The sequence below is a fragment of the Diplotaxodon limnothrissa genome, linkage group LG6 (genome assembly GCF_057381915.1).
Source record: "Diplotaxodon limnothrissa isolate DT_005_m linkage group LG6, D_limnothrissa_male_GT1.1, whole genome shotgun sequence".
Taxonomy (NCBI): Eukaryota; Metazoa; Chordata; class Actinopteri; order Cichliformes; family Cichlidae; genus Diplotaxodon; species Diplotaxodon limnothrissa.
The window spans coordinates 14,989,203-15,117,206 of record NC_140601.1 but is presented as its reverse complement, the minus strand read 5'-3'; the positions used below and the strand labels follow the sequence as shown (position 1 = coordinate 15,117,206).

General features: G+C 43.1%; 7 protein-coding genes across 10 annotated transcripts in view; 4 read left to right on the top strand and 3 right to left on the bottom strand.

Moving 5' to 3' along the window:
• Positions 1-291: 291 nt before the first annotated feature.
• On the top strand, positions 292-3,164 carry LOC146630316 (lipopolysaccharide-induced tumor necrosis factor-alpha factor homolog). 2 transcript variants are annotated; one of them, XM_085355749.1, is made up of 6 exons: positions 292-427; positions 757-852; positions 1,388-1,469; positions 1,966-1,997; positions 2,749-2,956; positions 3,059-3,164. In XM_085355749.1, exons 1-6 carry the CDS (start codon positions 292-294, stop codon positions 3,162-3,164), a joined length of 660 nt encoding a protein of 219 aa, XP_085211875.1. The 2 variants fall into 2 exon arrangements, with proteins under 2 accessions (XP_085211875.1, XP_085211876.1); XM_085355750.1 differs by lacking the exon at positions 1,966-1,997 and having other exon boundaries at positions 751-852; positions 1,394-1,465.
• A 6,316-nt stretch (positions 3,165-9,480) lies between these two features.
• On the top strand, positions 9,481-16,400 carry LOC146630315 (protein disulfide-isomerase). The gene is made up of 11 exons (XM_085355747.1): positions 9,481-9,649; positions 9,778-9,978; positions 10,689-10,813; positions 10,904-11,041; positions 11,376-11,483; positions 13,491-13,616; positions 14,046-14,243; positions 14,338-14,458; positions 15,789-15,970; positions 16,114-16,203; positions 16,317-16,400. The coding sequence occupies exons 1-11, from the start codon at positions 9,481-9,483 to the stop codon at positions 16,398-16,400; spliced, it is 1,542 nt and encodes a 513-aa protein (XP_085211873.1).
• A 2,568-nt stretch (positions 16,401-18,968) lies between these two features.
• Positions 18,969-20,385, bottom strand: LOC146630314 (uncharacterized). The gene is made up of 2 exons (XM_085356564.1): positions 20,373-20,385; positions 18,969-19,798 (listed from the first exon to the last, which is right to left on the bottom strand). Exons 1-2 carry the CDS (start codon positions 20,383-20,385, stop codon positions 18,969-18,971), a joined length of 843 nt encoding a protein of 280 aa, XP_085212690.1.
• Positions 20,386-26,040: 5,655 nt separating this feature from the next.
• On the top strand, positions 26,041-31,756 carry LOC146630313 (synaptogyrin-3-like). The gene is made up of 4 exons (XM_085355746.1): positions 26,041-26,145; positions 27,331-27,565; positions 29,067-29,212; positions 31,529-31,756. The coding sequence occupies exons 1-4, from the start codon at positions 26,041-26,043 to the stop codon at positions 31,754-31,756; spliced, it is 714 nt and encodes a 237-aa protein (XP_085211872.1).
• A 3,435-nt stretch (positions 31,757-35,191) lies between these two features.
• Positions 35,192-98,739, bottom strand: LOC146630311 (voltage-dependent T-type calcium channel subunit alpha-1H-like). 2 transcript variants are annotated; one of them, XM_085355744.1, is made up of 34 exons: positions 98,489-98,739; positions 83,933-84,026; positions 83,632-83,765; positions 83,124-83,221; positions 81,769-81,928; positions 77,391-77,703; positions 77,201-77,293; positions 76,534-77,101; positions 72,173-72,525; positions 59,645-59,796; positions 58,961-59,146; positions 58,542-58,659; positions 57,897-58,052; positions 57,074-57,161; positions 55,253-55,440; positions 52,906-53,217; positions 52,194-52,294; positions 51,814-51,937; positions 50,356-50,424; positions 49,993-50,177; positions 49,779-49,905; positions 46,792-46,917; positions 46,615-46,704; positions 45,972-46,164; positions 41,584-41,735; positions 41,377-41,486; positions 41,159-41,292; positions 41,003-41,073; positions 39,085-39,163; positions 38,703-38,824; positions 38,051-38,335; positions 37,814-37,964; positions 36,386-36,945; positions 35,192-35,833 (listed from the first exon to the last, which is right to left on the bottom strand). In XM_085355744.1, the coding sequence occupies exons 1-34, from the start codon at positions 98,737-98,739 to the stop codon at positions 35,192-35,194; spliced, it is 6,585 nt and encodes a 2,194-aa protein (XP_085211870.1). The 2 variants fall into 2 exon arrangements, with proteins under 2 accessions (XP_085211870.1, XP_085211871.1); XM_085355745.1 differs by having other exon boundaries at positions 52,906-53,205.
• On the top strand, positions 91,686-93,182 carry LOC146630312 (uncharacterized). Its single transcript, XM_085355743.1, has 3 exons — positions 91,686-91,835; positions 92,260-92,374; positions 92,582-93,182. Exons 1-3 carry the CDS (start codon positions 91,729-91,731, stop codon positions 93,107-93,109), a joined length of 750 nt encoding a protein of 249 aa, XP_085211869.1. The 5' UTR covers positions 91,686-91,728; the 3' UTR covers positions 93,110-93,182.
• A 28,968-nt stretch (positions 98,740-127,707) lies between the features above and the next one.
• LOC146630310 (uncharacterized) overlaps positions 127,708-128,004 on the bottom strand; it is an 11,983-nt gene continuing 11,686 nt past the window's right edge. For both annotated transcript variants that reach the window (XM_085356842.1, XM_085356843.1), the window contains exon 20: positions 127,708-128,004. This exon is cut by the window's right edge and continues 890 nt beyond it. In XM_085356842.1, the coding sequence (XP_085212968.1) occupies positions 127,916-128,004 (89 nt within the window). In that variant the 3' untranslated portion in view covers positions 127,708-127,915.

The window sequence follows — 128,004 nt, the reverse complement described above, 5'->3', positions numbered from 1 at the left end:
TTAAAGTGATGACAAATAAAAATATATTTAATTTGTCACTGAAGGAAAAGCACAGATGTTATCAACAGCAGGAGCTACGTGACTCGATAATTGTGAAGAAGAGTCTTACATTAATGCCCTTTTGGGGTTTTATCTGGAAAGCAAGACTGTACCAAATCAAAGATATCTGGGTATAGACTTACATCGTTTTTATGTAATTAACTATCTGTGATGAAAACACACATTTCAAACTTGCTCTTATCTACATTTCTGTTTTTATCTTCATGACAGAATCCTGTTTGATCTGTTTGGATGGACCCCCCTTCATATGAGGAGGCCAGTCGCCAACCTCCTGCTCTGCCCATTGCAGCTTTTAACGCCCCCCCACCTGCCTATGACGCCTCTCTCTCATCCCCACCGACACCTCCACCTGCCTACAGAGAAGCAGGTGAGATAAAAATCTTTCTGCTTCCTTTAACCCCATTTCTTGAGTCAGCTCGTGAGATATTGCTGACAGGATGTACACACTAACATGTGTCCTTTTCTATTTATTTTTTGGCATACTGTTTACATGACATACCAGTTTTACCAGGCTGATTTGTAGAAATGTCGTCATTAAGTGTATTCATGCTTTTACTCTGCCAGACAACCACTTCAGTGCACTCTGAAGTAAATTTAAAAAATATATATTTAAAGTAAAGTGTGGAAGGAAACCCTAGTGTGACTGCAAAATAACATGTAAACATTTCTTTTTCTTTTTTTAAATCACAGTTACAGTTCAGCCAGATCCTTTTCCTGTCCTGTCTGTGCCAACTGCCGTGTCCTCGCCTCCCCACCAAAGCACTGGAGTCATAGTCCATCCCATTACTCAAAGTATAAAGATTGCACTTTTAATATTGACTTTTGTTATGTAGACCTGTTCAACTGCTCATTAACGGAAATATCAAATCAGCCAATCACATGGCAGCAAACCAAGGCGTTTAGGCATGTAGGCATGCTGAGCAAGTTCAGTTCAGTCTCTATGTGCTGCACGCTGGTTTCACAATGTAAGAGCCTCAGTCCATATGCTGTCTGTAGTCTACTCACCAAATGTTTGTATTTTAACCCCACAGTGCCTGTCGTATCATATTTAATTCATGAGTTTTTGTGAGTTTTTGAGACTTCTACATCATCACAGTGATCCCCGTGGAAAGCCTGTCTAAACAGCACTAGAGAGAGAGAAACAAATGTAACAAATATAATTTCAAAGTAAACTCATGCATGCAAATGAATATGTTTTTTCTCAGAAGGTTCACAATATTTTCAAAAATCTTGAACTTTCTGGCAATTATTTCATGGTTCAGACTTTAAAGGGTCAAAGTGTAAGTATTTAAAAAGCTACATTAGGTTAAATTTTGGTTTTTCTGTGTTACAGTTAATCCGCATGCTTCTCGTGCTCGCGCTGCAGCTTCTGCTCCAGCTGCTGCGTCCTCGCGTTCCCGACAAGGCAAGTATCAAGACTACATCTTTACTATAAGCATGATCTCTTTACTGCTATTTACACTTACTGGCCACTTTGTTAGGTACACCTTTTCATCTGACTGTCAATGCAAGTATCTCATCAGAAAATCACAGGGAGGTAACTAAATGCATTTAGGTATGCAGATATGGTCAAGATAACGTGCTGAAATTGAAAAGGAGCATCAGAATGGGGGAGGAAGGTGGCATTCGTGGCTTTGAATGTGACACGGTTGTTCTCGTCAGACAGGCTGGTCTGAGTATTTGAGAAAAAGCTGATCTCCTGGGATTTTTCCACACAACCATCTCTAGGGTTTACATAAAATGGGCCAAAAATATCCAGTGAACAGCAGTTCTCTGGATCAAAATACCTTGTTGATGCCAGAGGTCAGAGGAGAATAGCCAAACTGTTTCTAGCTCATAGAAAGGCATCAGGAAACAAGATATGCAGAAGAGCATTTCTGAACACACAACATGTCGATCCTCGAGGCAGAAGACCGCACTGAGTGTCTCTCCTGTCAGCTACGAACAGGAAACTGAGGCTACAGTTTAAACTGGCTCAACAAAATTGAACAAGAGAGTCAGTCATTTGGTCTAAGTAAGTAAATACATTTTATTTCTATAGGATATTTAAAACCAAAATGTGTTACACAAAATAAAACAGAATAAACAGGTTCCTATAAAAAAAAACAGCAGCTAACAGCAGCCAATCCTCCAATCACAGCTCAACAATTCAACTGTTTCACAAGTCTAACAGAAAAGGCAGCTCAGATTTAAAAACAGTCTTCACTGATGCTTGCACGAGGTCATCTGGGAGGTCATTTAAGAGTTTTGATGCAGCAACAGCAAGGACACAAGCTGCTTTTGAAATAAGCTTTGACTGCAGGGATTATCAGGAGTAACAGAGAAGCAGACCCTAACGATATGCACGCAGCATAAACACCACATATACAAAGCTCAAATCATCTCAGACGGGTTTTCCTGACCATATGGCCTCCATAGTCATCATATTTCAATTCAACATCTTCATGATGTGGTGGAACAGAAGATTTGCATCATGGATGTGCAACAGCTGTGTGATGTCATCATGTCAATATGGAGGAAAATCTCAGGAATGTTTCTGACACCTGTAAAGGCAGTTTTGAAAGGGAAGAGGACGTCCAACCTAGTACTAGCTAGGTGTACCTAACAAAGTGTCCAGTGGGTGTATAAGCCTCTGCCTTACTTGTTCTTCTCTCCTTCTAATAACTTCATCTGTCTCCTGAATGGCAGCTGGTGCCGCACCGCGTGTCAACAGCAGACAAACTCAGCCGATAGCAGTAGTGAGCCAGCCGCAGCCTGTTCCCATAGCGGTGGAATATCTGAGAGGCGCCCCTGGTTTGGTACGCTGCCCACACTGCAGTCATCTTGTAACCAGTAAAGTCACACATGTACCTGGGACAGCTGCTTGGTGCTGGTGTGTCATTCTTGCAATGGCGGGGTAAGAGCCCCAAACACTCACACAGGAGGAGTATTGCATGTGCACCGGCGCTAAACGAGCTTGAGCACAGCTTCATTGGTGTTTTCTGTGCTTGTGTTTCAGGCTCATCTGCGGTTTCTGTCTCATTCCATTAATGGTACGGGGAATGCAAGACACACATCACTCCTGCCCACAGTGTGGAAACCCTCTGCACGTGCACAAAAGATGACCCTGTGAGGATTAATTAACCTTACACATCGAAGTGTGGACAAATGAACTAATGAACTTGTGATGCTAGTGTGACATCTATGGCAAACGAATACTTTACACAGATGATGGCTGAGGAGAGGCCCGGAGTCATGTGGAGACTTTTGTACAAACTCTCCCAGACTGTTACAGAGGACCTCCAGGTCACCACACACACTACCACAGCTGGTAGCTGTACTGAGACATTTTTCCTTTTTTTCACACTTTAGGCTCACAAGCAGAAAAGCATTTCTAGGACGTAAATATGAAAAAGAAATTACACAAAAACACTTTTCGCACTTTCTAATTTTGTACAAATGTATTACAGTGTGAGTTCATTATGATTAAATGACACACAGCAATAACACTTTACACTCCCCTAAAGACAGTGCAGGACAGTCCTTTTTCATTGCAGACAATGGGATGAGACAGTTTAATGCAGCCATGTTTAACCACATTTGTCCAAATTCTAACATGAAAAGAGTTTTACAGCTCTGCACTAAATTCTTTTATCATTTATAATTAAGCTTTCATTGCTTTTTAATCAAACTGACTGATTTCTATATCTGAAAACAAAAAAAAAAAAACTTTGATGTTTTTTAGCTTTACTGCAGGTACAACTGAAGTTTTTAAAGTACCTTTAACTGCCTAACTACACTATTTTACTCTTAGTGATAGTTAGAAAAAAGGTTATGTGGTTTAAATTATTATATTTATTACATCTGTTATTATTTCATGTGAGAATGGTGACCTAACTCTGCTGCACTGCTTTCTAAGCAGCTGTAATCAGTCAGTGGGACTGACTCATTCTGTCGTGTGGCCAAATGCCAGCCACTCCTGATTGAAACCTGTTCCTGAACTGATTTACAGGACTTCTATTTACTTAGCAACATATAAAAGGTTTGTTTACACCAGCAATGTTTACTCTCTGACAAGCAGACCTATAAATGTTTAGCTTTACAAATATGTTATGTGATCAAAAAAATTCATAAATAAATAGAAATCCTTAAAATACCTTAATGGTTGTGATGCGTTGGAAATCTATCACATAGAAATGGTCCAAAGAAAGTACACCCTCTTCAAATTCCAAGTATTTACATATCAGGAGATAATAAAAATTTTGAAAAAAGGTTGGTCTTTAGCAGGTCTTGAAGTTGAAGACTTGATAGATGATAAATCAATGAGATATTACCCTCTGTCATCATTTAATTAGCAAAAAATAAGCCAAAATGCAGAAGCAGTGTGTGAAAAACTAAGTACAACATTAGTGTTTCTATAGAAAGTTGGATTGCACTTGATTAACTGATGACCGCGGGTGAGCACCTCTATAAATGCAGAGGTTTTTGGTGTTTGCTACTCTGAAGCATTCAGGTGTGTGTTAGCACACAACAAAGATGACAGACAGTGATCTTAGAGAAATAGTTTTTATTTTCCATCAATCTGGAAAGGGTCGCAAGGTCATTTACCAACAATTTAAAGTCCTTCATTTTACAGTGAGGTAGAAAACATTCAAGACAGCTGCCAGTCATCCCAGGAATGAACATCCCAGCAAATTCACCCCAACATACAGAAGATCCAATAATCAGAGAAACTGCAAGAGCTGCATCTCATACTCTACAGGCCTTGGTTAAATGTTACACTCCATGGGAGTACAATTAGAAAAAGACTGATCAAGTATGACTTGTAAACCTTTAGAGTAGAGTGGAATAAAATTCCTCCACAATGGAGAGAGGGAAAGGGAAAGTGATACAGAAAGTGATTACTTTTAATACAGGGAGTGCAGAATTATTAGGCAAGTTGTATTTTTGAGGAATAATGTTATTATTGAACAACAACCATGTTCTCAATGAACCCAAAAAACTCATTAATATCAAAGCTGAATGTTTTTGGAAGTAGTTTTTAGTTTGTTTTTAGTTTTAGCTATTTTAGGGGGATATCTGTGTGCAGGTGACTATTACTGTGCATAATTATTAGGCAACTTAACAAAAAACAAATATATACCCATTTCAATTATTTATTTTTACCAGTGAAACCAATATAACATCTCCACATTCACAAATATACATTTCTGACATTCAAAAACAAAACAAAAACAAATCAGCGACCAATATAGCCACCTTTCTTTGCAAGGACACTCAAAAGCCTGCCATCCATGGATTCTGTCAGTGTTTTGATCTGTTCACCATCAACATTGCGTGCAGCAGCAACCACAGCCTCCCAGACACTGTTCAGAGAGGTGTACTGTTTTCCCTCCTTGTAAATCTCACATTTGATGATGGACCACAGGTTCTCAATGGGGTTCAGATCAGGTGAACAAGGAGGCCATGTCATTAGTTTTTCTTCTTTTATACCCTTTCTTGCCAGCCACGCTGTGGAGTACTTGGACGCGTGTGATGGAGCATTGTCCTGCATGAAAATCATGTTTTTCTTGAAGGATGCAGACTTCTTCCTGTACCACTGCTTGAAGAAGGTGTCTTCCAGAAACTGGCAGTAGGACTGGGAGTTGAGTTTGACTCCATCCTCAATCCGAAAAGGCCCCACAAGCTCATCTTTGATGATACCAGCCCAAACCAGTACTCCACCTCCACCTTGCTGGCGTCTGAGTCGGACTGGAGCTCTCTGCCCTTTACCAATCCAGCCACAGGCCCATCCATCTGGCCCATCAAGACTCACTCTCATTTCATCAGTCCATAAAACCTTAGAAAAACCAGTCTTGAGATATTTCTTGGCCCAGTCTTGACGTTTCAGCTTGTGTGTCTTTTTCAGTGGTGGTCGTCTTTCAGCCTTTCTTACCTTGGCCATGTCTCTGAGTATTGCACACCTTGTGCTTTTGGGCACTCCAGTGATGTTGCAGCTCTGAAATATGGCCAAACTGGTGGCAAGTGGCATCTTGGCAGCTGCACGCTTGACTTTTCTCAGTTCATGGGCAGTTATTTTGTGCCTTGGTTTTTCCACGCGCTTATTGCGACCCTGTTGACTATTTTGAATGAAACGCTTGATTGTTCGATGATCACGCTTCAGAAGCTTTGCAATTTTGAGACTGCTGCATCCCTCTGCAAGATATCTCACTATTTTTGACTTTTCTGAGCCTGTCAAGTCCTTCTTTTGACCCATTTTGCCAAAGGAAAGGAAGTTGCCTAATAATTATGCACACCTGATATAGGGTGTTGATGTCATTAGACCACACCCCTTCTCATTACAGAGATGCACATCACCTAATATGCTTAATTGGTAGTAGGCTTTCGAGCCTATACAGCTTGGAGTAAGACAATATGCATAAAGAGGATGATGTGGACTAAATACTCATTTGCCTAATAATTCTGCACTCCCTGTAATTTGCGGCTGCTAAAGGTGGTTCTACAAGCTACTGAATCATGGGATGTACTTGTTGTTGTTAAATCCTGATATGCAAAACCTTCGAGCTGACAGAAGGTGTACTATTTGCTTCCTTATAGTAACTGTATGTGTAACTTCTGTCAGTGTAGTAGTTTGTTTGATTTCAGTAGTGATTTTATTTTTAATCCCATTACCTTTGACTCTGCACCAATGTTAGATTTTAAAATGAGGTCTATTAAAGAATAAAGGAAGTGTGTATTAGCAGTTACCCTTTTCAATTTTGATTCAGCACACTTGTAGGTATCTTACCTGGACTGTAAATGTGGAGTAGACAAACACAACTTGTATATCTTACCTGGCTTTGGCACGTTTGAAAAGATTTTGCAGCTAGATAGCTACCAGTCACTTCACTGGAGACCAGCAAGCCTGACCAAGAAACAATCGAGCACAGAGGGAGCTTTGATATGAATCTCTCAGAATATGAACAACAGGAAAACCTGTGTGGTACTTAACATTTACTAACCAGCCGAAATTAGCTACTCTTGCAGATGAAAACAATTTCAAACTTCAAGCTAGCTGCAGGTAATGAGGGTACTCATCTATTTTTAAGCAGTTTTCTGGTATTTTGCTGTTTATATCACCAGATAAAACGTTCTTACTTACCTCATTATGATTAAACAGTTTTTATAGAACATAATTTGCCAGCTTAAGTGATCCTGGTGCTGTTTCTATTCTTTAATGCTAAGCTAAGCTAACCATGCAATTGTTGTACGCAGAGGTGGGACCAAGTCATTGTTTTGCAAGTCTCAAGTAAGTCTCAAGTCTTTATCCTCAAGTCTCAAGTCAAGTCTCAAGTAATGTCAGGCAAGTCAGAGTCGAGTCTCAAGTCACTGGTGTAAAAGTCCGAGTCAAGTCACAAGTCTGAAACTTTGAATTTCAAGTCCTTTCGAGTCTTTAAAAAAGAAAAAAAGAATGTTGCAGTTATGCTAAATGTAAATATTAGACCATGTAATTTTTAAATCTGTGTTTTTCTCAACACATGACAAAATAGTGAACTTAGAAAATATACACAAATTGTGAAATTGCACCTCTTTAAAATGCAGCTCAATTAAACCTAGCTCCAAGAATAATTTTCACCGACAGTTCTGAGATAAGCTGCATGTTATTCTTGGATGCGGTTGTAGGACCAGCTTTAAAATCGCATGACAAAAATATCATACACATTAAAAAAAACTGCATCACCAACGTAGCCTGGAAAACATTTGCTAGTTAAATGAAGTCAGCTATCTCATCGTAGCATATTTATATGCATATTTATAATCATACGGTTCTTGGAGTGAGTGCATACACTCATGAAGTTTAGTAACTTCCGGTCACTGCAACAAGCCCAGGTACAGTTTACCGACGGATGGGTGCAGGACCTTGAAATGCACCGTGTAGAAAGTAAAGACCATCGTACCTATCATAAGTTTACCAGTCTCACAAATCGTCGTCATAAATACACATTCGTTAACCGTTTATTAATAGGACCTTTGAGCTCAATGGTAATTAATTAGCAGTGGAAATAATTTCTGGTACCCATCACAGAAATGTAGCAGTGACAATAATACTGTATGCTGTAATCGTACTGGACAATTAGTGATACAAAAAACCTGTTTTATCCTGTGAATAAAAGCATATGTTTTTGTCAATGTACCATAATAACAGAAGCGAAACGCAGTATTGTGTCAGGACAATTCACTATTTATGCACAATAAACACAATAAATAAAGGAGCATAGCGCGACAATTTCTGTTCAGCGCCAGACTTGCTTGTAACCTATATCACCAATTATGTTAAGAAAAATGACGCATTAACTACAGCAGCAGACTGACCTTTGTGTAAATGCTTGGAGCAGACTAACCTGTGAGCTGGAGTGTTCTGGGACGTTATATTTGATCTTTGAGTGGCTGCAATCCAGTCCATCCGTCGCCTCTTTGTTACTTCGGAAACATGGCTCGAACAATTTCTCTTCAACGACGTAATCCGATAACAACCGATCTCTTTACCCGTCGGCTTCCCGTGGCTGTCATGCGACAACATTTTTGTGTTTCTTTTTATCGCTGTATAACTGATTTCAATTGAAAGCCTGCGTGCGCTAGTACCTCTTGCCACGAGTTCCCAGAATCCTTTGCGGTTCTACCCGTGAATTACGTCACATTTTCAATCTCTATATAATATGCATGTTAAATTTTATATTTGGGGTAAAATATCAAGTCTTTTCAAGTAAACCGGTTCAAGTCCAATTCAAGTCCCAAGTCATTGGTGTAAAAGTCCAAGTCAAGTCACAAGTCTTAGAACATTTTTTCAAGTCAAGTCTAAAGTCATAAAATTAATGACTCGAGTCCAAGTCATGTGACTCGAGTCCACACCTCTGGTTGTACGGACATTTTTCTTGTTATCTAACCCTCTGTTAAGTCCAGTATAAAAACAGTGTGATAAAATGATATGACAGTATGGGATCAAGAATGAAAAGGCTGTTAAATAAAGTGATAAATGGGCTTTCTTTCCCTGCCTTTAATGCTGTAGTGAATGTTTAGTATCTTTGCCAAGTTGAGGTCATGTTTCGTTGCGGACCAAAAACAAAACATGCATTTATGTATTTTCGAGGGCAAATGGGTGCACTTTGCATATGAACACAAACACCAAATGTGTGAGTAACTTCCTCTTTTATGTCTGCTGTGTGACCTTGTACAGGCAACAAAGTTAGGGTTTAGCGTTTAGATACTAGAGCCTGATATGAACAGCAGCCAATAGCAGACATACAGCAGTGCTCAGATAGGAAAGTTAATCAGCTATAGGCTGCTGGGTCCAGGCGGCAGATAACGCAAGGATTCACAGTTATACCTCCTCGGCACTGATACACACATCAGACCTCCCTTTCACCACTCCCGCCAAGTTTGTCAGTGTGAGACTGAACCGCCATGAAGAGGCTTTTGCTGCTGTGCGTGACGGCCTTCTGTCTCGGCGTATGCGTCGCCGCCGACACGAAGGAAGACAAACAGTTCCCAGAGAAAGACGGAGTGTTACAGCTGAAGAAGGGGAATTTCAAAAGGGCGCTGAGAAAGCATGACCAACTCCTGGTGCACTTCTGTAAGTTAAACATCAAGCCTAGTACAGCATGACCTTTGACCTTCATACTTTCATATGGTAAGCGCACAAACAGGCGACTGCAAGGTGTGTAAGAAATCAAATCCTCATTTCCTCTGCGTGTCTGTCAGTTGCACCTCTGTCGGGAGAAAGCCAGCGCGTGTCTACAGCTTTCCAAGGAGCTGCAGCAGAGCTCAAGGGGTCAAAGGTCAAGCTGGCAGTGGTTGATGTGTCAAAAGAGAAGGACCTGGCTAAAGAACTGAACGCAACGGGCCACCCGGTAATCAGACTGTACCTCTCCGGAGATAAACACAACCCAGTAGCCTGCCCTGGTAGGTGCAGAAGAGTTTCATTCATCTCATTTATTCTTTTAACAAGAACAATGTATATCATATGACATGACCCAGAGGAGTAGCTCCAGATATGGCATACTGCTGAAAAATAAATGATCCACACTTATTTTATCATGTGACAAAGCGAATGAAAAATCAGGGTTCTGATTATTAGGAAACAATAGAGAAACAAAGAGATGCTTTGGTTTGAATCTTCCTCTACCTCTGTTCGAGGGCTTTGTCCTCTAGTGCTCTGACTTCATTATGATGTTCGCTGGCACCACCGATGGCTAGATGCTGGGTAATAAAAACAGCAGTGAAAGCCCTGGCTGGAGTCATTATGTTTTCATATGAACCATATATCTCTAAAGTTATCCAGCACAAATTTTAATCGCATTTTTTGTATGAAAGTTTGCTCTTATTCTGGAAACGTGAAAAGATCAGGATGAAAGAGGCACATGCTGCAGTTAAGTTGTTAAAGCTGACACCCTGTCATTAAATTTTGCCTTGAACTTTTCAGATATGTGTCTCTTTGAGTTAACTAGCCTGCCATTTGTTGTGAAACACCAGTGGTTAGAGTTTACTGGCTGTTGTTTCATATTTCCTGCAGAGCACCAGGAGTTATTAGGATCCCCTCAGCTGTTGAATCTTAATTGTTTTGGGTAAAATATTAACAGTAAAGTGATTTGTGATCTTGGATTGTCCTGAAGTTCCTCAGAGCTCGGCTTCCATCTTGACCTGGCTGAAACGGAGGGCAGGGTCAGCTGCTGACCTCGTCACTGATCTCAGCCAATCAGAGGCCTCAGAAGAGGTGACAGTGGTTGGATTCTTTAAGGTAAAACAAAAGCCTCGCCTGAGTTCCCTTCTCTATTATGTTGTGCATCTACCGCACTCCGACAGTTTCTATGCGTTTGCGTGTGAGCAGGAGCTGAACCACGAGTACGTCCAGGTGTTCTACGCCACGGCGGTCGAGCTTCCTGACGTCAGGTTTGTGGTGACGCAGGACGATGACGTCATCGCCAAATACGGCCACACACATGATGTTGTTCTGATGCTCAAAAAGGTTCTTCACGCACAACACATACAAACACACCGGTTCACAAAAACAATACTAGTTGTGACATTGCTCTATGTGAAGAGAGGTTTTAGTTCTTTAGTTAGTTTTTAGTTCTGTTTAGTTAAGAGAAATTAGCTGAGGGTGAATGCCATAAAACATGAGTGAGATTTTAAACATAAACCTCACTGTGAGCCTTCAAAAAGACGGCATAACTGAAAGAAATCTTGATGTTGCATCCAGAGTTTTACAAAAGAAGCATAAATATATGAAGCAGACTTGTTGGTTATAGTCTTACCTGTGATACCATGTATGTTTGTGTGTCTGTGTGTGCCCACTGCAGTCTAAGCTCATCAAGGCTTACAAAATGACGCCCGAGACATCTAAAGGGGTCCTGATTGTCTTTATCACGATCTACCAGATGGACCCAGTCACTGAGTACACCGGGCAGGTACAGTGTTGTGTCCATGGTGTATTTTCACACATATACAACAGCTACGGTAGGAACGGTTTGGTCTGAATCCACTGGGATGGTGTTCAGGGAAAATCTCTGCTGACTGAAATCTAATTGCTGTTTTCATGTAGGCTACACCCACCGAGCACCTTGCACCTTGCAGTGTAATGCAGCTCTTCTGCCATAAACTTTTATAAGTCTATTGTTGATGTAACACCTGCTTAGTATAGTAGGGTTAAACTTATAGACTAGATTCGAGAGGAGTAAAATAAATTTGAGAGAATTGAGTGTTGAACAGCCGGCAGATTTATTACAATGTTACAGTGGTGCAATAATCCAATGTAAACAGCATAGAAAATTAACAGAAGATCAACAGAGAAGAGCGCTCTTTTGAAAATAACAACAAAATAAAATAAAATAAGTAGTCTCTTTAGACCTGACTCCTGATGAGCAGGATATTGGGAGTTCAATAGTTTCCCAGAGAAACAATCCGTATGAAGTAAGCAGTTTTTGCTCTTGCTTATCTGAAATCCTGCGATTCGAAGTAATTCAGACTGTAGCTCTACTCCTGCATCCAGAACAGCTGGCCACACTGCTTTTGGATTCGCCAAGAGTTTTCACAGGGTCTGGCTCGCCATCCATATCCAGAACCACTTCAGATCCAGGATCACAAAAAACCAGTCTGCACATACAGTACAGAGCAATAAACAGAATAGTTCTTAACAGTTTTTCTAAATAAAATGAGATCTCATAAAGTTTTCAAAATCAAGTACACTGTTGTTTTAACATTGTTCTGTCTCTATGAATTCCATTTGTATTGCTTTACAGCATTACAATCAATTGTATTTATATACCCCTTTTTAAGGCATATGTAATCACATCATGAAATGTTTGTAACGTAACTAGTTTTAAATAACTTATTTACCTGTATTAACCTATAACTGAAATTACAAAGTGCAGAAAAGGCACTGGACAACATTTATGGCTAAAAGAGAAGTGCATCCTGCATTAGTTTTGCACATTTGTGAAGATGCCCAATCAAATAGACAATAAAATAAAATACGACATTCCATTTCACACACGATTCAAGTACTCCGACTGGTTTTAGCTTTTTTTAGACAATACGGAATTCGCACTGTTGCAGTGTTTACCACATGTACAATTAGCATAAGTTTTCCTGCTAACTTATCATCTCTAGTAACTCACCGGAATTCCCAAGAAACAAATACACGCTCTGCCTGGTTTTGGTCGAGAGTAAAACACATAAAGGCCTCTGAAAAGTACATAACTTTAAGTTAGAGACTGTTGAAAATACTTTATAACACTTATTTTATACCAAAAGACTCACTGTGTAGCTTGTTAATTGCTCTCGGTGTCTTGCTCCGTTTTGCCTAGCTTAATGCAGCAATGTGCTTTTGTTGCATTCACTGAACTACAGAAAATCAAAGTGTGTTCAAGGGGTGTCGGAAATAATATTACCAGGTAAAAACAAGAAAATACTAGTAACCATGTCTATAGGGGTTACATTGACATTGCCCGAAAGGTGATTATTCTACTTTATCTTTATCACTGAGGTCGTAGTGGGTGGTGGTGGTGGTACTGGATCGCATTATGTTGAAAATCAATTTTAATATTTATCCACCTCTTTGGCATACATGACGCCATATTAAAAGGTGTTTTTAAACTCTGAATGAGTTTGCACAGCACTTTAACTGAAGTTTAAGTGCTTTTTATCACATGCGTTCACACTCTGATGGATGCACTGGAGCTTTGGCACACAGAGCTGGAGTTTGTTGTCCTCTTTATCCACCTTCACCTCCTGCCTTTGCAGTTAGCGGCTCAATTACAACTTAATATCCTCATTTGCACCTGTTATGATCATCTCAGTCAGTAGAGGGCTCTGTCCATTGAACTTAAAAATGTGCTGAATTGCCTTAACATTAGCGCCAGCTGAAATCCAGTTTCACTGCTTAAGTGTTTGAACCGCTTTGTCTCCTTTTGCAGACAGCCTCTCAGATCTTATCTTCGCCTGTGTTAAACCACGCTCTTCTCTTTGTCAACAAAAGTTCAGAAGACTTTGATGAGATTTTTTCTGCCTTCAGCACCGCTGCAGAGACATTCAGGATGAAGGTACCTAACATATGTCTGTGCTTTTGAGGTCAATAATAATGTATTTTCAGACTCTGACCTTGACTCGATCGCATAAATAACATTAATCCTCACCTTAAACCTACTTTTTACCCAAACCAGTTCTTTACTAAGGTCTTGTGAGCAGTTTGGCTGCAGAACAGCAAATCATAAACAAATGACCGTATCTGACCCTTACTCTAGTCCCAGAGTGAGATAAGAATGAATACAGCACATAGATTTAGTTTAATTTTTCCTTTGTTTTTGACCATACTGTTTAGGGCATTCTTACGGGGTGGCTGTAGCTCAGGTGGCAGAGCAGGTCAGCCACTAATCCGAAGGTCGGTGGTTTGATCCCAGGCTGCCTCCTGGCCCTGCCGCCTTGTTGTGATGTACAGGAGCGTCTGAGGGCTGTATATGTTTGTGTGTCAGATTTTGTTTGTGTTGGTGAACGTGGCTGAGCTTCGCAATGGCAGAATGATGGAGTACTTCCGGGTGCGGGACTTTGAGGCTCCCCTAATCCGACTGGTTAACCTGTCAAATCACGTGACCTACCATCTGCCCTCTGACGCCCTGAGCGTAGAGATCATAGAAAGGTTCTGCCAGGACTACCTCGAGGGCAAAGCCAAGGTAAGTCCCACTCACCTCTGCTGTGTGGCACAGAGACAGAACCCGGGAGGCAGCTCGTCTTTATGTGTTTAATGGACTTGTGTATCTCTAACAGCCTAAGATGCAGAGTGAGCCGATACCTGAAGGATGGGACCAAAAACCAGTGAAGGAGCTGGTGGGGATGAATCTGGAGAAAGTTGCCTTTAACCCAGACAAGACTGTTTTTGTCCTGTTTTGTATGTAAACACTGTTCATTTTAATATCATGCTTTAATTTGTTTTTCTTTTTAAAGAGGGCCCTAAGTTATACTGGGAGTCATTGGTGACTAAAATTGGCGACCACCCTCTGAATCCCATAAGCTAAACAGCACCTTCAAGCCTTTAGATTGAAAACGCACATGATTTGAGTTGTTGGGAGTGTATTTAAAGGGCCCTGAGAGTATAAGGAAAAAGATTCTCTAACATGATGTGTTAGGAGAACTCACACGGATGGATTTAGTGGCAGAAACACACGGGCACAAGATAGTAGTGATGCAGATTTATATACAATGATGGGGAAATATTTACAAGGGAAGGGGCTATATACAGTGACAGGTAAAAATGTGCAAGGAGAGCAGAGCTGAAGAGACGAGACGGAGCCGAGGTATGCGGGTGGGCAGATGACGCACCAGAGCTACCTGAAAACGAGGGACAAACAAAGTTTACGGAGTAACGTCGATAGCCGAGAGTTAAACTAAAGACGATGGGGAGAGTTGGAGAGCTTACTTGAAACACAGAACTACAGCTGTAGCGGTGGTCACAGACTGGTATGAAGTAACTCTCCGTCACGGATCCAAAGAAGCCAACACAAAGACAAATAGGCAGGCGAGCAGGCAGCGGGACAGGCTAGAACAAAGATAAGATAGAACTTTATTAATCCCTCGGGTGGGTTCCTCTGGGAAATTCGACTGGAGAAGCAGGCAGGAGATGGATCCTCAAAACATGCAGCTCAATAGCGTGGAATCAACAGATTCAGCTTGCACCAACACGTTACCACTTATGACAGCGACAATACTCCGACACCAGACGTCCGTGACTCAGCTCCATAAAAGCGCTCACTGATGACGTCCGATGCGCCGCAGGTGTGCCGGAATGCCATCAAGCCCCGCCTACCTATGCCAAAAAGGGAAACAAAACCCAAAAACAACAATACACCTACCCACCACCTCCTAACATGATGAGTCAAAAAAGTGTTTGAACAGATCTCCCAGGCAATACAAACACTTGAAGAAGTCCCCTTCAATGAAATGATCAGTTAACCTTTCAGAAAATGAGCAAACCAACACAAGCAACCAAGTCTGTGCCAATCCTTTATGTAGTTCAGCTAAAACCATCACTCAAATTCTATTTAAGATCCATAGACAGACTGCAGAGATACATCCCAAACAATGTGATGAAATTTGACAGATTAAAAAAAATGATGCCCTTATTTAGGGCATTTGATACAAGGAAAGTTCAAATTTATGTTGTGATTAAAAGTGAAAACATAGAGAGCTTCCTAAAGTAATCGTATGTGTTTGTATTGAAGATCTGCCCTACAGTAAAGAGTCCCGCGCTGTGTTTCCGCTGTGGGAGGAACTAGCTGAGGCCTTTGAGGAGCGCGAGGACGTGGTCATCACTCGTATCGATGCTTCAGCCAATGATATCAACTTATCAGTGCAGGGCACGTACCCATCACTCTGCTTGTTTCCTGCTCTGTATGCTGAAAGGGTACGAGGCAATTATGAGGCGATTAATCGTTTTTATTAAAGCCTATGATATCATCACGAAAAACAGATTTTAAAAAAGGAATTATTTGCTCTTTAGAGGAAACCAGGCTCATTACAGTGAGATCTCTGTGGTCTGTGTCGTAGGTGGTGGTTTACACTGGAAAAAAGAAGCTGAAACCCCTGATTAAGTTTGTAGAGAAGGAGATGGAGAAAGCCAAAAAATACAGAGCTAAGGTGAATGATCATCCTTACACTTGTGCCTTTGTGTGTTTTTATAGCTGTCTGTGTGTTTGCGAGCTGCCTTTTTCTTTCAGTTAAAAATATACTTTTCTCCTTTGTGTATCCAGGAGGATGAAGACAGGAGGAAGTACACCGAGGCCATGAAAGCTGAGGAGGCAAAAAAAGCCAACAACACCAAAGATGAGCTTTAAGACAACAACAAAGACATGAGTGTGTGTGTGTGTGTGTGTGTGTGTGTGTGTGTGTGTGTGTGTGTGTGTGTGTGTAAAATGATGCTCTTTAAATGTTTCTAAATAAAAAAAATACTTTTTCTTTTTTTGATTCTGCATTAAAGTCTCAAAACATCATTTTTGATATTTAATGAAACTTTAAATGGAAAAGGTTGAATACTGAAAGAAGACACAGTATGTGCATACAGCTAAAGAGTTTGACAAATAACAGATCACCGTCCACAACTGACTATGGTTGCTGCTGTCTTCACGTGTCTCAGAACAGAATCACCAATTACCAGAGTTTGATCCCCGGCCGGTGTGTCGCTGAGTGGGGAAAACAGTTAGACACATGAACAGGTTTGTGGTGCGTCAGGGCTTTTTGCACAGTCTGAGGAACAAATTCTCCTTTTGTTGATGAAACACTAGGAAACACTGTGTGAGGAAACGTTTCACTGGTCAAAACTTCAGGTGTAGGAAGGGGCCTCTCCAGAGGTACAACCTCCCTGAGTTGTGCTGCTGACCATGTCCATCGTTTTATGACCACAGTATACTGCTCTTATAACAGATGTCAATCCAGCAGATTATCTTTGGCATGTGGTGGATCAGGAGATTTGCAACATGGATGCACAGCTGACAAATCTGAAGCAACTGTGTGACGCTATCATGTCAATATGAAACTAAATCTGTGAGGAATGTTTCCAGGTCTTTGTTGAATCAGTGCCACAAAGAATTAAGGCAGTTCTGAAGGTTAAATCTAATTTATGTTCATTAATGCCCCTCACACTGTAACTTAAAGTAATACATTGGTTACTGATTAATTACAGAAGTACGTTTGTGAGCATAAAGATGTAAGCCTTGGACCATCGGGATAAAATGTGATTTGGAAACTTAACAAGCATTGATAAAGCTTCATCAGTAGCTCGAGCAAGACCTCATTGTTACAGTGCTAACAGAATCATACAGGTTTTTGACAGGGAGGTTAAACTCATGCAGATTACCTTCACCCAGGTTCATGAAAACACTGATAGCAGATCATTTGTGTCAGTGTGTCAGGATGGTTTATATTTGAGCTTCTTGTTCACACAGAACTATTTTTCTTCATTTTTTAACGATTACCAAAGTCTGTGAATCCCCAAATTGTTCAGCTGTTCTTTTTGCTCCCCCTGAGGTCACTTTCACCATGTGACAAAAACAACACCCCACTGTACACACTCGGGCCACCAGTAACTTTCTAAATCCTCAATAAAAAGCTGACAGGTTGCAATGATGTTCCAAATAACTTATTAACAAAAAACAACTAAATACACAGAAAATATTTTGAAAACTGGTTTATTTTATATCTCCTAGTTTGAAGTGAAGCAATAAAAACGTGTATAAAACATCACAAACTGTAATATTATACAAATGCTTACGTCCTGCTGATGCAATGGAGACATCTTCCAGTGACAGTCTTCATCCGTGTGTGTGTGAGGAGGCTCCTAAACCCACCGACACAGAAGTGCATGTTCACAACTCCCTCTGTGCAGGCGGGGTCAGGACCCTCCTCACCCTGGGTGAAGAGGGGTGGTGCTGTGGCCAGTCAGGTATGAAGTGCTGAGAGTGGATCTTTGGTCCTCTGTGCAGCTCTGTCCACTCTCAGCTGCCCTGCAAAGCAATAACACAAGAAAGACGTCATTTTAACACAAAACAGGATTTCCATTGTAGGCAGCTGCAGCATGTTGTTAAAATGCAATTTTAAACTCAACATACACACATAAACATAAATAAACTTACACCTACAGTACTGTAGGACGATGATTTATACCAGCTTTTGGAAGGATTTAGTCTTCAAAACAGTTTGTAGCCAATGTGAGGTGATAACTTACATAGCTGGAACACAGCACCACTCTCCAGTTTGTCATTTGGTCATCCATCCTTCTCATCGGGTTGGGGTAAGGCTGTCTTCTGGGTGGAGTATCTCTCTGTGTTAGCTCCGTCCTGGACGTTGAGTGTCTGAAGTGCTGAATGCTGGGAGAGGACGATTTTAAAGCACCTGAAGACAAAAAGACAAAGAGAAAAGCATGAATTCACAGATCACCGAGTTGTTCAATTTACTTTTCTTCTGTTATGTGTTTTTACTTCACCTCTGATCCCTGAGCCACAGGCTATACCTTATGTAAAAACAAGAGACTACAGTCAGTTCACTACATCATTTTTAAACCTTTTCTAATTATTCGTGTTGACATTAAGTACAGACTTACCTTTGTCCTGCATGGTGAGCTAGAGCTTGAGAAAAAATATGTAAGTCATTTAAATAGTTACCTGTGATATCAAAAGAAATAGAAGTAACAATATCTAAAACACTACCTTACAGTCACACAGGCAAAGTCACATATTAAGAAAAAAACAATACATTTCACATGTGTTAGTTAATATTTTTTAAAAGTCAGATATTCTTAGTTAGCTGTCTTACAAACATCACAAGACACAAAGGCTTAACTTACATATTACAAAGTTAATTAAAAATTAAAAGATATTTACAAGTTTAAAAACAAGTTCTAACATAATCTAGTCAGAGTCGCTGTCATCAAGTGAAAGGTTAAAAGGCCTTTCCCAGAAGCGTCTGACACCAAAAGAACCCGATGATGTTGAAGGGCCATAGAACGTGTCATCACTTACCTTGCTTACCTTTGCACTTACCTCTTCAGTGCAGATGTCTTCTCTCCTTCTCTTTGCTGAGGAGGTAAGAGCTGAGGTTGAAGGAGAAGGAGAAGCTGTAGGATCAGCAGAGGAAGCAGCTGAGGGAAAAGATAAGAGAGCAGGTGAAGAAGAAGGAGCAGGTGAGGGCGGAGGTGACGGAGCAGGAGAGGAAGCAGCTGAGGGAGTAGATAAGAGAGCAGGTGAAGAAGGAGCAGCTGAAGGAGGAGCAGCTGACGGATCACCGACTGGGGCAACGACTCGAGGGAAGAGTGGGTCGTTGGCGTGGCCGAAAGGCGGCATGGCGAATGGGGCACCACCTGGAGAAATAGGACGTTGCCAATCGTGCCAAAACGGCTCTGGAGAAAGCTCCCGGATGAGAGGGGAATCATCTCTCTCATCCATGGTGTCATACCCCGAGTCATCGCTAAGCCAATCGCCCCACTCTTCTGAGTCGTTCCAGTCAGATGAATTGTCAGTGTCTTCACTCACCTCTTCAACGTCCTCAGGTACGTTGGGAGGGTACTCACCTTCCTCTTCACTGTCATCAGGATGCTGTGCTTCATGAGAAGAGGGGGAGGGTGAGAGAGGGAGATACTCACCATACTCACCTTCACTGACAGTGTCAGTGTCATCCAGGATCCTGATGACTTCAGGAAGGCCTTCTTCTGCAGGACGCTCAACCACGTAGTCAAGACGACCTGTGAGGAAACAAGTTTAAAATAACATTAGGAATGTAATAAACACCAAGTGCTAAAGCAACAGACCTACATCTGTTAGTTTGAGCAGATGATGAGAGAAAAGCATTTTAGGCTACATTTATGTCAGACTGAATGACACTTCTTAAGTCTGATTTCAGTTGTTTGCTGGAGGAGCAAAACAGTTGTTTGGTCTACAGGTTTTCAGAATGGAGATATTGACATTATTTGTATTTTTACTGTACAAAGAGGCAAGAGCATGATGGTGAAATAAAAACTGAGTCTGAGAAAGAAACAAATGGATTATACTGCTAACATCTGCACAGACAGCATGCTTACTCGGAGCTTGGCTAGTTTTGACGTCTATGAGGACCCAAACCCAGGAGCCAGACCTTCAACGGGTAACAAAAGCAGTGATGAGCATTCAGGCTTGCAGCATTGTCAACATTCCTACAATGGACTCTCTACAGTGGCCCCGAGGGGCCAAAAGGACCGCAATTTAAGAAAACGCCAACAAATATGATAGTAAGATTCTATCTAAAATTCTGGCTAATCGATGATTAAACCGGGTAATAACCTCTCTTGTACATGTAGATCAAGTTGGTGTCATAAGTTCACGCTCTTCAGCTGATAATATTAGGAGGTTAATTGACATTATGTGGGCGGTTCAGGACAGTCATTCTCCCATAGCTGCGATTTCATTGGATGCCGAAAAGGCATTCGACAGAGTTGAGTGGAGATATCTATTTGCCACTTTGGAGTGTTTCGGTTTTACTAAAAGCTCTATTAGTATTTAGTATTTAGTATTATTTTAGTATTTATTTATTTATTGTCATTGTCAAGAACAATGAAATTGCGTTTGGGGCTTCCATACAACCCAAAAAAAAAGAAGAAAATAATAAATACCCCTTAAAACCCAAGTGTACATATTTAACCCAGTGTGACTCCAATGCAATAAGACAATCCTTAGCAATAATGTTCGTAGAAATTCAGACAAAGACCTGAGAAACATGACAAAATACAACAATGCAACCCATTCAATATTATTGTACTGTGAGATATGATATCAGATATGATAGTTATCTATTTAAGAAAGAGGGGGGGGGGGGCAGGAGGGGGAAGAGAATAAAGATATGATGCACCAATGCAGACCAGTTCATTGCTATTAAGAAGTTGGATACGGTTATTGTCCGTGAGAGGGGGGCAGAGAGTTCAGGAGCCTCACAGCCTGTGGATACAGGCTGTTGGCCAGTCTGGATGTTCTGGCCTGTATAGACCTGTACCTTCTCCCTGAGGGCAGCAGATGGAAAAGGTGGCGCGCAGGGTGATGTTGGTCCCGCAGGATACTGTGCACCCTCCTCAGACAGCGAGTGGGGAAGATATTACTGATCTCTGGCAGACTTGTTCCAATAATTCTGCCAGCTTCTTTCACCACCCGCTGGAGTGCTTGCTGATCGGCCTTGGTGCAGCTGGGGAACCACACTAGAAATCCATACGTCAGAACGCTGCTGATGGCACAGTTGTAGAAGTTCAACATCAGAGATCTGGGAATGTGTGCGCTCCGCAGTCTCCTCAGGTAGTAGAGGCGCTGTTGGGCCTTCCGTACAACTGAGGTGATATGGTTGCCCCAGGACAGGTCCTCGGTCACAGTTACCCCCAAGAATTTAAAACTGCTCACCCTCTCCACCGCCTCACTGCCAATGAAGAGAGGCAGATGGTTGTTATGACCCCTCTTCCGGAAATCTACAATGATCTCCTTGGTCTTTTTGGTGTTTAAGACCAAGTTATTGTCGTGGCACCATGACTCTAGTTGTTGCACCTCTGTCCTATAGTTTGTCTCATCATTGTTGGATATAAGTCCGAGCACTGTAGTGTCATCTGCAAACTTAACAATGAGATTGGACGCGCAGGAGGAAATACAGTCATGGGTGAAGAGAGTGTATAGCAGAGGGCTCAGAACACACCCCTGAGGGGCACCGGTGTTGACCACAAGGGTGGAAGAGGTGTTCTTACCCACTCTGACACTCTGTCTACGGTTAGTGAGGAAGTCCACAATCCAGTTGCACAGAGAGGAGTTAAGTCCCAGTTGGTGGAGTTTGGGACGGAGTTTGTATGGCCGGATGGTATTAAAAGCCGAGCTGTAGTCTACAAAGAGGAGCCGTGCATAGGTGTTCCTGTGTTCCAAGTGCTTCAGTAATGTGTGCAGCACTGTGGCGATCGCATCCTCGGTTGACCGGTTCTCCCTGTATGCAAACTGGTGCGAGTCCAGGGATGGTGGAAAAGCAGCTCTGATGTGTTTAATGACCAGTCTCTCCAGGCATTTGGCGGGAATGGGGGTGAGTGCCACAGGTCTGAAATCGTTCAGACATGTGACATTTGACTGTTTTGGGATGGGAACGATGGTTGCTGCTTTGAAACAGGATGGTACCAGTGAACAGGACAACGAGGTGTTATATATAGAGGTGAAGACGTCCGCCAGGTCCGCAGCACAGTCTTTTAGCACCCGGCCCAGCACTCCATCCGGCCCGGCCGCCTTCCTGGTGTTAATGCTCCGGAACACACGCCTCAGCTCATGAGTGCTCAGGACCGGAGCAGGGTCGGTTGAGGGGAGAGGGGACAGGACAGGGTCGGTGTTCTCCCTGTCAAAACGGGCATAAAAGAGATTTAGATCCTCAGCCAGAGTAGAACTGTCGGCTGAGGGTGATGGTGTTCTTCTTTTGTAGTCCGTGATAGCCCTGATGCCCTCCCAGACCTGCCTTGGGTTTGTGTTGTTCTCAAACCTGGCCTCGATACGCCTCCTGTGCTGCTGCTTGGCAGTCTTGATGCCTCTTCTCAGGTTGGCCCTGGCAGCACTGTATGCCTCCTGGTCCCCGGATTTGAAAGCGTTGTTCCTTGTTCGAATAAGTTGTTGAACTCCGTGTGTCATCCAGGGTGGATTATTAGGGAACACACGGAATCGTTTCCAAGTTGTTACATTGTCCACACAGAAACAGATGTAGTCCAAGACAGTGGAGGTGTAACTGTCCAATGCGACACGATATTAACTGGATTTGGCTTGTATATGTAGACGCCAAGGCATCAGTACTTACAAATGGAATAATAGGGCCTCCTTTTGAACTAGGTAGAGGAACTAGATCCCCTCCCCTCTCCCCACTCCTTTTTTGCTCTGGCCCTTTAGCCACTGGCAGTGGCTATTCGTAGGGAGCCCAATTATCCAGGTGTTAGTATAGGGAGAGACTGTCATAAACTGTTGTTGTACGCCGATGACATTTTGCTTTTTATATCAGACCCAGAAAAGTCTTTTCAGTCCTTGCAGGTAATAATAAATACGTTCTCAGGTATTTCTGGTTACAAGGTGAATTGGACCAAGTCAGAGGCCCTTCCGCTAACTAGTTATTGCCCTAGGTCGCTTTTTCCAACCGGTATGTTTTCCTGGCCTCAGAAGGGCATTAAGTATTTAGGCATTACCTTCCCACCTCACCTGTCAGACGTGATAAAGATAAATTTTGAACCTCTACTTAGCGATATGAGAATTAATGTTGATCGCTGGTCTCAGATGTATCTTTCGATGTGGGGAAAGGTAAATGTAATAAAAAATGGTATGCACACCTAAGTTCAATTATTTGCTGCAGGCTCTACCAATCCATGTTCTTTTGAAATACATCAAACAATTTGACCAGATTTGCAAAGCATTTATATGGAGTATTAAAAAGCCTAGATTGAATTTGAGAAAACTGCAGAAACCAGTAGACAGAGGTGGGTTAGGGATGCCCGATCTACTTTTATATCATTATGCTTTTTCTCTTAGGCATTTGGCACATTGGTTTTTACCCCCTGAGAAAGCGCCTACTTGGTTCTCCATTGAAAGTACTGCATCGCCATTTACACCATTATATAGCTTATCAACTAATCTGTTCCCCCACATCCAATCACATCTGGTATTTTCTCATTTAAAAGAAGTATGGAAAAGAATGTCCAAATTATTCAAATTTGACCCACATCTCAACCAATCTGCTGGTATTTGGTATAATCCCAAACTTTCTATCACCAAGTTACCTTTCTTTTGGAAGCTCTGGTTTCAGAGAGGTATAACAGTGCTGGGGGATCTTTACGAAAACAGTACATTTAAATAATTTGAAAAACTTGCAGAAGAATTTGATTTACTTTGGCAGGAATTTTGGAAATACCTGCAACTAAGACATTTGATGGTTAATACATTTGGCTCATCCGCAAAGTTCCCTTTAAGCTGCGATATTCTGGAGGAAATCAAAAAATCTTTGGGTGTGGACAAGAGGCATCAGCTTATTACAAAATGCTTTTATTAGCTTCTGATCCTAACACACTGTCCCTCAAAAGAACGTGGGAAATGGCTTTAAATCTCAGCTTTACACTGAGGAATGGAATGGCATTCTTAGGAATCTGAAAAAAATGTCACGTGAACTGCGTTCAAGATTGGTTCAATTTAAGATTTTAAATAGAGTTTACTGGACACCCTCACGGTTGCACAGGGTGGGTCTAGCGACTGACGATGCATGCTGGAAGTGTCAGCAGGATAGTGGCACACTTTCACATTTGCTTTGGGGATGCTCCAAGGTCCAAGATTATTGGACTCATATTCACACTGTAGTAGAGAAGGTTGTAGGCCATTTATGAACAGTCTTTATGTACTAGGAGACCCTTCAGCTTTGGGTCACTTACCTACTCCTCTTGCTCATTGGGTACAAATGGCTATTACGCTGGGGAGGAAGCTGTTGGTGAAAGAGTCGGAGGCCTCATCGACTCCTGCCTTCTCTCAATGGTATATTTCTTCGGGACAAGTGGCAGCTTACGAAAGATTATCATATAGGCTGCTAAATAGACTGGACGACTATAATGACAAATGGGCCAAGTACCTTTCATATACAGGTCTCGGTAGTACACGTATCGAGCTAAAGTAGTTAAGGTCGGACTAATCACAATAGCTGTAATTGGGTTTATGGAAAATATTGGCATCATTGTGTATTTATGTTATTTTGGATTCTGTTTTTGATGAGAATATGTACTGATTCTCAATTTATTTTGCTATTGTAACTGTGTTAAGGAGTGGAATGTCCATTCTGTTATCTTGTAGGTTTTTGTTGTTTGTTTGTTTGTTTGTTTGTTTGTTTGTTTGTTTTTAATTATTAAAATCTAATAAAGTTCAAGTGGGAAAAAAAAGAAAGAAATCGTCAGCAAATAGAAAAACCCAGGAAAAGCAGACAAAACACAAGTGAAGTAGGAAAAATGAAAACAAATTAGAAAATAGAAAACAGAATTGTTTCTAGGGACACAATGCTCAACAGCTAATAGCAAGCATGTATTATATGAATCATTTTAAATTCACATTGCCTTGAATTTTTTTCTTCTTCTTCTCTTGAGCGCGTCTCAGCGCGGTCCTTTTTAGGTTTTGTGCCAGTGCAGGGGCTGTCGGACATTTGAAGACCGCGAACGTTTAAAAGTAATAAGCTTTTATATGTGTGGATCTAGAGCAAAGTGAGTGAAAGCGAGAGCTGTGTGTCAGTATCATTCATTCATCTCTCCTCACTAGTTCCCCTGTTTAAGGACACAACAAGACTACATGCTTGTTTGGCCTGTGATTTTAGACAGTTGTTGGGCAGTTGCTAGGCAACGCGGTGACGTCGTGAGCACGCGAAATGAAAGTTTTGTGGAGGTGAATAGACGACGTTGTCCAGAAATGTCAGTGATAGGCTGCTGTGCTGAGGTTTTATCCATGTATAAATGCAACAAACTGCAATCTGTGAGCCAGGAGGAGCAAACAAAGGGCAGAGATTCCCTTTAACATGGGTTCAGTTCACTCTGTGATAATTCGTTATGCGGTTTTTTCAGATTTATTAATTATTTATTCAAAAATAAATCGCCTATTATTTGGTTTATTTATATATTTATATTTGACATGGGTTTATCGCTATTTTTTTAAAATAAGGTACACATGTTATCGATAATATTAACATATTTCTAGCAAGAAACAAATTACATAAGGATATTCAAGCTCGCGTTGATATTTTGGGTAAACAGGAACCACGTAGCATATCGGTGTTAAGCTGAAGTCACGGTGAGTGTTATATTGCCGCAGCCTGTGCCGAGCTGCTGGCGGTGACGCGTTGTGACTTCACACGGAGGCTGGAGTAGGACGTCGCCGCTCCGCGCAGCTCACACCGACTCGTCTAGTTCTCTCGGCTGGAGTCAGGCATCAGAAAGCCGGAGGGATGCAGCCAGCGGGCGCGTACGGCGCCGGGAAGGCCGGGAGCGTCGCCTTCGATCCGGTCGCCTTCTTCACGCATCCCCGCACCGTCCTCAGACTGCTTTCGTGGGTAAGCCTCCCCTGCACTGTGTGGGTATCTTCATCAATGGATAGGCCTACCTGCAGCCCCCCTCTCTGCCTCGTTCCCACTTACATCTGTCTGGTGTTTCATCCACTCACGTCTGCATTTTACATCAGTGGGCTATTTTTGCAAAAGGCTGAGTGTCTGAATTTCAGCTTTTACAGCGCTCACATCATTTCAGCCTCTGGCACAGAGGCTACAGGGCTGCCTCTTTGTGTCTGGATGGAGCTAATGTGAACGCTCGGGGATAATAATGCCCCCCAACCGGAACGTAACACCTTTGTTTTCTCTGTGCTGTGCTGCTGTGAGTCACCATACAACATTTCAGGAGCACAGGAGGCAATGTGCTACAGATGAGCAAAAGCAGAGCTAGTTATAACAAAGCACACCAGCCCTCCTTTCCCGTGTGTGTCCTTCATAATTCAGCTCATCATATGTCAGCTAGTCACTGTTGCTTTTCTATTTCTATCCATCCATTTTTCTTTGACCTATCCAATTAGCACCCGCTGGATGAAAGAAGACATTAAGTTGAATGATTTCACCATTAGTCTCCAAACTATGATTTGAGCCTAGTCCTGAGAAGTATTAATGACATATGAGATCTCTGTGGACCAAATGAACAGTGTAAAGCTGAATTACAATCACACAATACAAAAGTGATGTAGCTGAAACCTGTAAAGCTCATCCATGACACTTCTTTGTCTAACTGAAAAGGATTTTAGGGTAGCTCCTGATATTTGGCTACAGATTCATTAAACAAGGGTGCTTTAAAAACTAACAGTTTTATCTACCTCTGGCAAATGATTCAATTTGTGTTTTATAAATAAATAAAAGGAAAATTCTTAGTGCTTTGAGAAACCAGTTGTCTTTGAAAGAAATCCCATTCTTATTACTTGGTATTATCTTTACTCAGTTTCTGTTTCCTTTTATATCAGAGTTCATTTTCTGCACGGTGTGTCACATGATGACATTTAAGTAACTGGCACAAGTGTTTGTTTTTGTTGCAATTTGGGCGACATAACCCTTTTAAAGTATCATCTAATTGTGGAGAAGAAGGATATCCTTGGTCTTTGAGCTCTCAACCGCAGGAATGCATGGCACTGGCGCGCCGGTGTGAGTTAATTCTCTTCTGCGTGTCAGGTAATAAACCGGCCAACACGTCTCTCCCTGCAGGTTTTCTCCATCGTGGTGTTCAGCTGCATTGTGAATGAAGGCTACATCAACATCGGCAGCGAGCGTTTGCTCTGCATCTTCAACAACAACGCCGACGCCTGTAACTTCGGTGTCACCGTGGGCGTGGCCTGTTTCCTCGGCAGCATCTTTTTTCTCATCCTGGATGCTTACTTTCCCAGCATCAGCAGCGTCAGGGACAGAAAACGTGCGGTCCTGCTGGATCTCGTCTTTTCTGGTACACAGTTATCACAGGCCGAATATCGTAACACACAACGTAGAGCTAGGTCCAGGAGCATTTGAGGTACATGTGCTAGACATCATCTTTTGGATATTTACAAAGAAGAAAATCCTTATATTTAAAATTATCTTGGCTTGCCCAATTACTTTTTACACCCCTGAATCCTAAATACAACACTTTTGTTAAACCCCTTAAATTCAAGCGGCAAGTCGATCAGTTTCAAATAGGCAAAACAAAAGTATTAAAGCCAAATCTCAAACATTTTAACAACAACATTTAAATATCAGGCATATAACACTGTATTCTTTAATCTTCTGGGAACTGCACATCTTTACTTTCAGCCAGCACTTGGCTTAGCTTAGCAGAACACTGGCAGCTAGCCTGAGTCCTGCCCGAAGACAGTAAAAGAAGTGCAGTTTCAATAATACACATCAGTCTTTCAATGTAATTTAAAAAAACGCTTCTGTAGTAAATGAAAGAAATCTGTCAGCATGACTCTTTAGGCTTAAAATGCAAGAAATGAATGTGTAAAAATTACAGAAAAAGTTGTGGTAGCTCATTGAGTAAACTGTCCTGTGATTGTAAAATAGGTTTTTTTGTAATTGACAGAAAGTGTCGCTTTAATAGATGGTCAAGAAACATGAAGATTTCTGTCATTTAATGTCCATGGTGGAGGTCTGTGTCATTCATAAAAGCTATAAAACATCTGAAAATACAGTTCATATTTTCCAAAATTGTCCAGTGGGCTGGATTGGTGCTTTATTGTGGGGCCATTCATGGTCCCGGAGCCTTATGTTTGACACCCCTGTTTTAAAGGAAAGGATTTTTCTTTAACAGCAACATGAGCTTCACCTTTGTGGTGTTGAGTGAAACAGCGCATAATTTAGCACACATTCAGGTTGCTGTTGGGATAAATTGTAATAGCTGGTGATTCAGTCCGTGGTCATTAGTACACATTTTCAATCTATCCAATATGCCGGGTTATGAAAAACAAAGATTAATGATTGTCCTTCCTCAGCTAACAGTTTGTGTTTATATCTAATTAGGAAATGTTAGCACACTAATAACGCTCAGCTAAAACTATTGATCATATATCATGCTTACTGTGAGCACTGTGAGCAGTGCTGTACTAAACGTAGCCCATGACACCTGTTAATTCAGCGGCTGAAACTTGATTTTGTATGTTTAATAGTTATCTGAAGCCTTCAGTGCAGAGAAGCTGAGAACATCAAAGGAATAAAATATATTTTTAGAATGAAAAAAACATGAATAGAGTATAATCTTCTTTCTTTTTTGCCTTTTACAATTTGCTTCATAATCAAGTCAGAAAAACAACAGAGAGCAGAATCTCTCTTTAACATGAAAGGAGACAAAATTCATCTTTTCTGGTTCTCAAATAGACTGGAGACACTTTTTTCTGTAAAAAGTCGAACTGGGAAAAATGTGGTAATTATGAAGTGACCCTGCATCTAAAAGGCCTGTTTTCCTCTCCTCAAAGGTATTGCATGTTTCCTGTGGTTTGTCGGCTTCTGTTTTCTGGCCAATCAGTGGCAGGCGACCTCTCCGGAAGAGCTGCCGTTGGCGCAGGGCTCCGACGCAGCCAGAGCCACCATCGCGTTCTGCTTCTTTTCCATCCTCTCCTGGGTGTGTATGCTTACACCTGTCGATTCCCACTGCCCTCTTTGTCTTTTGCACGCCTGTGAGCATGTGGTTATCATCATCATCTGATATTTGATCACCTGCATGCTCGCGTGTGTGTTTTCAGGGTTATCAGTGTCTGCTGACCATGAACACATTTAAGAGCGTTTCCTTCACGGAGGTCGAGCAGCTGCTGCCCACGACCCCCCCGGCCCTCTCTCAAGTCTAACACTGTCGCACACACTTGGTTGACCTGGGCAGCTTCCAGGCGTCGGTGCTTGTTTGACCGTGTGTGTGTTTGTGTAGTTTTGCTGACAAAGCATCTCACTGCTGAGAACTGCATTGCAAGAATATATTTCAACTGAGACAGTTAGCTCATTTATTATCCCCTGGTGACTCAGTAGAGCCTGTTAAAACTAGCTTAACACCAACCTATAGCAGCCATTCATCTCACTGTCATCGGATAAGCTCTAATTGTGTCAAGGAAGTGGTTTCACTTTTTCAGTCATTTATTAACCATTAAGTTGAAAAGGACTCAATTGTTCCCCTGCAGAGGGTTAGTAGCAGGTGGCAAACAATCATATTAAAGGTTCGGTCGTCTTCAGGCTGTAGCTCCTCTCTGGAGGGCATTACTCATTAAACATGATTAGCGAGTGACACCTTGTAGTTGTTTGGGCTTCAAGGCTGTCATTTTTTTTGACAGGAAGCTTGTGTTTGAAAGCAGTTAAATCTGCATATAACCTTGTGTCGAACCAAAGAGGGTCTGTGTGAGATGATGATAAACAGCCTAGTGTCTCGCTTAAGTCACAGGTCCTTGAGTTTGAGGTTTTATCAGATGCACAGTAGTCTATAACAGTACAAAGAAGGATTTCAGTACTTTGAATTGTTCTTTTAGCAGCAGCTGGGATGGACTGCTCTCCCACTGTGACACTAAACTGGGGAAACTGGGATGAATTTTCCAGTTTGTTATCCCAGTGTAGAGCCAGTGTGGGTGTGAGAACTTGGCACCTGGTATTTCATCTGTCATTAAAATGAAACCTGAGGCATTTTGAGAAGGTTTCCAATTGTAGGCACAGTGTGAGTGACAGGGAGCCTAACACTGCTATAATTAAATGCATGTTTTATGCCCAGTTTCAGTGTGATAGGAGACACTCGGGTTTAATAAAAACAAATAAATATAATCTTACAATAATGATCGCAGCGCATTTATGTCTATGTGTCTGCATGTGCACTGTCACACATACACACAACGATTATTAACATTCATATGTTGTTCGATTTCCTGTATATTGGATTCATTTTATGAGTCGCCTGCAAATGCAATATCAGGTTCTCTGTTTGCATTCGTTTCAGTTTTCTTGTTGAACATATGTTGCCCATACTTAACGCTCACTGTTTCCTTGCATCTTCCAAATTTGTACCTACGACAGAATTTCTTCTGACTCACCACTAAATACACTAAGTAAATATAATTTAAAAAATAGCCCAGGCTTTAAGTAGTTAACATATTACTTATTTTCCTCTGTAAAACCATTAACGCAGCGGTCCCATTCTGTCAAATGAGCCTTATAGCGTCCATAACTCAATGAATAAGAGCAGCTTTTAGTTTAAAGAGTTTAGTTTAGCATTATATCTGTCATCATCTGGGTTTTGTGAGACTTCAGAATCAACCGTATTTTTATGAGAAGGTGGATTGCTGAGGTATCAGGTAATGTTAGCCAGCCTAGTCAGCAAGTTGCATACATAGACTTTGTGTCACACAGTCACAGATACTTGCTAAATGGTGTTAAATAACATGCAAATAAAATACCTGAATGTCACCACAGATGAGCACAGACTAAATATGGCCTGATTCACACATAATTTTAAGCCTTCATGCCTTCACTGTTATTGCGATGTTATTAAGGAGGTAAATTGGCTATGGAGACCAAAACATAGTATAGCAGGCTGTAAACATGTTTATTTCTGATGTAAAGTTGGGCATTTTAACATGAGTGTCTCACTCTGGGAGCGAGCTTCGAGTGGCCACTCGAGGAACTGCAGTTTGATTTTTCAGCTCTGCAGGTTTTTATATTGTTACATTGCGCTGTTGTTTCATTGAAGACTCTGAAACTGCGTAATGGAAAAGCACAACACCTAATCCCAAGTGGTGTAAACCTTCTTCTTCTTCACCTTCGTGCTTCTTCTGTCCATTTTTCGTCACTGCATCTTTAACCAACCCGTGCACATCTGCAGGCTTCTCTAAAAACAGAGTGTTACTCAGCGTGTGATTAACAGTGTTAATCGTTAACATGTGTGTGTCTGCGTGTGTGTTACTAACAGGCTGTGCTGACGCTGAGTGCGCTGAGACGCTTCTTAACCGGCAGTAACTCAAACTTATTCACCTGGCAACACCTGGATCCCATCCCTAGCAACACTCGAGCTACACCATACCCTATTGCCAATGGCGCTACCATAGTTACCACAAATCCCTATCAAGCTCCGCCCTTCACTGAAACCCTGGACCCCCAGAAGCTCACACAGCAGAGACCCTTGGCTCCTGCCTTCTAGAGACACACACTCAGGGAGAGAAGGACAAGATGTACACGACATGGACAACTTCCTGCCTCACTGTTGAGCGGTTTCTCCGTCCTCTCCTGGGATTGGCAGGATTTTGGGTCATGTGAAGCGTGATATGTTATCACCATGGCAACTGCTGGCTCAGCTTAGTTATTTGTAACTGTCTGTGTCAAGAATTCCGTCTTCTGCTCATGCACACACACAGATACCGGCGCACGCAAACACCGCTGTACTCCCTCACACCTGGAAACAGATGCACACACACACACACACACACACACACACCCAAACACACACCTGGAAACACATGTACATACACCTGGAAGAACACACGCTCACGCCTTGACTGCATGTTCATATGGTGAAGTGCAGATTAACATAGATGTAGATGCAGTGATGGTGCTCCATCTGCCTTATTAACAGATAACTTAGCGAAGGAAACATGGAGGACAGGGAAGCTGTGTAGCTATCTATTTCTGTTTGTCCTCAGTCAGCCTGGCCAATCACAAGCTGCCCTGCTGACACGTGAGCTCCCATTGGCTGAACGTCAAACAGAAGGTCGGTTTGACCAATAGATTGTGAGCAAAAAGAGTGAGGCCAGGCAGACCTTGCAGAAAATGCTACATTTTCTTAGCAGGGGAATAAAGGCAGGACTGCTTAATGCATTTTGTATGCTATGGTGTTTTAGTGTGAAATATTCATGTGATTCAATATTTTATTGTGATATGCTGAAGTGGTATTTGAAAATAAAATCTATCTACTACCACCACCAGAGTCTGCCTTTGTTTCCATTATCTTTAAATAACTTCTTTGCTTCCTGCAACATGAGAACACATTTTTTTGAAAATAATCATGTGTTGCGACAAAGATCCGGGGACGTGTTAGCATACTAATCACCATTTGCTGGAAGAAGGCCATAGAGTGGTTAAATTCATTAGCGGCAGCAGGCAGCTGCTGTGTGTTATCATTATTTTTAGATTAGGAGGCACGTGTTGAAGACTGCGAATGTTTCCGCTTCTGTTTCTTTTTACCATCTTGACACACGAGGAAAGGACAGAATTAGAAGAAAGGTTATTGAGTCAGATAAAAGTCAGACAGGAAGTGGTTTTATTCCAGCACTGTCCAATCATCTCCTCTCTTTGTATCATTCCCCGCTTCCATTAATATGCAGGAACATTAAACGGCTTTATGAACATTTGCATCATCCACCATCATCATCAATCGTTACAACTGGCACCCCTCATCATCCATCCTTGTCATCACCAGCAGATAAATTGACATTCAAAAGTGTAGAAATTCACCTTTGTAGTTCTCCTACCACCCACTGTGTTAATAAAATAGATTCTTGACCTTTTCTACAAAGTTTTACGCATTGTTATGTCACCTGAATAAGCCCTTCTTTTACATCTGCGTCTGTCTGAATCACCTCTTCAAATTTAAGGGGCCAGCAGAGGGCAATCTAACTCCGCAAAGCTCTGATCGCACCACACTCAGCTGTGTCTGAACTACCTCTACCCTGAGAATACTAAGACGGAGGGGGGGTTGTGAGAAAACGGAGCTGACTGAATGTTTTGAGTGGGTGGGATCGGGGGGAAAGCGAGGTAGAAACTACTAAGGCCTAGGTCACGCTACATGATTTTAACTTAAAGGTTCAAAGAGCGGATTGATTTTTCAGGCTGTCAGGGTCGGGTGCATACAGGCCAAAAATCAACAAGACATCAAGGTTTTCTCAGGCCATGAGCAATCAATCAAGTTTACTGTAGGCCGTGATGAATGAAGAAAAAAACCCTCCAAAAACCAAAAAACTGAAGATGAATCATATTGAAAATCAAAAACTATCTTTAATATAAAATTTCCTATTATAATATATCCAACAAGCTGCTGTACAGGATTCATTATTACTGTTGTGGAGGTATAAGTCTCTTATAAAACGGCATTGTGCCTGCACCATTCACATACTGCAGGTGTTCAGTTACAAATTATTATTATTTTTTATTACGTTTTGTAATTCTACTGCTTAAAACCACATTTGTAAACATAAACTGTCATTTCTGCACCACAGAGAACAAAGTGGGGGAAAATTCTATTCAAGTACCGGTTTGCAAATTAGGAAAATCATCAGATCTTATTAACTGAATGAGAGCTGAAACAGCTTGTTGATCAAAGGGTTAGTCAAAAGAAAACAGTTGGCAACTCTTGATATTGATAACTGACGGATACATTTTCAAGCAGCAATGCTGCGAGGGGTTCTGCTAACTAATCAGATTTGTTAGTTTTACAGCTTTTTCTTACTTACTAAGACATTACTCCTAGCCTGCTGTACCACACCATGGTAAGGTGGTTAAGTCAAGGAGTTGGGGTGATACTAAGACTGAGACATATTGTTGAAATCACTTATTTTCTTTAGGATTATTCATCATCTGTCCTGTAAATAGATGGTTTCATACATGCGACTCTATTTAGAATGTATGTCTTTACACTGAAAAAAAGGGGAACATTTTGAGGTGTTTTTCTTTTATATTGTTCAATGATTTTACTATTTCATTAAGATCAAACTGGGTTGTGTGTAGCCTAAGAACTTAAATGACTTTGATCCTCTTGATCCAAAATCATAATAAACTGACAACCTGCTGTTTGGTCTTTTTTGTCGGGGTAAAGAAATCCCAGAACAGCCTACTCTGTTCACCTGGATGCTGCATTTTCAGTGGGAAAAACATTTAATCACTAATCCTACTGACAACTTCAGTCATTTGACATTCAAAAATGTGGAAATTCAACAGTCTTCAGTCACTTGGATGGCTGAAAAAGTCATTTATCCCATTAAAAAAAAAGCTGCAACCAGATGAACAGAATCGAGTGCCTTGGGTTTGGTATTTTCACAGAGGAAAAAAATGTGATTAGACGTTACCGTGATCCGGTTATGTTGTGTGGACTAACAGGTAGTTGCAGCCCCAGCTGTGTGGTCTCTTTGTGTAAAACAGCAGACCAGTCACTAACTTAACCTGCAGTGCACCTTCAGAGTAGTTTTGTACTCTGACCTGGGCTTGAGGTGCGAGGAAAAGGATGAGCGAGTGGAGCAAGCAAGGGGGAGGGTTAGTGTTTGAGTAATATAGCTGCAAAGTGACTCTATGAGTGAACTAAAGCTAGAACTATGAGAGAAGAAAAGGAAACTTCTTCTTGTGTGCATCTCGTGTGCATACGGCACAAAAGGGGTCCAAGTCTTTGAACACATACACACTCAGTACACACACAGTCTGAGTCCTGCTCACACAACCTATGAAAACCTTGTGAGTGCAAGAGGCGAGGGGCGGGACAGGAGACGGGTATAATCCTGTTTCCGGCCGCGGCTCCCGTCCCTCTCGTGCACTAAAGCAGCACATTCGGCTCCTCCACTTCAAAGAATGACCAATCCCATCACAGGTTTGTTTAGTCTTCCACAGAACTTCCCTCCGGCAGATTAGGAGAGAGGCTTGTGGCGTCAAAAGACAAAGTCCGCCTCCTCAGCTCAGCGCTGCTGTCAGTTAGTTGGGTTGCGACTGGAACTGGCTCCTCCCTGGGCGGCGGGCTCATTCGCTGCTTCCTGTTCCTGCCTGAAACCGGGGACACCGAATGGCTGAGGCGGCTCCTGTGCTCCCCGGGACTCGGGGTGAGGTGTCTGCTTTTGTGCGGGGAGCTGGTAGGTTGCGTGTGAGAGTGAACAGAGCTGTTAATACAGCTGACCTCTGCGTCAGCGTCATCTGGCTGCGGGGCGGGGTCTGAGCCAGGAACGGGGCTGGCTGCTCTGGAGTCACAGAGTGGAACTGATACCTTCAAACTCTTCTCAAAATCTGCTTCTGGCTGAGAGCCACAGGCTGTCTGCTCAGATACGTGTTCTTGTGCAGCGGTATCGCTGTGGCTCCGGCTGTGGCTCCTGCAGGAGATGACCCTCTGCGAGTGCGCATATTTCACTGTGTGAACGCTGGACGACCGTTGCCGTGGCGGGGTGGAGGAGGCTGCGGGCACAGTGAGTCGGGGCTCCGCCAGATCGTCAGCTGAACTCTGATCCAGAGAGTCGAGGCGCACGGCCTCCTGCGGACACAGCACATTCACAAACACTATGAGATAGCCAATCGCAGACTGTTGTAAAGTGCGTGTAGGCTTGTGTGCTGCAGATCAACCTGGAGCAAAAGATGGAATTCTAAAAAATACATTTAGATAATTTTTTGTTCCTTACAAACACAAAAAGGCCCCAAAATTGATTATAAGCAACTACCACCCACTTCAAACTTTGCAGACGTTGCGATTTTAAATTTTTTGGAGAGATGCCCTCTAACCTCTCAGCTTGATTCCGATTCATTCCCATAAAATTAAAAAGCACCATCTAAATCCTTCGAATCTCACCTGGCTTATTTAATTGATTCAAAGGGAAACTGTTAAACTTGTAGAACTAAACTAATATAACTGTCTTCCTCTCCTCACCCCCAGCAGATATGTTATTATAGGGTCTTTACCTTACAACATAAAGCAGCTTGAGGCGACTGTTGTTGTGATTTGATACTTTATCAATAAAACTGAACTAAACTGAGCTGAAAAAGGTTTGCAGTGTGTTTGTGTTCAGCTATCATCGTCATAAAAACACACCTGTCTCCTTAACTGTCTGCTTGCAGCACGGAAGGATGCTGGTCTCCTCATGGCTGAACTGTCAGGGACGTAGGAGGGGCTCAACTTGTTTCTGTCTAAACTGTCTTCGGGACTGAGCCAGTAAGAAGGACGCCTGCCGCCGCTGTGCGTGGGGCTCAGTCTGAGCGACGGATGCCTGTCTATGCTGTGGCTGGACATGAGCTTCGGCCGCTCGGCGCTGGGATCCGGATTCACCCTGTATCCGTCCATACTGTGAGCAGAGCTGAGTCTGTGTCTGTTGATGCGATGCGCTGGGCTGAATCTATATCCGTCTATGCTGTGAGCCGAGTTCAGTCTGTGTCTCTTGGCTCTGTGAGTGGGGCTAAACCTGTATCCTTCTACGCTGTTGGCTGAGCCGAGTCTGTGTGAGGAGTGCCTGTCGATGCTGTGAGATGTGCTGAGGCAGATCATTGGCCTTGAGCTGCGTCCAGACCCCAGTGAAGCGTGACTGATGGCTGGCAGAGCTCCTGGAACCTGCAGCAGGGAGCCGCCTCCACTGGAGCCCAGAGATGACATGGAGCCTGCAGACAGTAACGTGGATTATGAAGATGACAGCTAGAACATAAAAAAGCAAGACTTTAACCATTAGATGCATTTTTTTTTTAAAAGAGTTGTTTCACCTCACAGCCACACACACACACACACACACACACACACACACACACACACACACACACACACACACACACACCATCAGCTCCTATATTTCAGTACGTTTTCACAACTCAGGAGATGAAAAAACTGTTTTGAGACCAAGTCACGATTCAGTTTCACCTCATCTTTATCTCATTGGCAATTTTAGTTAACATGACTTTCAGTGGAGGACTCTATATTCAGCTCACTTGGTGCAATAAACTCCCACTGTTAAAAAAGACACTTTAACATGACAAGACTGAAAATAACTTCCAGGTAATGCTACAGGCACACTCCAAATCTAGAACTACTTGATTTCTAGTTTTAATCTATGATAAACCTTTTACTTACAGCATATTGTTAAACATCTGAGAGAGAACACTGAGTGGAAACAAAGAATTACGGTGTGTGCAATTGAGATGTGGTTGGTTTTATATTGGATGACCCAACATTTTCTGTTGTTTTTTATTTGTTCGTGGGATACCTGGCTGTTCCAGGATTTGTTACAATCCAAATATAAACTAAAGATGGGAAAGACGTGGCAGGCGTATAGTTCTATCAATTCCATTTAAATCCATAACAAATATCTCCTTCCTTAAGGCCTTTGATAACATTGCCTTACCTTGTGCAAACTTCACAGCTCTGCTGCCTTCTAAGCTATTTATGGAAGCAATAATCTTTACAGGAGTCATTTACTTGTTATAGGACAGTAAAAAACAGTTCCTTAATTCGATTGGCTATAAACAGCCAAATTACCTGAGAAGCTGTAGCCGGAGAATGCCTCGTGGCCAATGAGCGGATAAGGAGAGCATCTGAGCGGCTGAGGATAGCTGTCGCTGGGGAGGGAGAGCATGCGTCCCATGCTCAGTAGGTTGCCATGGGAACACCCTTCATCCTCAACTTGCACCTGGCACATGACATCACCAACACTGTTACTCTCACTGTCATCTCTACCCTGCTAGCTTACACGCATGCAGAAATACAAGCAGGCACCTGGGCAGGTGCGTCCAGCTCTAAGTCCCCGCCCACAGACGCGGTGCTGAGCCGTCGACTGGCCTCCTCCCGCTCTCTTCTCTCCTCCCTCTCCCTCCTCTCCTCCATCTCCTCCAGCTGTGCCTCCTTGTTGCTGTCCTCCAGGTGCTTCATCAGAACGGCCACGACCACGTTGACAAGCACAAACTGAGCCGTGAGGACGAAGGTGACGAAGTAAACGGGCGAGATCAAGGGCAGGTAGGTGAGGCAGTGGCGATCCTGCGGGCGACACTCGCGCAGTGTGTCCTGGATGATAAAGGAAGGGAAGAGGAGACGATAAAGGATCAAGAAGCAATAACCTGATGATAAATGAAGGGATTAGGGTGATATATTAATGCGCTCTGCTGTACTTCCTCTCATCTCCTACAGGGGGAGATGTTGATCTGAGCCCAAAAGGACCTTGAGCCTGTCACAGAAGAGTAATACACTCTCCTGACCCTCGAATGTCATCAGCTCTTAGTCTGTCATAAAAAAACAGTGATCTGCTCTCTGCTTAATGCAGAGGCTGTCTCATAACCTATGCATTGAGACACGCAGACACAAACATGCACTCAGTCGTCCATCCATCTTCTTAAAAAACCCCCTCAGAGTAGAGGAAAGGAAGAGTAACAACCTTCATGATCCCATTCCAGTTGTCCCCGGTGGACACCCTGAAGAGCGTGAGGAAAGCCATGCCAAAGTTGTCAAAGGTAGCGTGGCGACTGAGACCCTCGCACGGGTTCTCGTCTGAGCACTCTGAAAGAGGATGAAAGGAATATTAGATCTGGTAAGTGTGGGAGACGAAGGCAAGGGGGGAGAAGAAAGAGAACTGCGCGCAGATTAGATCACTGATTAGGTTGCTGATTCTAAATTGGCATTAATTAATGTATGTAACTCAGCAAAATTTATGCTTGTTTATGTAATCCACACATAAATCACCCGTCGGTCGCACCCGCTTGCACGCATGCACAGGCTCACATGCACACTCTTGCACATACATGCACGCACACACTAACCCAGTTTTCCAAAGAGCTCAACTCCCAGAGCTGCATAGATGAAGAACAGCAACATGAAGAGCAGACCCAGATTCCCCACCTAGACGGACACATTACACGCACAAACAGATATATAGAGTGTATGATACACCAAAAAATAGACATGTACAGTATACACTGAAAAAGAGAGAGAGGGAGACGCCAACAGATAGGATAGGCCCAAAGACAGAGACCGCTGAGCCTTACTGCACTGACGTTTACTACTCCTTAAAAACTAACGGGATCCATCATGGTACCTGGAGTGGAATAACACCTTACGTTTTAGGGCTTGAGAAACAAGTGAGTTTTTGGCGCCTGGACCCAACCCTGATGAGTCACAAACACGCTTGTTACCGAGTCCTGGCCTGCCTCTCGTCATGGTAGGAGGCACGGCGATGTCTAATTAGATAAAAGGTGCATCCACCGATGAAGCGAACTGGAAACAAGCGCATTGGACGGCGCTGCAAAGACGTGGGTTTGATCCCCTGCAGTGACGTGTCACTTCAAAGACACACAAATACTACACAAATGGGAAGTGGAGGATCGTGGGTATTTTCTTTATAGCTGAGATTTCCGCTGGTTTGTTTGAATATATGCAAAGATGAGCACGGTCGTTTAAAATGAACATGGTTAAGCTGCAGGTCAAAACCATCACCACACCTTATGTGTACTTGTATACATGTTTCCGCTTGTTTGATGTGCACCACCGCCCCCTCCCTCACCCTTTCTCCCTTGTTTCTTGTGGGGTCCCCCGAGGAAGGTTGGTTGATCCTCCCCAAAGCCTTCCCACATTATATTCAAAGAAGGCACACGGGGAAGGCGGCAGCTCTGTGATGCTATACTTAGGCACAGGAGCGCTTTGACTTAATGGTAACACGCTCACAGATACAATGCTAATGTGCAGATCTCTAGTAGTGCGCACCATAATTATGATGTTATGCCCACGCTTGTTAGCGTGCTAATATTTGTTAATTAGAAGTTAACACACAAGTAGATCTGAGGCTGATGGGGATGTTTCTGAGTCATTGCTCAGGTGAATGACTGGGTTTTAAACTAATTGCAGAATGTTGGCTGCTCCTTCCAAATGCTAAAATGTCCTTCTATTATCCCCAACCAGCCGCCCCTTCCTGAGACGGGTTTTGCAGGAAATTCCTTCCTGTCAAAAGGGAGTTTTTCCCTCCCAGTGTCGCCAAGTGCTTGCTCATAGGGGGTTGTTTGATTGGGGTTTACCTTACAATATAAAGCACCTTGAGGTAGTGGTCCAGGCTGTCAGTGTTAGTAGAGGACATAAACACAGGCTTGAAAAAAAAAATCACACAGGAAAGGAGCTCAGGAGGTAATCAGAAGGTTGGCGATGTGATTGGCGGTTGGTGGTGCAAATATGAATGGGTGTGTGAATGAAGCTTATAGTAAGAAAGTGGTTTGAGTGCTTAAATACAGTGGAAAAGTGTGATATATCTACCAGTGTATTTGCCTGGTAAAATCTGCCTGAATGCAGCTTTTGTCTGCAGAGCTTTTGTGCCTCAAAGAAAAGAAAGCTTTTCAGATTGGATCTTTGGATGTTCTGCTTTATTCGTCAGCAAGCAGCAAAACAATCATCCCAAAGCCAAACTGTTTCATAACATGCCAAAAAGTCAGGATTTAACTGATGAGTTTAAGGATCTGCAGGTACCTTTTAGCTAAATCTGAGTATGTCTTCTTCTTTGTTTAGTGATTATTAGGTGTCGCTGGTATAGCACTGCTTGGGAGGAATAAGTGATAAATCATGGAAGAGGCAGTCAGTGCCAGGCCTCGTAAATTGCTAAATAAAACAAGCCATCTGCTTTTCATCAGATCTGGACACCAGGCAGCCATTTAAAAAGACATGTTTAACTGTACAAGCACAATAGATGCTTCTTACCTGAGGCAGAGCCTGCATCACCGTGTCCAACAGAGCTCTCATCCCCGTCGCCATCTTTAACAGCTTCAGCACTGAAATATCGCAACATGTCAGCTCTTATCAGCCTCACCCCGTCGTGTTTTTTTTTTTTCTGTGTTTGTCTCCCCGTGTGCTTACCTCGTGTTATCCTGAGGACCCTCATTATCCGTATAATTGTGGGGTTGATGGGCAGGGAAGCACTCAGGTCTATTTCCTCCAGTGTGATACCCATGATGGACAGCAACACAATGGCGAGGTCCAGCTGGTTCCATCTTGACACACACGGACAAAAACAATATTAGCTTCTGAAGGGATGCTTTTTGAGAGCCTCTGTCTCCATGCGCGACTGGGGATACCTCTCTTTGAAAAAGCGCCGAAGACCAAACGCGATGAGTTTCAGAATGGCCTCGATGACGAAAACCAGCGTGAAGACATAATTGCAGTACTTCAGTATCTCCTCGAGGTACTGCAGGACACACAGATACACACTTCTACAATACCACTGCATTGTGCTTCATTACTATGGTTTTAGGACAGGTGGAGGAAGGTGTTGCCATGGTTACCTGAGGTTGGTTGTAGTGCTCCATGCTCATGGTGAGGAGGTTTGTGAAGATGATGATGGTTATGAAGAGATCCAGGTAGTGGCTGGTGCACACGGTGTGGATGCTTCGACGTAACGGAGAGTAGTCGGCGTAATACGGCTTCTCAAGGGCCCCTACACACACACACACACACACACACACACACACACACAGAGATACAAACACAGACACACACACACACACACACACACACACTGAGAGTCATTAAAATGCTTCTGAAAGAAAAATATGATATTGGCTATGAGGTCACTGGTGAAGCGTGTGCCAAGTGGCACTCTGGTGTGTGCGTGCATGTGTGTGCACAGACTAAAAGTGCCACCTCAGGAATTCAGTCCTATCCATCATGCACACACACTCTCCACGGCACCTCAAGGTGTCTTTGAGCAGAAACCCTCGCTGTCTGCTGCCAGACAGTTAACTGACTAAGAGGAGAGCACCACTAGAGATTACACTGCAGAGAGAGCGTACAGAGAGAGAGACAGAAATCTAGCAAGAGAAAGAAAATGTGTGTGTATGTAGGGGTGCTGACTATGCGTGTGTGCACACCTATGTGAAATGACCAGAACTATGTAGACACATTCCCTGACAAGGGAATATTTGATACAATTTTAAGACAATTTAATGCCTCAGGATAAAATTTTAGACAACAGCAGGCTCCAACTGATACACCTCTTTAACTGCTCGTTAACAAAACTATCCACTCAGCCAGTGACATCACAATAACTCAGGCAAGTCAGGTCAAGATAACCTGCTGAAGTTTGCTTGTTAGAACAAAGGAATGCAGAAGAGCATCTCTGAATGTGTTTGAAGCAGATGGTCTACAGGAGCAGAAGGCCTTCACAATCATCAGATCTCAGTCCAACAGAGCACCTTTGGGATGTGGTGGAACAAATATGGAGCTCTGTGTGATGCTTTCATGTGAATGTGGACCAAAATCTTGCTGCGCCTTGTTAAATCGGGCCCTAGCACACTGTACATAATAAACTGGCCAGTGAATGTATAATAGGTCCATGTACTAAGCTCCATAAAGAAATAGCTCCATTAGTTTGGTTGGAGCACTTTTGACTGGCTGACGCAGTGACGCTGGGTTTACTGCCAGCATCAGCGCCAGCATTTTCTTTCAGTTCTCCAGCAGGCATGTTTCCCTTGTTGTTTAAAGCAGGATCATTTTTTTTTGTACCTTTTCCCTCTGCACCCGTTTCTTCTGCTTCAGACTCCAAAGGAGAAGTGACATAAACAAACTAAAACTAGATTTGCTTTGAAAAGTGAGGAAAAGAAAAGAATGAGGAAATCGCTACATAATAAGTCAAGGTTACTCGTCAACACATGCTGGCTTTTATGAAATTTAATGCTGAGAAATAAAATGCTCTAACACCGACAGACCTGATGAGATAGTAGAGCAGAGAAAAGAGACACTCATAAACCACAAATGACATGTCCTACTTTTAGCGCACTCTGACGCACCAGTTCGAATGGAAGCTGATCGTTCCGGACACTGGGAATAATGTGCTCGTGTACAGGCGTCGGCAGACCTGGGCCCAGAATGCTTTATGAATAGTTCCTCCAAAAGAAAACATAATCGTGCCTTAAAGCTGGAAAATAATGGATATTGCTCATCGAGCACATGAAAAATGTTCAACTCTTTTTGGGTTGTTCTCTGTTCTCTCTCTTTGTGTGTGTGTGTGTGTGTGTGTGTGTGTGTGTGTGTGTGTGTGTGTGATGTAGGGATGTATGAACATTTTTCAAAGGAAAAGGAGATGGAAGCTAACGGGCGCAGGCGAGGCCAGAGGAGATGCAGGAAGAGTTATCTCCCGTTGCTGTAGCAGCAGATGAGTCAGGACATGAGAAAGCCACTGCCTCATCTACGAGCTCGGAGGATGAAAAGCTAGAGCATTTCTTTCGCAAGGCACACTGTGTGAAAGCCTTACCTTACACCTCCATGTGTGATTAAAGCCGTGTTAACCATCTTACAAATGACTTATTCTGAGGCACGCTGGGCGAGCTAGCCGGAACTCACTGTGATCTTAGTGCGGAACATGGGCCGAGCGCAGAAAGGAAGCGGGATGACCTTACTTTTCCCTTTGTAGAAATCAACTGATACATCTTCCAGCCATAATCAGTTTCCCCTGAAGCGTATTTATGAATCATCTGCATTTGCATTTGCAGTCGATTTGGCCACTGAAACTGTTCCACAGTGAGAGGGAGTGAAAGAGAACTTAAAAGAGGAACAGCAGCATAGAGAGATGAGGTCACAAAGACAGATGCGATCAGATGGAGAGAGCCCAGGACCCAATGATTAACTGTAATAAATAGCAAAAGAACCCTGATTGATCTATATGTGCTGCTGAACATCGACTATCGACCTGCAGCTGACATCCTGTAGTGATCCTATGTTGTGTAATTATCAGCCCATATGGAATAATGAGTATCGATGATTATTTAGCCCCTATGGGAGGAAATAGTGCACTCATGTTCTGCTTCTGTTTTTTGGAAGAGAGGGAGCAGGATGGTTGCACAGTGATTAGCACTACTGCCTCACAGCAAGAAGGCCCTGAGTTCAGCTCCATCACCCGACCTTCCTGTGTGGAGTTGCATGCTCTCTCTGTGTCTGCGTGGGTTTTCTCCAGGTACTTCTCCCACAATTTGTGATTCTAAATTGCCCGCAAATGTGAATGCAAATGGTTGTCTGTCTCTCTGTGTTAGGCCTGCGATAGACCAAAAAAAGACATTTTACTAGATTTAGGATGGTATATGGTGATGGGATCATTTTCATGGCCAAGGGAGCAAAGAGCAGAGGAGGAGGCAACTCTAGCAGGCAGAATGGAAAATGGTGCAACTATCAGGGGAGACTCTAAAGACTTCTGGGTAGGGTGAAGCCACCAGTGGTTCAAGATCTTTACAATACCTCTTAAAGAAAGTGAAGTGAAAGCAACGTGTGTGTCCCCTTTCTTGAATCACGACTGCATGGTTTTTTTCAGGTGGTTTAGGAATCACATGTTAAGCAGTTACAGGTGTAACGTTTGGATGTCCACTTAAAGCACTGTGCAGATTTTGAGCCGGCCCTCCTGCTATTTTTTAAAGTGGTCCTGAGTAACAGTTCTCCCGGCTTTGTGAAGGTCTTTCAAAGTTTTTTCTTTGGACATTGGCTGCTTTTTCACCCATTTTCAGTCCAGTCCTTGTACCTGACCATTTTCATTTGTTAAGCCGCTGAACACTGACGTGTGAATCATTCAAGCATAAACGGACATCCAGCTCAAGGGATGAACCAATGTTGCGTCTACACATAGCAGACAACTTAGAGCCCATTTCAAATTGTATCTTTAAGGCCTTTACACACCGGACGTGTAAAATTTGTGCAAATATTTTGTGATTTAAAACTATTTTTCGGACTCACCTATTCTTAATAAAGCCATTCACATTGACCACAATAAATGCCAAGTCTGCCAGTAAAAGTTTCAACAGTCCCACTGACATCCTGAAATATGCACAGAAGCAGACGCGATAGAATTTCAACTCCTGGGTCAAAACATGAAATTCTTCCTCCTGCTGCCTTCTCGTGAGAGTTGCAGGAACCCAGAATCTCAGTTTTTTCCTTTTCTTGTTTGGAAACATCAGGACCAGCTGGTCATAGGTTGACATATTTTTCACAAAATCACAGTGATTTCAGTCTATATATATATGTTACGTGACAAGCTAGCGTCCAAAAAACTGAGAATTTCATGCAGAATTTCGTAAAGGCTTTTAGCAAAAACACAAAAAATTAGGTATTATTAAAAGGTTTGACAGCATAAAATAGTATTTTTGCACCAACAAGGTGATTCCCAAAGACCTATTAGCCTTAAATGTGGTTTATCTTGCCATGCTATGCAGTTTTCTCTGTAGTCCTCACAACATTTAAGGAAACAGAACAAGTGGAAGGCAAAGAAAGAACATTATCAGTCATGGATTGGCCTCAACATTACTGAAGCACTGTGGGATCATCCTGACAGAGAACAGAACAACAGGCAGAAACATCCAAAGAACAGCTTTGAAAGTCCTTCAAGAAGCCTGGAGAACTATTCCTGGAGACCACTTAAATAAATTACAATAACACTTGTCTATGAGAGCTCAGACAGTGTTGAAGAATAAAGTCAATACCAAATATTGGCATTCAGGGTTGTCAGAATTGTACAAATTCTGTTTTTGTCTTCTATACTGTATTTCCATTTATATCTCCACATTTCAATAAATGGCTGCACCCATTTCCCATTTTTCTAGCCAAATATGAAGCAATGAGAGGTGACTCAAGACTTTTGCACAGTACTTTACTCTGATGTCCCTCCACCCACTTTCCCGAAACACTTCCTCACTTCTCCTCCTCTTCTCCAGTCGCTTCTGTCGTTTCTCCTCCCTCAGCCGCGCCTCTTCCTCCTCCTGCTGCTGGCGACACTTGTGAAAGTTTTCCACCACCACGCCCACAAACATGTTGAGCACAAAGAAGCTGACAATGAGCAGGAATGAGATGAAAAACAGCAGCATCCAAGGATTGTGGTTTCTCACTGGCTGCAGAGAGAAACAGAGAGAAAAAAGCGAAGAAGAAAGGACAGGAGGTAGCACAGAGACACAAAAGGTAAAAAAAAAAAAAAACAAGAACAGAAAGAGTGATGAAAGAAGGTGAGGAGGGGTGGAGAGGAAGAAAAGGAGAGAGCACAAACAAAAAGACAATGTAAGTACTGAGTCAGCACTAAAACTGCCAGCTCTGTCAGCTCACATCTATTCATCCATCTGCCTTTTTTTTCTTTTCTTTGCACAGCTACACCTCACTCCCGAGATATTTCCCCTTTCACACTCAAACAAACAAGATCAAGTGTTCCTAAGAACGACACAAAAAAGAAGGAAATCACAGGGAAATATTCACTCGCTGAATGAGTCGTTCATCTCCCTGATTTTCACTTTTTAATCCCTCACACACCCGCTCTCCCCCCCGCTGTGTGCGAGACTGCCTCTCCTCACCTGCTGGTCCACACCCATGGCATCCAGGCCGTCGTACATGATGCTGACCCAGCCGTCCTTACACGACAGCACAAAGAGCGACATCAGCGCCTGGCGGGATGATACGCACATAATTCAGCTTTGCTGCTACGATTACCAGCCTGTAAGAGCAGATGTCTGTCCAAGAGTGTGACAAACCTGTCCCAGATTGTCGAAGTTGTATTTCCGCCGCAGCCAGCGGTAACCAGCCTGCAGACACTCAGTTTTATTGGTGATGTTACTTACATTGATCCCGTCGCAGTAGAAGAATTTCCCTTTAAACAGCTGCGCAAGTGTGAGCACAGAGAAAAAAAACATGAGAGAAGACTGTAACCTCAAGGCAGTGTAAACAAACCTTCACACAACAGAGCAGAGGCTGTTATATTGCTGTACAGTAAACAGTCTGCAAGAGCCTGCAGACCCCTGTGCAGAATCACTCCAGCATGGGTGTTCTCATTAGAAGATAACCCACTGATAGCGTGCTTTTCGTCAAATATAAGCCTACGTGTTAATTAGCTTCAGCGTTCATTAGGTATTATATCCTTGCAAGGATTAAATCTGAATATTTGTATTTGCAAAAAGAGAAACATAAGCCATGAAAATGAACTGACTGGCTTTGAGTGGAGTTTTTAAAAACGGTACTGTACATTCATTTCCTGACTTTGACATTTTAAAATGTGGTGAGAGCCTTTAAACCTTAAAGGAAGTTTCATTAATAGATTCTTTTGTTTTAAAGTATTTCTTCTGTTTTTTTTCTCCATACAGGTGATCCAGGTGTTTTGTTTGTTTTTTCTTTCTTCCCCCCCCTTCTCACCATCTCTTCTCCCCTTTGGTTTTCTTTCTCTCCCTCTCTTTCTTTCATTCTTTCTCCCTGTCCTATCCCCTAGTCATGTCTGTCCCGTTTGTAGCACCTGAAAATAAAATAAATTCATAATTATAATAAAGGTCAATCAAATGGACCAATATGGCAAGGCCATGATGATCCACTTGGTAAAATAAATCCGCTTGGCATCTTTCTTGGCCTTAAGACAACAATTCTGATGGCTAAAGATCCAAACGGGACACAAAAAAAAAAAAAAAAAATAAAGTATTTCTGAAGGACTTCAACGCGTGAAGAAGTAAATGTGTCCGGAGACTATCCAGCCTGTTTTAAATGTGCACTTGAGCCTGACTCCTATTAGTGCAAAGATGTTTTACCTCACATTTAATCCCTGAGATATCGTTGCATAAGAAAAATAAGCTCAAAATAGGCAATTTCAACAGCACATCTCTAGTAGGCTCTAGTAAATGAAAGAAAATTTTGGGCTTAAAGTGTAAGAAATAAATGTGTAAAATTCATTACAAAGTTTTGGTAACTCTTAGACCAGACTGCCCTGACATTATAAAGCAGAAAGTTTATGTTAATGCCCTTTTTTTTTTTTTTACTGTGGACCCATTATAAGAAAAATAAAATTTGTATAGTACATAAAGAAAAAACAGGAACTTTTCTGCAATTTAATTGTTTATATATTACTTATTTACTTTGGTGTAGTATGAATGGCCATGGTGGAGGTCTACATCAGTAGCCAATGGTGTAAAACTAAAAAATACAGCTAAAAATTCAAAATTTATGACCTCCCTCACATTTTCCAAAGCCGTCCATTGGGGCCAGATTGGAGTCTTTGCTAGGCCAATTCTGGCCCACAGGCCTTATGTTTGACACCCCTTTACAGCAGAAGAAAAGTATATAATTACAATCTGGTACAAAAAGCAATTTTTGGCCTCTGTTTCTCTGATAGTTTCTCCCTTCATAACAACTCTAAGTTTATAAGTCAACCACCTGGATAATTGAGTTAAGGGCACGGCTACTTTGATTGACAGGTGTCCCAACACAGGCAGGCGTAGCCAATCATCGCTGCCAGGCCTCAGCGCCACTAATTGGAGTCACTGAACTGAACCTCTCCACTGTGTTTGCGGTGTTGGTGTCTCCTGGAGCATTTTAATGGAAATATCTGACAAATAAAATGTCTCCCTGTATAGCACACATTGTCCAAGAAGTTTGTGCTTCAGTTTTGGAAAGTGAACTTTGAGGGTTTTATTAGTCTGTTAGCTTAGCATTCATTAGCAGTTTGTATACGCAGCTTTGAACAAAGCTTGCTAGCACTAGTTGATACCTGGAGCCCCCCACACCTCATTATGATATGTTCAATTGTGAAACCAACCCCCCACCCCCCAAAAAAACATGGCAGCAGCCTGAATGCTAAATGCTAAAGTCCAAATACTTTAGCATTTAGCTTGACATCACAGTGGCTACGACCTAGCTTGCAGATAAAGGTGAAAATTAAGTGTTAATTCATGTTTCAGACTGTAAAAAAAGGTGAAATGCTGATCAGTAATTCTTTTGTGTCCAAACCTAAACAAACTGCAAGCAAAAAAAAAAAACACCTCCCCTTTCAGACTTTCACTGTCCTTTACATTAGAAACACCAATATGTCACTTGAGGGACGCTGATCCAAGCTGGTTTTCTAAGGTAGGAGGAATCAAGCTACTATTTAAAAGTAGAAACAAATTAAACTTTATTTGCGCTTACATTTTTTTCTTTCTTATACTGTACCCTGTTATTTGGCTTCAGAGCTTATTAACAGTCCTAACCCTGAGGTCTGAAACCAAAGCAACGTGATATTATTTTTGATCCTTTATATCAAGCAAAGTGTGTTATTTATAGTTTATTAGCTCATTCTGAATATTAAGCTATTTTAATAAATAATAAGCTGTATTTATGAATTTGATTAGTAATATTAAAATCCAGGTGAAAATCCGATTTAAAAACCACATTCTCAGCACATTCCCCCTGTTGAACCATTGTTGTTGTTTTTTTAATTACTTCCAGGGACTGGTGCATAATCAGCAGCTCATTTGCATTTCCTCCCAATTTTTCTCTTCACTTTTTATTACCTGAAGCTTTCTCTGAGCTCATTTACTTTAAGCCACAGTGATCTGTGTCTTCTTGCAGCAGAAAACACAACGAGCTTTTAATGTTCGGTCATATCAAATCGAGTGAAAATGAGTTTGACGTGTTTTGTATTTTGCTGTCTCGGGGGAAAAATGATGGAGCTTATCTTTAACTGACAGAGGACGAACGGGGAACGGTCGGCATGAACATTTACCTGGACTCCCAGAATTCCAAACACGATGAAAAAAGCACAGCAGATCAAAACAATATTCCCAATTGGTCTGAGAGATGTGATCAGAGTTTCAACCACCAGTTTCAGACCTGGAGCACGACTTATCACCCTGCAGCAAGCACACACACACAGGTTAGACAGTCCTTAATATAATATCAGCAGAGTAAACACAGATGATAATCTCCTTGATTTGTACCTGAGTGGTCGAAGTGTGCGGAGCAGGCGAAGGACCCGGAGGATGCCTAAGATCCGATTACCACCTGCTGAAGCGATGGACACCAGGATGTCCACAAGTGACACAAACACCAGGAGCCCATCCAAGACATTCCAGCTGCTCTGCAGGTACACGCCCTCTCCAAAGTACAGGCCCATAGCTACCACCTGCATGCAGACGCGCACAGATCCAACAAAATTACTGAAATAATTAAATAAGCTAAGGTGTAAAATGAGAATGAAAGCCATTCTGATCCCCACCAGCAACGAAAATTGCCTCTTTAGAATCAAGAAAATGACTTTGGAGTGGAGTGCTTATTCAGAAAATGTTCACTGTTATGGTTACCTTGATCATCATTTCGCCCACGAAGATCACAGTGAAGATGTAATTGGACACACTGAGAAACATCCGCTCCTGTTGCACACACACAGACACACACACACAGGCGTGAGAGCATGCACAGATTAACAGCAGGAAGCGCATTCGTCAATTTAAAGGCTTTGTAGCCTTAGCTTTGATTCTGGAGCACAAAGTGTTGCATAACGAGCTAAGAAAAAAAATGCACAGCAATCGCTGTAGAAACATAATAAAAGCATACTGGGAACAACACGTGTTGTTATAGAGACTCTTACATCAGCTACAAGCACATGAGCTCTTGTAGTAAACAGCCCCTCTTTGTGTGCGTGGTCATGCAAAAGACGTATGCTGCTTCTGTATTTGTGAGCCGTGAGTCATGTCTTGAGCTGTTTAAGGTTTAGATTACAGTGCTGCGCGAAAGTCCTGATCTGCCACTTTTTCTAGGAAACTGAGAAATAGAAGTGGCGATTTATTGAAACATGTGCAAACATAAATAGAAACGCAGTATATAAGTTGAAACAGAGTTTGGCTTCAGGAACAGTTCTCCAGGCTTCTTAAAGGACACTTAAAACTCTTCTTTGGATGTTTCTGCCTTTTGTTCCCTTTTCTGTCAAGATGATCCCGCACTGCTTGGATAATATCGAGGTCCGTGCTCTGGGGAGGCCAATTCGCTGTGCGTTTTTCTATCCAGGTATGCTTTTACTGCATTAGCAGTGTGTTTGGGGTCATTGTGATAATGGAAAATCCAACTACTGCCAATCAGATGCTTTCCAGATGGTATTGCATGGATCAAAATCTTATGGTGTTTCCACTTCTATTCTTTTAGCTCATAACTATTTGGGAATCTCCTTACTGGTGCACAAATAATATTTCGACAACTGCCAAATTGTGGTATCTTTAGCAGTTTTATAGGTTCAACTAAAGTAATGGAAGCAACAGGCTGTTAATGACAAAGTGCTTAAAGATAAAATTCAAAGTTGCTTCTTTGCTGTGTTGTCTGTTATCTCTAAACACAACACTGGTTCAGCCCTTGAGTTAGGTCAGTGGTTCAGTCATTGCTCAAGACTACTTTAAAAATGAAAGTCTGGATCATATGAAGCAAAATCTAAAGACTTTTGGGGTGGCTCAAGACTTTTGCACAGTATTGTAGCTGTTACGTTCAGACTTAATCTAAGCACTTAGACTAATGCATAATGAGTTCAAATCTGTCAAATCATCAAATAAAAAGCACAATGAAGATGGAAATTATATCAATAATATCCAGTTAAACCAACCAAGGAAGACAAGAAACAGAGTTTCAGTGTAAAATTACATCCATTAAGTCCGGGTTAAAGGTTAAAGGTCAGGGTCTGGAATGTCGTTATGATGGTGCTTATGTCAATACTTCTCCTTACAAGTGTAGTAACCGTGTGTGTGTGTGTGTGTGTGTGTGTGTGTATGAGGTACCATGCTGTGTGGCTGTATGTCAGGTCGCTCCAGGGCGATGGTGATGCAATTAAGGAAGATGAAAAGCAGGACGATGTGATCAAACATCTTGTGACCTATGACCCTCTGACACCACAACCTGAACCTGCAGAGAGACGGTGTGAGAAGAGAAAAGGATCGGCAACAACCCCAGTGTTTATTTTCTATTCAACACATCACCTGCATCACTTCCATTTCTGCCAGGTTTAATTGATAAAAGTACAAGTTGTAGAACCAAGCTTTAGCTGTCACCTTCACACTTTAGCTGTGAATTTTTACACATGCGTGCAGTTAAGGCCACCTAGGCCACCCTGGAGAATATCAGGGGCTGTGCATAAACGTGTGTTTGTGTGTATCTTTACTGGTTGTGTGGAGCGAACAGATAGAGGGACCATTCTTCATGCTCCAGGCACCACTGAGGCTCATATGGCTCCAGTATCTTCTTCAGCCTCTTACATAAACTCTGGAATGAACACACAAACAGACGAATGACATCGCAGCGTACACTCGTTACGTTACAACAATCAGCATTGCTCCAAAAGTTGATTCTGTTCATCTGGACGTAGCGTTTTGTGGGAGAAAATCAGAAAATCAGTATTGCTCATCATCTTATACACCCATGATACCGCAGAATGAAGTCATTTTCATTTCTATCCAAGGTTTTTTCTTTCTTTCTTTTTTTTTTTTTTTGCAGCGACCTCGTGTGCATGCACAAAAAATTCCAACACAGCTATTTTTTCAAACAATATTCCGAGTCATTCTTCCACCCGGATCTAATTTAAATTCAGCTAATTAAATTTTTCTAAGAAACAAAAGTGTCTTAAGGTCAGCCAGGTTGGAATTTATGCCTTTGCGGGATAATTAGCAGCAGCTTTTGAACTTCTGAACATGCCCAAAACAAGCTCTTTTATGAACTTGTTTTATCTAGGAATAACAGAAATGGGACACCATCAAAATGCCTGCTCCCTCTGATTGGAACACACGCCAATTAAAACTGCCCGAGTCTACATTTACATATATATTATATGGTTTTCCATTTGCTGAGACAAATTCATGAAACAAATAGGCATTAACCTCTTCAATCTCCTCTTCCTCTTGATCGGTGTGGTTATGCGATGTCAGGGGAGCATCGTCGTAGCAGTGGTCTGGCAGGTGGAAGGTGGTGCCGTTACAGTCTGGGGAGAGGAGCATTGGCACCTGCAGGTACTCTGACTGGTCCAGAGACTGCTCCCTGCTGCTGGCTTTGGAGCTTGAGTATGTGTCGGACAGCAGGGACTCCATTTCTCCAGACTGGCTCTTCCTGTGGAGGCTGGGGGCTCGGCCGATGCTGATCCAGCTGGAGCGACGGCTCTCTGGCCCGCTGTCCCACAGGGACTGTGAAGACAACTTAGAACAAAACCAGTGCCTTGTTGGATTTCTGCCTTATCTTTCAAGTGCAAATAAGGATTTCATTCTTCACAGATTAAAGCTGCCCTGTAGAGTTTTTGGCCATTAGCAGTGCAGCGGGGTGATGTTTTCATGAGTGGGCTCCTATTTTGTTTGTATCTTGTGCTCCTTATCAACCTCTACATGGAAATGACCAGGATTTGCGCTAATGATAAGTCTGTTTGGCCCAGCACAGTTATTAAACTTACTGAGAAACAGGGTAAATCAACAGGATGATATCTGATAACATTTTAAGAGGTTTCAGTGCAGAAGCTAGCCACAGCGAGCAACCACCTGTAACCATTTGCCAGTGGAACATACAAGGACTTGAATAACCTAGCCTTATCTTATCTTAAAGACTTTATAGTACCATGTCACCCCAATAGAGTACTTCACTTTCAGACTGCTGGTTTACTTGTGGTTCCTAGGATATATACACGTAGAATGGGAGGCAGAGCCTTCAGCCTTCAGTCCCCTCTTCAATGGAACCAGCTCCCAGTTTAGATTCGGGAGAAGGACACCCCCTCTACTTTTAAGATTCAGCTTAAAACTTTGCTTTTTAATAAAGCATATAGTTAGGGTTGGATCAGCTAACCCTGAACAAACCCTCAGTTATGCTGCAGAATGCTGGGGGAGTTTTTCTTTGCGACTATTGCCATGTTCTTGCTAATAGTGGTTTTAAGGTTGTAAATAAAACTGAACTCAATTGAACTGAATTCGCTCAATGGTCCATCAATACACTTTTCTTTACAACCTGTCCTTTAGCCTGTCCACAGTTACTGCTGTATCTGCAAGCCACTTTGAAACCCGCCTCCAGACCAATTTGTCCTTTCCATCCGTGTCTCACATAACCATTGTCATATCTGTCACCACTGACGTTGCCTGCTTTGTTCTATTTCTGGTCATGCTGCTGCTCTCCTCCTGCATTTTTTAACTAAGGGTGTGTTCACCGTAGGCCATCTGTTCCCCAGCACATCTGACCCCAAAGTCCAGCTCATTTCACTAGTGCGATTACTAGTGCGCGCCATTCGCAGTTAAGTGAACTGTGCCCTGTCTGGCTCGAATAGGTGGTCACAGCTGAGCTTCAGTTGAATTCAGTGATGGTACGCATGTAGTGTGATGACCATCCAAGCACAGAACTGCGCCACTTGCTCAATAGCAGCTGCCTCTGTCAAAATCCCTGCTTTAATAACAAATCTACAGGGCATAAGAACTGGCCCAGTTAAGCCACAAACTGCATAAAATCATGAACCCCTTGTGCTCTGCAAGAACGCTTTTTAAGAGTGCGTGTCTGAAAAACGGGAGAGAGCACGAGAAAGGAGTCGGGACAGACTGAAGTGGACCTGGCTCATTAAGGGCAGACCAGCTGGGGAGCGATCAAGCTCCGGCACAATGCAAGGCAACCGTGACCAGTCTGAATCCACCCTTGGAGGACATGTTTTAATCAAGATAGGCTAAAATTTTCAGCCACCTCACTTCAGTCTGAAACATCTTCTGAGTCGTTAGCATCAAATCTCCTAAAAGCAACGTGAAACGAACCTGACGTTGAGCTCAAGCATTAAGCTTAGCCGTGCATAGAAGGAGGGCTACATGACTCAACCCGTCAACAGTTGGTGATACTAAAGTGCCAGCAGAAGGCCTGCTAACAAAAAGACTGCCAGCCCAAACAATGCTGAAATATTTGGCTTTGTGAATGTTTTATGAGGATAGAAATGCACTCAAGTAATTTGTCGTGTCTTGAGAAGACACATAATGGGTTTGTTGGGAAACAAAGTAAACAAATGAACCTCTGCAAGGTAGCTTTAATGAAGCTCTGTGTTATCATTCTATGACTTCAACATTTAGAAATTGCTTCAGCTCAGCTTGGATTTATATCCTTTGCATAACAAACATCTTTTGATTAACTGTTTCTCTAACTCACATTTATAATAAATATTTAACGTGGTTTTATATAAACATATATATCTCCACATAAAAGCATGTGCCCAAGGCTCACCGGTGACCTTTGCTCAAGGCTGTTTTCCATGGATGCACCACTGGCCCGGCGTGACTGGTTGGAGTTTATGGTGGGCGTAGCTGCAGTGTGCGTGATGACTGGCAGCGGTGGAGGAGGAGGGGGAGGCATGGAGGCTTTTGGGTTCAGGAGACCATTGGGACTCAGCATCATGGCCTGAATCTTCAGCTCTGCACACACACACACACACACACACACACACACACAGAATATTTGATGTCAAAGAATGATTCTCATTTATTATATTTTGGGATTTGCAATATTTTCATGGTTTCGTTTGGATCAGGGCTGCACTGACCATGGCTGTATCCGCTGCATATAGGCTGTATATGTCACGATCACTGGCTGGTAAAGCTCTGTGGATGTTCAGGTTTTTAAGGTGGATCTTATGCATGAGTTGTGGAGCTGACAAACTGACTGCACTAAAAGTTGTGCAACTGACTTCTGGATCACATGGTCTGGCAAAATCAGACCAACCTAAATTAAATCCTCCTTTTGTGTGTGTTTTACTTTGATTATGACAACAATTAGTGACTAAATAAGACTTTAGAAACTACTGAGTGGGCCCATAAACCCATGTGGAAAGTCTCAGCTGAGCAATACGGGCATTTTTTTAGATATCAGTAGATATCAGTGAAATTTGACTTCGCTGCTCCTGCTCGACATTAGAAAGAAGACGTTTAAGACTTCAGTCAGTAATTTTTCATCAGGGAATTTGATAATCCGCAACTTAAAGTTTATGATTTAGAGAATCAAGCTAAAAACGTTTAAAAATTGGGTACTAATATTGTTTATTACTCACTGTCAAAGAGGACAACGAGAAGAAAAACACATTCATAAATAAAACAGGTTATCAGTATTTGTCCCTGAGAGTAAAGAGTAAAGCAAGTTCAATATAAACGTTGACACACATAAATATTCTAAACGTGGAGTCTGTAATAATTGGATTAGCTGTAAAAATGTGCTGCATTATTTTAAAAAAATCTAGATAGTGCACATTTGTGTTACTAAATGTTCGCAATGTGTTTCGTGTCCATTTTTCACTCCCGTGTTGTTCTTGAGCAAATACAGATGAGCTGCCCTCAAGAAGCTCACAAATGCAATTTAAACAAAATTAGCCTCTACTTAAAAAGCCCAAACCTCCTTCAGATTCATCTTACGCCTAATTTGAGGTAATGTAGGTTGAATTTTTGAATTAATATTAAAAAAAAGACAGCATCAGAGTGAGTAAATAATGGCCTATGTGTAATGTCAGTGAGGTTTATGCGGTTTTGCCCTTTTAATGAGCCCTCAGAGTGAAAGTAAGAGTAATGTCTTGATGCCTGCTTCAATAATCCAGGTAAGGAAATCCCCGAAAGTTGATTCTGTTCATCTGGACTCAGTGTTCTCATTAAGGTGACATCATCTGCAGCTTTCCCACCATTATAAACCAACGGCCAGCTGACTGAACCAAATCAGACAAACTGAGCTTGTGGCTTTTTTGTTAGTCGGTGGCATGAGTTTCAGTCGTTACGCAGCTGTTTATAAGGTCGGGGAAACCTGCAGTCAGCCGAGACTGAAGACGTCAGTTGAACGAGAGATTAAACTTTTCTCCCACTGAAAACGCTGCATCCAGAAAAAGATCTTTCAATCTTTCTGGGATTAAAAACAAGAGAATATTTTGCAGAATTATGGAAAGCCTTTAAAATGTTCACAGGATGAAAGAACCTCCAAGAATTCAGGTCAGAATACACCAAAAGGCTATTTTAAGGCGACTCCATGTGAACTTCCACTTCCATGTCCGGCTGATCTGCGAGTTTGTACCTGCAGCGTACAGCTCTCTGAGTTTCTCCTCGTCCTCGTAACACATCGAGTGTCTCTCATCATCGGCCTCAGATCTGTTAGCATCTCCCTGAAAACACAGACAGACGCAAATATACACCAGAGTCATCATAATCATCACCATCACCACCTTCCCTTCCTCAGTGTTGTAAAAGTGAAAAGCACATCTCGGTCGAGCGGGAAAGACTAAGAGGAAAACTAGGCAGATGGGCGGAGGGAATCTCCAGCGTTCTCTAGTTGAGTTATGTGGATGGCTTTGGCAGCGATCTCCTGTAGTCACGCCAATAAAGCTTTACTGAATTTAATTAAAATTCACGCCAGAAAGATGGAGGCAGGCGGCTTTGGCAAAGGGTATCTGTGTGTGTGTGTGTGTGTGTGTGTGTGTGTGTGTGTGTGTGTGTGTGTGTGCGCACGCAATAGTGAGAGAAAGAGCAAGCGCTCTCTGATGCCGGAGATAAAAGATGAAAACTAAACAACAAAAGCTCACCAGCTGTGAATGGCAGGCGATATCAAACACATCCCTACCCTGGAGAGTATTTTGTGTGTGTATGTGTGTGTGTTGCAGTGAGAGAGAAAGATGGAGGAAGAGAGAACGGAGGATAGGCAAAAAGCAACAGAGGAAAAGTGTGATGATAAAGAGACAGCGAGCGAGAGAGAGAGAAAGGAGAAACCACACAGGCAGGATGGAGGAGATTATTCTCTTGTAGGCAGCTTTGGTATCATCAACACAACAGAGCTCAATTAGTCTCATTCGCTCTGCCTCGTTGTCTAAGTAGCTCAAATGAAACGGCATCTTTGCCCTTACTTCAGCTTGAAAGCCCTCGACCAAAATGGCGACGAGCAAGTTGAAGAGGACGTAGTTGCCAAAGGTCATGAGGGCGACAAAATAGAGGGCAGCCAACGGCGTTGTGGAGGCCATCCCGTTATAGAGCACCGCGTTCCAGTCCTCCTGGGTGAGGATCTGCAGATTAGATAAGATGCGGAGAGACGTCAGGGGGTTAGAAAAACAGGCCGTCAAACACACAAGGAGCCAAAAGGCGACGCGCTACGTTGCTAGCAGGTGTTCCAAGAATAGATAATGTGAGTTTCTTCCTTTATTATCTTGTCGTCAGTTGAACAGTAATGACGCTCATCAGTGTTAAATGAACTCCCGCCGAGTGAGTGCTTCATTATTGCTCTTCCTCCTCTGCTCGTGAGGAACATCTTACCTGCCCACTGGGACAGTTTTTTTATACTTTTCTGAAAAACCGAGCGCGCGCGCTCCCAAATCGGAGCAAATGAAATCACGGGCGAGCGCTCGTGACTGCAGCAGCTGTTGTTTGAATCTCACTCCTAAAAGTGGCGCGTAATTGATGGGGAAATTCCTCCAAATCAAATACCGTCGGTGTCTTCGTGTGCTCTGCGCGTGTGTGTCCCTGAGCGAGGGTGCATGTGAGGATGTTTGTCTAACCTGAAAGACAGTGACAGTCGCCCAGAGCAGGGAGTCAAAGTTTTTTCTGTCTGGTAAAGTGTCTCCGCTGTCTTGTCGCAAACCAAATTTACAGCCGAACAGATGCATCCCCAAGATACTGCAATACACACACACACACACACACACACACACACACACACACACACACACACACACACACACACACACACAACAGTAAGGTAATGTTTTTATCAAGCAGTAATTTAATATGTGCAACAACAAGATGCGGTAATACTGCCTGCGTGCACAGCTGTATCTACATGAAAGCCGATGACACATGTGGTGATCAGTTTATAACAGAGGAAGGAGAATCCCAGCAGTAGCCATTTGAAATGTAATAACAGTATAATTAAAGCAGAGAAAACGCTTAATCATCACTGTAACTCGTGAATATATACCTGAATATGAATATAAAAAGCATCAGCAGCATGGAAAATGTGGCCACGTTGTCCATGGTCTTCATCAGCACCACCAGCTGCCTCCTGAGTGCAGGAAGGAACCGGACCAGCTTCAAAACTCTCAGCAGGCGGAAGGTGCGCAGCACCGACAAGCCTCCCTCGGCCTCACCCACGATCTCCCACACGCTGAAACACACACACAGGTTAAAAGCACAGAGATGCATTTCCATTGAAGCGATTAAGGAATCAGCTGTTACCCTTTGTCAGCATTAGCGTCACCCAGGAAGACAAAAACAAAAAGAAAGAAAGAAAAACTTCCCGAATCTTTTCAGAAGGGAGAGAGCGCTCAAGTCTTTTTGATGTGACGTGTGGCAAACGAAAAAACGAAGTCGGGCCAGTGTTGTTTACAGTTCACCAGCCAATAAAGAAAGCCAGCGCAGCGTGAACTGGCACGGTAAACAAGCAAGGCCTTCAAACGTGGATACATAATTTAGCTTGTAGTACTACATAATGGAGTGAATACAGGCCCTCTGGACTATGAGTGCAACCGCTTGGCTCAGCTGCCAGCATCGCTGGCAGTTCGGGAGATTTAGCTGCAGAGCCCGAGACGTGAGAACAGGAGGAATAACTAATGACAAGAATTCCCTTTTTGGGGTAAACACACAGACAGAGAGTTCCCCCCACCTGATGATGACAATGACGCTGTCAAAGCCGTTGTAAGGGTTCTTGATGTAGCCGAAGAGCCCGAGAGCCAGGAGCTTCAGCAGCATCTCGAGACTGAAGAGACTAGTGAACACCATGTTACTGATCTCCAAAATATCTGTCAGCTCCTGCGGCTGAAGAGGTGCAGTGTTTGTGGAGAGAAAACAGGGAGAGATTGATGTACAGAGATGGACGGGCACAGAGAAAAATGAACAAATAAACAGAGACAGACAGCGCGGAGCTCAGTGCACTCAACATGTTAGGAATCTCCAAGATGTTGGTGAAGGCTTCAGTTTGGGTTTACATGGATTAAAGCTGGTCAGATTTTGTTGCTGTTCTTTTTTTCAGATATTTTTTTAGGTTTATGACAAAAAAAAGCTTAAATTTGTATCCTCATTCCAAAAAATCCACAAAAAAAAATGTTTCAGAGCCTGTTTTTAAGGACATAGCTGGTTACTTAGTTGTTTCAGGACATTTTTCTACTGATCAATTTGCCATAAAGGCCCACTGTTATGTAAAAACATGCATTTTTTTTGCACATTTGGACAATCAAACATTTGATCCTCTTTTAACAGAATTAAAAAGTTAACCCAATAAAGTCTAGTAACCTCTAAACTTGCTAGCTATGTGCCAGTCTATCAGTATCTGAATTTATAGTGAAGCGACAGGAGAAACACGCTTCAACCACGTGACAAACGTTAATATTTCATCGTTTATCTACCAGAGGGGAAATTCCCTGTTAGGCCTGTCCCTGTTTTCCACTTTTATCGTAACAGTTGAGAGAGATGACATGAAAGCAGGGAGAGCAGAAGGAGGACGTGCAGGCTGCTGCGTTAGCGTCACACCATATGTGTGAGCCAAACAGCACAACAAAACACGACTGTGCTTTAAACTGCTTTGTCATATTATCTAAGTAGGGACCCATAAATGATGATTACACGTAAAAATTGTTAGAGAAATCTGTTCATGGTTTGTGCGTCTGAAAAAAATAATACTGGCTGATATGTTGATTTTTTTTTATTTGAGTTCAGTTCAAATTTATTGTATTATTATAGCATCAGATCACAACAACAGCTGCCTCAAAGGATTTATATTGTAAGGTAAAGACTACAATTATACAGAGAAAACTAATATGAGCAAGCACTTGGCGACAGTGGTAAAGAAAAACTCCCTTTTAACAGGAAGAACCCTCTGCCAGAATTATCAGACTCTTAAATCAGCAAATATCGGTCTTAAAGATGCTCACTGGGTTCCAATATAATTATTTATTTTATAATGAAGAACTTCATAAAATTATCTGTAACCCTGTAATATCGTAATATGCAGCATTTGTTCTTCTGGGGGACAAAAACCCACATCATAAACAACAAAAGTACTTGGTCATCTACACATATCAGGGGTGAGCAGTTAATTTTTAGGCGCACTCAAACTCGATGAGCGCTTTAGAACGATCCATTCTTTCACAAATGTTTGTGCAGCGCAGCCACATGTTTGATTTTATACACCTGTGTCAACTGACTAAGATTAAGTGATTAATGTCATGGTCCTGCGACCATGACTCAGTGACTTTATGTTTATGTACTTATTGTTATTACTTTCATTATTATTCATGGCTGTTTTGGGATGGTTTGTGTTTGGGATTTTAGACACTGGGTTCTGGGTTTGTGCTCCCTCTGTTGGTCCCTGGTGTTAGTGTTCCCCTGTCTCGTCAGGTTAATCAGGTCCAGCTGTTTCCCCCATCTGTGTGTGATTTCCCAGTGTCTCTTTGTGTATTTATAGCGTGTGATTTCCTCTGCTCCTCGTCGCGTCGTCTGTGTTCCTACCTGTGTTCATCCTCTGTGTTACCCTGCGTACTCTGCATCTACCCTGTGAAATCCTCTGCGTGCTCTCCCTGCTGTTCTCCCTTCGTGTTCAGGTTTGCCACTCCTTTGTGTAGTTTCACCCAGTTTAGTTCATCCGTAGTTCTGTTTTGCCATCTCCTCTTTATGTTTGTTATTATCAATAAATCACCCTCACACCTGAATGAGTGCTGCGCTTTGAGTCCTCCTTCCACTCTCCACACGGCCGCTGCCCCGGACCGTGACAGTACGACGCGACCACAACATGGACCCAGCAGCGCTTAATCCATCCAGGGAACTACGGGAAAATCTCATCGATGCCACACAGGAGCTGATCGACCTGTGGCTGGAAAGCCCGGGTGGCACGTCCCAGCGCGCTGTAGAGAGGCGGCTACAGCGTCTGGTGACCGGTCTCCCATGGCTTCTGGGCTCGCTTTGTTCGTGGGAGCGGGAGTTCCTCCTTCTGGACCTCGGTCTTCACCCCCCGTCTGCTTTTACTTCCGAGCAGTCCGAGGCGGTGAGCGAGCGACATGTTCTGGCTTCCCCAGATTCCGAGACTCTGTTTTCTGGGGCTATCCAGAGCGGGATGGGAGACTGTTCGGATCGCTTACCCACCTTCGTGGTAACGGACCCTTCGCAAGTGGGCGTGTACAGACCCTCTGTGAAACCGAGAGACTGTTTCTCTGCCGCTCCTTCTGAGCCAGGACTCTATCACCATTCTCCGGCTCAGTTCTGTGTCCAGCCACAAGCTTCCCAGTCTGTAGCTCAACCATTAGCCTCCCTTAAGCCACAATTTTCACACTGTTTTTCCACCGCCGTTTCTGAGCAGGGAGACAAACTGTTACATTACGGACCTGTTCCTCAACAGCTGGCAACATTAGTGACTGTTACTCACTCCGGGGCTTCCCCAGAGGCGGGGTTGCTGCCCTCAGCTTACTCTGGACCCCTGGTGGCCAAGATGCCAGCTGTGAACTGCACCGGGCTGTCACTGCCTGAGCAGGGGCAGTGCTCTGCGCAGCTGCAGCCCTCCGTATGTGTGCCAGAGGCCCACGTGCCTACTGGTTTTGTTTCACATGTGCCAGAGGCCCACGTGCCTACTGGTTTTGTTTCATGTGTGCCAGAGGCCCACGTGCCTGCTGGTTTTGTTTCATGTGTGCCAGAGGCCCACGTGCCTACTGGCTTTGTTTCATGTGTGCCGGGGGCCCCGGTGCCCACTGGTTCTGCGGCTGTTTTCGCTGGGGGGCCCGAGGAGCCCGTCCAGTCTCCCGCTTCGCCTGCTGGGGGGCCCGAGGAGCCCGTCCAGCCTCCTGCTTCGCCTGCTGGGGGGCCCGAGGAGCCCGTCCAGCCTCCTGTTTCGCCTGCTGGGGGGCCCGAGGAGCCCGTCCAGCCTCCTGCTTCGCCTGCTGGGGGGCCCGAGGATCCCGTCCAGCCACCTGTGGCTGCTTCTCCACCTGTGGCTGCTTCTCCACCTGTGGCTGCAGCGCCGCCTCCTGCAGTATCATCACCTGCAGCGCTACCACCTGCTACTGCCACGCCTCAGCCTGAAGCTTCAGCCTCGCCTGGTTCTGGTCCAGCTTCATCCTCACCTGGCCCAGCTTCAGCTTCAGCGTCTGCTTCGCCTAGCCCAGCTTCAGCTACAGCTTCATCCACGCCTGGCCCGGCTTCGTCCACGCCTGGCCCGGCTTCATCCTCGCCTGATTCTGGTCCAGCTTCATCCTCACCTGGCCCAGCTTCAGCTACAGCGTCAGCTTCGCCTGGCCCAGCTTCAGCTGCAGCTTCTTCATCGCCTGGCCCGGTTTCATCCTCGCCTGGCCCGGCTTCATCCACGCCTGGCCCGGCTTCATCCACGCCTGGCCCGGTTTCATCCTCGCCTGGCCCGGTTTCATCCTCGCCTGGCCCGGTTTCATCTTCGCCTGGCCCGGTTTCGTCTTCGCCTGGCCCGGTTTCATCTTCGCCTGGCCCGGCTTCATCTTCATCTTCGTCTGGTCCGGCTTCATCTTCATCTTCGTCTGGTCCATCATCAGCATCATCAGCATCGTCTGGTCCATCATCAGCATCATCAGCATCGTCTGGTCCAGCCTCCGTGTCTGCATCCTCGCCTGGTCCAGCCTCCGTGTCTGCATCATCGTCTGGTCCAGCCTCCGTGTCTGCACCCTCGCCTGGTCCAGCCTCCGTGTCTGCACCCTCGTCTGGTCCAGCCTTCGTGTCTGCATCCTCGTCTGGTCCAGCCTTTGTGTCTGCATCATCATCTCCGCCTGCTGCGGTCCCGGCTTCCGTGCCCTCAGCCTCGCCTGGCCCAGCCTCGTTTGGGTCTGGAGCTAAACGGCCGTTTTCTGGACCGCTGGCTAGGCTACTGGCCGAGCGCCGTCGCCTGACTGGCCGCCGTTGCCTTCCGCACGGCCGGCCCCCGGACCGCCATCGCCTGAGTGGCCGCCGTTGCCTTCCGCACGGCCGGCCCCCGGACCGCCATCGCCTGTGTGGCCGCCGCTGCCTTCCGCACGGCCGGCCTCCTGAACTCTTTACGCGCCGCCGTTGCCTTCCGCACGGCCGGCCTCCTGAACTCTTTACGCGCCGCCGTTGCCTTCCGCACGGCCGGCCTCCTGAACTCTTTACGCGCCGCCGCTGCCTTCTTCGTGGACGGCCTCCTGAACTGTGCTTTGGACTCTGCTCCCCTGTGGGTTTTGTGTTCATCTTTGTTTTGGGACTCTGGGGCCTCCGTCCGTGGTCGTGGTCCGGTCCCTCCGTCCTGGGCCCCCTGCCGCCCGCCCGGATCTGGTGGTGTGTTTCTGTGGCTGTCGGGGGCCAGCCCTTGAGGGGGGGGTACTGTCATGGTCCTGCGACCATGACTCAGTGACTTTATGTTTATGTACTTATTGTTATTACTTTCATTATTATTCATGGCTGTTTTGGGATGGTTTGTGTTTGGGATTTTAGACACTGGGTTCTGGGTTTGTGCTCCCTCTGTTGGTCCCTGGTGTTAGTGTTCCCCTGTCTCGTCAGGTTAATCAGGTCCAGCTGTTTCCCCCATCTGTGTGTGATTTCCCAGTGTCTCTTTGTGTATTTATAGCGTGTGATTTCCTCTGCTCCTCGTCGCGTCGTCTGTGTTCCTACCTGTGTTCATCCTCTGTGTTACCCTGCGTACTCTGCATCTACCCTGTGAAATCCTCTGCGTGCTCTCCCTGCTGTTCTCCCTTCGTGTTCAGGTTTGCCACTCCTTTGTGTAGTTTCACCCAGTTTAGTTCATCCGTAGTTCTGTTTTGCCATCTCCTCTTTATGTTTGTTATTATCAATAAATCACCCTCACACCTGAATGAGTGCTGCGCTTTGAGTCCTCCTTCCACTCTCCACACGGCCGCTGCCCCGGACCGTGACAATTAAGAGGTGTGGCCCAACACGTTTGTCCATTTAATGTACTAATTTCTGATGTTTTTAGGTTAGGCTATGTTAGGCGTTACCTTAGTGGTAGCTGTCATTAAGAAAAAGTTAAATAAAATAAGTAGAGTCCTACATTTGTCAACCCTTCAAAAGCATGACACTAAAATCTGTGTTGCCAATGATTAGGGAATCACAGATGGAGCCTGTCTCAACCTGTCTGTCTGATATCGAGGGTCTGCTGCTGTCTTTGCTATTAAAGTGCTGTCATCATGCCAAGATCGAGAAAGCTCCCCAAAGCCTTCAGAAAATCGTCCGGGTATCCACGCGAGTCTGCAAGGAGTTTTATACAGAATACTATAAGGGCGTTTGTATTATCATAGCGTGAGATAATTCACTATCTGGTAAGTACATGATATAACAATATCTCTTGCATGCCTGGACACAAGAACAAAACATTAATTAGTGCAACTGAGGTATTTCAGCCATCATGATTCAGGAGTTATTAATCACGCTCGTGTCTTATACACAGTCAAGGATGTACTTCATGTGATGAGCTACAAGGCTGAGCTGTAATTACAATGAGCGTGTAATCTGTTAGTGTCCAAATGTTGCCATAGTAAACTAACCATAATTTCTTCATGACATCATCGCCAAATAAAGTGTAGTTGATATTTTACTATTAAATTAAGATTAAACCCAAAATGTGGAGATCACATTTCACAATAGCTGCCGAGGCTCTACAAAAGCCTCGTGCAGATGAGTCAGTGAAACAACTTAAACAGCTGTCTTGTCGTGTCTCGTGATACAACATCCTCTTTACTGCATGAGGTTGTAACTGTCGACAACCTTGCATCTGTCCACTGCCAGCTATTTCATCTGGTCAATATTGTGTGGGGGTTTTTTCCTTCTGGCCAGATACAGCTTCACATTCCTTATACGCATCACCTCACTGTGTTTATGTGATAAAACAGAAATCATTTCCTTGTAACTAAAACTGATTCTGCAGTACGATTTCACGTTCTCGTGTACACAAAGCTTTATGCAGAGGGCTTTAATCTCCAAAATGATCAATAATATTTTTTCTCAATGTGTCCCTAACACTCCTTTGTAAAGAGCAGTCATTTGGCTGCAAAGAATTTGCAGGTAAGTTGGTATGAAAGTGCATGTTCTTAGGAGTGCAGTCGCCTAAATTTGAGCTGGTGAACATAAAGGCAAAACCCGCCCTTTTGGACTAAATGTGCTCCGGACAGACAAATACAGAGACGACTGGCTACAGTAACAGAAGAGACATTTGGTGCAGACCAAAGACATCTTTTCAGGAGAAGCGTAGCGGTGGAAATATTAGTGCTCGGGGTCACTTTGCTGCCTTTGCTGACTGGGCAGCCTGTAGTAATTAAATCAACGCCAAATTCTCTCCATCACATCAAAGAGTGCTTGAAGATAATGCGAGGCATCTGTCGGAAAACTGAAGGGGACCTTTTATGAGGATAATTGTCGTAAGAGATTTGAACCCCGTTAAAATGTTATGAAACAGGCAGAACGAGCAATAAGCCGTCAAACAGTTTGCTTGGAAGAGTGGTCAAAAAGTTCAACAAGACCATGACAAAAACTCGTCCACAACCATGCAAAATAATTTCAAAACAGTATTTTGAAAGCTTTTTGAAGGCATACTTATACCATGTGTGCTAATCGTTTTCACAGATAAATATCTGGTGGTAATTTGTTTGCATAAATGATTTCAAAAGTCCAAAATTTCCACTTCATAAGCACTCTAATCATGTTCCCCATCTTTAATAGTGATGTGCGATACCACTGATTTCCTTTCCGATCCGATACCAAGTAATATTCAGGGTGGTATCGACGATACTGATCCGATACCGATACTTTGTACAAAACGGATTTTATTTATTGTATCTCAAATTATAGCGTCATAATGATTACAGGACATCAGAATACCTTCTTCTTATCACTTAATAATGCAGAGTTCATCATATAGAAATAAAAAAACTAAAGTTGTGTGCTATTTGAACACCTTGCCTGCCTGGAGGACTAAAGGACTCCGTGAGAGACTCTCACCCTAGCAGCACCTGTCCCTCTCCTCCTCTTCAGTTCGCCTCAACATACGCTCGTCATATTTTGTGATATGATTTACTCTGAGGTGTTTGACAAGGTTAGTGATGTTGCCACAACCATACATGCCAACCCTCCCGATTTTTCCGGGAGAATCCCACCTTTCTCCAGATTTTCCACCCGGACAACAAAGTTGAAAAACCATATCACAGAATTCATAGCGCAGCCCAGCCAATTCCAGTTTCCAACAATGACGGCAGCGACTTAGTTTTAATATTACTCTTATTTCTCTTTCTGGGTCGCAAAAAAACTTTTAACATATTTTCAGGTGAGAATGTAGCCGTGTAAACTTCAAATATCTGAGCCGACCGACACATCGTCTTCAAACCCCCGCGGTCTTTCACCACTCGGGTTAAACATGATGTACAAGTCACTTTGATAACTTAAAAATGTTCTTGTTTGGCTTTTTCAGTGTTTTATTTGTTCGTGAGTAAATCGGTTTGGCTGAGATTAAAGTTATTAGATTAGATTAAATTAAATTAAACTTTATTATTCCCTCGGGAGGGTTCCTCCGGGGTTTTCACACAGCTGAATAAACGTCAAACAGAAAACTGATTAAACAGAAGAGTTTACGTCAGTTTCCGGTTATATTTTAGACAGCAAGGAGCAGACGGCAGAGTTTCACTTCACCGAGGGAGCTCATGACGTACTACCCGGCTTTCTTTAGACCGCGAAGGCCGGTCCTCAGGTGGAAGCAGCCTCTGAATTTGGACACCCCCGCTGTTTCCGGGCCGGCCAATAATAACGGTGACATTTAACGTATTTTATCCGATAAATAAACCCTGTAAAATATATTTATCCGCCCAAACAGCCCTTTTGAATGTCTCCCTAATTCTGAGGTCTCAAGGTTGGCAAGTATGGCCACAACACCTCACTTTTTTTGCCACATTTATTGCAAACCACGGCTCAGCTGTTTGTGGAGGTAAAATACATCCGCACAATTACGCTCAGCCATTGTTGTGAGTGCGCACGCCAAGGGGCTGCGAGACATTTATACAGCCGTATTTCGCACATGACTATGAAAGGCGGAAGAGGAAGTAGTTCCTTTGAATGTAGGCAATCCGAATGTTATAGTTTCTTTCCACTGTGTTCCTGTTAATGATAAACTACAAATTTACTCTAAATTACTAAAATATCGATATTTTAATGTGAGAATCGATTCTAGAACATAAATGATTGGTATCGGAGGAATCGATATTTCAGGATCGATCCGCACATCACTAATCTTTAAAATGATGCCACGTAGGACTTCCTCACCTGCACACTCAACCAGGCCCCGCACACACTTGATGAGGCGTCTTTTCCAATATATCACACAGTACTGTGCAAAAGTCTTGGGCCCACCTTTGCGTCTTTATATTTTGCCAGGAAAATGGGAAACAGGTGCAGCAGTTTATTAAAACGTGTAAAATGGGCAAAAACAGAGTTTGTACAGTCATAGCAGTACAAACATAATCGTTCATGACCACCTTTATTCTTCACCACAGCCTGAACTCTCTGACAAGCTTTTGTCTAATTTCTTTAAGTTGTCTTCAGGAAAAGTTCTCGGGGGCTTCTTGAAGGACATTCAAAGCCCGTCTTTGGATGTTTCTCCTTTTTTTTCTGTTTTCTGTCAAGCTGATCCCACACCGTCTAACACCCTTTTATTGTGGTATAGCAACGCTAGTGGGATGTTGTCCTATTAGTGTAGAAGCTGGACAGTCTCCGTGAGTCCATGCTGCTCTCCGTGCATCTGTTCAGAAAGACCTTACCATTGTAACAGGCTGGCGCAGGCAATTAACTAACCCCAGCACATGTATGTAGGAACAGGGTAAAGCCATGGAGACTTGACTTGTATGGTCTTGTTCTGTTAACGCCAAATAAAGATCTGTTGTTCTGTCTAACCGACTGGCCGCCGAGTTGTCCAGTTAATCACAGTGTCTGCTCCCACCCCCACAACCTCACCTGCAGTCAGCCTGGAATCCAGAGCCACACCACTGTGCCAGCCTCTCTCTTCACATGTTGCCTCCTGTGAGATTCCTGACACCCCTCCCCCACCCATCACCTTCACTCAATACCAGGTTGAGATGCAAATGAGGAGACTTCACTCAGGCAAGTCTGCTGGACCAGACGGAGTGAGTCCCCTTGTCCTCAAGGCCTGTGCCCCCCAGCTGTGTGGAGTCTTTCATAAACTGTTTATGCTGAGTCTGAGTCTGCAGAGGGTCCCGGTGATGTGGAAGACATCATGCCTCGTCCCTGTACCAAAGACGCCTCGTCCCAGTGGCCCCCAGGATTACAGGCCCGTGGCACTGACCTCCCACATCATGAAGACCCTGGAAAGGCTCATCCTGGACCAGCTGCGACCCATAGTAAGACCACATCTGGATCCCCTTCAGTTCGCTTATCAGCCTCGTCTCGGAACAGAGGACGCCATCATCTACCTGCTCAATCGTGTCTACACCCATCTGGACCAGCCGGCGAGCACTGTGAGGGTCATGTTTTTTGACTTTTCCAGTGCTTTCAACACCATCAGGCCGACCCTCCTGGGTGATAAGTTAGCAGCGATGCAGGTGGATGCTTCTCTGGTGTCCTGGATTGTTGATTACCTGACAGGAAGACCACAATATGTACGTCTCCCACAGTGTGTGTCTGACAAGGTGATTAGCAACACAGGGGCACCACAGGGGACTGTCCTCTCCCCCTTCCTCTTCACCCTCTACACCACAGACTTCAGCCACTGCACAGAGACCTGCCATCTTCAGAAGTTTTCTGATGACTCTGCGGTGGTTGGATGCATCAGCAGGGATGATGAGACAGAGTACCGGGCTGTGGTCGACTCCTTTGTCACGTGGTGTGAGCAGAATCATCTGCAGCTCAACGTGGCAAAGACCAAGGAACTGATCGTGGACTTCAGGAAGACCAGGAAACACTTGACCCCTGTTTCAATCCAGGGGGTCAGTGTTGACATTGTGGAGGACTATAAATACCTTGGAGTACACATTGACAATAAACTGGACTGGGCTAAAAACACCACAGCACTTTACAGGAAGGGCCAGAGTCGTCTCTATTTTTTGAGGCGACTGAGGTCCTTCAACATCTGCCAGAAAATGCTGAGGATTTTCTATGAGTCTGTGGTGGCCAGTGCGATCCTCTATGCTGTTGCATGCTGGGGGAGCAGGCTGAGGGTCGCAGATGCCAACAGACTTAATAAACTGATCCGTAAGGCCAGCAATGTTGTGGGGATGGAGCTGGACTCCCTCAAGGTGGTGTCGGAGAGGCGGATGCTGTCCAAGATAAAGACAATGTTGGATAACACCTCCCACCCACTCCATGACATGTTGGTCAGTCACAGGAGCACGTTCAGTGAGAGACTGAGATTACCGAAAAGCACCACTGAACGACACAGGAAATCATTCCTGCCTGTGGCCATCTCCCTGTACAACGCATCCACTTAACACACTGTTTGCTGCTACAACTACACATGTTTCTTTTCCAAATATTTATTTATAAGTGACTTATGTATGTATGTATGTATATATATGTATATATTGTACTATTCTTAGTTAGTGTATTGTCTGTCTTGTCTTAATGTTGGTTTAAAATGGAGCACTGTAACAAAAAATAATTTCCCCCAGGGATCAATAAAGTATTCTGATTCTGATTCTGATTCTGATTAACCTCCCCACCACATGCCCGCTGGTCCTGCTATCAACTGAATGGATCAACTGAAGTTCCAGATGTAACTTTCAAGTCCTGTGTTGGGTTTTTGCTTGATTTTCATCTGTTTTAGGTTGCTATTTTTTCATTTGACTGTTACGTGTACACACACCACTGGTTTATCACTTCAGTTAGATGCCTTTTTGTATGCTTGAATGATTCAGAGGTCAGTGTGAAGTGGATCTTTGAAAGATTTTGACAGACCTTCAGAAAGCTTGAACAAGTGTTGCTCAAGACCTCTTTAAAACTTTCAATAAAGTCTTCCTCCTTGGAAGGAAAATATAAACAAATGATAGGTGGCTCAAGACTTTTACACAGTACGGTGCATACAGATAATCCTGTATTACATACTGTGTTAGATTAGACTAAACAGGATTATTGCTGGGTTTTAACAAGATCAGGAAAACATGCTAACAGCAAACGCTCTGGATTTGACATCTTATATTTTCTGCCCAGCAGCTGGGTTTGTGGGACCCAAACAAAGACGAAGTCAAGCCAACGTCAACAAAGCACAAGAGTTAATATTATTCACAAATCATAATAACAAGTAGTCTGCATAAAGTCTAACATAGTTTATACCTCTGAGCCACAGAGCTGCTGTCGTACAATAACTACGACAGTAAAAGTACATGAAAGAAATAAATCATTGAAGCTGGTGACATTTCTTGAAATTACAGAGAACATAGACCCCGTTTTTTTTTTTTCTTTTGCTCTGCTCCTTAAACCAACAAATGAGTGCACATGAGAAACTGCTTCTCTGAGCATGCTCAGCGCCATCTGCATGACACACAGCTGCTCTCAGAGGGTTTTTCAGAATAAACAGCACTGGTCATCCTGATTGAAATTAGGAAACACTGGCAAAAAGAAACTGTAAAGCTATTTGCGTATGTCACAGTTTTGGATGATAAAAGATGGATGCATTCACTTATTATATTCATTCGCATTGCTTCTTTGTTGATTTTGGGCCAAAAGGGATAAAATAGGTAAAATAGGGCAGCTCTCATCCTTAAATTTTAGCTATCGGAGAAGTTAAAGCCATCCAGATTTGTCATATTGTTCAGGAAATAGGCCAAACACAATCTCCCGCTGCCTTTCAGCCAATCACAATGTCAGATCTGTCCTCCCTCTCCACCTCACTCATCCACTCGCTTCTCCTCGCTCTGCCCCCGCCCCCCTCCCCTCCCCGCCCCACCCCCGTCCTGTCCCAGGGTCACGCTTTAATTAACACTTCAGGTCTTATGAGTTTCTCCATCTCCTGATACATGCCTGCACACACCCACACACAGTCTCTCACACACACACATGCGCACACTCTCTCCGCGATCCCATATGCTCGCTGCTGTAAGTGTTGATTGGAGGGTAAGTTTATTGACTCCACCGCACACGGTGATTAGCGCATCACTTTTCAATCAAATTGTAGTCGCAGCCAATCTGCGAGAGGCGCGCACCCCACACACGTGCGCACACTTACCTGCTCGTGGTACTCTATGCCCATCGACAGAGTATTAATAAGGATGGCAATCATGATTCCTCTGCTGAAGTATCTGCTGCCAACAATAAGTTCCAGTTTAGTTCTGAGCCTCGCCCAGCCGCACTCCCACAGCCTCTTCTTTGGCTCAGACAGCTGCGCGTCACTGAGGCACGAGCTGCTACAGTGACACGGGCTGTTACTGTGACACGAGTGGCCGTGGCGCTGCTCTTCAGGCTGCTCGTTAACATTTTCGCCGTCACTAAGTTGGTTGTAGTAGATGCAGTACGGGCATACCGAGGACTCTCCGGGGACTTCGCCCGGCAACAGTAACGCCGGATGCCCAGCAGAGCCTCCTGCACAGACAGAGATCAGAGGAGAGGCCACATCAATCATGCATCCACGAGGGTAGAGTAAAACGTCGCTTCTGTATGCAGACACTCTGTCATTTAATATATTCTCGGCTCAGCAAAGGAGAGGGGTTTCTTTTCATTTCTGGGAAACAAAAATTCAATAACATGGAAACCACTGTGCTAGTGGGTGGGGGGCGGGGGGGTTGCTTTGTGCAGACGGAGAGCTCTGTTATTAGAACAAGGATGCTCAAGTGTGTGTGTATGCATGTGCGTTTTGTGAGGGTGGAGGAAGCTTGAGGGGGTAAGATTTCAGCAGAATTCATTAGTAAGGCACTCCGGAGGAATGCTCCAACGACATAACAACAAACACTAATCTAGCACGAGCAGTTCACTTGTCATCACAATTACAACAAATTCATGTTTCACTGGAGACTGATATAGTAAATCCAATCTGGTCGTTCTGCGGTGTGTGCGCGCGCGCGTATATAGATAAAACTGCCTTCAAGGCAGACTTGTTGAAAATGACTGACTTCACTACATACACAGGAAATACACTAATCAGGAGATGTGGGTGGCTTCCACGTAGCACCACGCTGAATGACTTCTGCTACAAAGTTCTCCAACTACAGTCGGAATTTATTGCATCACTGAAGTGTATTAAACGCTGATATGTGAAAACGGATGCTTAAAGTGCTGTGAAACACGCAGGGAGCCGTGGAAGGGGGGGACCCTGATGATGTCAGGATTACCCGGATTAATTCAGCTTGGACTTTGAGATAACAAAATTTTAATGAAAAGGCTGCGTTACCAACTGGGCTGTGGAGTCGCAATGTGTTTTTGGAACATGACTCATACTGGGAATTAAAAGACAGGATATCTTGGCCTCTGCTGCTTTGATGTTGCGTATATTTTTGTTTCTCCCAAGTGAATCTTCGAGTTTAGTGAGAGTACAGTTTTATGGAGTATGCTTTTAAATTAAGTTCTTGTCTTAGAAATTATATGTGTAATTCAACATTGTCTGGCAGAGTTTTTTTTATGTGAAAAATCTCGAGCCACCTCTCATTTCTTTCTGTCTCCTCCTCTGATCCTGGCGATGATTTGAACCATATTTTTTACAGTCCAGTTCTTGTGTAATTTTCATACTTCAGTCTTGTCTCTCTCTTTCTCTTCCTTAAGTATGGCTTCTTGACAGCCATCTTTCCACTGAGACCATTTCGAGGGTTCAGTGAATAGTAAATGGATCAGCTGAAGGTCCAGATACATCTCGCAGGTCCTGTGTCTGGTCTTTGTTGGATTTTCTTCCCTCCCATTTCTTAAGGACAAAACTTTCAGACACTGTTCATCCGCTGTAGACAGGCCTGCCATTTCTTCTTTTGTCCTGCACTTGACCCATTTCCAGACATTTTTAAAGGATACACTGCACACCATGCTGGGATATGCCAAGTTTTTGACTAATGGCTCTTGTTGGAGCACAAATATTATTTTATGACTGTCAAACTGTGTTATCTTTGGCATTTCTCATAGCTTTAACTAAAGTGCCTAAAGATATAGTTTTAAAATGGCTCATTGCTAAGTTGTCTGAAATGCACAGATCCAGCACTGGTCCATCTCTTGAGTTAGGTGTTTTCATCCCTGAATGATCAGGCTCTTAAAGAAAGAATTCCTGTAAAGACGGTCAGGTGCTAGGACTGATCTGAAATGAGGTTTGTTTTTTCTTTTTAGTCTGAATAAAAACTTTGAAAGATCTTCAGAGAGCCCAGAGAACCATTGTTCAAGACCACTTTAAAAAAAACGGACGGGTCAAGACTTTTGCACAGTTCTGCATTTTTATGCTGCTTTCAGCAATGCTCGATGTGTCGATGTGGGAAAATAAATATGCATAGTTTCAAAGGTTTTCAGGTTATCCCATATAAGGCAAAGAATCTTGTTAAAAGATCTTCAGTATTCTGCTACAAGTCATCTTCCTGAATATTTGCATCCCATCTCTCCACAGAGATTTCAGGGAATCAAGCACGCAAGGCCCCACAAAGGAGAAGATGTAGATAAAAAGGTTAGACCGGTGAGAAATGTTTTGGATCAATTGTCTGGAGACACTTCAACCTTTAGGCTTGAATAGTACAACAGATCATCTGAATGATCTTCCAGTTTTTTTCTCAAAGCTTTGCTGTTGTGAGGAATGACGGCACTTGCTTGATGTTTTTTAACAGCATGATTGTTCATGGCATTTTAAAACTGCTGTAAACATATGGTCCTCCTTTTGTCACATACATCATCTCATTACATGGATAATGCTCAGGCTACGGTAAACACAAGCTTATCTTTTAGCTCCTGCAGTGCTGTGTGAGGCAGAGGTGAAACCAGACGGGGAGTTTTGTTTCGGGATTGTGTCGTGTCTGCACAGCGCTCTGAAACTTCACATTTTTCACTAAGTTTGTGCGACATGGGTAAGACTACAGACTGCAGTGGATGACGTAAGGTATAAAGTTACTATGAAACTGCCAGCTGGTACTGGCAAAATAAAAAGCATTCATATATATGAACACTTTATGATCCAACACTCTGCAAAAGAACAAGGAAAAAAAAGAGGAGGCTGGTCTTTTTTCTGTTTGCAGAGTGGCTCTCCATAGCATTTACACATTTACGCAGCTGATTTGCCAGCCATATTGATTATAGTGGAAGCGTGTGGCTGCTGCATGAACTTGCATACGTTACATGTTCAGTGTAGCCACAAGAATTTGAATTATAATACCTCTGAGTGTCGTCTTGTATAAGGGACACACAGCGTTATTGAATTCTGCTCGCCTTTTCAGTGCATAAAAATGTGCTCAGACTGTAACAGACAGTGGCTCTGCTTCTTTTATCATACTGCTTTGAGCTCCGAAAAGAAAATTAAATGTGCCTGCGCAGTGTTAAAGGTGATGAATGTCGCACAGATATCAAAGTTTCGCTAAATAAATCTGAAGTGATCTGAATTTGAAATACAGCTGAGGGCAAGTGGGAAGATGTATTCTTGGTTAATTTGGGACTGCCAGAGATCATTTCTCAAATTAAACAAAAACAAAGATTATTCAAACGAACAACAGCAAAACAGGGGAGTAATCATAGACTGTATTAAAAGATGGACTTATTGTACTTTCCAGGTTTGAAAACTGAAGCCAATGTGGAGCTGTCTTAAACCTGCGTTATGGTTGCAAAAAGATGTACATGGCATAAGGAAATCTACTGGAAAACTGCCCTTGGCTTGTGATGATCCCTGTCCTGATTAGATTACAGGCTCAGTTGATAGTTTCAAGTCTTATTTAATAACTCATGATGACATTTTGTAAATTAAGGTCTTTCATTAGGGTTAAAAAATGGGATGAAGTAAGAAATGCTTCACCAAGACACAAGCCAATGATAATAAAGGTCTCAGAGCCACCCCACACTCGTCACGCCAGGTTTGAAAATACCAAGATGACAGTTGCTAGGGCCTCAGTCACACAGGCCTAGAGACCAGTCTGCAACCTCCTAGCAAGCTCCAGTCACTACGGAAAAATGTGTTTTCCCCAGCTGGATGGAAGTTGCTGTCTTCCTCCAGGTGAAATCGTGGTACTCCTCCCAAAACATCCATGCATTTACTTTGGTCGCTAACAGATTGCTTTGCTGGCCTGCAAACAGTTGCCACTTACTCTCTAAGTTGTAGTGGAAGTTGAAAAAGTGCAGCACAAACCGGAAATCGACAATGCTCACAGTCAAAGTAAAAGTGCTTCCTTACTGCTAATTTGTAAGCAATCAACACATTTCAATGTCCATTTCAAGAGTTGAAACTTTTGGTTCAAAGGAAAAGAGTTCCCGTTTCTGGTTTGCGTCACACTTTTCATGGAAAATGTTCATCATGTCCATCTTTTACATACAGTCTATGGGAATTTTAAAGCCTTTAATCCTGGACACTCACTGCTTCCACACATAGTCAGAGTGTGACACTGTGATTCACACACTTTCAAACATTCACACACATCCCTTCATCCTCACCGTGCTCCAGCACCAGCTGCGGCAGTCTGTTGCCGGTCTCCGTAGCAACCAGCCTCTTTTGGTCCTGGTCCTTTGCATCCCGGTGACTGAAGAGGGGCGCTATGAAGGGATAATTAAAGCCGTTGCCTCCATTACTGACGGCGGGGTCAGTCTGAGGCTGATGGTTTTGGTGATGATGATGATAAAGCTGATGAAGGTGTGACAAGTCATTAGGGGCGTGGCCTGAGTGCCGGTGGGCGAGACCGTTCATCTCCCCGGCCCCACCGCCCCTGGCAGATCCGCCACCTTGCTCTCTGTGGCACGCGCACGAGCAGCGAAAGCGCGCGCGCGTCTGAGCGTAGCAACGGGAGAGCCGTCGCCAAGCCTTACGGCCCAGGTGCGCCAGGTAACGGATAATCTCCTCATAGCAGCTCCCTGGTTGGCTATCGCTGGCCAGCGTGGAGGCCGACTGATGGAGCTGGCGGGCGCGCTGCTCTGACTTCATTAAGGCATGTTCTCTCTGTTTCGTTTCAGAAAACTGCGTTGCTATTACGACCAGGCACAGGTTGATCATGAAGAAGGAGCCCACCTACAGAGGACGACACACGTCACATACAATAAGTATAATTTTTTATGTGTATATATATGGATGTGTGTGTGGCCATTTGTGCTATAAGCATGTACTCACTATAATGAGGAAAATGAAGTAGATGAAGTTGTAGAAAGAATGTGCGTCCATGACATAGTACATGATGTCTACCCAACCCTCAAGAGTAATTACCTGAATGAAAACATGCACACAGTCAACAACAGCAATATGTAGTGTGCACCTCATGGTAACCAATCAGATTCCTGCGATTAATCCTGGAGACATTTACCTGAAAAATGGCAATCCAGGCATATCCAATGTTATCAAAGTTAATAGCTCCTTTGTGTGGGTTCAATTCCCCAGCACGACACTCATTGTAATACTGATACCAGTTCACACAAGACCCGGGCTCATCTACTCTAAGGCCCATCTCTGGTAGGGCCTCCCCAGCATCCAGCAAGCAGGAAGTCCTGCCTACTCGGCGACGAGGCACATCAGAGCACCGGAGCATCCCGTTTTCTCTTTCCATGGAGCAGATGAAAGGGTGGTCGTCTGTGCCGTCGGGCCGATAGTAACCATTCAGGAAGGAAATGTTATATTTCCTAAAGAAGAAGAAGTTTCATGAGTGAACAGATGTTAGATTTCGCTTCGTGTAAGCATAACCGAATATAAGAGGACAACAAAAAATGTTGATTGTTTTCTTTACTGCCAACAAACAAATAACATACCATTTCTTTCAAAATCATCTTTTCAAAAATGATTAAACTGTTTTTGTCAAATGATACTTAAACTGAAGTAAACAGTGCATTTCTTGGTAACTACTTCAGCTGCAGAGTAATGAGTGTAATGTGAGAGTGGGTATTTATGACAACAAAACTGCGTGAAGAAAGATGTCTCCCATTATGGCTCATGGATGTGTGTGTACATGTGTGCGTGTTGTGTTTTTTAAATTGCATGAAGTTAATTCTGAACAATGGCAGAAAGGAAGTTGTATTTGGCCCCGGCTGCACAGATCTCACGAGTAAGCCAGCATCAAGCACGAGTAACACGGAGCGGACCTCAAACACAAACGCTGAGTTGCTGGGTTGGATTCGAATGGTTTTCAAAAAGATTAATCATTTTATTGACCTACTGTTTCCTTCAAAGGTCTGTTTTCTTGGGGAAAGAAATGAAAGACTGTGTGAAACACACAGAGGTGCTAAAGGAGGAAATGAGGAAACAGAGAGGGAAACACAGATGAAGGGAAAAAGCAAAAAAAAGCCAGGGAGGGTGCATTGGAGAGATAAGCAATCAATCATGTGTGGCGTAGAGGAGGGTCCCGGGGGAGCGCTGCTGCCTCACTTCTTATTAGGAAAGGTCATTTTGTTGTTTATGAAGCAGAAAAAATCAAAATCTTTACAGTGAACATGAAACTGGAGAAGGGTTCGTTTTGCTAAAATGGTACCGGATACTGTGCAGTGGGCTACTTGTGGGCTAAGCGAGAGTCGGTTAACAACTTCAACAACTACTGCAGACGGTAAGGAAAGGAGCTGTTCCTGCAGCAGAAAGCAATTCCAGCTGAACTGTGCGCATTATGTTGCAAATTAAGTGAAACAGCTGGAAATCATTTTGCAAATGTCATTTTGTAAAATCTTGTACAACAAACTATGATCCACTCACTCGACTCTATTGGTAAAAATTACAGTGTCAGAATTCAATCTTAACCATCTGAACGCCCAGATTCCTCCAGAGAGAAGCCAGAGCATTCAGACTCTTGGAGCTGCGTGCCTTCTTGAACTTATGATGTAAGCTTAAGATTGGATGATATAACATTTCAAAAAATGTAACGATTAAACAAAATCACCTCCAGGAAGCACTGATGACTCACAAAGAAAAATAAAACACCCCAGGTTTAGCCCCTTTACCCAAATACTTTCAGCTGAGGAGTTATTTCTTTCCATTTCTCATTATGATTATGCTGATAACTATTTGCAGATCTGGGAAATATTAATATTTGCACGAGCTCAGTTAAAGTTGTGATGAAATGTGTATTGTGTTTTCATAATGAGGCAGTGTTTTGCCTTGTTTATCATCTCTCCATGAGCGCCCAGATAAATTCCACTCTGGCAGTAATGTCCTTACATTAAGCAGCAAAACTCTCAGTAAAAAAAACAAAAAAAAAGTGATTCTGGGAGAAACCAGCTGAAATTAAAATGTATCCCTGACAGCTCTGAAGGTGCCAGATCCATCCTGAGCACGAACGCTTTGTTCCCAATCGTTTCACTGTGGAAGCTGCGAATCTGCGCAGCTGCTGAGCAGAAAACATTTAGGTTAATAAGGCGACGTAAGATCACAATGACACACCAGAAGATGCAAATAATTAATGAAGTTACGCTGCTGTGCCACCTGCGTAAATTGCTCGCAATTTGGAGGGCCTCTATCCCGCTGCTGGGTGATGCCACAGCTGTTTAATAAAGTCAAAGAGCAGCAGAGTTTCAACGTGTGTTTTTTCAGCATGACTCAGATTTTAGCTTCCAGGCAGATTCTATAAGAACTGATATGAAGGAGATGAAGCTGATAGCGGTCAGTAGCCTTCAGGAAGAAAAAAGTGGAAAGTGCTTTTAATTTGCATTTGTTCTAATGTCCAGTCCTCCATCAGATCTACCATAAAATGTTCAACTAGAAGCTTCAGAACCGGAGAACTCAAGCCAGTGGATCATGTCATGTTTTTTACATCCAGTGTGATGGATATGTTATATAATTGTAACTGAAGGAGAAAAATACCCCTAAAAAGCTCAAACGGGGGCTTGTTTGTTTCCTGCACTGTGGTTTTATTGTGTGTTATCATTGTTATTCAGTTTTAATAAGGTGTATATTTAACTCCCTCTGCTTTGCTGCCTTTTCTAAACTGTGAGTTCATATTTTTTCTTCAAGTTGATTCACTCGACCCACGACAAGTCACCAAGTATTGACCCTGGTAACTCAATCTGTTTCAGGTTCTCTGAACTTCAGCGTATGCATAATGAATTTAAAGAGGACGCACTAGGATATATTATCTTATAAACCTTACATCCCACCACCATAATTTAGAAACCAGGTGCTCAGACCCAGTGGGCTCCTGCTAAAGCTAACTCCTTCATATTGACTTTCCTCATACAGATGTTGTACATTAAGTGTGCAACTCTTAAGTAACTCTTCATTTAAAGATTTTTTGCTAGGAGAATAGGAAATATGAGCACTGGGGAGGCCAATCCATGACTGACGCTGTTTCATTATGTGTTTTTCTATCCAGATATGCTTTTATTAGCAGTGTGTTTGGGATCATTGTCATGCATGTAGACACTTACTGTTGCACCTTTATCTTGACCTTTTGCATACATATTGATGAAACCAAAAATTACCAAATACCTCTTTCTCCTGATCTGACATCCACCTTCTACCTGAGAACATTTCTTTAGTGAGCAGTAGATGGATCACCTGAAGGTCCAGATGCATTTCTTAGGTCCTGTGGACTTTGGATTTTTTTTACCATATCTTAAACACTGTCTGCTACAGGCAAGTCATTGTTTCTTTGGTCCTCCACTTGTGTGCAGTTTCCTCAATTTTTTAAGGTCCCACTGCACACCACGGCGAGATATGCTAAGTTTTCAGCTAACAGCTCTTTGGGATCTTGGTGGTTCAAAAATACTACTTCATGCATCACAAGCTGTGTTATCTTTGGCATTTTACATAGACTTTAGAAAAGAAATAGGAATAAATAATGTGTTTTTGTGACAGGCTGCTAGTAACAAAGTGTGTAAAGATACAATTTAGAATTGGGTCTTTGATAAGTTGTCTGCTGTTTGTACGCAAAACACTGATTCATCCCTTGAGTTCACTTGTATGATTCATGGACCACTTTTTAAAAATTACAAGAAATTCTGGCTCCTTGAAAGCAAATTATAAAGAAATAAGAGGTGGTTCAAGATTTCTGCACAATACTGTACAGACACTAAGATAAGGACACTGAGCACTTTTGGTCGAGGCTGCTGCTGCTAGAGATTAATTTCAGTCTTTGCTTCTCCAGCATCACCACAGATTCCTTTGTAAAGCTGCCGTATAAATAAAGTTAGTTATTGGCAAGAACCACAAATTCATTATCAAATGAGTGAATGTTTGGCACAACAACAATGCGTCACCACAGCACCATCACTGATTGTTGTCCAAGTTGCTATCTAAGAAGGCGAAACAGACGTTATCTGATGTGGTGTGATAATATGTGGTCATGTTTGTGAACATGTGAGCGGGAAGCGGGAGTGGGAGTGACGGTAACATCATCAGTTAGACTGTGATCGAGCGTGACATGAAGGATTGTGTGGGGGAGAACCGGAGTGACAGCAAACTCAGATGGTTTTACTGTGGAAACAGCCGCTCGGAGGCAGCCACTGAATAACAGCTCCCTAAATTTATTTAGCCTTCCAAATCCCTTGATTTGTGATCCCTGATGCTCAAAGTGTCCAACGGGAAGCATGTAGCACCTCCGTGACGGAGCTGATTAGAGAACAAACAAGATCAGCCCATCTGTGATATCAATCCCCGAGTAAGGAGAGAGAGAAGCTGATCAGTTGTGAACAAACTTTTGACAGGTTGGAGCAATAAAGCTGGCGCAACTCGTGCTGTGACATCGGCTGGTCACTATAGCAACTCACATCTTCACATCCTCTCCCATGAAACAGCGGTTCCTCAGTAGCCCCGCCCACAGCTGTACGCCAACGATGCCGAAGATGAAGAAGACAAAGAAGCAGAGCGCCAACACGTTTCCCAGCATAGGAAGTGTGTCCAGCAGGAGGGTCACAAGAATGCGCATACCTATCAGTGCACACACACACACACACACACACACACACACACACACACACACACACACACACACAGCATAAACACAGAAGGGTAGACAGTCAGACAAGCAAAGATCAGCAATAAGTCAATGCAAACTTTAGCAAAATGTCAGTCACAGTAAATGTTGGCCAGACAGGACTCTTTATGTATTCTGCACAAAACGCAGGCAGTGCAATTAGCTGAATGGCAACACTGATAATTGGCTCTTACTCCACTCTCCTAAAGAGAGCACATACAAAATCTTCCTCCTTCCTTCTTCTCTACTCGTTCCTACTTCAAAAACACTCTCCGATTTTACAAGAACTCAATGAGAGCCGCAGCAAGGTCACCAAGTGTAGTAAAAAGAAAAAAAAAGACATAAAGTTGGCTGGCCAACTTGTGCGGTGAGCTATCAAGAACAACACAAGCATCACAATGATTCGCATGACTTTGTTCACAATGTCCTGATTTATTTACACATGCATCCATCACGGGGCGAGCTGCAGCAGGTGCGTAACTCGGGAAGTTAAAGAAATGAAGTGGGATTTACAATCTAGTCAGAGCGTGCAAGGACGGTGACACGTTCTTCATCGTCCCGGCTGTGACTAACGATGTTGCTGACACTCAGCTAAGGTGTTTCCACATCGGATGAGCCGCGCAGGAATCACGGCCCTTTCTGCTCCAATTAAAGGGGAGCGGGAAGCTGATTGGACATGTTTTCGTAAACTACAAAATCATCAGATTTAACATTTCTTCCAACAGCCAGTGGCTTTCTGGAGTCTACACCCTGCACATATCGCCAAAAGCTTTCTGGTGATGCTCTCCCGGGCCTGCACAGCAGCCTTCTCTACTTCTTCTGTTTCGAGGCATCAATCAGCTGAATTGCACTCTCAGGAAAAAAGACTCCTAGTTGTTTCCCCTCTGGTCTCTTTGAGGATTTTTAACCTGCTGCACTGTCCTCTTGTCCCGACTGTTCTCCTGCACTGTTCACCCAGCTTGTATGCGGGCACACTTTCAAAGGTTGAGTCAGCACTTTAAATCAGCCTCACAGTTTCAGCCCATTGTGCGGACGTACAGTCAAAGCCATGAAAGACAATAAAGTAACCCAGTTTCTGTGTGAGCTGCATGCTGGAGGGGAGGGGGGTAAGACAAAAATAAATAAATAAATAAAAGGAGAAAGACTCACTGGGAACTCTGTTGATGGCTCGCAGTGGGCGGAGAACTCGAACAGTCCGGATAGCTGATAAGCTGACGTTGTGTCCGTCCAGCGAGTACTCCAGCATTCTGCGCAGAGGGAAAGCCACCGCTGTGTCACCGGCATCCTGATCAGCCTGACCTTGGCAGACCCTGAACGCCTACAGGGACTCTAGCAGAACTCCGGGATACAGAGCCTTTTAACTACCAATCACCGAGGTCTGTGTCTCTCATGACCGAATGATACGATTGTCATTCTGTGGAGCTATCACACACACACACACACTTCCACTGATATGTCTAAGCACGCGCGCACACACGCTTGACATTTAACTGGCATTAAACAAGTGTCTAAGCTTTACACAAAACACACATACACACACACACATACACACACACATGCACACACACAGACACACACACTCTTGGCTCATATTTAATGTCAGGCGCGCCTGCGTGTGAGTGCGCGTCGGCTGCGTGCGCATCTGTCAAGCACTCACCCCACTATAACAATGAAGAAGTCCAATCTGTTCCATGTGTCGCCTAGGTAACCGCTCTGACCTATGACCCCGAGAGCCACCATCTTCACAACCATTTCTCCAGCAAAGAACACAAAGATGCCATCATCCAAAGCCTGCACACAAACACACACACGGAGACCCAGAGGATTAACTGATTAAGCGGGGGGGGGGGGAAGAAAAATGTTATTGGAAAAACTTTTCAGACCCTTGATAATGAAGTGTGACAGTGGAATATAATTAGTCTGCAATTTCAGATTATGTGTGTGTGAGCGTGCTTTACCTGCAGAAAATAAGGGGTGTGGCCACAAGGCTGGAACATCCCTAGAGTCACGCAGTTGAGCAGGATGGCCAAAATGCTCACACGCTCGAACCACGTGAGGCACGGTTAAGGATCAACACATCGACAGAGAGTCTGAACACTGATTAAAGCAACAAAATGAACACGTTTAATGAAGCTGTGCTTGTAAACTTTAGGGCAGAGGTGTCAAACATAAGGTCCAAGGACCAGAACTGGCCTGGCGAAGACTCATTCTGGTCCACTAAAAGGCTTCATCATAGATGTTGAACTTTTCCTGTTGATAAAGACCTCTCTCATTGCCGTTCATACTACACCACAGTAAAGTAATAGACAATTAAATGATACTAAAGTTGCTGTTTTTCAACTTCTTTTGTCTATTTCCACATTTGTAATGTAGACAAACTGAGACGGACTGTTGAAATTTGCACTTCTCATAATAAGATTTCTCAGGGATTAAGTGTGCAGTTAAATGCCTCTACATTGATATAAAAGAGAATTTACTGGTCTGGTCCAAACGAGTTTGACATCCCTGCTTTAGGGTGACTGATGGCAGTCTCAGCCAATCACAGGAGCAGAGGAGATAAGTACACTACTGCCTGCTTGTCTCATTTAAAGCTGGCATTGGCAAAATGACAACAAAATCCACGATAACATTTCAGTTTATTATCATTCAAGCTGCGTAAGAGGGAACTACACTCCTGTGTCCTTTCTGGACTTTCAGTCCTAATCTTAGCTGTGGTGGAAGACTTTTGGCAATCATTTATGTCTTCAGTCCAATTTTGCTGAGTAGTAAAAAGAGTATAAAATAATATATTAGAAGTAAGGTGCATGTAGGAAGAACAAGAGTGTGCTAGGAGCCACCTGGAGCCAAAAGTCAGCCTTGACTTTGTTTAAGTACATTAGAAACATACGTTGGGTGGGAGGGGCTTGCCACAAAGAAGGAAGTGCTCAGACAGCTTTTTGGCGTTTCAGCCTTAATTGGATAGAGACAGTGTAGATAGACAGGAAAGCAGGGAGAGAGAGCGAGGGGAAGAAATGCAGCAAAGGGCCGCGGATTGGACTCAGACCCGGGCCTACTGCTCTCTGGCATGTGGTCACCTGCTCACCCACTAAGTGTGAAACACCCATTTCAAATCGGAAGTTGGAATTTCTGAATTGCTGGTTGCAAATCTCAGCTCAAGTTCTTAAGTTGGACTTCCAACTTTAAAGGTTAGGGCAGCCACACTAACCCTGACTTCACAATCCAACACGGCAGCAGTGCGGTAGCAAAACTGTACAACTTCAACTGCGCAGCCATTGTTGTGTCCTTGTCACTCGCTACATTAACCGTACGCACGGTCGGGCTCTATCCGCGAATGCACTGCAGCGTCATGTACAAGAATCGAGCACTGACGCATGAATGGCTCCACCGTTCCAAAACTCAGAATAAATCCTGTTTTTTCTTTCTCCTCTGACTTCACAAGTATACTACGCTCAACAGTGACATCTGACTTACGAGGCAAATAAAACACAAAAATCGTAATTACAAAATAGACTTTAATTTAATATAAAAGGGGTTTTCGTATTGCTTCCCTGTTCCCCAAGCTGTCGCCACATGGCTCCACATGTTTGATTTAGCACAGGTTTTACACAGATGCCCTTCCCGACACAACCTTCCCATTTATCCGGGCCTGGAGCAGGCACCTGGAGCAGGCACCTGGAGCAGGCACCAGGAGCATGCACGCTTCTTACTCTTGGTGGCATAACTTGTGTCTCCTCTTGGAACCAAACCTAAATGGGACTTGTTTTTCAAGCTAGAATTGAACGTGCGCTCTTTGACCTGCTAACCAACATTATCTACTACTACACCACCAGAGGAACTGAAAGCTACGAAGACATGAAGACATCAATTAGACAGAAGACAGGTGATTTTTTGCAACCACAGGAGTCACTAGCCTACTGGCCATTAAAAAGACTACAGATTTTAGCACGTCCACTTAACTTCACTGTTCAAACTCAGAAGCTACATTTTTTTAGCATCTGTGGAAGTGCTGAAGAAGTGCAGCTACTTTCTAGATTTCTGCTCACTGCAGCTGTAACTGACTCCCATGTATCAAAAAAACATTTGTCACGATATTGGTGAGCAGTAAACATAAACCCAAGCTTTCAAACACCAAAGGAGGAGTTTCTGCTTCCCGAGTTTATGGAGTTGACCAAGTGTTGAAGTGTGATTGACAGAATTGCAGATGAGTGACAATGTAAAGGAAAAGCAACATACGGTGTGCTTGTAAATTGCTGGAACATCACAAGCTCCCTGAAGAGCTTCAGTGCCACCAAACATCAAGCTAAATCCGAAACCTCAGAAACTCTCCCTGAGTGTCACGCAGCATTCCTCCAAACACATTAGCTCATTTGTTTTTTTGCATCTGAGAGCCGAGAGGCAAAATCTCCCATGTCCACTTTTGCAAAACGACTTTGCCAAACGCTTACGAGGACACGTGGAATTCACCTCACCTGCATTAAACAATACTTTTCTTGTGATGTTTGCTTTGCCACACAGCACTCAGCACTAAGCTGAGTGTCACTGTCACATAATATGATAATTCACAACATTTTCATACTCATCAAACCATTCAGTGACCCCTCATGCCCTATATCCATTCCTCTGCATTCATTATCGTTCTGCACTCATTTATTCATGTTTTCCTTCCCCCTGTCTGTCACCCATGAATATCTGGCAATGGCAACGTCCATAGCAACAGCGAAGAAACTGTGACTCGTCAAAGTCCTGGAGAGTCTTGGGTCGATTTGTGGCTATTTTCAAATTTCGATTACATGCCATTTGCACAGTGTTGAATGGAATATAGCGAAAGTCTGCAAAAAAAAGTTCGGTCACATTTACTGTTAAAATTTCAGTATGACTTCCGGAAATTAGCTTCAGTGGCTAAGCTAGCGATAAACTTACACTATTGGTCCTAGTGGTCGATTTGTGCTCCATTGAAACCCATTATAAACGCTATTTTTCACGGCAAAAAAATTACGGTCAAATCGATCGTGATCGGTTATGTTTCCGCTTCCGCTTGCAGTACTGGCCTTAGAGTTGTAATTTTTTTATTTGTCCACCGGGTGGCGCCCTTGCTCCACATGTGACGCCTGCTGGAACATACACACCTTCTCCAGCGGCCTGCTCGAGACAGATACCCGGAAAAGGCAGACTAATTTCCCGCGTACAGCAGCAGCTTGGCCCGCTGCTCGTTCCGGACCATTTTATGACCTTAGGATCGTTTGAGGGTGCATTAATTTTTTTTAATCAACAGGAAATGACGTATTTGTTTTCACGTGGTAGCGGAAGTGTGTGCTGCAGACACGGGAACCGAACCATATGCTCCGGCGCTGCGCGAAACACACCCGCGGCAGAGGCACTCCTCCCCGGGGGAGCAGGAGCAGCAGCGCCGCCTGGGGACATTTTCGGCTTTTGCAAAAAAAATTAAAAACGGATCGAAATTAATGTTGGTGCCAATCTTTTGTCCATCTAAAGGCCTAATTATAATAACAATAAAATATTACTTCAAATGTTTTTTTTGGAAAATATTTTATGTTTTATGTTTTATGTTTTTGGGGCAAAAAAAGCAGTGCGCTCATGTGACGAAACCGGGATATAAAGGGTTAAAATCCGCGAAATGTAATTAAAACTTGACATGAATATTTCAAGGAGAAGTAGGTCTAAAAGATTGGCTAATTTAAAGTGGAATAAAATATTAATATATAAATTTTTTATAGCACTTTTTGGGCGTGGTCGATAGTGTGCATTTTATGAAATGCGCTCCTGGAAAAAAAATAAAAGGCGATCGAAATGACTGTTGGTGCCAATCTTTAGTCCATCTAAAGGCCTAATTATAATAACAATTGAATATTACCTCAAATGTTTTTTTTGGAAAATATTCAAGTTTTTTGTTTTTTGGGGCAAAAAAAGCAGTGCGCTCATGTGACGAAACCGGGATATAAAGGGTTAAAATCCGCGAAATGTAATTAAAACTTGACATGAATATTTCAAGGAGAAGTAGGTCTAAAAGATTGGCTAATTTAAAGTGGAAAAAAATATTAATATATAAATTTTTTATAGCACTTTTTTGGGCGTGGTCGATTTGTGGCTCTAAGACCGATAGTGTATGCATTTTTCTAAGACCCTCCAGTTAAAGGTCCAGCCACGTCTGTTTTGTAGCGCCCCGAACATTACCAGGCTGAACTTGCAAAATACCCGTCTGAGGCTAAGACGAGCATGAAATGTGTGCCTCGCAGCTTAAAATCACATTTACAAGCAGGGAACTGAACGTACCAACCTAAAAAACAACTTAGTGGAAACTTGCGATAATAAGCTTAAAGGCGTCAACCTTCATTTACGAGCAACAACTTCTGACGAGGCATTTTGACACGTTTAATATTCACAACTACAAGAGCCAGACAGCTACCACAACACAGCCAGTAAGACATGTGGAGTCAGTTTAAGAGCAAACTTGCTTATGGCGTGTGTTTGAGCATCTGCGCTGCTTGCTAGCTGTCAAACTGCAAGAAGGAGCATGAATCAGACGTGGGGAGAGAAGAAATAACAGAGAAGGATTTCAAAGGGAGAATAGTCTGAAGTAGAAAGTTAAAAGAAAGACTGAATTTGAATTTGTACAAACACGGATGCACACACACTCTCGCTCTCTCACACACATACACTTGCACACACACTTGCACACACACTTTTGAGCACTAATGTGAAAACTGCTGAATGGATGACAGGACTGTATTCAAGAGCCAAGGACGCATACATAACAAAGCCTGGAGCATGCACATGGACCCGTACACACAGACACATGTGCGCGCGCACACAGAGTCCCCTCTTCCCGGACACTTTGCTCTCGAGAGGGCGGAAAAATTAATGAGAGTACAATCCTTTATCACCCTTGAGACAGAGAGAGAGAGAGGGAACGAGAGAAAGAGGGAGAGAGAGAGAGAGAGAGAGAGAGAGAGAGAGAGAGAGAGAGAGGGTAATCCAGTGTCCTCCCTTTGCTGTGGTTGCCATGGGAACCCCCATCTCACCGTAGGAACTGACTTCTGAGTTTCACGATCCGCTTGCATCCTGTCTGGACTGGATCACAACACAATTAATACGCACACACAAACTCTCTCTTTCTCTCACACACACACACACACACACACACACACACACACACACACACAACAGAAACCAAGGTCTTCCTGCTGAAGCTTCCTTCACTCCTTCAAAAGCTTAAGAGAGCCGTTTTAATGCTGTTTCATCTGTATAAGTTACAGCAGCTTAAATAATCCCCCTGTGTGTCTGTGAAACACACACACACAGACACACACACACACACACACACACACACCTTAGTTAAACTATAGGAACCCGGCAGGGTCAAAAGTGTGAGTGATGGATGAGCAGGGAGTATTTTCACAGTTGGCACATCGTTCAGTATCAGCGATGAAACACGGAGGGAACGTCCTTTCCCCTGTTTCGCTCTCCCTCCAATGCTTTTCCTTTATCTCCTCTCACACTCAACCTTTCCCTTTATCATCTCTCATTTTCCTCTACAACCTTTTTTTGTGCCTCCTCTCTTTGGCCCAATTATTTTTCTCTTTCGCTTTGCTCCTCCTGCTCTCTGTGTCTCCCTCGTCCTTTATATAGTGCAGCATAATTTCCCATCTTCATTTCCTATCACTTCTTGCATATCTTTTTTTGCCTCTCCCATCCACTCCTGTGCACACGCACTCCCCGCTCCGTGTGGAGCGCCTCTGCTCGGCGCCCTCCCCCGTCTGCTTCTACCATCTCCACATACGACTGCCCTTGGGTAGAGTTCTCGTCTCTGACAGAAGCCCGAGTCTCAGCCAACAGATAAACCGCAAGTAAAAAAAAGTAATAATTAACATTGTGAAAAAGCTGAGCAAAGGCACAAAGAGTAGGAAATATGTATAAAGTATATAAAGTAAGGGGTAAAAGGGGGCAAGAATGATGGATGATGAGGTGAGGAATATGCTTAGATCAGGTGAACAAAGGGAGGAGAGCAGCTAAGACCCTGACTGTTCAAGCTCTTAAGTAGTCCAAATGTGGCATGGCCCCTTCTATGTCTTCTCATCCTAATTGCCTCTTATCCTCTCATTTTCACACTCTTCTTCCCTCTTGTACAGTGGCAGAGTCAGACAAAGGTAAAGACCCCACAATAATACAGAGAAAGCACCAGCAATGAAACCACCCTCTTTGAGCAAGCACTTAGTGACTGTGGGAAGGAAAAACTCCTTTTTAACAGGAAGAAACCTCCAGAAAAACCAGGCTCAGGGAGGGACGGCCCTCTGCCATGAATGGTTGGGGTGATGGCAGGGAGACAGGCAGTGGCGGCTGGCCCATAGGGGGCGCTCGGGCTCCGCCCCCCCAAATGTGGAGGAGTAAAAATATATATTTTTAAAAAATTCATCAATGATAGTTTTACTATGTGTGTGCCCATATACAGCCAGGCGTATTTTAACATTTTCACCAGCTGACTCATTAAAGTTCAACCAACAAACGGTGTTTTTCTTCTTCTGGGGCGCTCGTCAAAGCGCCCTTGATATGCAGCGAAATAGCCTATCATTAAATGGTTGCCAGGGGAAAATAATAAATATTTGACCTATCAGCGTCGCTGAATTAAATGGTTTGGGGGCGCTTAAAATTGCGCCCCTGCAGAAAACGTGAAAGCTCACGAGTTCATATGGACAACAGTGTAAAGCTAGCTGTGCTAGGGAAAACTAGCATAGCGGCGCAGCTAGATGATGGACATCGGATTGCTTTAAGAAGGCACAACGAAGAGGTAGATAAAAACCGTCATATTTTATCTAAAATCATCGATTGTATTAAGTTTTGTGGTGCTTTTGAGCTAGCAATGCGGGGACATGATGAAAGTGATTCCTCAGACAATCCAGGGATTTTTAGAGGTTTAGTCGACTTGATGGCATCAATTGATCACGACTTGAGGCAACACCTTGAAAATGCTACTGTATTTAAAGGCACCTCGAAAACAGTCCAGAACGAGATCCTGGATTGCATGTTGGCAGTTCTGAGAGAAAGGATCGTGGAAGAAGTAAAGGCAGCGAAGTTTTTAGCCATTCAAGCTGATGAAACCACTGACATTTCTACACACTGTCAGTTAGTCATGGTGCTAAGATACATTGACCAACGAAACCGTATTCAAGAGCGTTTTTTTGAATTCATCAAGCTACCCAATGCTTGTGCAGATGCAATAGCCAGTGCCTTATCGGAGAGGCTGCGCTTCATCCTCCCCCAGGGACAAGAGAGAAAGTTGATCGCCCAGGCCTACGATGGGGCCGCTGTAATGAGGGGTACCACTGGAGGAGTGCAGCGTAAGATACAGGACATTTATGCTAACGCTCACTACGTACATTGTTATGCCCATCAGTTAAACCTGGTAATGCAACAAGCAACCTCCCACATCCCTCAAATCAGTCACTTTTTTTCCGACATAGCAGGATTCGCTTCTTTTTTTACTAAATCGAGCAAGAGGACTGCAGTGCTTGACGAGGTGGTGGCGCACCGACTTCCAAGTGCATCGGCAACCCGTTGGAACTTCAACAGTCGTGCTGTGAATACAGTGTATGAACATAAAGACGATCTGGTGAGGTGTTTTCAGACCATCCGTAACAGTGAAGGATTTGATGCCCCTACAAAGAGAGATGCTGGTGGTTTCGTGAGAATGCTGGAAGACGAAGCTTTCTGTTTTTTCCTGGCCTTGTTTCACAAGATAATGCCACATGTAGACATGCTGTATAACCACCTACAGAAGAGAAACATCGATTCTGTCACCATCGCAGGGATCACCCAGACATTCATCAGCCGCATGCAGGCTATCAGGTAGGCATAAAAGCATAAATATGTAACCTAGAATAAATGTTAATTATCTATGCATAGATTCTATCAAATTCTCTGCATATATTCTGTGTTCTGTGACTTAAATGTTTAATGGAATTCAGATAATTTTGATTTATATCAGCCTTTGAAGTAATTTTATGAAAAATATTTGATTAAGTATATTTGATGAAGTATATTCCCAGTAATGATTTGATGTAGCCTATACCATAGGCTATTTCCTGAAATTATGGCCAGGGCCTTTATTTACTTGCACTGGTTTTCCCCCAGCCATTAAACCAGGTCCGGTTATTAATTAAATCCGGTAATTCCCGGTAATTAGAACACAACCTTTGTTTGGTTTGTGTTTGGTTAATATATCCCTATTCAGTTTTCAGAAGCCATTAATGAAACTTATGTATTGGATCAGGGAGGCACTTCCTAATCTGGTTGTGGATGAGGAGTACAGGGGACCTGTTCAAGACCCACCCACAAAGAGACGGAGAACATTGGGGGAAGACAGGCAACACCATTTGGCACTGGAGGTAAGCACTAGCTGCTTGGTCTGATTTAAATCGGATCATCAGATAAAATCTAATGACGATGCTGTCAGATGTCATTTGATATAGTGGTCATGACTGTTTTGTTTTGTTATGGACAGATTTTTTTTTTCAGAATAATGATTAACATGAGACATGTGCCAAAGTCTTACCACTGAATCTAACTCTTACCAATTATATATTATTGGATAGGTGTGCGACACCATTATGAGCCATGCCAAGGAGAGGTTTTCTTTCACCAAGCACCTTGTCAGCGCCACTCTGTTGCAAGGAGACTTGTTCCAACAACACAGCAAAAATTTTCCAGATGCAGCACTACAAACCACAGTGGAAGCCTATCCCTCATTGGACAAAGCCAGACTTAAAACAGAACTGTCCCTGATCTACGACAACGAGGAGTTTCAGAGTTGTAGTGGTGCGCTGGCGCTCTATCAGGTTCTGATGGAAAACAACCTTCAAGACACATTCACCGAAACTGTAAGTCTTCTTAACATCCTCATCACCACACCAATGACAACATCAGAATCGGAGAGGTGTTTCTCTACTTTAAAGAGGATAAAAACTTTCCTGAGAAACAATATGGCTCAGGATCGGCTCAACGCTCTGGCTATGCTGTCCATAGAGAAAAAACTCACACAAGAACTTCCTGATTTCAACACCAGGGTCATCGAGAAATTTGCCACTCAGAAAGACAGACGAGCAAAGTTCTTGTACAAATAAGAACCCTTAACCATATTTACTCTCTTTCTCCATCCCTCTCTCTTTCTCTCTTTAGCCCACCCCCCCAATCAGTTTACAGTTGTTGTTTTCAATAGTTATTTTTCATTCATTCAAAAAAAAAAAAAAAAAATCTGTTCATGTTCATTTTTACAAATCTATACAAATGGCCAGAATATGGTTGTTCATTTTAAATTTAAATTAAAATTGTGTTGTTTGATGTACTCATTAAATGGGTCATTTTAGTCGATATCATAAAAATTGCCCCCCCTGAGATTTTTTTCAGGAGCCGCCACTGGAGACAGGACTGTCTCTCTCCCATGCTGTGGAAGAGAGCCAAAGATTAAAAGTGAGAAAAAGTGAGAGAGTAACTAAGGGAAGATTCAGGATCACCTGATCGAGCCATAAATATAAACGTTATCACAAAAATAAGTTTTAAGCCTAATCTTTAAAGCAGAGAGGGTCTCTGTTCCCCAAATCCAAACTGGGAGCTGGTTCCAAAGGAGAGCGGTCTGAAATCAGAAAACCATCATGGCAATAATTTTCCTTTCTGTTGCAAATCGCCAACCGTAAAATAGTACAGCAGCATTTCAATAAGAAGAGATCATTAGATGGAATTGATTAACTGATATACAGAATTCAATTATACCATTTTGGCAATTAGACTGCGATAGATAAAGACAACAGAATGAAATGCCAGAGCAGGACCCCCGAGAGTCGAGAAGGTGGATGGAGTGACTCGCTTGAGGTGGAAAATGCTAGCGTTGAATGGACAATGAAAGATTAGCAGCACGATTTAAAGATAGCAGGGTGGAGGCTGATTGGTTTAAAGAAACAATGATGTCAGCATTGAGATTTGCAGCGTGGGAAAGTGGAAGTGATGTAATGAATAAGCTTAGCAGCCAAGCACACGGGAACGCAGACAAATGAGTGAATACAGATGTTCCTTATTGAACTCCTGCATAAGCTTCATTAGTATTTGCTCTGACAGACATGACTGCCATGGAGAATACACCATGGCTGCTCATGTGTGGGACAGTTTTTTTATGAAGCTTTTCCTCTGAAAAGCTTCCTACTGTAGTGGTTTACACATGTACCTACCTGCCAAAGCAAACATGCAGAGCTGCCCGCTGTGGCAACCCCCCCCCCCCCGTGAAAAGCAGGCAGCCAAAAGTAGCTTCTACTTACGTAACCGTAAACTGATTGAATAAATCTGGGAAAGCTGCTCAAGTTGTTCTTTTAACTGTTGATAAAGCTCAGGAGATCGTTACTATAGCAAAGGTGTAGGAAAACCAGCTCCAGAGAAAAGTTACTGTAGAAAAACAGGAGCTACTGGATGTCACTCAGGATCTATGAGCATGTGTGTAGCCCCCTATTGGGCCTGAACATGGCCACCCGCAGATACCCCTTTGCTCCACCCGTTCTCCCGTCCTTCTTCCCCTCTCCCCCACTCAAACACCCTCTGCTCACAGGTAATAAAGGTCAGGCAGACATTATAAATCAAATCAGATCACATCACCATGATCTTTGTGGCATCATCCGCCACCCTTGGCTGAGATAAACATGCTAAGACCTTCATGTGGCAACATTTTCATGTGAAATGTTCATTAAGTTAAAAGCATCATCCACAGTTGGTCTTGGATTTACTACCCGAGTCTCACGAGCCATGAAGTGCAGGTTTGATTCCAGCAGAAAACAGTGCTGCCTGCCCATGCTCCCTTCTCTCCTGTCAGTATACTTTATTGTTGAATGTCGGCAAACGCACCCTTAAAGAGCATCTGTTTGAGCCGCCATAAAATCTGACAGACATTCATGTTACTTATAGGATGAATGGGTATCACTGCTGTGCTCTTATCAAGGACTTAAACTGGTTTAAGATCATCTATCAGAATAAATACACTGTACTCAGCACAGGTCCATACTGCTCCTGTCATGTATACCCCCGCGTGTAAAGTCTACATCTGGATGTAAAGTTACAATCAGCCACAGTAAGTATGTAATACCTCTGTGTGTTAACTTGCGATCCTCTGTTTACACAGCTGATTGATCTTGGCTTGACATGTTTCCTCACTAAAGTCTTCACCAGCTCTCACATCAGTTTGAAAGCTGCAGGAAATTACTATTTTGAAACACAGGTACAATTTTTGTCATTTTAGCCTTTTATGAAAATCCTCCATTTAGATTTAAATGATAAAAATGAGCTCCAAGTCTAAACTGACTTTTAGTTTGAAAGGCTGAAAAAGAAGCACTGCCCCCACTGTCAAAGAGTGACATATTTATACACAGGCCCCTGTTTTTAAGGACTAAAAATCAGGATAAAATTATCATTTTTAATGCTTAGTAAAGAAATATATCCAGCTAGTGACTTCTAGAGTCTAGAACCTATGAGCATCATTAAACAATGGGTTTACTCCTTTAGGATTTTTGGCTGAACCGTTACTGCAGCTTCAGCTTTGAACACAGTGTACACTGACCACTTTGTTGGGTACACTCTGGCAGTCTTTTGTCCCTTTAGTACCTACTGAGCATCATTAAACACCAAGATCCACATGAGTATTGTTGCTGACCGTGTCCACCACTTTATGACCACTGCAGCAACCGTGAGATACTTTCATGTCAATATAAACCAAAATGCCTGAGAAGTGTTTCCAACACCTTGTTGAATCTGTGCCATGAAGAGTTAAGGCAGTTTTGCAGGGAAAAGGGGGCCCAGACTGATACTAGCTGGGTGTGTCTATTCCCAATGAGTGTCAATTTCTGGGGTAAAGCTTCAATCTTCATCTAGTGTTAAATGATTTATAATTTGCAAATTACTTAAAAAGGTTGAATGAAACCAAAGGAAATGCACTGAATGGGACGACTGAAATATGAACTTCTGTGTTTGCATGAGCAACCTGCTCACTAGTTTTCTCATGCTCTTTGCTGCTTGGCCTCACACTGTCACTTTGGAATCCATACACACAGACTTGATTAAACATAACCTAGTTAAGCTCAGAGTCTGTCATGTGCAATGTGTGTGTGTGTGTGTGTGTGTGTGTGTGTGTGTGTGTGTGTGTGTGTGTGTGTATTCGAGCAACAGAGAGGGAGAGAGAGCCTGAAAGAAGGTGGGCCAAGTTAGTCAAGTTGTCAAGTCACTGGCTCCACCCCTTATTAGGATGACAGCTTGTAACCATGGAAACAGATGCTGGAATCATGTTAATTGGCTGAAATGATTCTGACAGTTCACCCTACTTTGAGTAGGTTCTCATGCTATCCATCGATGTCTAACTATCACCTCCTTACAGACGCATACACACACACACACTTCAACCCTATTAAGAAGCTGTTTAAGAAGAGGAAAACAGGGGGGATAAACAGGGAGCATGGGATCAATGCCAAGCAGAAAGGGATGAAAAGAGCACAATAAGAGAAAGGAAGATACTTGCACAGGAGTGATGGAATCAGCTTTTCTCCTCTTTAAACAAAAGGAAATGCTCTGAATGTTTCATACACTGCTGAATAAGTTATGTCATTTGTGTGTGTGTGCGTGCGTGCGTGCGTGCGTGCGTGCGTGCGTGCGTGCGTACCCCCATGCGTCCACATATGCTTGTTTCTGTCTGTGTCGCATGTTACACTGAAAGAGTGGGATAACTGCCACATGGAAAGCTCAGCACTTGACAAAGTAGGCACCTTGCTCCACACATAAAATAACTCCCATCCCCTCCCATTGAAACAGGAATAAAATCCAATAGAATTCACTGGAGCTTGGAAAGGCTGCAAGATAATGTTATATAACGGGAAAAGCCAGTCTCCTTTTTGTTCCTAATATTTGGGGGAAGAGATGTACAGTATGTCGTAAACACGGTACAAAGGAGCATGCCTGCTTTCACAAAGAGGGAGGAAGTGGAAGGAAGGAGAAATGAAATTAATTTGTAATATGTAGTTACTGAGTGAAAAAAGAAGAAGAAGCCAGAGAGGAAGGAGGGGTCACTTCAGGAAAAATGGGACTTTAGGCTCTTGGGGACTGCTCCCCGCCACTCCCCCCTCCCAGTGCGCTCACATTAATGTCCCTGACGAACAACATCCACCCACATTACTTCTCCCGCAGATCATTCACAGTAACACACACACACACACACACACACACACACACACACACACACACACACTGTAAGTGAAATGCAATGAAATATGTGCGGCATAAAAACAAAGCGGGACATTTTCCAGCAGCTCGACGGACTCGCAGAAGGACAGAGAAGCAGACAGAAACGCAAACTCGTATGAAAACAAATACAGCAAGCGGAAGTAAAAAGGCCGTCAGGGCAGAGCTACGCTGTTACTAAGCAACCAGGTGATTCCTCTAAAGAGCCTCACCATGGGAGATTCCCTCGTTTGTGTGAGGGCATTTACACACTTGTGTGTGCGTGTGTGGGCGTGCATGCTGGAAAGCCTGTGTGTGTGTGCGATGATGATGAATGTGTGGTTTTTAAGCATGCCCAGTAAGTTAGTAACAGCCCAGCAGGTAACAGAGCTTCACTGCATTTGTAGTTTTTTCTTCTTCTTCTTTTCTTCTTGGTGTACATTTTATTTATTCAGCAATTATGTATTTATATTTTATGGAGTACACAGAGTGCTGACAGTGGCAAATACCCACAGACGTGTCCTGACAAGTGCATAACGACACACAAGCGCACAAAAAGTAGAACACACACTACACACACACTACACACACACTCACATACACACAGACAGGCAAGCACACAAGGAGTCATAAGCTGTGGAAAATATTCAATTTGGAGAGCCTCAACAAATCCCTGAGGTGTTGCTGACGTTTATGCATGCTTCAGAGTATTCATAGCTGCTCACACACACTACAGCACTGATAACCACACACCTATTCACACTCACACCTTCACAGCAGAGCTGGGTAGAGGTTGAGGCTCAGAGTGAGAGACAGGGAGGGGAATGGGAGGTGAGACGATGAAGACAAAAGCAGTGGAAGCTTTGGGAGGTGATGTGAGTCTTCACTATTTGTGACTCCTGCTGCTGTATAAATGGAGGCCAGTAACAATGCAACTGACAGGCGACTGTAACCCTGGAGATTCATTAGGGCTTGTCACTATGGAAACCTCAAATCAGGAAAAAATGTTGGCCATCTTTCCCTACAACTAATTTTTCCAAGGAAATATCTGGGTACACACACACACACACATACGCACAATACTGACCTTCTCCCCCTGTCCCCTGTGTTTAAACATAAAGTAAACATCTAGGAGCCTGTACAATGGCTCTGAGGAAGCACAGAGCTGAAACACAAACAGACAATCTTTGTCATATTATAAACGCAACCTGCTTGCACACAGGCGCGTGTGCTTCAGGTGCACCGGCTGCAGCGAAGGATATGGGTGGCAGACAGCTCGAAGGCACCAGGACCGCGGTGGGCTGGTTTGGGTCAAAGCCAAAAGAACCACTGGTGCTAGAGCGGGGTAGGGCAGCTCTTCCTTCTCCTTCTCTTCCTCGTCCTCCCCTCTCCGTTCCCTTTCATCTCCCTCAACTGACACGCGCACCTTCTCCCCCTCCTCCTCCTCGTCCTCCTCCTCCTGCGTCGGTCCTCTGTGCTGCTCACGCAGGTCTGGCTCCTGGATGCCCGTCATGGCCGTGCTGTGAACAGCCCGAACCTGAAAGAGGGCGCAGGGGCACGGGCAAACTGTTCAGGACCCGGGAACACAGCCTGCGACAAATTCCTGCAAAAATCCAGGAATCCTATACAGCAACGTAGGCACAGGCATGCTGGGATTTTTGCTTTAATGAGTGCAAACATTTCTCAGAATACAGACTATTAATATCAAAGCATTCACTTAACAGTGTGTTATTTTATTACAAAGCATTTTTGGGGAGGTTATTTTGTGTTGTGGATGTGTGATGCGGTTTGATTGTTTGTGTGGGGAAGAACAGAGTTACGGTTTGGTTAGCAATGGGCACGTTGACTGAATCTACTGTAGAGATTAATCACGTCCTCCCAGCCTACATCTGCTGGATAGCTGAGAAAATACTCGATATGCTCAATATAGCAGCATTCCTATGCAGTGAGGTACAAAAAGTAGCAAAAATACATTTAAGCTAATATCTTGTTGTTGTTGTTTTTTTTTTTTTAAAGAAGCTTAATTTAAGGTTCGTGGTTAAGGACATGCAGCAGATTTACTGTAAGGGCAAAAATACATTTAACAGTATTTTTCCGTAAAGCCTGTATTCCATACAGGAAAGTTTGTTTTACACAGAAATCTGTTCATTCATGCAGATTACAATAGCTGAGAAATAACAAGTTGATTCTGGCAAAATCTGGCACCATAAAATTACTTTAAATTGAAAGTGGAAAGAATTACAGTGTCGGGATGGATGTGTGTGTACAGCGTGTTTGTTTCTGCTGTTTTGCCTTGCAGCTCCCAAAACAAACTGAGATCGTGTGGACTGTCACGCCTGCCACTCTGTCCACGAGCTGAGCAAGAAAGCAGGGGAAAGAAATCTTTCTGTGTTTCTCTGTGAAACAACACACCTTCACCAGAAGAATCGCAGCCAGCAATCCTGTGCAGGAAACATAAATCTACACAAATCTAAACAGAGTGAACTAATAGACATGAGCAGAGGTGCAAACAGGGTCAGCGTCGACAACAGGAAGCACTTAGACCACTTCATAATAATCCTACAGCTGTACCATTCGGTGATGACAACAGGCCATTCCTACTGATGCTTTTAATCCAGACTGGCTTTAAACAATCTGGGCATGCCGAGATGAAGTAGCTTAGACGGCTATTTCTTATTGTCATAAAGTGTGGTGCAGAGTACTGAAGCTGTCGGTGCTTTCGTTTCTTTTTGTCATTTACAATACATTTTCAACTTATGATGATTACCGTTAATTAACTCCATGAGTTATATTTCCTTGAGCTATAATTTGGGATACAATCTGATGAAATGCAGGGACTTGGTCGAGCTACAGCCGCCTGCGTGCTGCCTTAAATTTGTCAGAGCACTGGAATATCATGTCAGAAATGCCAGACTGAATGATGATCTCAGTTTAAATACGATGGCAAGAGCCAGTTTGGTTGTTTTGGCTTGAAACATATGTATTTATTTTGTAAAATTTCATGATATTTTTCAGCTTTACCGGCCACCACACTGGGCAGCATTGGCAGGCAAAGATGGGAGCTGGAGCATGTGATACAGTACACATTGTCATGACTACACAGCAAACGCTGCCCACTGGTGCACAGCGAGCTCGTTCTATTGCTTATTGATCCCCAGAGATTCTGGCAAATCCATTTTAACAGTCCGTAAGTTGGGGCCGGAGCAGAGTTACTTGGACAGTGTGAAGAAGAATCAGAACAACAGAAGTCTGAGCCAACCGTGAGTCCGTGCAGGAATATATATTGTGCCTACAGTGTGGCAGACAACGGGAGAGCTGGCTTGCAAGTTCAAAGCTTGGAGAGCAGTGAGTCTGTGTGTGTGCTTCTGATGAAAATAATAAGATTCAATCTGCCACTGTCATTATTTCCTGTATATTCATTATGGGCACATAGCCTAGACAGTTTAAGGAGTCCAGGCACTTTATGGCATTTTGTTGTGACTCACTAGCTGTTGGGCGGACATCAATTAACCTCTGAAAAAAAAGAACGAAAGAAATAGAAAGCAATTCTCCTGCACAGTTGAAAACCTGCTGATTAGTGCTTTCAAAACATTTTAAAAACTCATTATGAGTCTCCCTCGCTGACAGCCAAAGCCATGTGTGAATCCTTGCGAATCTCAATCAGTGACTAGAACCAAATATATTCACAGCTCTTTAAGACCTCTGAAACCCATTAACTCGGTTTTATACACAGCCTTTACGGCGGACTCATTACGTCTGCGTAAATTGAAAAGAAAAAAAAATCTTTACCAGGAGTGTGTATCGTGTCTGTACATCTCTAAATAGAACATTTCTTTTCATTCAATGCAGGAATTTAAATCCTCGTGAAGGCCACCACGACATTAACGGTGCCACAGCGTTTCCCAGCATTGCTGTGACAGCAAACAAGCAGCAGTCTAATTAATCCGATAATAAACTGCCGAATCTAATAAAAACAAATATTTCCGTTATAGAATGATGCAACAAATCACAAAGGCCTGAGCACGATAAGGTCACTAACTCGGTTTATAGAGCCACACACACTTTATGACTGCTCCTCACCACGTTATTCACATCATTTTATTCTTTACCTTTTTTTTCTTTGCAAAAGACAACCCGCCATTGACAAAGAGCGACAACACAATAACTGGACATTTTTCCTTTCTTTTGTGCCACGGGCTTTCGCCCAGCGCAGAGCCCGGGACAACACAGCGAAGGGGGGAAAAGTACATTATAGCAGCAAAAAAGCGAAAAAAACTTTGCCCGCTGTTCTTACCGGGGAGCAGCGTCCATCCACCAGCGTCACTCACTCCGGGTCCGCCGTGCGCCCGCAGCTCCAGGAGCCCCGTTGCTCCATCTGAGAGCAGCCCCGCTGGTCCTCTGCCTCCTCCCCCTGCCGATATCCAAACTAACTCAGTCCTCCAGTAGGGAGGATGGGGGGGGGGGGAGGAAGGTGAGAAAACGGCGAAGGTGTGTGGCGCGCAAGTTTTAATAAATGGAGAAAGTAAAGTTAAAAAGGAACCAGCTGTCCCCCCTGTGCGCCTGCGTCCCCTCAGCCTGTGGACGCGCTGTGCGGTGTCAGGTACTGGAGTTGAGGCGCACCGGGGAGAGGGAGAGCTGCGTTAAGCCAGACGCAGAGAGCCAGCCCGGACGCGCACGGATTTTACCTTCAAAATAAGACGACCCGGTCCCGGAAGTTGTGCATCAAATCGTCTGAAAACTGACAAATGACGCGTAAAAAAGGCGAACTGCAAATTTTGATAGGAATCCGTGCTGGATACAGATCTCCATCGTTTAAGGTTAGCTCTTTCTCACAGTATAGTTTTCCATAAAGAAAAAGAAATGACAGAGTTGATAAATTACCAGTCATCCCAGTTAAACTTGCCTTTAATAAACCCATTAAAAGCACTTTGTTCACTTGACAAGCAGCTCTTCACTGCCACTCAGCTACACTTTCATTAAGGTCAACACAGATTGATAAACAGCGCTTACGATTTATAACAAACTATTTATTTTTTCATTTGATTTTTTTTATTTATTTTTATTTTTTATTGTAAACCTAAACCGTCTTTTACATTTATCCTCATTACGTGCCATGAAACCCACCACGATGAGCGCTTTAATGACGTGAGGCACAATTTTATTTTGAAAGTTTTGATTGGAGCGGCTCGTTCTTCATGTTGGAGAGCTTGATAGTGACAGAGCGAGTCATAGCATGTGACTTGTCCTCTCGATCTTCTCCGCCTGGCGGTACACAGTAGGTTTTTCCCAATACTCTTCCTCCTGCCTCTGCCTGGCGGCGACCCCGGACAGTGTGTGTGTGTTAGTGTGTGTGTGAGGGAGTGCGTGGGCAGGGTGTGCTGTCATGTATGAGATGATGCTCCACAGTCACACTCTGCAGGGGTGTCGACTCACTAAAACCAGAGAGTTCCGACACAATACCTTTAAATCAGCTTACAGGCGATGCTGTGTCAGGTTTCGGAGGACCACAGTTTACTAACCAACCACAGGCCGCTCCATGATATTTCCATGATGGTGGGCCATCATGAGCATTTACATTAAGAAAAATGCAGTTATGCCAGAATGTCATAATTCACCTGTTTAAGTCCCTCATTAACACCTAAAACACATCATTGAAGCCACGTGTTACACACAGTTATCAGTATTTGTATGTTGTAGATGGTGTTGGGGTAACCACTCTGACTATAAATGACTTAACTCTGGATGAAGGAGGAAGTAAAGCAAAGCCCCAGAAATATAGTTGCTGGCCAAGTTAATAGGTACATGTTAATATTGGCTTGTACCCTTTTTCCCTTCAGAAACAGCCTTACTTCTTTATGGTACAGATTCAGCACGGTGCTGGAAACGTTCCTCAAATGTTTTGGTTTATATTGACATGAAAGCATCACACAGTTCTTGTAGATTGTCGGCTGCACATCCATGATATGAATCTCTCATTTTACCACATGCCAAATGTGCTCTGAGATCTGGTGACTCTGGATTTAAGTCCAGTGAAATCATTGCCATGTTCAAGATGCGGGTTTGAGATGATCTGGGTTTTGTGACGTGTATCATCCATCTGGAGGAAACCATGAGAAGATGGGTACGCTATGGGGGTAAATGGCCAGCAACAACACTCAGGTAGGCTGTAATGTTTAAGCAATGCTCAGTTGGTACTAAGGGGCTCTAAGTGTGGCACGAAAGCAGCCTGATCCGTTGATATAAGATGGATCCATCATTTTGGGATGTTTATAGCAAATTCTGACCCTGATATCCAAATGTTGCAGCAGAAATATAGATTCATCAGACTAGATAATGTTTTTCCAGTCATCTATTGTCCAATTTTGGACTTGAAACTATTTATTGAGACCATAAACGCATCAGTAAAGTGTTTTCAGAAGTCATCAATAACCAGAGCTAAAGCCTTGTTTTGTCACTGACTTCTGTCAGACCTCTTTTTCTAACCATTTGGCCATTAGAAAAACAAGAGGGATAATAAAGGCAGTTGTGTTCTGGTGTCAGTTATCAGACCCAGAGGCTTGTTCGCAAGGGAAATACAAAGAAAAAACATGTTATGTAGCTCATCAGAGAGTGTCCAGACACAGTTGAGATACTCGATCTCAGAGCTGAATGTACTTGAACTACCTTACAACCTTAAAAGCAGCTGCTAACGACAGCTTTGAAAAAAGGCCAAAGCAATGAGTAACCTGTGAAATTCCTTATTTATATGTAATAAAATAAAGATATAAAGTGGCATGAAGTGGAGGCATCAAGTAGTGCTTTGTACTTTGCAGCAATACCTGTGAATCCAGTTTCCATAACTGAAATGAATTTTTTGCTTTAAAGCCAACTCGTTTGCAGTGTAGTCACACTACAGGAGGTAAAAACAAGTGATGTGACGCAGGCGGGGGAAAAGTAAACACCCCTAAATGTTATAAATAGCACTGAAACTGAACCAGGGCTAATTTTTTCTGGGGGTGCCCTGCAATTCCCCAAAGGCCCCCTGGCGGTCCCTGAATTACACTTTGGGAGTTTATATTGGACCTGAAGTAGGCTGTACAGTAGCAAACAGCTTCTAGGGAGCACTAGACTTAAATGCTCTCCTGCTAATATTTTAATATCTACATGCGGCCTCCAAATAATTTTTTTGGGGATGTTTTGTTTGATGTTTACACTTCATTAGACAGGAAACAAGAGTCCCTGGGTGGTGGCTGTGAGGGGCTACATGCTCATTAAATACTAAAAAAATACATTTGGATGGATTAAAAATAGACATTATGTTAATCTTAGGTCTTATTAGCAGCGGGGAGTTTTAACTGTGGCGTGCTGGTGGAAAACCCATGTTGCTGTTGCTTAAATGAGAAGGATTTAGGCTCTGTGTAGTAGTCATTCAGTGACATCTCAGCAGAAGAGTATTTGTCAGAATGTCCAGACTGAAAGCAAAGCAGATTTGAGTGGACTCATGAGAGCATGTGAACTCAGCTTGAGCGAGAAAAGCAAACTTCTCTCTGTGAATGAGCAGATATAAGATGTAAGAAAAGGGAGAGCGACTTGAAAAATCTGTCAACAGAAAGGAGGCACTCCAAATGCATGTGCAGTACAAACTGCAAGAAATATATACCAGCACTTAAACGTGTCCATAACCTGGGAGTTAAGAATCTGCATTTCTCAGTTTTTCTGTGTTTGTGCATTGTAACTGTTTGATCCAGAGAAAAAAGCTGCACTGTGAACAGTTTTTGGTGGACATCAACCACTGTCTCCGGGGATTTCTGCTTCAGCAGGAAATCTACACCGCAGCTACATTAAAATCCCAAACCACTCAGAAACCCTATGTTTTAACATACAGACCAACCCAACGTGCACCTCTGTAGAAATGTAACAACACGTGGTGTTGATGCAGCCCACAACTCGTGATTGGCTTGTTCAGTATCCAGCTACTTTTTTTTGCCACAGCATTTGAATTCACCAGTGAGAGAAATATCACCGCCTCAATATTGTCATACTACACTGATCATACGGTTACATTGTAACCTTGGTTCTCTGAGAAAGAACAATAAATAATGTAGTATATGTTTGCTCCCAAACTCCTCTTAGCCTGAACTACCTGGGGTACCAAGACTTGTAAATTCTATATGATGATGGATTCAAATATTTACTTCAAATAAACAGAACCGTTTCTTTTTCTGCATATTAATATGTAGACACTGTATGTTTGAGGCCAGTTCATGAACATACCCAGTTTTTACATCAAACTTAATCTTTGTGCATAAAACACGTACCTTTTAATGGTCAATAGAAGGTTTAAGTTTTAATAATTTGCAAGTTTTGATTTCTTATCTAGCACATCATCATCATCATCACTATTCTACACCATTAACTGATGGTGAAAGATGGTTACAACAGAAAGTGGTGACTCTTTCTGGACATTTGCACCCTATGTCTAAAGAACTGTAATCGCCGTAAAAGGCTTTAAGCCAGGGCTGCCCAATCCCAGTCCTCGAGAGCTACTATCCTGCAGCTTTTAGATGCATCCCTACTCCAACACAGCTGAATCAAATGAATGGCTTGTTATCAGGCCTTTGCCAAACATGATGGCATGCTGAAGAGGTAACCAAACCATTTGATTCAGCTGTGTTGGAGTAGGGATGCATCTAAAACCTGCAGGACGGTAGCTCTCGAGGACCGGGATTGGGCACCCCTGCTTTAAGCAGTTGCTGTGAATGAAGTATTTCCTTTTCCAGTCATTTCTGTCTTAATTTATGTATTTACATTTGAAAGCCATTATTACTGATGTAAGGATTATAGTGTCTGACCTGTCTAGGCCTTTCCTCTTTTAGTGACCATGTAAATGTGTAAATGTTAATTTGCACTGCTCAAAATTATATATGTTATATTAACATAATCATAGCATCAGTGTAAGAACTAACAAATGTCAGCAATGGAGATGGCGGAAAATATCAGAATGGATGAAGAAGTGGAAAAACTCCAGGGACAGATTTGTAAAGACGGGGATCCAGGAGGAAAAAAAAATCCTAATTAGTTCCTATTGGCTGGCACCACATATAAAACGCCGGAACATGGTAATTAACACATAATGCACCAGCACAAGCATAAATGTCGGCAATGACGTTACACATTTACGTGGGGCAATCGTGGCTCAAGAGTTAGAAGTTCGCCTTGTAATCGGAAGGTTGCCGGTTCGAGCCCCGGCTTGGACAGTCTCGGTCGTTGTGTCCTTGGGCAAGATACTTCACACGTTGCCTACTGGTGGTGGTCAGAGGGCCCGGTGGCGCCAGTGTCCGGCAGCCTCGCCTCTGTCAGTGCGCCCCAGGGTGGCTGTGGCTACAATGTAGCTGCCATCACCAGTGTGTGAATGTGTGTGTGAATGGGTGGATGACTGGATATGTAAAGCGCTTTGGGGTCCTTAGGGACTAGTAAAGCGCTATATAAATACAGGCCATTTACCATTTACGTAGGTTACACAGTAGGCTTTACTAAGATTCACCACAAAACTCTAAATCAGGCCTTAGACATCAGCCTCTGTTTTTAGTCATTTTCTTCTGGGCCTCAGCTGTACTTATGCTAAGGCTGATTGTAGATGTGATATATTATTTAACTCCTGAATGCATATCTGAGTGTGTCATCATCATCAGAGAACTGAAGTGACAGCATGTGCATAGAGCCAAAGTGACACACTAGATGTTTCCACTGAAGATGATCATGCCAAGTCCTTTAAGTCATCAGTATACTTGAGCTGGACCAACTAAATTAATTAATGATGATTCAACTTATTTACTGCAGATGAGCCCAAGTTAATTTAATTGAGCTGATCCAACTCATGCAAATTACGTTAATCTTGATGCTAATAGAAAGCCACTTATTAATGTGGAAATCCTTTCCATGATTATTTTAAGTTATTTTTTGGAGTGTTTAACAAAGTCTAGAGTCTGGTTAACATAAAACTTGTCATAGGCATATTTTATTCTTCCAGTTTAATGGATTTATAACAAAATTGTCATAGTTGTCCTCTTGACGCTTGTCCTTAGGGTCACGGATGTCTGGAGCCTATCCCGTCTGTCACAGGGCCAGAGGCAGGGTTCCCTGGACAGGTCAGCGGCCTATCACAGGGCCAACACAGAGAGACAGTCAAACATTTACAGTAATTTAGAATCAACGATTAATCTACTCACGCTAACTGCATGTCTTTGGAATGGACTCACGCAAATACAGGGAGAACATGCAAACTCTGAATGAGACTTGTAGCAGAGAGCACTTTGAGTGCTCAGTTTGAGTAGAATAGCACTATATAAGAACGACACTCATATTCAGACTTTAGGTCAGTGAAGGTGATGTAAAAGCAACATCCTTACAGAACTCTGAAGACTTCTCACTGATCAGGAGAAGAGATCGATACGTGATCGCACAATCCAGATTCAAATTCAGTTTTTCGAAGGCGTTGATTACTTCTGACAGCTGGAACAGAACATTTGAGGAGAATCCGCGAAGACGGTTTTCCACAGATGGAACTTCTCTGAGCTGATCACCTTTCTGCTTCCAAATAGGGAGAATGACTCCTTGTCACCAGTCGGCTGGTAACTTCTCTTAAACCCAGATGCTGTTGATTATTTTTTTCTATTTTCCTACTCTATTATTCAATTTTTTCTTGAAGAGCGCTCTGGTGTCAAGATGTCAGTTTTGATGACGACAGCTCTGTAAACGGAGGCGTGCCTGAAGCTAGCGATGAGCTGAACTTTTGATTTTCATTTTCATTTGCTTTAGAATTTTTTCATAAAGTGAATGAATGAGGAGAATCATAACAAATGCAGACGCTTTCACAGATTTCCATCAGAGTCATCCAGACACAAGTGGAGGAAATGTGTCGAAGGAGGGCTCATCGCACCAGTTCCTCCGTCTGAAAATCAAAGGTATCTAGTGGCTTCGTGTTTTCTCTTTAATTTGTAACCTGCTTCATGTCGTAAGTTGAAGTGAAAATCGTTATCTGTTGAGGGTGGGGGGTAGTGGGGGCACTTGACATGAAGTAACCGTATCAAATGATACATCATTCGGGGTTGCGCGGGTCTACACTGAAATGCTGAGATATTTTGCTCAGGACTTAACTACAGAAGCAGATGATTTACCTCTGGGACTACAAACTAAGATTAGGTTTTCACTCAGCGCAGGAAAACACTGTGCGGTACACAATCTTCACTCACAGCAGGCAGACTCTACAGAGCTATTGTAACTCTTAAACCTACATCATACATCAAAGATTTAGTGCATCTCAACAACACGGTTTAAGATATCTAGCACACGCACGTTGAACCGCGCAAACACTCACGCCGACCTCTGCAGCTAATATCCTACTCTCCCGGAGGAGCAGACTGATGAGCATTGTTTGAAGCCGCTGCGTGAGTGTTTGTGCGTGCGCGCGCTGGTTGTAATCCGCTGTTATTGGGTCTCCCTGGCTGTGTGTTCCCACTCCCACTCCCATTCGTTTTCCCGCTCCTGCAGCTCATCTCATCTCCCTCACACTTACTGTCTTGTGTAACTCATGCAAGACTTTCTGCTCCACGGAATCATTTCATGCATTTTTTACTCCAGCCTTGTCATCGTGGTGTGTTCAAATGCTGGTTTACATTAGTACGGAAATGCACACACACACACACACACACACACACACACAAACACACACACACACACACACACACACACACACACACACACACACACACACACACACACACACACACACACACAAATACATTCCCTCTGTTATCAGTTGAGAATGGGTATCTAGGCCAAACATTATTATCAGTGTGTGGTAGGCGCCCCTTGGGTGTGTTTCCATGGTGACCATCACATAACATTATATATAGGGACATGCTTTATTTCATGCCATTGTCACAGATACGCACACACACTCAAAAACACACACACACACACACACTGTGGGAATTCGATTACAGATCAATGATCCTGATCAATCGTTGAAATAGTCATGACAACCCCCCGAGGGAACATCCTCACACAAAGAACACACAGACACACACACTCACACACGTACTGTAAATGCACATTTGTGAACAGTGTGAGACTAAATGCTTCCACTCCTTTACCTGATCTGTGTATGAAGAGGGTAACACAGACACACACAGACACACACACACACACACAGCACGGTCAGCTGTCTCAGTGTCAGCTTGTTAAAGTTCAGAGCAGGAAGACAAAGGAAGCAACGGTAATTAACTGGTTTCTTTTCCTTCACGTCTGTTTAAACCATCTGAGGCAATTCTGACAGACAACACACTCGTCACAAAAACCAAGAGCTGTTTGTAAACTCATTAATTAATTAACGTCAACATGAAACAGGTAGAGAGCAAATTCGAATGTGAGAAATATAAAGACTGCAGGAGGAATACAAGGTCGCACTGTGGGAAAAACTGAGTGACATCTTGAGGAAGTTATGAAATATTTCTCGCACGTTAAGTCTAAAAGGGTATAATAGAAAATTATAGTTCACTGTAAAAAGCTTTTTTTATTTGGTTATGATAAAATTACATAATAATACCAGAGGGGGGAAAAGCCTAGAAAGTGCATATTGAGTATATAGAGTGCTACAGCAGCTATATGCAGCACTCCCAGAAACAGGAGGAACATTTTTGATTTTAGATGTCATTATAAATCCAGCCCTCAGACGGCTGTTACATCATTTTGCATTGATGAATTACACAGTGATAAATCGAGCAGTACTTATAGAGCTTTTCTGGTCTAACTAAGACTTGAGCACGCTTCTTTAAAGCGACACACACATTAATGCTGCTCTTTATTTTATGCCTTAAAAACTTTCTAGATGTCGCACACGCTGATGCCTCAGGAGCGATAGCTTGCCCAAAGACACTGTGGCACATGACCGTTTTTTAACATGTGATTACACTGTAAAAAATATCAAGATCAGTTAAACTGTTCCAGCGGTTAAAAGAGCCATCATGAGCAATTTTTACTAAACAAAAACAAACAAAAAACTCTGTAAGGAAACAAAACACATTTTTAGTGAAGGTGACACAGCCTGCATAATATAAATAAGATACAAATAAGCATATTAATATTACTAAGAGGTAATTCTCATTTTTAACCAAGTACGGCCACTTTGCAGGAGGCTACTCATGATTGTTTGGTGTTGTAACTTTTCAAAACTTATTTTCCCATCCGGGGGGAGGTGGGGGGGGGGGGGGGGGGGTGTTAACCCATGCATGTCTGTGGACAGTAGGAGGAAAGAGGCTCCACGCAGGTGTGATAGATTGATTATTTGTTGAAGTCCATAATGGAGTAAAAAGTTGTGGTTAAAAGTTACCCAATATATTATTCAATTTATTTCAAATATGTAAATGTATAAACAAGGGTAAAAGAAGTCCCATTAAGAGACGTAATGTAACACAGGCTAAAATAGTTAAAAGAGTTCATGACTATGTTCAACCGGATAATAATCCTTAATGTGACTACAACCTGTGTAACATTCAATCTGTGATCTACTTGTCGAGCCTGGGAAATAATCCATGTGATTTAGTGATCATGATTGATTAGTTATGCCTGCTGTTGCCGGAAGGGGGAGCTCTGGCCACGATGCCTCATTCGCAATGAAGCTGCTAAAAGAGAAGCATCGTGTCTGAGCGTCGTCATTGACTTATCCCCTTTTCAGGTAATAATTGTGCAATTCTGCTGTTGGACTTTACAAATATGTATGTTGAGTTGTACTGACCGTGTTTCCAAATGTACCAAGAGGTTACTAGGAATACTTAGATGACCTGTGTTAACTGTGATGTTAGGATAAGCTATAAGCAGCAAGCTAAGCTAAGCGCTCTGTTGGTGGCTAGCATGAAGCATTATCGTGCCAGACTGTGTATGAAACATACATTGTGTGCATTTTGCATTTGATCTGGACGAAGAACATGTTTATTTTGTATGAAGAGACAAATGCCTATTAGTGTTTTTATATGAATATTTTGTTTATTTTCTGTACATTTCAGTTTAATGATCTAAGTTTGTCTATTGATTCATAACCTGTTTTTGTAAATTCTTACATTCAATTTAATCTGTAACTTATAGAAAAGGAAAGAAAACAGTCTTGAGATATATTGTCTTACAACTAACAGAGACTGTACATCGTTGTTAAGATGTTTAATACTTTTGTATGTATGTTTATATTTCTGAATCATTCGCAATGAAGCTGCTAAAAGAGAAGCATCGTGTCTGAGCGTCGTCATTGACTTATCCCCTTTTCAGCCCCTTTTCAGGGTGTAACATTTTGGAGGCACCGCTGGGATGGATGTGATGAGGGCCCGCTGTCCCAGATAGACGCCCCAGTCATCATTCAACCCCTCACATCAAATACCACGGTGGGAGATACAGTGTGCTGGTTTCGACAGTTACGCAGAGGGACCTGCATGCAACCTGAGGTTAACTACTGGTGCCAGGGAAGCTGCACTGACTCTTCTGCAAAGAGGTCTTACATCACACTAATCTTTTCCACAAGCCACAGACTGAAATGGAGTCTTCAGGGCTAGAGGACCTGAAGTTAGAAGTTGCTGGTACATTGTATACAGTGACAAGAGACATTTTGATCGAAGTTTGTGATTTCCTAAATATTGCTGGTTCAAAACTTGAAAGGGTATCGGGTAAAAGTCGTTCCTCTCTCATTTCCTATATAATACAGCACTTAGAAAGAGAGGAGCTGGATGAGCTTGAAGATGAGGGAATGTCTGAGCTACTGATTTTGAAAGACAAAATTTTGGAGTTGCAACAGGCTGCTCAGAACGGTACATCGGGACACAAAACCTCAGATACTAACCAGACAGATGAGGTGCAGGAACAGGTTGGTGAGGCCTCAGAAGAAGAACAACTGATAAAGGAAATAGAGGCGCTTCAGTTGGCTCTTGCATTATCACGACAGAACAAGGCGAAGCAACCTAGTACAGCCAAACTGTCGATGAGTGTGGGGGACAATAGTGCTAAACAAACCCCTCCACCTTTTCTGACACTACCGTGGGGCAGAGAATTCAAAATAGCAGGTCAGATTGGTGAGCCTGGCCAAAAGGATAAACTAACTTTTTCCAGCCTAGCTCATCAGATTGAACAAGGCATCAGCAAAGGAGTCCCTGAAATAGAAATAGTTGATGCAGTAATTAGGGCGATAGCACCAGGCTTACAATTGCGTAGCTACCTAGAGGGCAAAACCAACCTTACGTTGCCTACCCTGAGGAGGATTCTAAGGTCCCACTACCAAGAACGAGGGGCAACAGAACTTTACAAACAACTCACGTCAGAGGTCCAAAGCATTAAAGAAACCCCACAAACTTTCTTAATCCGTGCCCTAGACTTAAGACAGAAAATTCTGTTTGCATCGCAAGAAGCTGAATCTGGCTTAAGATATGATCCTGTGCTTGTACAGAGCATGTTCCTTCATACAGTTCTGACAGGCCTGCAAAATGATAACATTAAGAGTGACCTCCAGCCCTACCTACAGGAAACCACAACCAGTGATGAGCTCCTCCTTGAGAAACTCAATGTTGCCTGTGCAAATGAAGCAGAGAGACAAAATAAAAAGAAGTTACTCTCCCAGCAGCGGCCAACCACTGTGCATTCACTTCAGTCTGACACCCCTGCAGATAAAAAAAGGGAAATACCTAAAACCTGAATCCATCAGCAAAGCTCAGCCTGACCTACTAAATGAACTTAAAGAAATCCGTTCTGACATGGCATTATTGAAAAATCTTGGTGCTGAAGTTGCACAAATCAAAGAAATAATTCAACAGCCTAGTCCAGCACAAACACAGTATTCTGCCTCACTTGCAGCACCAGAATGTGTTCCCTTTTCTCATCTTGAGCATCTGCCACAAAACTACTGGCCTCCTGTGGGACCTGGACGGAGAGGTGATACAGCTCAGTATCAACAGAGGTTTGCACCACAACGTCAGTATCCTGCTGTAAACCGAGCACGCCTAAGGAAATGCTTTGGCTGCCAGCAAAGTGGGACTGAGTACTGCAACCATTGCTATCGATGTGGTAGCAGTGAACACTTTCTCGCAGGTTGCAGGGCGAAACTAACTAGACCAGACAAAGATCAACCTTTAAACGGACAGTGGTTGCCCCCACGGGACAGGGAGTAACCAATAATAGTGTAACGTCCCAACAGCTTTGCTATTACTGTGGTGTTCTGGGAAAACTCAAAAGACTCAGAAGGTGTGCAGCTTGTAAAAAAAGCACTTATTGTTCTAAGATGTGCCAAGCTGAGCACTGGCCCAGACACAGAAAACAATGCAACAAACACTCTCAGCCTCAAGTAAATCAGCACACGCACCCAAAGGCAAGTGTTATTCACCCCAAAAGGGTGGACAGCCAGTCCCATCTTGTTGCTCTTGTTGGGAAACAGTGTATAGTTGACTGTTATATACAAGGCCACCAAACTCAAGCCTTATGGGATACAGGCTCCCAAGTGTGTATTGTTAATGAAGAGTGGAAAAAGAAGTATTTACCACATGAGAAATTAAGAGATGTTTCTGAGTTACTTGATGCACCTGACGATTTAAAAATCTCAGCTGCTAATGGTCAAAACATCCCTTACAAGGGTTTCATTGAAGTCACTTTTGGTCTAGCTGCTGAGGGAGCAAACCCTAAAGAACTTGTAGTCCCCATGTTAGTGATGAAAGGCGGAAGTCTTTCGCAGCCCATTCTAGGCTTTAATGTCATTGAGCAAATACTGAAAACTAGTACTATAGAGCAAATGGATGCTGAAAGAACTGAGCAGCTGCACGAGGCATTAAGAGGGGCTTTCCCTTGCCTTAAAAGAGAAAATGTCACAACCTTTATTGATTTAGTGACTGCTAAACAATCACATGATTTTGTTGTGAGAACAACAAAAGAGAAAGTCATTGTACCCAAACACACTTCTGTTCAGATTGACTGTAAGGTGCAGACCCGCCCGCTGAAGGAAGACACTACACTTCTCTTTGAGCCTGACATAAACCCTCAGTGGGCTGAAGGTCTGGAGTTTTGTGAGACACTAGTAGGACTCAGAAGGGGGGTCCCCCCCTATATTGTTCTTGATGTGCAAAATCCCACTGATCACGACATTGAGCTGTCAGGAAAAACTGTTGTGGGCACCTTAGAGCAAATTCAAGCTGTGTACCCAGCGACAGTTTTAGAGAAATCTGACCAGTGCTCCCCATTATTGGTGAATCAAGTGAATGCAGAGAGCGAGCAAATTCCTGACACCTCATGGGAACCACCAATTGACCTTACGCACCTGAGTGAATCTGAAAGGGGGGTGGTGCAAAAGATGCTCCGTGAGGAATGCTCTTCCTTTTCCAAATCAGATGATGATATTGGATGTATCGACAAGTTGAAACTGAAGATATCATTGAAGGATATGGATCCTGTAGCACGCACTTACCTGTCGGTACCAAAGCCGCTATACAAAGAGATGAAAGAGTATCTGCACAACTTTATTGCACAAGGATGGGTCACGAAATCCAACTCATCTTATGCCTCACCAGTTGTCTGTGTGAGAAAGAAGGACGGCAGCTTACGTCTCTGTATAGATTACAGAGAACTAAACAAAAAGACTCATCCAGACAGACAACCAATCCCTCGAGTGCAGGACATTCTCGACAGTCTTGGCGGCAACTCATGGTTTTCATTGTTAGACCAAGGCAAGGCCTACCATCAGGGCTTTATGGATGAAGGCAGCCGACCTTTAACTGCTTTTGTGACACCATGGGGCCTGTACGAATGGATAAGGATTCCATTCGGGCTGATGAATGCACCTGCAGCCTTCCAACGCTGCATGGAAGAGTGTCTGGAAGAGGTGCGAGACAACATCTGTGTACCCTACCTTGATGACACTCTAGTGTACAGTCATTCATTTGATGATCATGTCAATCATGTCAGAAAAGTGCTTCAACTACTGAGGAAGTATGGGATCAAGCTTAAACCCAGTAAATGTGAATTATTCAAACACGAGGTTCGCTATCTAGGGAGAATTGTTTCAGCCGAAGGTAGCAAAATTGATCCAGCTGACACCAATGCAGTGACTGCCTTGAAGGACAGGAGACCAAGCAATGTGGGAGAGCTGCGAACTGTCTTGGGCTTGTTAAGTTACTATAGGCAGTACATACGGGACTTCTCCCGTATTGCAGGTCCACTGTATAGCTTGTTGAAGGGCACAGCGGAAGATAACAATGTATCCCAAAACCAGACAAACACAAAACAAGTCACAAGAAAGAGTAAAGGGGTTCCATCACACAAGTCAATTGTGTGGACTGAAGAACATCAGCGCATATTGGAACGACTAATAGACTGCCTAGTTGAGCCACCAGTCCTCGGGTTCCCAGATTTTTCTAAACCATTCATCCTCCATACCGATGCCTCAGCCCAAGGCCTCGGAGCAGTCCTATACCAACAACAAGATAATAAACTCCGTGTGATCGCTTATGGCTCCCGGACATTGACTGCAGCTGAACGAAACTATCATCTTCACTCAGGAAAACTGGAGTTTCTCGCACTGAAGTGGGCCGTCACAGAGAAATTCAGAGATTATCTTTATTATGCGCCTACTTTCACTGTGTTCACTGACAATAACCCCCTCACCTACATCCTTTCAAGTGCCAAGCTAAATGCAACTGGATATAGATGGGTGGCAGAGCTTGCAGACTTCCATTTCACCATCCGATATCGCCCAGGTAGAGAGAATGTGGATGCTGACAGTCTTTCAAGAATGCCTTTTGAGATAGAGGAAATGATGGAACAGTGTACAGAGGAAATGGGTTCAGATTGTGTGGCAGCAATAACCCAAGTTGTGGAGACTCCAGATTTCAACTCACCAATGGTCTGCCCCATACTCACCCGTCTCCAGTGTACATCAGTGAGTGAAGAACCACACAACCAATTTTCGGTTACAGAGGTCAAACAAGCACAGCAAGATGATGGAAATATTGGCCCAATAATGCAGTGCAAAATGAGGAATGAAAAGCCAACAAGGCATGAACTTAATACACTAAGTGCCCAAAGCAAGTGTCTCCTGCGTGAATGGGAAAGACTTCATATTGATGAAGATGGTATTCTTTGCAGAAAAACCACAACCAAGAGACAGCTTGTGTTGCCTGAAAAGTACAAAGAAACTGTACTGAGAGAATTGCATGATGAGATGGGTCATCAGGGCACTGATCGAACAACATCATTGATCAGAGATAGATTCTTTTGGCCTTACATGCAACGAGACATTGAACATTATGTGACAAAGACCTGCACTTGCCTGAAACAAAAGATACCATGTAAAGAAGCGAGGGCACCGCTCACCAGTATTGTTACCACACAGCCGTTTGAACTGGTGTCAATAGATTTTCTCCACTTGGACAAGTGTAAGGGTGGTTACGAGTATATTTTGGTGATTGTTGACCACTTTACTCGTTTTGCACAGGCTTATGCCACCACCTCCAAGTCTGGCAAAACGGTTGCTGATCGCATCTTTAATGACTACGCCTTGAAGTTTGGACTGCCAGCACGGATACACCATGACCAAGGTGGCGAATTTGAGAACCAGCTCTTTGCCCAGCTGAAAAAGAACTGTGGCATATTGGGATCCCGAACTACACCATACCACCCACAAGGGAATGGACAAGTTGAACGGTTCAACCGGACGTTACTACAAATGTTGAGGACACTTACTGATAGGCAGAAGACAAGTTGGAAAGAGTCCTTGAACAAGCTTATCTACGCCTATAACTGCACACGAAGTGAGGTAACTGGGTTTTCTCCTTTCTACCTTCTCTTTGGAAGGTCCCCAAGGTTACCTATTGATCTGCTGTTTGGTCTCACCTCTGAGACAGGGAAAACAGACCACCGAACCTACATGGAGAAATGGACACGAGAAATGCAAGAGGCATATGACATAGCACGGGAGAATGCAAAGAAGTCAGCAGACAGGAGTAAAAAACATTATGATGGGAAAGTGAGAAGCTCTGTGTTATACCCTGGCGATCGTGTTCTTGTCCGAAATCTGACCCCTAGAGGAGGAACGGGGAAGCTTCGTAATCACTGGGAACAGGACATCAATGTTGTCATCCGTCAAGTTGCAGAAGGCCTCCCCGTGTATGAGGTGAAACCAGAGCAAGGGAGGGGAAGGTCAAGAATCATGCACCGCAACCTGCTGCTGCCATGTGATTACTTACCCCTGGAAAGGCCACCAGAAGTATCACCGAAGCAAAAGAAAAGAAGAGTGAGGGAAAAAGACGCAGAACAGGTGAACCAGGAAGTAGAAGATGACGAGGAGGAGTGGGGGTACTATTATGGGCCCGTAACACAGACTCAAGTGCCCAGTACAGAGAGGGTCACAGAGCATGGTGATGACCAGGAGAAACCAGAGGCCGGTGGTAATGGACCACTGGGTGAAGAAAGGCTCATGTCGTACACAGAGGAGCCTGCGACACAGGACGGAAATAGGCCACAGGAAGAAGACCATCAAGAGGAAGATGGACAAGTAGTTGGAGAGGTAATGGATGACACTCTAGCATCTCCACGCCCATGCTTGCCTGAAAGCAACAAAGGAGGGACCTATAGTTTGCCAAGGAGGGAGAGACGAGCCCCTAAGGTTTTCACCTATGATCAGCTGGGTACTCCAACATGCTACAGTACAGTGTGTACAAACGAAATGCCCTACCAGTATCAACCCATACAACACAGAGACATTCAACCAATGTGGCCTAATTCATTCCAAATTTGTCAGCCACTATTCATGCAAGGATACTGAACAAAGAACAGACTTAAGACTCAGTACAAAAGAGGAAACTAAGATTAAAAACAACTGGATTTTGTGACATTTTGTTAAGTTTTAGTTCATAAGAGTTGTGATGTCGGGACGACATCTAATTTTGTGGGGGAGTGTGTGATAGATTGATTATTTGTTGAAGTCCATAATGGAGTAAAAAGTTGTGGTTAAAAGTTACCCAATATATTATTCAATTTATTTCAAATATGTAAATGTATAAACAAGGGTAAAAGAAGTCCCATTAAGAGACGTAATGTAACACAGGCTAAAATAGTTAAAAGAGTTCATGACTATGTTCAACCGGATAATAATCCTTAATGTGACTACAACCTGTGTAACATTCAATCTGTGATCTACTTGTCGAGCCTGGGAAATAATCCATGTGATTTAGTGATCATGATTGATTAGTTATGCCTGCTGTTGCCGGAAGGGGGAGCTCTGGCCACGATGCCTCATTCGCAATGAAGCTGCTAAAAGAGAAGCATCGTGTCTGAGCGTCGTCATTGACTTATCCCCTTTTCAGGTAATAATTGTGCAATTCTGCTGTTGGACTTTACAAATATGTATGTTGAGTTGTACTGACCGTGTTTCCAAATGTACCAAGAGGTTACTAGGAATACTTAGATGACCTGTGTTAACTGTGATGTTAGGATAAGCTATAAGCAGCAAGCTAAGCTAAGCGCTCTGTTGGTGGCTAGCATGAAGCATTATCGTGCCAGACTGTGTATGAAACATACATTGTGTGCATTTTGCATTTGATCTGGACGAAGAACATGTTTATTTTGTATGAAGAGACAAATGCCTATTAGTGTTTTTATATGAATATTTTGTTTATTTTCTGTACATTTCAGTTTAATGATCTAAGTTTGTCTATTGATTCATAACCTGTTTTTGTAAATTCTTACATTCAATTTAATCTGTAACTTATAGAAAAGGAAAGAAAACAGTCTTGAGATATATTGTCTTACAACTAACAGAGACTGTACATCGTTGTTAAGATGTTTAATACTTTTGTATGTATGTTTATATTTCTGAATCATTCGCAATGAAGCTGCTAAAAGAGAAGCATCGTGTCTGAGCGTCGTCATTGACTTATCCCCTTTTCAGCCCCTTTTCAGGGTGTAACACAGGCACAGACACATGCAGAAAAGCCCAACCCACCACACCGTCTGCATTTAAGATCTTATAAAGCAATTCTAATACAATTTGTTTACTTTTTTTCCTGTTTTCAGCTACTAGTGGTAACTAGTTATTTTCAAATTTGGTATATAAGTTTAACATTTTTATAATTGGAGAATCAAAGTATCACTAACTCCACTGATAAATAAAAATTAAAGTATAAAAAACAATTATAAAAATGATGTTTATTTTATCTTCATGTATTTTGTGTTTGTTTGTTTGTTTGTTTTTGCCAAAGCCAAATTGGGGCAAGTGGACAAATGAGAAATATGTTTGATTTATAGGCACCTTCAAGCAATTAAATATCAAAATCACAGTATGGATAAAGTTCGGCTTTGAAGAAAGGGAGAGAATCGATGCTGTGAACGTAGTGAGCCGAGATGGTTAAAGTGAGCCTAAAGCCTGGACTTGAAGACCTACAAGCACTGCAGTAGTCTTGTTAAAGAGGCCTTCCAGTTCCTGCTTTATTAGGTGCATCTGTTGAAAACTAACGTGGCTCACCAAAGCAGTCACTGAATGCACTGACCTGATGTTGAAAATGCTCAACTGTTGCTTAAACCATCATGAAGAAGTGCTGATTAATGTTGCTCTGAAGGCTGAAAATTGCGCTTTTTGAATTGCACAACATTGCGTTTAAGTCTTTGTAATCTTTATTCAGCCCTCGCTGACATCATTCCTAATAATATATCTGTTTGTCTTCTTTCTCACATTCGTCCCCAACATACAGCACGTTTCAATTGCACTGCTGTAAACCATCACCTCGCACGAAAGCAGCTTAATGAAGGCGTTTTATTTGGAGTCACACATCAAAGTTTTGGTTGTCTGTGTCTCCATAATAACAACTTGAGCCCCGATGTTTTGCTGCGTTACAGCTGGATTTATCCCATCAGGCGGGAACATTACTGACTCATCCTTTTTATTAGTTCAGGGAAACATATCTATCAGAAAATACATTCCCCCTCCCTCTCTTTCTCTCCCTCTCTCTGTCTCTCTTGCCTTTTTTCCTGCGCTCTGTTGGTAAGTATAAATGCACACTCGTCCACACAAATGCACGGGCGATCATGCACACATAAGCAGCATCTTTCCCTTAGACGTTATATTTATGACAGGAGATAAGACGAGACTTAAGGCTGTAAGCCCGGCACTGGAGAAGCATCTTTTCCGACAATCAGCTGAAGTGAAGTTGCTTAGCAACCTTTGGCCTTGATGACAGGAAATGATGTCACGCTTACGAGACAAAACATAAGCAGACACACGCATACACACACACATGCAGAGGCAGATAACAGGTGCACACATGTGGAGTTACCCTGCAGTGATGGCAGAGGAGAGGAATAATGAGTTGTGATGATAATCTGGGCACAAGTTAAAACAATATATTAATCTTCTCTAATGCTCTCGCTGAGCTCTGAGTCCATTAAGGATGACCTTATATATACATTTATGCACGTACACACACATACACACACAGAGACACACAGATAATCCGCAGACTAACTGAGAACGTCCTTTTACGCGCTGCTGTTTGAGGGAAATACATCTGCTGCTCTCTTGTTTCTCTGTGTTCCTTCCATCTGTCTGTGAACCCATCTCCAGCCTCCAGCCTGTTCTCTGTGATCCTGCGGTCACGCCATCACTCAGCATGGGCGCACGCATCACAGCGAAACCTGCTGTGTGCCGTGTTCTCCTGGAGGGAGGGAAGGGTGGGAACATGCGGGGTTGTATTTTTTTGAACCTAAGGCAACATGAGAGAAGGTTTTTCATTGTTAATTTGTTTCACTCCCAATTTTGTAAAAGTTACAGGACTTAGAGCACCACACAGTGTTCACTGCGTCTTACTGCAGCTTTCTTTCTGGGACGTTTCACTTTAATTATTCATGTTTGCGAAAAAAAAAAGAAAAGAAAAGGGATGAGCTGCCAAAGCCAAAGACTCACTGCTGAATCCAGAAGACTGCTTTCAAGGATACAAACCACCATCTAATATTCATTCAAATATACAGCAGTACTCCACAAAGTGTTTGTACTGTGCGTCCCATGCAAAACAAAAGCAAGGATAAAGTCCAGATTTAACTTTGGGATTTGGCTTGAATCTTAAACGTTAAAGTGGTCATGTGTGAGTGAATATACTTGTATAAGTTCAAAGTCACTTTTGAAGTTTCATCTTAATTGTTGGAAATATACAGTTTTTAAATGGTGCAGGTTCAATTCGTCATGCTCTGTTAACTGTTGGCATTGAAGAGAAACATAATTCATGCACACATTAAGGTAGTGCATGATCTGCATATAAATGTCAGTCCAAGAAATTCACTTTACACGAGGAATCCAAACATAAATGTTTTAAACAGTCCACACTTCATTAGGTACACCCATTTAATTGCTCAGCATTCAATACCATCGTTCCCTCGAAGCTGGACAGGAAACTGCAGGATCTAGGACTGAGCAGCTCCCTCTGCAGCTGGATCCTTAGCTTCCTGTCTGACAGACGCCAAGTGGTCAGACTGGGCAGCATCACCTCATCCCCCATCACACTGAACACTGGTGCTCCACAGGGGTGTGTACTGAGCCCTCTCCTGTACTCACTCTACACCTACGACTGCACGACCACTAACAACTCCAACATCATTGTAAAGTTTGCGGACGACACTACAGTGGTGGGTCTTATCACCAACAGTGATGAGACAGCTTACAGGGAGGAGGTCAGCGCCCTGACCCACCCTCAACGTCGCAAAGACAAAGGAGTTGATAGTGGACTTCCGGAGGTGCAGAGAAGTACACACCCCCATCACCATCAACGGCGCTGCTGTGGAGAGAGTGAGCAGCTTCCGGTTCCTTGGTGTACATCTGGCTGAGGATCTTACGTGGTCAGTACACACAAACAAAACAGTGAAGAAGGCGCAGCAGCGCCTCTTCTTTCTCAGGAGACTGAAAAGATTTGGCATGAGCCCTCGCATCCTCAGGACCTTCTATCACTGTGCCATTGAGAGCATCCTCACTGGATGCATCACCACCTGGTACGGCAACAGCACCGCTTACAACTGCAAAGCTCTCCAGAGAGTAGTGCGGTGCTCTGAACGGATAATTGGAGGTGAGCTTCCCTCCCTCCAGGACATCTACAGGAAGCGGTGCCTGAGGAAAGCGGGGAGGATCATCAAGGACTCCAGTCACCCCAGCCATAAACTGTTCAGACTACTTCCATCAGGAAGGAGGTTCTGCAGCATCCGGTCCCGTACCAGCAGACTGAGAGACAGCTTCTTCCACCAGGCCATCAGACTGCTGAACACTTCATAGACACCTCAGCTTCACTACTGGAACTTCAACATTATGCACTCCACACTGTACATTAATGCCACTTGTTTTGCACAATATCCAACTACCAACCTCTGTATATTTTATATATTTATTTTATTTTTACTCTATTTAATTTGTAAAATATGTATACACACACACACACACATATATACACACACGTAGACATACATATTTAGTATACACATTCAGTAATATGCATACACTCATATTGTACATATATTTATTCATATAATTCTCAGATTTAGCCATTCTTGTTTGCTTGTTCTTATGTTATTGTACTTTGCACACTTCTGTTGCTTGTGAAGCTCGCACACAAGAATTTCACTCACATGTACTGTACCAGTGTACCTGCACATGTGATGTGACAATAAAAGTGATTTGTTTTAATTTACACAGCTAATCTTTTCTTGACATGTTTCCCCACTAAAGTCTTCACCAGCTCACACACCAGTTTAAAAGCTGCAGGAAATTACTATTTTGAAACACAGCTACAATTTTTGTCATTTTAGCTGTTTATGAAAATGCCCCGTTTACAAATAAATGATAAAAATGAGCTCCAAGTCTAAACTTACTTTTATTTTGAAAGACTGAAAGAGAAGCACTGCCCCCACTGTCAAAGAGTGACATTTTTATACATCGTCTCCCATTTTTTAGGACTCAGAAGTATTTCAACAAATTAATTTAATCAGGAATGAAATGATCATTTTTAATGCTTAGTGGAGAAACATTTGCAGGCAGTGACTAGTCTAGAACTCATGGACACCGTTAAACAATGGGTTTACTCCTTTACGATTTTTTGGCTGGGCCTTTACTGCAGCTTCACTTATGTACAGTGTACACTCGTTAGGTACACTCTGGCAGTCTTTGGTCCCTTCAGTACCAAAAAAAGTACCGTCATTTAAAAACCACCATCCACATGAGTATTGTTGGTGACCATGTTTATCCCTTTAAGACCACAGTGTACAGATGTTCTAATGGCTGCTTCCAGCAGGATAACACATCATGTCACACAAGCTCAGACCTTTTCAAAGAGGTAGCGCTCTGTAGGTAGAGTGTTCCCCCCATGTTGGAAGGTCGTGGATTCAAATTCACCAAACAACTACCCTGAGGTACCCTTGAGCAAAGTACCGTCTCTAAACACTGCTCCCTGGGCAGTGGATTGGTGCCCACTGCTTCACTGAGTGAATGGGTTAAATCAGGGGTGATTCTAGGATCAGAGCTTTGGGGGTGCTGAGCACCCAGAGAGCTGCCCATCCAGGCAAGGTAAACTTTACTCATCACGATGAGACGTCTTCCCCGTCTCTGTTAGTCCCTGCATCCCTAAATGCCTCCAGTTGTCCCGAGTTCCCTCTGACTGTCTAAATACTGAAACACTGATCCAACATTATCCTTTATTGATGGATCATTTGATCTTACACTTTTACCTGAATGTGGCTCCTTTTTTTGAAAAAACTTCCTCATATCCATTATGAACCTGGCTGTCTCTCTGTACACACACACACACACACACACACACACAACAGGAGTTATAAGGTTAATGGGCATCCAGTCAGTTAGCTAGTTAGTACCTTGGGTTCAATATCGGCACATGCACATATGACAATATAACCCGTTTCTCTCATTACATTTCAAACAGGACAGTGGTAACAACACCAGGCTACGGACAATGTTAAGTTTTAGATTTTAAATAGGCTGTATACATTTCAATGAGATCAACAGGACGGTCAAATGTTGCTGAATTTACTACAGAGCAAACATCCTCGGAAAACAAGTTTTCAACACTGCAGGTTACCTGGGTGTAATGTTTTTCAGCTAAAAAGAAACATGGTGTGACTCCTACCTAACTATATAAAGAGTAACTGAAGGTTAAATGCAGCTAATATGTCCTGTTTTAAGCCAGGCACTTACACCTCCGCTCTGCTGCGTCTCAGCCACCATCGTTCTGGTAGCAAGAGCGCTAGAGCCAGAGCAGGGGAGAGCTGGAACAAACCATTTTGGGAGGGGGGGGGAGGTTATCTATACTTTTGTTGTTAAAATGTTCCATCTCAATTAAGTACTGTATACTTTTTATATTTTTAGTAGTGTGTCACACAAACAGCAAATATTTTCAAAAGAAGTAAGAAATCTTTCGGGGTGCTTCAGCAAAGCACCCCCAAAAAAACAAGTTTATTCATATAATTCTTGTATAAAAAAACAAGTTCACTTGTTTAAGATAATAATAATAATAATAATAATAATAATAATAATAATAATAATAATAATAAACCAGATCTCAGGAGATTTACATCATGGATATCCAGCTGAGAAATTTGCAGCATCTGATTGATGCTGTGCCATGAATAATTAAGGTAGCTGTGAAAGAAAAAGCAGAACCAACCCAACATTAATGGGGTGTGCCTAATCAAATGGCCTCTGTTTTTCTCCAGAACAGAAGGCTCAAATGCATAACCTTCTTCCTGTAAGCCAACAGTGCTAACCACTGCACCACCCTGCAGAAATCCTAGAAATTATCTCTATGGACTTTTAAACTAGTGCGTACTTTTAAAACTCAATGTTGCACTTAAAAGGTGTTTATAACCCTCATTTGTGAAGTTGTGTGTAGCGCAAGATGACTAAAAAAAAAGAGAGAGAGAGGTGGCGCATCATTGTTGAAAGCCCACTCACCACAACAAGGGTGGGTCATGGGGTGGGTATCTTGGCCCGTGAGTGGGAACGTGGGACAAGGCATACTTGGCAAACAAGACAAACTCAGACGGGACAAAGCACAGACAGAAACTAATGCTAACACAATATATCCATTGTTAATTTTTTTTTTTATTTTGTACTATTTTTAAGAATAGACAACAGCAACAAAACAAAAAGTACAACTTAAAATTCGATTACATGATTAACATTGTATATAAACACTGTTAATGTCTAATATTGAAATGAATCTCCAGTCATACAATTTATTAACTGTATAGACATAAGCCATGTTTTAATAGATTGTTTAGAAGCCTTCTAATTAAATCACTCAGTTTGCATTGTCAAAGAAAACATAAATCAAGATAATGAGATAGAAACTACATGAACTGATGTTGCTGGTAGTATGTGAATGCCAGAGCAGGGTATTCTTTAAAGATGCTAAGTAAACTAAGTTACTAAGTCGTTGGTGGGAAGAGTGCTGCAGCGCCACTTTAAAAAGAAACAAACAAAAAAACAGAAAATCCCACAATCTTAAACCTTTAGTCTAATCAAAATACCAGAGAAAGTGATATGATTTTATCGGAAAAACATAAACAACACAGGCTGTTGGATATAAAAAGCTAACGCAGCAAAGTGTGACCCTTGTGCCCTCTTGGGACACAAACTTCAATACAAAAGCAGTAAATTTAGTTCAGTGTAATGAGTAATATCAAAAACTAACCACCTAGTATCCATCCATCATCTTCTTCCACTAATCCGGGGACGGCTCCTAGGGACAGCAGCCTAAGCAGAGAAGTCCAGATCTCCCTCTCCCTAGCCAAGAGATATAATCTCTCTTGGGTCACCCCCAGCGGGACGTGCCCAGAACACCTAACCCAGGAGGCGCCCAAAGGCATCTTTATCAGATGTCCAAACCACCTGAAGTAGCTCCTTTCGATGTGGAGGAGTAGCAGCTCTACTCTGAGCCCCTGCCTAAGGGAGAGGCCAGCCACCCTTTGGACAAAGCTCATTTCTGCCACTTGTATCTGTGATCTGGTTCTTTTAGTCACTACCCAAAGCTCGTGACCATAGGTGAGGGTAGGGACGTAGAGCAACCCGGAAATCAAGAGCTTCACTTTTTCACTCAGCTTTCTCTTCACCATGATGGACTGGTACAGCATCCGCATCACTCAACCTGCAGCCTGCATTAGCTTAGGAAACAGTCTTAACTTAAACTGCAACTATCCATCAGGGCCCTGTTGATGGTCAGTACAGTTTACTGAACAAGTTTCAAACAATCACAATTTTGGAGTTGGCACCTTCTCCTCCTGCGAGTGGGCCTACTCAGCTGTCAATCATAACATTGCTACCCAATTAAAAACATGACTTTTTCAACCCAAATCAGCTATAAGAACTATGAATAACGACAGAAAGCATTCTTGGGAAAATTTAACTGAGGAGCACTGCCTTTATTTTGACTCTAGTCCCATCCACTAACATGGAGAGGGCAGTACTTATGAAACTATACTGCAGCCAGACAGCAGGTAGCCACAGAGACGCTTTGGCTTCATTTTTCTGGAGCTGTCAGGTCATCCATGTTTTCTACAGTCATTAGAAGCACATAAAGCAACTGAGATTTCAAACACCAAGAAACAAACAAAAAACACAACTTGGGGATTTTAATGAGGTCAAAACATTTTAATAAAAAAAAAAAATCTTTTGTAAGAAGTCTTGTCCTCCAATTTGTTCAACTTCCATCACATTTCACTTTCGCAACAGCACACACACATTCGCTCACTGACAATGTGCTAGCTACTAAACCTTTGGAACAGAAACATGCTGACTGATCTGTCAGTATTATAAACATCTTATACAATCCAGTGTAACATGAACGCATAAAAGTCTGCTTCAACTTCAAGGACCACATTAGTAATTTCTCATTTTAGCCCATTAATCACAAATTTCCAGAGTTTCATAATTTACCAGGTAGCAATCAGATTTTATGTCACGTTCAATAAGACAAATCAACCAGCATAACATTAACATTAAATTTTCCGTTGCCTTTCTTGGAAATTATTCATCACAAAAAAAAAAGAGAGAGAGAGAAAAAAAAAAGAAGAAAAAATATACCGGCATGAACTGAACCAACAATTGCCAAAAAGGAAGAAAAAACAATGATAATAGCGTATACGATTTCATGGTTAATGAGCTAAAATGTGCTGGCAGCGTTCTCCAGAAAGACAGCCCTCAAAGGAGTGAAGAGTTTCACATTTAAGTCCTGAATAGCACACAGGGATGTGAGCAAAACAAACTGAGGAGAATTTATTACATAAAGCAAGAGTTAATCTATATTTACAAATGAATCAGAGGCAGATAATCTGCAGTTCCTCCTCTGCCAAAAAGAAATCACATCCCTGAGCACAGTTTGTGTTATTCATAGCATAGCAGTTCACGTCAGAGTCCTGCAGCTCTAGTTTGACCACAACAGCACAGTTGTTCCCCGGCCCAGAGTCTGCAAAGACGTTCACATTGAATATTGAAGAGACCTCAGCTGCAGTCTTTCTGCATTACAGGAACAAGGGTACCGTGGAGAGCTGCAGAGACAGGAAGCATCAGAACAGCTGACATTTATCAGTTTCCTTGTAGCAGGATGCCAGCGTTAGCCGTTATCTTTACGTCCTAATCTCCTTGCAGCTTTGAGTTATGCCTCTGTTAATGCAGAGCCTTTCTCTCTGCCCTCTTCATCCTCCTCCCCATCTTTGTCTTTGTTCTTTTTGCGTTTCTTTTTCT

Bases quoted from the DNA above. Each gene is read 5' to 3' on its own strand.
- LOC146630313 (XM_085355746.1), top strand. From the start codon at position 26,041: ATGCAGCCAGCGGGCGCGTACGGCGCCGGGAAGGCCGGGAGCGTCGCC. The intron at 27,566-29,066 runs GTACACAGTTAT...CTCTCCTCAAAG, and splicing joins GCTGGATCTCGTCTTTTCTG to GTATTGCATGTTTCCTGTGG. The intron at 29,213-31,528 runs GTGTGTATGCTT...TGTTACTAACAG, and splicing joins TCTTTTCCATCCTCTCCTGG to GCTGTGCTGACGCTGAGTGC.
- LOC146630315 (XM_085355747.1), top strand. From the start codon at position 9,481: ATGAAGAGGCTTTTGCTGCTGTGCGTGACGGCCTTCTGTCTCGGCGTA. The intron at 9,979-10,688 runs GTAGGTGCAGAA...ATTGTCCTGAAG, and splicing joins CAACCCAGTAGCCTGCCCTG to TTCCTCAGAGCTCGGCTTCC. The intron at 11,484-13,490 runs GTACAGTGTTGT...CTCCTTTTGCAG, and splicing joins TCACTGAGTACACCGGGCAG to ACAGCCTCTCAGATCTTATC.
- LOC146630312 (XM_085355743.1), top strand. From the start codon at position 91,729: ATGCCACATGTAGACATGCTGTATAACCACCTACAGAAGAGAAACATC. The intron at 91,836-92,259 runs GTAGGCATAAAA...GTATTGGATCAG, and splicing joins AGCCGCATGCAGGCTATCAG to GGAGGCACTTCCTAATCTGG. The intron at 92,375-92,581 runs GTAAGCACTAGC...ATTATTGGATAG, and splicing joins AACACCATTTGGCACTGGAG to GTGTGCGACACCATTATGAG.
- LOC146630311 (XM_085355744.1), bottom strand. From the start codon at position 98,739: ATGACGGGCATCCAGGAGCCAGACCTGCGTGAGCAGCACAGAGGACCG. The intron at 59,797-72,172 runs GTAAGTGTGCGC...GCACCTCTTCAG, and splicing joins GCATAGAGTACCACGAGCAG to CCGCAGGAGCTGACAGATAT. The intron at 41,736-45,971 runs GTGAGGAAGTGT...GTGTGTGTGTAG, and splicing joins ACTGGAGAAGAGGAGGAGAA to GGGCCCTTGAGAAGCCGTAT.
- LOC146630316 (XM_085355749.1), top strand. From the start codon at position 292: ATGGACCCCCCTTCATATGAGGAGGCCAGTCGCCAACCTCCTGCTCTG. The intron at 428-756 runs GTGAGATAAAAA...TCACAGTTACAG, and splicing joins ACCTGCCTACAGAGAAGCAG to TTCAGCCAGATCCTTTTCCT. The intron at 2,957-3,058 runs GTAAGAGCCCCA...CTTGTGTTTCAG, and splicing joins GTCATTCTTGCAATGGCGGG to GCTCATCTGCGGTTTCTGTC.